Source organism: Salvia hispanica, chromosome 3 (genome assembly GCF_023119035.1).
Source record: "Salvia hispanica cultivar TCC Black 2014 chromosome 3, UniMelb_Shisp_WGS_1.0, whole genome shotgun sequence".
Lineage (NCBI taxonomy): Eukaryota > Viridiplantae > Streptophyta > Magnoliopsida > Lamiales > Lamiaceae > Salvia > Salvia hispanica.
In genome coordinates this window covers 19877666-20018495 of record NC_062967.1, presented here as the reverse complement: position 1 = coordinate 20018495, position 140830 = coordinate 19877666, and the positions used below count along the sequence as shown (strand labels likewise).

Here is a 140830-nt window from a genome sequence, read left to right as displayed (position 1 = left end):
TTTAACTTGCATCCGTACACATTCTAGAGATGCAGCGTTTCCATGCAGTACAATCAAACTCGAGTTTTCTGACATATTCCAATCGATTGTTTTTGACGTGCACCCAAGTTTGTCAAGAACTAAGGACTAGGAAGCTTCTTGGTATGATGGAATGGAATGGTGGAATGAAATGTGATTCCTACTTCCATTCTATTCATTTGTTTGGTGTGATGGAATGAATGAGTAAATGGATAAAAATGCAAAGGAAATCCAAGGAAATCCACATTTCATTCATTCCATTCGAACCTCCATTCCATTCCATCGTACCAAGCATGCCCTAGAAGAATAGGGTTGTGATCAATTGAGATTTTTTATGCTAATTGAGAAATGAGATGCAATATCAGCCACTCATTTTTATTAAATGAGTGGTCCAGATTTTGCCACATAAAAAACATTTTAGATTAATTAATTACAAAAGGACATAATGGTAATTTCCATAAAAATTGGCAATCTCATTCTACGAATCATGAGATCAGGGAAGAATCCCAACCCAAATAATGGCGGAAAAGAAGAATTTCTCCACCCCCTTTCCGCCGACCTCCCCTTCACTCAGTGCTTCAAATCTGCGCGCCAAGCCGCTCTCCTCCGGTACAGCTGCTCCAAGGACCGCGATCTCTACGTCGCCGGCGATTTGTACGACAACGAAGTCCTCACTCCTGCCGTAATCGTTGTTCCTCGCCGCCGTGTAAGCTCCTTCTCAACCCCTAATTTATCTCCTAATCTCTAATTCCGATGTGAGGTATTCGATTTGAGCGATTGAATCGCTTAATTGTGAGCTGCAGGGGAAGGCAGTGTATCCTAGAGAGAGAGGGGAAGAATCAGAAAGGTGCGTGGGTGGAATGCTTCTTTCATTGTCAAATCTGACAAACACGATTTGAATTCGAGCTTGGATCAAGGGGTTTCCGGTCAATCCAGCTCGGCTTCGCCGTTTCGTTTCTCCAGCGTGATCCCCGGCCACCGGAGGAAGCAGATTCGGTCGTTCTCGGTGGACGAGAGCTCGATCGGAGCGCAACAGAGATCGTGCTAGAACTGCGACCGCGGAATCTCGCCGGCAAGATGCTCCAACGAGGAGGAGGACGAGCATTGCCACGTAGGATCGAGCAGCTACTCGTCGGAGTCGCCGCAGGGGTGGAGGCAGACGCCGCGGAGGACTCCGGCGGCCGGATGAGCATTGCACACTTGTGTTTTAAAGAAGGTTTGAAATGCCGGATGGCTATATTTTTTTCGATGTTGCGCGATCGCGATTGCGATTGCGATTGCTGCTGTGTGATTCCACTGCGTACAATAAGTATTGTGAATTAGTTTGTGGAGAATCGGTTTGAATTTTATGCGATTAGAGGGCGAAATGTTTGGGGATAATTAGCTAATTGCGTGCTACATTTAGCTGAGGAATGTTGAAGTGTTTGCAGTAAGTTCCTGGTGATTTTATTTTTGTAAGATGCATTAACTGCTGGATTAATGCGTAGAGCTATGGCTATTTAATGATTTTTTTGTGTTTTAATCTCGTAAGAATTTGGCTTGTGCTGGTGGAGCCCGCATTATGAATGTTCATGATTTTGTGGACTAGTATAACTTAATTCTGTTGCTGCATTGTTTGATGTAAGTGGTGGTTTTAAGCTGGGATTCATGAAGAATCATTTGATGCTTTCTTCTTTGTGAAGTTTAAACTGTAGTAACATTTTTACAGTAGTGTGTGTTTGTTTTTTCTGTTGAGAAAAGCATGTGTTAGTAATTTTTAAGCTATGAAGAATGAGACCGAGACATGAGAAAAGAGAAGTACAGAGAAACTAAAGAAGTGAACCCTTGACATTGGTGCTTTAATTGTTTGGCAGACTTATCCCAATCCGCTACGCTTCAATCCTGCTTGCTCTGTTGCTAAGTGAGTTAAACATACTTTTCTACCTCTCAGATGGGTCTCAAGTATTGGACATATTTACACTTTGTTATGATTTCAGGCAGTATTTCGTCGACATGGATGATAGTGTACCTCAAAAGGTGGGCACACTTGTGTTTTAAAGAAGGTTTGAAATGTCGGATGGCTGTATTTGTTTCGATGATTTCAGCGCAGCAGAGATCGTGCTAGAATTGCGACCGCGGAATGTCGCCGGCAAGATGCTCCAACGAGGAGGAGGACGAGCATTGCCACGTAGGATCGAGCGGCTACTCGTCGGAGTCGTCGCAGGGGTGGAGGCAGATGCCGCGGAGGACTCCAGCGCGTGCGCGGCGGTGGGGAGGCGACGACGGCCAAAATCAGAACTTCTAGGATTGACATTTTGCTTGAGTCCTCTGGTCCGAGCCAGCCTAATGCTGATGCGGTCAGCTATTACGCGGTCGTCATCACCAATTACGGCCCTGGACTCGCTGTCGGCGGCCTCGATTCACTCATCGCTTTCTTCGTCCTCGTGCTTTTCCATTATCATGTATTCAAATACAGGATTTTCATTTTTATTTGTTTCAAAATATGATGCTATCCTGCTTGTGAAATTTTGAATTCAATGATTTGTGGAGTTTGATCCGTCCATTTCTTCAATTTGGCTTCATTGGGAAATTTTTTACGGAATTTTTTATGAATATTTGTTTGGACTTGATAAGTGAAATAGAATGGCCAAGAACGACCATTTTATTTTTTATTTAATCTGGCCATTGTGGAAAAACTAATTTTTTATTTTTAATGAAAAAATAAATTTTATGAAAAATGTTGTTGACATAAATTATTTGTAAAACATTGTTGTTGACATGAATTATATGTAAAACGATTTTGTTGACATAAATAATATACGCCATTGACATGAAAATATTTGTTGTTGACATTAATTATTTGTAAAATGTTATTGTTGACATAATAGTTGACATAAATAAAGTTTGTTGTTGACATCGTAGTTGACATAAATAAAGTTTGTTGTTGACATCGTAGTTGACATGAATAATGTTTGCTTGTTGACATCGTAGTTGACATGAATAATATTTGTTGTTGACATCGCAGTTGATATGTGAATTATAAGTGTTATTTGTTAGTTGTTGTCATTTTAATATGAGTTGTTGACATTCGATATTCTCGGTATTGATATATGAATTGTAAGTGTTATTTTTTAGTTGTTGACATTTTAATACGAGTTGTTGACATTCGATATTCTCGTTATTGATATGTGAATTGTAAGTGTTATTTGTTAGAAGTTGACATTTTAATATGAGTTGTTGACATTCGATATTCTCGGTATGATTTGTGAATTATAAGTGTTATTTGTTAGTTGTTGACATTTTAATACGAGTTGTTGACATTCGACATTTTCGATATTGATATGTGAATTATAAGTATTATTTGTTAGTGTTGACATTCGATATTCTCGGTATTGATATGTGAATTGTAATTTGTTAGTTGTTGACATTTTAATATGAGTTGTTGACATTCGATATTCTCGGTATTGATATGTGAATTGTAAGTGTTATTTGTTAGTTGTTGACATTTTAATACGAGTTGTTGACATTCGATATTCTCGGTATTGATATATGAATTATAAGTGTTATTTTTTAGTTGTTGACATTTTAATACGAGTTGTTGACATTCGATATTCTCGATATTGATATGTGAATTATAAGTATTATTTGTAGTTGTTGACATTTTAATACGAGTTGTTGACATTCGATGTTCTCGGTATTGATATGTGAATAGTAAGTGTTATTTGTTAGTTGTTGACATTTTAAAACGAGTTGTTGACATTCGATATTCTCGGTATTGATATGTGAATTGTAAGTGTTATTTGTTAGTTGTTGACATGTTCATACGAGTTGTTGACATTCGATCTTCTCGGTATTGATATGTGAATTGTAAGTGTTATTTGTTAGTTGTTGACATTTTCATACGAGTTGTTGACATTCGATATTCTCGGTATTGATATGTGAATTGTAAGTGTTATTTGTTAGTTGTTGACATTTTAATACGAGTTGTTGACATTCGATATTCTAGGTATTGATATGTGAATTATAAGTGTTATTGTTTAGTTGTTGACATTTTAATAAGTGTTATTTTATTGAAGATTTGAATGTTGAAAATTTGAAGATTTGAAGATTTGAAAGTTGAAGATTTGAAGATTTGAATGTTGAAGATTTGAAGATTCGAAGATTTGAAGATTTGAATGTTGAAGATTTGAAGATTTGAAGATATGAATGTTGAAGATTTGAAGATTTGAAGATTTGAAGATTTGAATGTTGAAGATTTGAAGATTTGAATGTTGAAGATTTGAAGAATTTGCAGCTAGAGTTTTAGAGAAGATTTTAGAAAATGATTTCAAACACAATTTAATGAAAAGACAATTATATCCCCTTGTTGACATAATGTGGTATTTGTTGACATTTTGTTAATCTTGTGGATTAGTGGCCCATATTGCATCTCATTTCTCAATTTAGCTAAATAATCTCAACCTAACAATCCATCCCGCCTTATGCAAGACACTTTTTGCGGCACAGGATTTAAGGAATAGTACCCTCCGTCCCACAATAAAAGTCATTCTTATTGTGGGACGGGTTTTAAGAAATATAAATAATAGTGGGTTGGAAAAGCTTATGGAATATGTGACTCACTTTTTTATATTAGTTTTATAATAAAATGTGAGTGAAGTGAGTTAGTGGAATGTAAGGCCTACTTACTATTTATAGTAAAATTGAAATGTGACTTTTATTGTGGGACGTACCAAAATGACAAAGTGTGACTCTTATTATGGGATGGATCAAAATGACAAAGTGTGATTCTTATTGTGGGACGGGGGAAATAAAATTTAAAGAGTTAAATGAAGAAAGAGTAAAAGTTTGGGAGAAAAAAGTACATGAGTGAAGGAATAAAATTAGGTGGGAGAATAAAGTACTCCATCCGTCCCATCAAGATGTCCACCTTTTCCTTTTAGTTTGTCCCTTTCAAGATGTCTACTTTTTATATTGGAATTAAATCTTTCACTCTCTCCTCTATCCTCATTAAAATATTCAATTACTTTTTCCACTCTACTTTATCACAAACAACTATTCCACCTATAATTCCGTACTACTCAAGAATGTGGTCATCTTAAGTGGGAAGAAGGGAGTAAGAAAGATGAAATGTATTACTCCATCTGCCCGCCATTATTTGTCGGTTGTCACTATTTTTGGTTTGTCCACCAATACTTGCCACACTTATTTTTTTACTGTTCCTTCCATTTCACTCAAGATGTCCACATTCTTAAGTGACACGTGATTTTAGGTGAAGTTGTTAGGTGGAGTAAGCACAAAGAAAAAAAATAGTTGAATATGTTAATGAGTAGAGAAATGAGAGAAATTTATTTCAAATATAGAAAGTGGACGTCTTGAGTGGAATAAACTAAAAAGGAAAGTTGAAAATCTCGAGTGAGACAGAAGGAGTACTACTTTTGGTAATGGATCTCACATTCCACTAACTCATTCTACTCATATGAAGTATTATTATAAAACTAGTATATAAAGTAAGATTCATTAACTTTTTCAATCCACTTTATATTATACTATACTCCCTCCGTCCCATAAAGATTGTCTCTATTTAACCGGACACGAGTTTTAAGAAATGTAATGTAAAGTAAGTTGAAAAAGTTAGTAGAACATGAGTCCTACTTTTATATATTAGTTTTATAATAAAATGTGAGTAGGAATGAGTTAGTGGAATATGGGGCCACTACCAAAAATGGTAAAAGTGAAATGAGACAAATTTTGTAGGACGGACGGAAATGGAAAAATGAGACAATATTTGTGGGATGGAGGGAGTATTTTTTAAAACTTGTGTCGGATCAAAGTGTGATGTTTAATGGCAGATATAGATGGTATTTGTTACTATAAACAGTAATGACTTACTCATGGTGGGGCATCTAAAAAGTAGTTAGTAAGTTGAAGAGTACATATAATACTCTCCCTCCGTCCCATTAAAGATGACTCATTTTTTTTTTTAGTTTGTCCCAACCAAGATAATCCATTACTAAAAATGGAAACATCTTTGTCTTTACTTGATTATCTTTTTCTTTTTACTCTCTCCACTTCACACACAAAATAAAGTTGCATAAATTCTCGTACCGCCCAAGGAAGGGGTCATCTTTCTTGGGACGGAAGGAGTATGATTATTAAAAATGAACAGAAAAAATAGAGTTAAAATACCACGTAAATAGTACTCTCTATTGTAGGGGTGTCGAAACGGGTAGCGGGTATCGGGAAACCCTTAACCCGACCTGCTACCCGTCGGGTAACAGGTACCCGCTACCCGATGATAATGGGAAACGGGGCGGGATCGGGTAGTTTGTTTTAAATTTTTGCGGGTATGGGTATACCCGCTACCCGCGCGGGTATACCCGTCAAACCCGATAATACCCGTTATTTTTAGGATTAGAATTTTCAAATATTTTGTTTTAGTTAGTTTCAAATCTATATATACTCCCCAATGATACACTTTATTTCCAATTATTATCCGCTGCCAAATGAAGGATTGCAAGATTGGTGAAAGTGAAACTTTTATTAGGTTAACGTAGTGGCTTTATAATAGAGATTTAAAATATTTAGACTTTTCTTTAAAGTTATTTATATTTAAACTTTTGATGAAAGTGAATTATTTTTTATTTTAGATTAAACTTCTGATTGGTGATTTAATTTTAGACATGCTTGATGTTTCTATCATATTTGCTTATTTGAAATTTAGATTTGCATTATATTTCATATGTAGTCATAGTATATTTAAGAGATGAGGAATCACCATATAGTTAATAGTTGGAAACTATGCAAATACAACAAAGTAAAAAAAATACAAATCTAAAATTTGTAGTGTAGCAACTAGCAACAATCCCAAAATTCATTTTAGAATTTCAAACATGTACATAAAATTATTGTATTAGATGACTAGCATTGATGATAAGCGAAAACTAAAAGCATAATACCATTGAATAATATAATACACAATTCAAATTATGTCCACAACTGCGGGTTTGGGATACCCGATGCGGGTATGGAATTACCCGTTTAACTATACGGGTCGGGATTAGGTAGTATAATTAGGGCTGGGGAAAAATACCGAAATATCGAAATACCGGCCTTATCGTACCGAAAAAATACCGAAAATACCGAATTTTCGGTATACCGTGACTTACGGTACGGTATGATACCTTACCGAAAAATTCCGGTAAGGTAACGGTATGAATTTTCAAATATCGCGGTATACCGCTGCATACCGAAATTCGGTATATACCGTAAATTAAGGTATATACCACAAAAATATAAACACAATTATATATAAAATATATTTTATATATTTTTAAATTATAAAATCTATTGTGAAATATAAATATAATTATGAATAAATTATATTTAATTTATTTTTAAAATTATAAAATATAAATAATATTTTAAAAACTCTAATTTTCTATTTTAATTGATGTTGAAAGTGAGGTATACCGCAAAAGTAAGGTATACTTTTGAACTTCAGTACGGTATATCGAAAATGAGGTACGGTATCGGTATGAAAATTCGTTATATCGAAAATAAGGTATACCGAAGTTTGGTATGCCGAAAACTTTGGTAAGGTAAAGGTATGACTTTTACGCATACCGTATTTACGATAAGGTATACGGTATGATGATTTCGGTAAGGTATACCGTACCTACCCACCCCTAAGTATAATATTGAAGTTTTCGGATGCGGGTACTCGCAAAATCGGGTTTGGATACCCGTGGATACTCATTTCGACACCCCTAGTCTCTTGTTCCACTGAAGACATCACACATTACTGATACAAAAACTCCTTTATCCAAAGAAAAATGCTTCTTCCTTGGAATGGAGGGAGTAATTTCGAGCTAGAAAAAGGTTGGGGATTGTGGAGTCTTAATCTCTATTTTCAATTCATGCAAAAATTGAGGGAAAAGATAATTCAATCTAAAAATTTAATATGTAGTGTAAAACAAAAATACAAGATAAAACTTAACTAATCAAAGTAAAACAGTTCATTATCTATTTTGTTAATTTCAAATTATAAAAATTGATTTTTTTTCGAGTCAGTTTCAAGGAACTCCTCGGATAACACAGATTGAGATTATTCTAGAGAATCGCAATAACATAAAACAATCAATTCATCGAAACATAAGTATACCACAAACTAATTCATATCAATAACCAAGATGCCAGAGCAAAAAGAAATTATTCCTAAATTTAGATAATAAATTAAACAATAGAGAAGAGGGGCAAGGTTCTGTGGATAATAGTTCATAGAAACATGACTTGAAAAGCTAAGCATTTTTCACATATTTTAATAAAACTAAGAGCATAATAAACCAGTGCAGCAGAAGCAGAATTCTCAAGAAACAAGAGAACCACACAAGGTTAGGACACTTAGTTCATCTCGATATACATGTCTCAGTAGTTTGAAGAGGGAGGGAAATCTCTTCCTGGGATGTTCTGGCCTTGTGAAGGGTTTCCGGCATTTGGACCATAAGCATTCTGATATTGCCCCGGACCAGATCCCGGGTTAGGAGCAAAGTTGTGTTGACTTGGGCCAGGACCATATCCTGGGTTGGAGCCGAAATTGCCAGAGTTTGGTCCCGGGTAGTTCTGGTTCTGGTAGGGGCTTCCACCACCTGCATTAGCATATGGATTCTGATTTTGTCCCGAAGGAAATCCACCGGGACTCAGTCCAGGCCCTCCTGCAGGGAAGCCACCACCGTGATTTGGTCCGGGGCCAGGTTGGTAAGGGGGACCTCCACTGTTTGGGCCAGGGCCCTGCTGGAAGTTTGATGGATTGTTCGGTGGTGGTCTCTGATAGTTTCCAGTGTTGTTAGGCACAGGCCCACCACCCCCATTGTTAAGCTGTCCACCCATATTGGGACTGGGATTGGCTGGTGGTGGACCTCCATTGTAGTTTCCACCTGGGCCTCCAGGGTTCGGGCCTTGTAATTCTCTTCTTCGCTCGAAGTTTCTAGATCTGTCAAAGTTGCGAGGCCTATCATTGCGCCTGTTCCTCTCATTTGCCCGGGCATTGTTCCTCACCCATTCCTCATGATACTTGGGGTCATATGGAACAGCCTGCCCATTGATAAATGGTTCACCTGCATTACAAGATGAAAGGTGAAAGAAACTGTTATACTTTAATAATGGAAGCATATGAATGCGAACGAAATACTTAGTGAAATAGATATGACAAGAAATTCTATACCTCCGTAGTCCTTGTTTTTAACATCCAAGTATGAATCAGGCAGCACCCACCGAACCTTTGGCAGCTCTAAAGACAATAGGTTGTTAAATCTAGATTAATAGATCCCATAAATATTAATTCCAAACAAAGTACCAATGAGTAAAACCTTTACCTTTTAGCTTGTAAGAGAGTTCTTCAGAGACAAGTGCTCCAAATGCAAAGTAATGCCTTGTAGAAACCGAATATATTTTCATCCTTGCTTCTTCCTCACTGAAATTTCAAATGTTAACAAGACATCGCATAGAATGTAACAAAAGTATATTCATCTATGGCATAGTTCTAACTTCTAAGCAGGGCACGTCAAAACTAATGCGCAGTCACTCTAATAAATCAAAATTGAAAAGAAGTTTTTACCCCCTAAAGCTAATTAGTATTAAAAAATGATGCAAAATAACCACTGGGCTCAGCATTTCCAGCATTCAATACCACCTTCATCATATTCAGAAACATCCAATTATCATAACGTTTACAACATAACCAGCAAGGCACCATTCATCATTAAAATACAAAACAGAACCCTAGATATACACATCGTATCTCTAGCAATTCAATGAACATCACAAAAAAAAACACAGATGATTAATAAGTCTAAAATTGTCAAACGATATACACATCATATCTCTAGCAATTCAATAAACACCACCAAAAAATATCAACATACATAATAAATAAATCTAAAATCGTCAAACCTGCCAACCACCATAGCAAGCGTCTTAATGTAGCTATCGATGATTTCATCTCTAGTCGGATCGCCCTCTGGCTTCTCCAAAACCACGAGCCAGTGCTCGAAATCACAGCCGTCGAGCAGAATGGTCTCCTTCGGGGGGCGATTCGACCAGTTAGGGTTCGGATCATTCAGTGACGACGCAGTCTGGCGAGTGGAGAACGCTCTGGTGGAAATCGACGGAAGCAGGCGGCGGAAATAGGAGGCGGAAGCCGCGGCGGCGATAGGGCGGAGACGGAAGAGAAATGAAGAGGAATTCGGCAGAACGGCGGAGACGGAGGTGCAGGAGTGGGAGAGAGCCGATGAGAGAGGCGGCTTGGTGGTGAGCAGGGAGCGAGCGAGGAATCTCGTTGCCATTTTCGCAGAGCGAAGGTTTCGTAGTCGCTAAACCCTACCGATAGTGTGGAAGCTGAGGAGGAGGGTTTCGGGGTATAAATACACAAATATTGTCAAAAAAGCCCCTGCTTTTTCTAAATATTGCTAAATGAGATTTCCATGAGTCGAGAATTGGTACACAAACTAAAATAAAGAGCAATGAACGATATTCTCTACAATATGCGATAATTACGCAACTGAAGGTTAAAATTTAAATTTTTTTACAAATTATATCGTTAGGATATACCATTAAATACTATTAATAATATGGTCTACACTATCCACTAACATTATTTTAAGTAGCATTCTTCTCAGTCCTCTTACTTTACTAATAGACATTCATGTTCTTATTTTTATGGAACGGGTAAGTATAAAAAGTTTCGCTAGTATTTCATTTTAATATGTTCCCTTATTTATGTTTTTAGACGTCATTAACTATTTTCCTATATCGAATACAAAAGGACAAATTGGCTTAAAAATCATGAACTTTCATAAAAGGTTGGTTTTTCCCGTAAACTATAAATATTGCATAAAAAATCGTGAACTTTGCTTCCATGTGCCGATTTCGAATATCGGGTATTCCGGCTAAAATGGCGATATTAACGCTGACATGGACGATGAGTTGGCTGCTGAGATGGATTTTTTTTTTTTTTAATAAACTAAAGCATTACATATTATACTTATTATACTAATAATACTTATCCCTAAATCCCCGAATTGACTGAATTGACGCAAACGAGAATTGGCAAACCCTTCTTCTACCTCAAGTGCTCCCATCTTCAGCGTGGTGACGGCAACGCCTACGACGGCTAGGGCGGCGGCGGGACGGAGGAATTGCGACGAAATCGCGACGGGATGGAGGAGGAGGAATAGCGATGGGATGGAGACGAAATCACGACTGGATGGAAGAATTGCAGCTGGAGGAGGAGGACGTGATGGAGAATTGCAGATGGAGGAGGAGGAATAGCGATGGGATGGAGGAATTGCAGCTGGAGGAGGAGGAATCGCGATGGAGGACTTCACGATGGGAGGAAGAAATTGAAGAAGAATAATATACCCTTGATTAAATTTAATTTTTTTTATCAGAAACTACACAAAACGACGTCGTTTTGTGCGTGTAATAACGACGTCGTTTTGTGTATTAACAGCCGGTATGCCAGTCACAACTCCGACAACCACGTAGGATAAGTTTTGGCCGGAAATATACCGGGTTGGGTCTTACAAATTTACACAACCCGGCAAAGTTCACGATTTTTTTACGCAACATTTAGTTTACGGGAAAAACCAACCTTTTATGAAAGTTCACGATTTTTAAGCCAATTTGCCCAATACAAAAGGCTTCATCATTATTTCGTTTTATACAAAAAGTTATACTCCCCCTCCTCATAATATATGTCATGCTATTCTTTTTAGTTTATCACACAAAAGATGTCATATTTATTTTTTTGGAAAGAGTTCTTTCTTACGTTAATATAAATATACTATCTTCTCTCTCCACTCATCACATAAAATAACATCTCCTAAAATCTCATATCACATTACTCAAGTGTGTCATTTAGACGGAGCTTGTATCATTGTTTTATATTGGCACTTCTTTTTTTTTATCATTCTTTTTGTTTTGTACCCACATCCATGTACATATGACATAATGTATTAAATGGAAACGTGGATGAAACTTTTTGTATATTTTATACAAATTTTAGACAATTTATATCAATATGAAACAAATGTGAAATATTTTGTATGAATTAATTAACCTTACAATACATGCTCCCGTTTTTCCCATTTGTGTCTATTAATAGAAGTTCCCTTCACATTTGACAAGAGAGCATATCTTGACTGGTTCAATTAAGTCCGGGGCCTTGTAAATAGGTCTATGTCTCTGCATTACCGGAGAGCTTCTTCGAAAGGCCCGTGATGAAGTAAACATGACAACAGATGCATTAAACATCGCCTTCTTAATCGAAAACCGAGGAAACATGTTGCCAAGATTAGAGTTTGCCATTTTACCAAACAAAAAAACTCTCACTTCTCTTGTTTATGGAGTGGATACATCATGCTGTTAAATAAAACATTTTATGGTGTTGGAATTAGATACTAGACTTTTTCACATTTTATTTGATGAAACAGTTCCCAATTTATTTCAAATTAAAGTAATTAAATGCTAAATAACCAGGGTAGATAGCTATAAAATTGAACTATCTTAGAATCAATGAAGGGAAAATTACTGGGTGCATATAGATCAAATACCATACTGTTATCAAAGTAATGTATTCTTATACCATATGATCATCTCCTACAACGTAGGCAAACATTCTTAAAAAATAACAGATGCTTGATGTGTGTAATCAAGGAATTTCCTGTAGAAAAAGAAAGCTCCATAACCACAACTAGTGTAGGAGTAAAACCATGGAACCATCCTCATGAACCAAAGCTACAAGACCAACACCAAATCTACAGTTCACAAAACCGATGGAATTGCCAGCACTCTAGAGGGAAATAGATGATGATTGACAGACAATGACGACAGCAGTTATAAGCTGTCAAAAGGAAATTAGCTTGGATCACACTAGCTGATCTGCTCATCACTATAGTGTTACAATGACTTGGGAGAATTCGCTTATGTGGCTACGATTTTGATATTCTCTTCAGTAGTTTGTACAAACCGAACACGTTATTCTGCTGCCAGAGATATGGAATAAAGAATGAACGGTACTTGGGAGGTGACATTTCGCGATCCATGTAATGCATTGCTGCCATTACCTGTGAATAAAACAATCAATGAGATAACTGATAATGTTTTTGTGCACGTGTGTGTGTAAGAGAGAGCGAGAGTTCAGACCTCCCATGTATTCAAGTCACTCCCACGAGGAATGTAAGGTCTTTCGAGATGCAGCTCTACAAGGAAAGTGCATTTGGCAATATCTTGGAGCTGCATTGTTATTAGAAGAAAGAAATGGAGAAAAGTTAAGTCATTGATCCTAGGAAAAAATATATATTCTCAATTTTTTTAGTAAACAGGAAGAATGAGTTACATATTGTTGATCTGTTGCCTGGTTCTTGTTGTTAAAATAGGGTGGAGCAGCAGATGTGCCACCCAAGGTAACGTTGAACGGAAGAGGGAGAAGACCTCGGAATCCATCGTCTATCCATCTCACTTCTCTGATGTACTCAGGGACAAAAAAAGATGATGGGAATCTGTGCCATTCACTTCCAACACACAGGACTGAACCTATAATACGTACAAAACTTTGGCAAAGTGAGAAAAGTGTAAACAAAATACACACAACACCAAAGAAAGATCCTGGAATATTTGAATAACATTTTTAAGAGATACTGCACAAACACAGCTAGATTATATCAAAGAATATCCAGGATATAACAGAGAATGCAAGTGTGCATATTTGTAAATCTTGTCAATGCCTAATAGGGTTATAATCTATGGGTTATGCTGAGAATCCTCACTATGTATACTAATGTGGTACCCCGTACAAAAGAAGCAGGGGTGTTAGCTTTAAATACGCCGTCTTTAGTCTACAGTTGCCAAATTGCAAGCCACATTTATAAAACTCTCGGGCTATATTACTATCATATTAGAAAAATACTAACACTAACTGAGTCCAGCTTTAAGATTTATAAAGCAAATAGCATTTGACAGAAAGATAACATTTTATAAAAAAAGATTATGTCAAGGGTTAGAACCCTAAGAGCTCATTTTTCTTTTTTAGTAAACTATCGGCCTAAAAAGGCTAAGGCCAAAAGTATAGCAATCCAGGCCCACAGTTCGGATACACTAATGATTTTTTAAAATAGAAGGGAACTAATGATGGCTGGATAGAGTAAAGAGTTAGTTATAGTTTATAGCCTAAACACTGAAAAAAGTTCATTACAACCTCAACTTTGATTTAGCTTATTTTATAGCCTGAATTCTGAGATTTCAATTATAGCCCAAACTTTGAGAGGTTGTTAAATTATAGTCAGCAACAATGTCAAGTTTGTGGCTCATTTCCTATTGTTTAAAAGCAAGATTCATTTAATTGATGTATGGGCTTTGCCTACAGTTACAAGACAAATCGACAACGTTGAGCAATGAGGACAAATTTTACTGGAAAAGAGCGAAGAACGACTATTGTCACAGTTTCACCAAAATGTGTCCAATACTGAACCTAAGTTGTTGAGTATCAGTACATCAAAAAGATCGAATTGTCACAGTCGACAAAGTTCAAGCATCAACGAAGGAATTTTATAAAAAGACTGAAAATATGCAACAAACTTTGACAATATTGTTGCTACCGGCTATAATCAAACAATTTCTCAAAGTGCGGACTACAATTGAAAGTTGAAACTTTACTCAAAGTCCATGCTATAAAAAAATAAATCTAAATTAGACTATAATAGAATTTTTTTTTCCAAGTCCAGCCTAGAAAATAAACTAAATCAAAATTGAGGCTATATATACACTGAGAGCGGGAAAGTAGCTATAAACTATGATTAAACCAAGGGAATGTAAAAGGAGGTACCTACCTTCCCCAACATCATCATAGTGTTCCAAATGTTTGTAAATCTCCACAGGAGCTGAATAACCATTGATTAAGGAAAATGTCCTAGAATGAGAGGCACATAAAATGAGTCCAAGAACCAAAGGCCTCACTGCTTTTGCAATCTGTAAAACCACATCAAGATTAAGTTCAATCAGTTGATTCTGCTCCAACCGAGCCAAATCATAATAATAAGAAGATTGTTTTCTGAAGAAAGAAGCCACACCGTAACAAGAAGAGAAGGATCATTAGGATTGTACTTATCCCGAAATAAATCAGGAAGGCTCTCAATGACAGCTGAAGCAGAAACACAACTAAGAGGGTATATCGGATAAAGGAATCTGCAAAACATCAACCACCATTGTCATCTATATTCAGTGTACACTAGCTAAGTACATTTTACCTCTCTGATTTGATGAAAAGATACTAGAGCAATCATAAAAATTACTCCCTCCGTCCCAAGGTAGATGTCTCACTTAACCTTTTTAGTTTGTCCAACAAAAAATGTCACATTTCTTTATTTTGGAAAAAATCACATTTATATATACAAATATGTTTTCACTCCACTCAACACACAAAACAAAATCTCCTAAAATCTTGCGTCATCACCCAAGTATGAAATCTATATTGGGACGGAGGGAGAATTATTTTTTCAATTATATACTGATATGAACGCATCGATTTTCTTGAACTAGTGGAGTGGATAATCATGGAAAGTGGTAGTTAGAAGATCACGAAGAAGTGAGCATTTTCACTCCACTCAACACACAAAACAAAATCTCCTAAAATCTTGCGTCATCACCCAAGTATGAAATCTATATTGGGACGGAGGGAGAATTATTTTTCCAATTATATACTGATATGAATGCATCGATTTTCTTGAACTAGTGGAGTGGATAATCATGGAAAGTGGTAGTTAGAAGATCACGAAGAAGTGAGCAGAGGTTACTCCATGGGCATCAGTTACTTTCTAATACAATAATTATTACTTCTATTAAGTTATTATCATTATAGTATTATCTTTTGGAATTCCATGTGTGAAGAGAACATATATGGTAGGCCTGGAAAAGAGCATCAAAGTATATTATTAGAGAACGATAATGTGGCCAAGACTTTCCTTGTTGGAAAAAGTTTTGAATACTTTTTTCATTCTCATTGAATTCTGTAAGGTTACCATGCCTACTGTACGTTACACTTCTATTGCAAATATCTTATCGAGAGTAAACGGACGAGCCGCCTTTCACTTCGAATCATATACAGTGTCTGCTAACAAGATATCCACAAACCTGAGAGAGTCTTTGCCCATTTTGCTTTAGAAGTTTAGGAGTTGGATACACATAGAATTTCATATAAATGTTTACGTTAAGATAAGGAGACAATCAGATAAAAGGAAGTTTGGCAGTATTTAGGCGTTTTCCAATTTAAGAAATAGCAATGATCCACAACAAAAATATATCCCTCCGTCCCACCTCAAGTGATTTATATTATTTTTTTATCCGTCCCACCAAAAGTGAGTCATTTCCCTTTTTGGAAAAAACCAACACTTTCACACTCCCTACTTTATTATATTTCCTACTTTATTCTCTCTTCACCTCTCTACTATATTCACTCTCTTACTTTATTCTATCCACTTAACTCACTAGTCACTAAAAATACATTTTAATTAAATCCTATGCCCAAAGTAGCGCCTCACTTGAGGTGGGATAGAGTATTAGTGTTTCTACTAGGAAGAGAAGACTTAGTCATGCAACACCTTTAGAGACAAAAAGTGCATAGATTAAGGATAAAGATTGTACAAAAGAAGCCAAACCCAAAGAGGATACATTGAGAAAATTTAAAAAGTTCAAGACTTGAGTCAAAGAAGAATTTCATTTTTACCTCTCTTCCTTGTGCGGCTGCAAAGACATAAAAGCTAGCCAGATATAGACAGGTGAGATGATGACTAACAACTCCGGAGCATATTTTTTCTTTACAATGGGAAGGATCGCAATGAAGAGAAGCGCAAGGATGAAACAAAAGTTGAAGCTATTGAACCCATTCTTCAGGTAAAACAATGGCCCTTCAGTACCATATAAATGGCTCTCTCCACCACCTAAAACATTATATATCAATAGATTGAGAATGGATGATGTCCACTTTCCATAGTAATATTGGTCAACAACAACCGATAGTGCCTGTAGAATTTGAAGGGACGTGTGTAAAGACCATATCAAATAATGGAAGAATTAGAAAATTGGAAGAGATGACAATGTTTATAATAGGTGTATGAAGAGTGGAGCACGAATTTGGTTAGACATGTTTAATTTGTCGGAAAATTACACTCACCACTAGAAAAAGAGAAGTGATGACACCAGACAGAAATGCATGATAAAACCTTTTCTTGAGGGAGAAAATTGTAAGTGGCAGAAATGCTAGGACTGAGAATGGCCAACCAAGAATAACTCCAGTGGCCGCACTTAAAACTGCAGCTGCGGGCTTCTCGAAGAGATAAAGTGCTGATGATAGAGACATCGCATACATAGAGAATGAACTTGGAAGGAAACCTGTATGTGCAGCAGTAATCATGAGTTGATGTGAGAATTTGATGAGAATTCAGGCCTCAATGCTACATGCATTGTTTAGGTTAATAAGTCAAAAGTGGTATCTAAACAATTACTCCTTCCGTCCTTTAAAAATAGCAACTTTTGAAGCAACACGGGTTTTAATGCACGATTGGTAAAGTAAGAGAGAGATAGAAGAAAAAGTGATTGAAGTATTGTTAGTGGAGAATGGGCCCCAACTCATTAGAGAGAAAAAAAAAGCTTCCTAAAATAGAAAGTGCATAATTTTAAGGGACAGACCAAAACGGAAATAGTTGCTATTTTTGAAGGACGGAGGGAGTCTAATTTTTGGGAGTAAATGGATATCCATTATCGACCCTCTTCTTTTTTTAAGTCAGAAGTGGAAACTTCAAAAATGCGTATAATGAAGAGTAAGGACCAGGTCATATTAATTGCACTTACTAGTGCTAGCAAAAAAACAACCGCTGGCCAAGCATAGCATTGCCAGTGTATACGAAGCGAGACGTTTCCCATACTTTCTAGAAAGGGCCACAACAAGGGCAGCATCCGCAATTACAGAGAGAATACCAAGAAAAATCCTAACTGCATAAAAGACTCTCACCTGAGTTTTTAGATTAAAAAGAGTCACTATGAGTAGAAAAAAGTGGGGTTCAGCATAAAAAAAGGAAGGGATTATGAAGAGACATCTTACTTTTTCTTCTCCAAACCACCAAGAAGCAGGCAAACCGACCAATTTGTGGAAAATAATGTACAAGTATGACCTCAACGCAAACTGGGAGCTGCAGAAGGATGCATAAAGGATGTTGGAATCAAATTGTAAAACATGACACTCTTTATCAGAACAAATTTTGATTAGTTTTGTACACTTCCAAGGAACACATTTTAACAGACGGTCACTGACTCTAACAATAGCACAGAGAGTGAAAAGTCTTAAATATCTGTAATCACAAAAGATAAAATTAAGTATGATAATAAAGAGATTCGACGTTGCAGTTATAGACATGGCGTATATCCTTGAGCAATTATGGAACAGAACATGTCAATGTTAATGATATTTCCATCTCCTTCAAGGCAATTCACAACTAAGGAACGGTAGAAAGGAAAAAACACAACAACAGACGAACAGATCAGTGAATCAATCGCCGCAAAAGAAAACCTAAGCGATCAACGAATTGAAAACAAAAAATAAAAATGGGCGGTGACCTGTATTCCCAGGTTTGGAATCCGGTGTTGTAGAGTAGGAAATGGAGAGGCTCCCAATAATTGAAGACCTCGTCGCAGTCGTGAATAATGTTGGATGAGGCGCTCATGTAGCGCAGCACTGCCAGTGACACCAGCGGCAGGAACCACCCGAGCCTCTGGTCGGCGGCTGGCTTATCCGGTTTGTCCACCTTGGAGTAGGGAGAAGGGGTCTGGAGATCGGGCGGCGAGGAGCGCCGCTGCCTCGTCGTTAGAGCCATGTAGTGATGCTTTTTCCCTCTGTTTTTTGCTTGTGCTTTCGGTAATGTCAGTCAGCTCCGCCTCCGGGTCTTTCACTTTAAACCGCTCGGGTTGGTACCCAGTAATAAAGTTTACTAGTACTCCCTTTTCTTTTTCCCTTGTTTTTTTTTCCTCGAAGTATACTACTCCTATTTTCATTGTTTCGTAAAAGTATGTATTATTCAGAAATTAATTTACCATCTCTATTTCATAAAAATATGTGTATTTTCCATTGTTCGTTTCATAAAAATATGTGTTTGCATTTTTGGAAAGTGAAAATTTATTTATTGATTTTAAGAATAAATAAAATTATTATTATGTCACAATAATTGAAATGGTGGAGAGGTAATGGAGTTGGACTTGCATACACGAATTCTATGGCTCGAATTCGATTGAACTCAAATTTTTGAAATAACTGCTGAAAATCAAGCCCCGGTCGAACCGGTCGGTTCATCCGGTTCAAAACAGCCCAACCTCCTGAGGGCTTTATATGTTCAAAACACTGACTATAACCGACCGATTTTCTTATCGATAAGCGTGCTGCTATTTTAATTTTCTGAGAAATACTCTCTCTGTCCATTTAAAATGAAACGTTTTCCTTTTTTTGGCTGTCCCATTAAAAATGAAACGTTTGTTAAAATGGAAACAACTTTCTCTCTATTTTTTCATTTCTCTTACTTTACTCAACCTTCATTAACTCATAAAATAACACTACATAAAATCTCTCCTGATTTCCAAATATTTCATTTTAAGTGGAACGGAGGGAGTATATGGTAATGAAATATAACTCATTATTATTTTCTAAGCACATAAATTATTTCATATAGTGTAATTATCTAATAGAACTCATAAAAATATAAAAACGACAGTACTTATTCCAAATAAATTTGATTTGTTTTACTTCTTTCTACCGCACTATTCACGCCGGATTTGCTTCCGAGCACCATTGATGGTACTTGGAAATTGCTTTGTTATATTCATCATTTTACATATTTTGTGGCTATGTAGATGTGCTCGGAAAATGCTCAGTTATTTTAATTTTTGCTCAAAAATGTGCTTGCAATGTTGTCAGAAATTTGCAAGCACACCTGTGCTGCTTAGTGTTTGGTGGTTGGATACGATTTTCCAAAATAAGAATGTAATATTTTTTGTGGGATAAATTAGAAAAAAAAAGTGTGATATTTATTATAGTACGGGAGGAATACCATATTTTTTCAATATTGTATTATATAAAGTTCAATTGATAGTTTTGATAACTTACATAGACCGTTATAATTTATGTTTTTTAAAGTATAGTTCTATTAATAATTATATTAAATAATTTATAAATTTTGCAAGATCAATCACACGAGTTTAATACGATGTGATAGAACTATTTAAATATTTTGCAAGATTTGATAAATTTTGAACTTATGTACTGTATAGAATAAGTTATATGTAAATACAAAAATAATGAGTTACGCTATACTTTACAAATAGAAAAATAAAATAGTAGCACTGTTATCTATAAGAAAATCGCTAGCTAATTATTAATCAATGAAAGAAAGAAAAACCAAAAAAGGCGAAAGAAAAAAATAATAAGAGAAAAAGGAATAAAATACTATAGCACCGAAGTGAATAAAATATTTAAAGGATAGAAAGAAGTAAAAGTAGGAATTTCATATTTGCGTTAAAACGACCGTGTTTCACTCCACAGCACCCTCTGATGTGATTAATCCACATTGGAGGATCCACTTCCCTCTTACTTTATCAATTTTATCTTAATTCTTGTGCTATATTTATTGTTCATATTTTTATGGAATGAAACGAGTATAATTTAAAAAGTAATAGAGAGCAAACAATGATAGAAAAGCAATATTGATGGATAGTGGGATATACATTATTATTACTCCTTCTGTCTCACTTTAAGAGTTTCATTTGAGTTCGGCACAAATTTTAACAAATATAAAGAAAAAGTGATGGAAAAAATAGTGAAATGTTGATCCTACTTTTATATAGTACTCCCTCTGTCCCACAATAATTGTCACTCTTATTGTGGGCACTAGTTTTAAGAAAAGTAAAGAAGAGTTGGTTGAAAAAGTTAGTGGAATGTGAGACCTACTAACCATTTATGGTAAAAATAAAGTGTGACGATTATTGTGGGACGGACCTAAATGGAAAAGAATGACAATTATTGTGGGACGGATGGAGTATTATTTTATAATAAAATGTGAGTGAAAAAAGGTTAGTGGATTGTTGGGCATATTATCATTTATAGAATATTCTAATCAGGACTCCTAAAGTGGGATACTTAAAAATAATAAATCGGGACTCCTAAAGTGGGACGGAGGGAGTAGTATTTAATGATGAGCTTGATAAGACTCGTTACAAGCATGGTTTTATAGGGGCTTATTACACTAACATAGTTGATAATGTGAGAAAAAGTGGTGAATTTGAGTGTGTAGGGGCTATAAAGTGTTGAAGCGGCAAAGTGTAGGAACAACTTGATCACTCGGAAAGAAGCGAAAAATGATCAGAATCGAAGATAAGTTGGTCAGTTGCGGACAAGTAATGAAGCCTGCTTAGACAACAAGTTGATCAAGTGGAGTTCACCACAAGAGATGATGAGTCATAGGAGAGAGAAGAAACATCAAGGGCATTAATGTCAAGACATGATGGGCTTACCCTATGGATTTGAGCCCAATGTCATCCTATAAATAGTAGAGAGAGTGTACACAAGAGAGAGTTCGACACCATCATCATCTTTAGTCACCTCATTTTCATACTTTACATTCGTAGCATGGAGTAAGCAAGTTCGTAGCAGTTGGAGTCATCGTTCTACCCCTACTTTCCTCTCTTCTTCCTCGTCAAGGAAGGAGAGACCTAGATCTGTCAAGAAGTCATCGTAGTTTGTGTTTTCCTTACACCCCGAGGGGTCAAAACAATTTCTACTCTGTTTTTAGTTCATCTTTTCCATAACTCAGTTGTTTTAATGTTTTTCTCCTAGTTGCTACTCTAGTTATCTTTCCGTTTGTTAATCGATCTTTAAATCTTTGTTTTGGATTCTGCTTTAGTTGTGTTTGTTAAAGATCGTTTATGAAATGAAGTTTTTAATGCACGATATTTTGGATCTGATGTTTTTTGCTTTCATTGCTTTCGTTTAGTTTTAGCTCAATTCTGATTCAAAGTTATATCTGCATAATTTAGTTGTTCAAGCTTAGATCTGAGTTTGAATGGAGTTTGCGATGCATGTTAGCAGGGACGGATCCATATGAGGATCACAAGGGGCAATTGCCCAGCTGAAAAAAATTATTTATACTATTTTGATCATTAATTTTTAAATGTTTTTGAAATATCCTCTATATATGCCCCTTCTCTACTTCTTAAAATATCTTTATATATACTTTTGCCCCATCTGTATGGAATTTCTGGCTCCGTCCTTGCATGTTAGTGTAGATTAGTTGATCTCTGAGTTAGATTATCTGCTGATGTTTGCTTGCTGTTCTGTTTTCAATTTCTCGTAGGTAGATTTACGTTTTAGTTCGTCAATAACGAGGCTTTTAATTTTATTGGGTTTGGAGAAAATAGGATCCACATTTCCTTGTACAGTTTCCTCCCATCAGCCATTTAAGAATCCACAATTTTCCATTTATATATAGGACAAGAGGAAGAGGAGTGTGGTGTTTAGAAATACTACCAAATAGGAGTACCGAGTACCAACAAAAGCTTTAATCACTAATAATGAAAATGTTAAGCCACTGCAAAACTAAACTACACCGCTATCCTTTTGTTATGAAGTACTCCTAGAATAAACTTATCAGACATTAAACGCCCAAAATTATTAAACACAAAAATGCAAGTCACCTCATCGATATAAGGCTTATTAGACCACATATGAGGTGGTAATTGGGCACCCCATGAATCAAATATCTGTGTGTATGCAATGAGGTCCACTTGGTGGACAATGTATTCATCTATTTCCTCTGCAAAAAGATAAGTAAGACAGAAGATTCCTTGGTGCAATGAAATTTGCACAATGACATCACTGGCTTGACTAACAAAGGATCTTCTTCCATTTCAGATAATCTAAACTAATTCAACAGATTTAGATCATTTACCAGTTACTAGTAAGATTTCAGACATAATACTTCTAAAGGAACACATTTAATGATGAAAGCTCCTTGTTCTTCTCTACTCTTCAGCTGATCATAGATGCTTAAATTTATAGGCCAAATTACACCAAAATTCACCATATATTATTAGAAAAAGAAGAAAAATCAAAATCCAATGCGCTGCGTGACAAAAGAGACAAGAGTGCATCAGCTACAAAGGTGATTGAACCAACCAACTGATGGTGCCAAGCTCAAGAGGTGGCTCAGCCTCAGGATAAGACCGAGAGCGCTGTCGAAGTGGAGGAGGATCCTGATAGTGCTCGCAAGAGGGACCACACACGCAGCTGGAGATTCTCGTTTTATTGATTCGCATTATAATCGTCATCATTCAGTAATCTACAAAGCTTCTTTCTTCACCTCAAAACATCCTTTTTCGTTGCGAAGTGCACTCACAAATTGAGTTACGAAATTGAACTAATTAACCTCTTGAACCACCCACAAATCGAGAAACCACAGACATGTCATAATGAAATCAAAATAATGTTATATTCATATGCCAATCAATACTTTATTATACACAACAGAAACTGAATGTTCATCATTCTTCAAACTTTGTTTGTTTGGAACATCTCAGGACACCAACTAAGATGCCTAGCATGAAAAATTTCAAATAAATGGCTGTATATAATTTTTTATCTCTCTCTCTTTCTTAGTTACAGAACACCAAATAATTAACACAATGTACAAAAACAGTTTTGACTCCTATCTGCCTTGTGTCCAAGTGATTGTAAGTTGATTATGCGAAGCTGTCGGATTGGAGCTGTTGGAGCTGTGATCGATAGAAATGTCCCTCTCCGTGAAGAAACCTGGCTGCTTCGCCTGTGGCAGCGTCACTTCATTCCCCAGCATGAACACCACAGACGACATGTTTGGCCTGTCGTCTGGGCTATTCTGCACGCACAGCAGCCCCACATGGATCGCACGTTCCACTTGTCCCAAGTCGAACGCCTCATCCAGACAAGGATCAACTAGTTTTCTCAAACTATCTTCCTTGTAAAGACTCCACGCCTGCACACAGTTTCAGTTGCTTCAGATGATCAATCACTTAAAAGAATAAGAAAAAGTGAAGAGTACTGCTTACATGTCCAAGAAGGTTGAGATTATGGTCTTTAAGGAGGAAACCTCTGTTTCTGTGGCCGCTAACAAGCTCCAGCACCAGAACACCGAAACTGAAAACATCGGATTTGACTGAAAACAACCCGTCTATAGCGTATTCTGGAGACATGTAGCCGCTGTGAAAGAGTAATTCATGTTAGGATACATATGTTTAGTAAAATCAGATTTATTTAAACTTGATTTTCTTACTATGTTCCAACAACTCTGCGCGTCTGAGCTTCTGTTTGGTTTCCTCCGAAGCTCCTAGCTAATCCAAAGTCAGATATCTTGGGAATCATATCAGCATCAAGCAATATGTTGCTAGCTTTGAGGTCGCGGTGGATGATTCTCAGCCTCGAATCTTGATGAAGATATAGTAGCCCTTTAGCAATTCCGTTGATGATATCGAAGCGCTTTTGCCAGTCAAGGAGCCTACTCTTTTCTTTGTCTGTCCAAACATATGTATGATTAGAAGAGAGCCAAAGTGAGTTTATATTTAGAGTTAGGAAAAAGTTTGTCACCAAATAACGTTAAGTCGAGGCTATGATTAGGCATGTATTCGTAGATCAACATGTACTCCTCTCCTTGAGCGCAAAATCCCAGAGTCCTCACTAGATTACGATGCTGAAGTTTGGCTATCAGCATCACTTCATTTCTCAGCTCGTTCACTCCTTGGCTCGACGTCTTTGACAAGCGTTTCACAGCAATTTCTTGCCCGTCTTCCAACATGCCCTGAACACCATTTTGAAAATGTGAAATGCCAACTATGCCATACAAATAACTTGAAATTGCAAAGAAATAGTAGCATCTTTTACCCTATAAACAGGTCCAAATCCGCCCTCACCAAGCTTGTTCTTGTTTGAAAAATTATCAGTAGCTTTCATGACCGTAGGCAAGCTAAAGAACGGCAGCTCCCCTTCTTTCACATGAGTTGCATTGAACAGCCCTACAACTGCACAACATCAACATCAAATTCAATCACACAGAATCTACACAACTTAAACACATAACTATACATACCTTCATCGTTCATACTTGTATCATTCTTTCTCCTCCGGCCATAAACATAAACGAAGATTAGGCACACAAAAACCATCACCACTACCGACGTAGTACTTGCTATAACTATAGTTCTTGTTCTCCCTCTATTTCCGCCATTGCTGCTCGTGCTCGACACATCTTCAATCAAATAAAACCAATCATCAAAACTAATCTATCTCACATCTTGTTGATCAGAAGCTTCTTACTTACCACCAGGCTCAGAAGCAGCCATTCTAATATAAAGATCCTGGCCGGACGAAGCCATAGCTCTGATATCGATCAAGTCGCCATGGTAGTACAAGCAACCACTCCCGTCTCCACTGATATTGAGCTGAGTATACGCCACACACGAACAGTCCCTCAAGCAATCCAACTGGCACTCCGCAAGGCTCCTCCTCTCCACATTGTAAGTAGTGTTGCGAGTATCAGGCAGCTTGATGGCAGAGTACTTCAAAAACTTATCCCCAGCACAGCTCAACGCAATCCTCCTCACGCACCCATCCGACCAGTCCGCACGCCCCCAGCTCTCCGGATCCCTCGGCACAAACCTGTCAAGACATCCGCACGACGGAGAGGTACCCGCATTGCAGCTGCCGTGTGGACCGCACCGCGCGTAATTGTCGCAGTTGTCCACCGGCAAGTTGGTGTAAGATGCCCACGAATTTGTCCGATTGTTCCACGTGGAGCGCACTCCCTCACCGTTGGGATTCAGCCTCGACATCGATAAGACCGAGTCCCCGATGATGCCCTCTGTATAACGCACCTCGTTGGGGAAAATCTGCAGCGACAAGTAGTAGGTCGGGTCGTTGCTCGTGTCGGGGGCCCCGCTCCAATAGAGCCCGTTCCACGGCCCGATCCTGTACTGGATGATATCTCCCTTCTTCAATAACATCTGCGGGTATCCGGTGGGGTCCACGTGCGACGAATACTCGCCTTTCGCGGGATCATCGTCGCTCTTCCACGACGAAATGTAGGTCTCGACGCCGGTGACGTAGTTCCACCCCAGGCGGATTCCGGACAACAAGGTATCGCAGGGGTAATCGAAGCTCTGCCACGTAAATCTATCATCGTTTGCATCTTTGACGATGAGATTCCCGGAGTCGAGCAATTGCGCGATTGGATTTGGGGCTGGAGTCGTAAGCGCCGACGACCAGACGGTGCTGTTAGTTCTGTTAAGAATAGCAAGGACGCCGGGCGCCGTCACCGTTAACACGCCAAATCTGTCTGTGAGCGGAGACTCTCTGTTTGCGACCCACACATATGTGGGAACGCTTATTTTGCTGTACCAGATTCCAACGTAGCGATTGGTGGAATTGTTGAGGTTGAAGAAACCGAGCTCGAATACTCCGTTTGCAGAAACGAGTGTTTCTCCATCAGTGATTCTTGCAGAGGTGGTTATGGTGTCGCTTGCAGTTGCAGTAGAACGGATTAGCAGAAAATAAATGAGTAAAAATTGGTTTCGGAATTTGTCCATGCCTGCAGCTGATGTCTTCAACTTTGACATCAGATATGATATGGCATCATCAACCTAATTCCGGTCAAAAATAAACGAAATCAAGTCGTCGTTCAAATTGATGCTAAACTTATTTATTTTCCCACAATGGCGGCCGACCCAAATGTAATTTTCGCTGTATCAATGAAAGTCAAACTTCATCAATTTATTAAGTATTACACTTATTTTGATCCTTAACATTCGCTTGTGCAATGGAGTGCTCAACTTTTTCTATTTAATGTCAAGAAACTTCCTTCAAAGTCCAAATTTTATCCACTACACAATGTGGTACTGTATATTAAAGCAATAATAACCAAATCATATCCTCAATAAATGGAGAAATTTGTAAATAGCAGATAAAGAAAGATGAGAAAAATAAGATATAGGAAAAAGGTAATGAAATAATATTAGTAGATTTAGGGATGGCACGGTACGGTATACCGCACCGAGAATGTCATACCGCATATCGTACCACAAATTGTGGTATGACTAAATGCCATACCTATACCTTACCGAATTTTTCGGTATACCTTTGAAAACCTTTACCTTACCGACATTTCGGTATGCCGTACCGTGTTGCGGTATACCGCGGTATACCGCAAATCATACCTGTTTGATATATAAAATATTGAAGAATTGAGATTTAGAATTAGGGCAGAATAATGAATTAATGATGGCTGCTACTGCTTTACGAATTATGCTTCTAATCTTTCTTTAGTTTTAAAAATATAAATATTATAATTTTATAAATAATATATATATTAAAAAAATATATCTATTAACGGTATATACCGTAATTTTGCAGTACATACCGTAATTGCGGTATGATGCGGTATACCGCGGTATATGCAAAATCCATACCTTTACCGTACCTTAATCTACCGGTAAGGTATCATACCATACCGAAAAGTGCGGTATACCGAAAATTCAGTATTTTTTCGGTATGGTAAGTGCGGTATTTTGGTATTTCGGTATGTTTTGCCAGCCCTAAGTAGATTATGGAATTTACGGTATTAATGGTGTCCAATTAATTAAAAAAAATTATATTTAAACTTAGTTTAATTTTGGAGGAAAGCCCAAAAAGATAAAATTAGTCTTTTTTTTAGAACTGATTTTAGTTTTGCTTCAAAAATTTTAGGTTTTAAAATTTAATTCAATTTAAAACTCATAACAATCAGATCCACTAACCAATTTGATATATAAAAACACTAATAACAGATCTGTATTATTTATATTTACTTGTTTCCTAATATTATTCTATTTAGTACTAGCAAATTTGATATATAAAAACAATAATAACAGATCTATGTTATTTATATTTACTTCTTTCCTATTATTCTATTTAGCAGTAGCAAGTTGGTTAGGGTACTAGCATTATTTGAAAATACATTATGTTATTTTCATGTTTATTGTGGGTTAAGTAGAATATGGAAGTCCATGCTCGAATGCCACGACAATTAGTGTCAAGCCATTGAGAAGCTAAACGTTTAGACACCATCACGTCCCAACGGATGCTCAGTTTGAAGCCAGTCGCAGCATGAACACGATCTTGTTAATTGGAGCATGTGGTTCTCTCGTTGGGTTGGTGATTATGTCCGAGCGCTGGATGAAATGCCTGCTCTACATACCCGAAGAGACCCCAAATGGGATAGTGCCATTCTCTCCCGGTAGGATGGGTGCCACTGCAGTGTTTGTTGTGTGTAACCACTGGTCACAGTCACCGGAATAAAGATGGGAGGAAACTCAATAGTCTTGAGAAGGAAGACCAGAAGAAACGCAAGAAGATTTAGTCATTAGAGAGAAAGATGGGTGATCTCTACTTATCCTAAAGGATTTGTACAAGGACTCCATCCATTCCATATCAATTGATTCATTTTTCTATTTTGAGAAGTTCCAAGATAACTGAGTTATTTCTATTTTTGGCAAAAAAATAATCATTTCTTACTTTATTCTCTTTCTATCTCTCTTACTTTATTCACTATTCACTTTAACTTACTATTCTTAATATCTATGCCGAAAAGAAGCGTTTCTGTTAAGAAGGAATTGAGGGAGTAACAATCAAAGAAAACCGAATGTTGAAGGATACGTGGCTTAGATTGCACAACAACTGGACCGGGCCAAGGACCTCTACAATTTCAACTGATAGTCACCGTAGGTCGACAGTCAGAACCTGAAACCCTAAGGTTTCACCGATTACCGCACACTACGTTCTACTCAACACTAAGATATCACCACACTCACAAGGAACTCGCATATACGCCTCACAAATACAAGGATATCTCAGATCTCAACAAAAGAACCGCAGGAATCTCATCCAGCTTAGCAAGTCGAACACAGAAGTTGAACTAAACTAAGCATCAGACCTTGCAAAACAACCCGGAGATTGCTTCAGCTAGATATTACACCGTTCAAACTCATTAATAGGAAAGAAGGAACAGACGCAAGAGATGATCGAAGGCGGTTAAAAAAAAGAAAGTTCTAAAGAGAAGCGAAAGAGAAGCCAAAACCCTAATCACAAGAGAGAGATCATATGAATGGATGATTGGAATGAGAGAGACCAAGGGTCGGGCCAGTTTAACCTCATAGAAGAAGCACACTCAAGATCCGATGGCTCACAGCCTCAATCCACGTGGAGTGCCACATGGCAGCCATCAGTGATGCCTCAATAAATGATGGATTGACCTACATTTGGGCCAACACAACATATTTGGCTCAGATGCATAACTCAATTAAATGTTGAGCCCAATATGCATTAGGTTCACAAATAATATCCTACAATAGTGTTTTCGTACTTTTTGTTCTTTTGTTTTTTATTTCTATTTCTCATTTCGTCATAGAAACCATCCCTCTTTGATTGTCTAGATAGTTATCGAGATTATGTAACAATACTTACTCCCTTTGTCCCTTAAATTTTGTCATATTTTTTCATTTTCGTCCGTCCCACAAAATTTGTCACATTTCACTTTTTACGATTTTTGATAGTGGCCTCCATATTCAACTAACTCATTTCAACTCACATTTATTATAAAATTAATATTATATAAAAGTAGGACTCACTCTCTACTAACTTTTTCAACTCACTTTCCATTATATTTCTTAAAACCCGTATCCGGTCAAAGTGTGACAAAATTTAAGGGATGGAGGGTGAAAGTCCAGTGTTATCGATGTGTGTAGTTAAAGTGTTGGTCAAGTTTCTCAGATTCAGAGAATCTGCTAGATCACAAGGTCTAGGAACTCAAAGAATCCTCGAAATCCTCGGTCGTTGGACACACAATCTTTTTCTGTTTCAAAAACCCTCAACCCAAGAGACTAAGAACTAGCATAAGGAAGTAGGGATCGAATCCCACAAAGATGGAAGCGTAAGAAAGCATTTAAGAGATTTTAGAAAAGGGGTTGGCTGCTGTCCCGCAATTTTGGGTTGAGAGATTCCACTAGACTGAAATTGAAATTAACTACCAGCTAGATCTACGAAACTAAAGACTCGCATACATGCGTCATACCCAAAACTTCGCACAACTCAATAGGATAGCAACAATGATTCCTCGACCTAACAGACAGAGATTACCTAACTAGCTAAACATAAATCAAACATGCGGTGGGGACCATCTCCCAAAATTGCAAAGGTACGAATGAAAAAGCTGCAAATAACTAACTACGAATTCAACTAACATCCATCTTCATATCTTCAACCGATTCAAGCATAAACATGAATAAAATAGAGCAACAACCCAGATTAAAACAGAACACGGTGACTCGAACGTCGGAAAACACGATTCACTTGAAAATGCTCAGATCTACGATTGCTAGACGAAGTAAACTAAAAAAAACAATAAACAGAACCTAACAACCATGCAGAATTTAACAGATCTAAACATCGGACGCTTCATCCGCTCCGAATCCAAGCAGTCCACAACAAACCACAGCAAATTCCATCTTTGATCACTCCGATCTAACCAAATTCCTCCGATCAACTACAATCCATCATAATTCAACTCCAACAAAATAGATCAAGTGCAAAAAGCATCCATAGCAAGTAAATTAACACAATCTTCGTCGAAGACGAAATCAATATCGGTATGCAGGAGATGGGTAAGTGGCTGAGCAATCTTCGCGAAGTCCCTTATGAATCTTCTATAAAACCGGCATGCCCTAGGAATCCCCTGAATTCTTTCTGATTCGTCGGGTAAGGTAACTTCGAAATCACATCGACTTTTGTTTTGTCCACCTGTATGCCCCTCTCCGAGACTACATGGCCTAGGATGATTCCCTCTGGCACCATGAAGTGACATTTCTCAAAGTTCAGAACCAAATTCTTTTCCTGACATCTTCTCAACTCGAGGTCTGGGTTGGCTAAACAGGAATCAAAAGATTTCCCATACACGGTGAAGTCGTACATGAAGATCTCAATGCATATCTCCAGTAGATCCGAGAAGATACTCATCATACAATGTTGAAAAGTGCCTGGCGCATTGCACAGACCGAATGACATTCTTCTGTAGTCGTACGTACCAAATGGGCACGTGAACGTAGTCTTCTCCTAGTCTTCGGGATCTACATAGATCTGGAAGTATCCATTATATCCGTTAAGAAAACAAAAATACTGTTTTCCAGCCAGCCTCTCTAGCATCTAATCAATGAAAGGCAATGGGAAATGATCCTTACTAATAACTTCATTCATCTTCCGATAGTCGATACACATTCTCCATCCTGTCACCAGCCGAGTGGGCACCAATTCATTTTTATCATTCTTGACCACTTGTATCCCTGACTTCTTGGGCACCATGTGGACCGGACTGACCCATTCACTATCTGGGATGGAGTGAATAATGCCTAGAGACAGCAGATTAAAAACTTTCTTAAGAACTTCCTCCCTCGTGATCGGATTCAGCTTACGTTGTGGATCCCTATGGGCCTTTGCACCTTCTTCCAATCTGATGTGGTACATGCAAAGATCAGAGATAATTCCTAATAAGTCTGAGAGAGTCCATCCTATGGCTTTCTTGTTCCTTCTGATCACCTCCAGTAGTTCCCTTTCCTGCTCCTCGGTCAAGTTGCTGTTGACGATGACTGGGAACGTCTCATTTTATTCCAGATATGCATACATGAGGCCTGGCGGGAGCGTTTTCAATTCATTCTTAGGTGTACTTTACTACTTGCTTCCTGGGGCAAGGGATTTTTCTCTGTCGCATCAGTCGTCATTCCCTTCTCGGACACAGAAGAATTTTCCACACTAGCCACATGGGCCAATCCCCTCGACCTGGCTGATTCCGGATTCCTACAAAACTCTGAAATAGCATCGGCTAGCTCTTCGTCTGCTAACTCCCTTGTGTGCATTGCCTCGCACCATCCTGCTACCTCTTTGACAATAGAGTGGCTCAACTCTGAATTATCAATCTGCTCCTGCATTAACTCAGTCTCAAGATATTCCTGGACCAGGGGGTTAATAACATCGATAGCATGCAAATTTTCAACATCTAACGGTTTTTTCATAGCTTCATCAATGCTAAATGTATATTTCTCCCCATGATAATCCAGGCATATGGTTCCATCAAAAACATCAATTATTGTCTTAGCGGTGCGTAGAAATGGTCTACCTAAAAGCACGCCGCTAGACTCAACAGATTCATTCTCACTCATTTTAATCACATGAAAATCAGCCGGGTACAAGAAATCATGTACTTTAACTATTACATTCTCCAGCACACCTTCGGGGCAAATGCATGTCCTATCAGCCAATTGGATTACCACCTTCGTGTCAACCATTTTAACTCCTATCAACTTCTTATATGGAAAGCGGTAAAACATTTATCGACGCCCCTAGGTCACACATAGCATGTTCAATTTTTATGTCACCCAGAGAAATGGGTAAAGTGAACATACCTGGGTCAGTGCATTTTGAAGGCATTCTCCTCTTCTGTATCACTGCTGACACGTTCTCTCCAATCACTATCTTTTCATTGGGCTTAGTCTTTCCAGCAATGAATTCCTTGATGAACTTGCTAAAGGTAGGCAGCTTCAGAACCTGCAGCAATGGCAGGTTGATTTCCAACTTGCCAAAAATCTCCATGAAGTTCTCAGTATCATCCTTCTTCTTCTTAGCTTCCCCTCGGTAAGGGAATGACTTCATTCGTTTTAATGCACTGTGGAACCTCCAGCTGAAGGCTCACCAGTTTCCTTCCTTACCTCTTCAATCTCCACCTCTGGTTCTGGGTCTAGGAAAAATGGATCAGCCGCTAGGGGTAGCGGTCTTTCCAGATCACTTTCCTGAAGACCATCCTCGACTCTAATGTTCCTTATCTCCGTACTCCTTCGGTCAGGAACTAAACTCTCCCTCTCCTGGCTTACCACGGGGGGTACATCTTTATCATCCTTCATTACTGGACCTTCATAGCCACGTCCTGATCTCAGAGTAATCTGACTGATATTTGCTCGGTCGGTGGTTTCACCGAGGTTGGTATCCTTCCTTCATTCCCTCGCATTTCGCCCAGGGAGGTTGCGATTTGGGACAATTGTTTTGCCATCATTTCTGTAACCGCTTTGTGTTCCAGCTGGGAATCCTAAAGTTTATGCATCACATCATTGTTGGATTGCATGTTGTTCTACATATGCTGTTGAGAACTGACTAGGTCATGCACCATATCATCGAGATTCCTCTGGGGTAAATAGTTGGGTTGACTGGAACTCGATCCCTGACCATGGTTCAGTCCGCTCCCCTGATTCAGGTGGAAGTTCCCTTGACCTCCTGTGTTGATTTCCTGACCCTTGATTTCCTTGGTGGTTGAGCTGGAAGTGCTGATAATTCCCGGCGGTGTTTCTCTGGTGTGGCGGCACATAAGAGCTCCCTTGGTTGTTCTGGTTCCTATTACCCCAATTAGATTGGTCCCCTTGAGTTCGTTAGCCCCAGTTATTCTGCCCCTCTTGACTCTTCCCTGACCAGTTCGAGTTGTGATACGGCCCTTCTTGATTCCGGTTGGACCAATTCTGTTGGTTCTCAGCTGGACCAGGATTTTGAGGTTGAGGTTGTTGGTTCCCGCCAGTCCATCTGAAGCAGGGGTTGTCCCTCCATGGGGCATCTTTAATATTCCATAGGTTCCAACCTGTATTCTAGTTATTCTTATTCCAATTTCCCATAGCGTTCGCCTGGGCTTGGTATTCTCCATCACCCGACGGACCATAATAGAGTTGGAGTTGATTTTCTTCTTGACCTGGAAACTTCTCATTCTCCTTTGAAACAAGAGGGATTCCTCTTTTCAGTCGCGCTGAGAAGTGCCCTTTCCAATCGATCTATTCTGTCACCCACTCCTTCTCCTTCCTGCTCTTGCACTGCATTTTCGGAGCTTCTTCTAACAAGATTACGCGGGTTATCATAGGCCTTCTATGCATCGATCAATCTCCCCAGGGTTTCTCTTGCTTCACTTGCTTTATTCTTGGTGAAATTTCCTCCACTCGAGGAATTCATCAGATCCTTGGACTCAGGATTGGCTCCCTCATAAAACAGGCAATAGGTTTCAACCTCCATCATTCTGTGGTTGGGGCAAACATCGAGCAATCCCTTGAATCGAGACCAATACTGACTCAAAGACTCATCGTAGTCTTGTTTGCACTCCAAAATCTCCTTCTTAAGGGCATTGATTTTGTTTGAAGGGAAGAAGTAATCTAGGAATTCCAACTTAAAATCCTTCCAGGTACGAATTGAATCCTGTGGCAACCTTAACAGCCATGTGTTGGCTTCTCCCTTCAAGGCGAACGGGATCGCGCGCAGGCGATAGTCTTCCTCCGTCGCATCATTTGGCCTTTTCTGGATGCTGCACAACTTGCTGAATTCGTTCAGGAACTCGTATGGACACTCATTCCTTCACCCTGTAAAAGTAGGTAGAACGCCTAGCACATTCGTCTTTATGTCAATGGACCTCTGACGCTGATTTGAAACAATAGCCGGCTCGTCATCTAGATGTGCAGTGAGCGAACCGATCTCGGGATTAGGATCAACTAGGTTTGCCATGTCACCGACTGCTTCCTCCTCTGTTTCTGAGTACTCTGTTTCTGATGATGACTTAGGGTCTTCTCTGCCTGACGAATTCCAATCTTCGTCACTGTCTGAACCAAACAGAAATGGATTTCATGTCATTAGCCCCGATCTGGTGGTGACCGTAGATGTTGTCTCCTAAATTCGCCACCTGAACTGAACGTTCCCTTACCCAGATGAGTTACTCCAGTTTCCAAACCGTGAGCCTCTGCTCATAAACTGAAAAGGAAAGAAAAACGAAAAATCAAAACCATATATGCCAAAATCTCTAAACACAATCACAAATTATGCCATCCATCCCCGACAACGGCGCCATTTGAAAGTCCAGTTTTATCGATGTGTGTACTTAAAGTGTTGGTCAAGTTTCTCAGATTCAGAGTATCCGCTAGATCACAAGGTCTAGGAACTCAGAGAATCCTCAAAATCCTCGGTTGTTGAACACACAATCTTTTTCTGTTTCAAAAACCCTCAACCCAAGAGACTAAGAACTAGCATAAGGATGTAGGGTTCGAATCCCACAGAGATGAAAGCGTAAGAAAGCATTTAAGAGATTTTGGAAAAGGGGTTGGCTGCTGCCACGCAATTTTGGGTTGAGAAATTGACCAGTAGACTGAAATTGAAATTAACTACCATCTAGATCTAGGAAACGAAAGACTCACATACATGCGTCATACCCATAACTTCGCACAACTCAACAGGATAGCAACAATGATTCCTTGACCTAGCAGACAGATTACGTAATCTAGCTAAACAGAAATCAAACATGCGGTGGGGACCATCTCCCAAAATAGCAAAGGTACGAAGGAAAAAGCTGCAAATAACTAACTACGAATTCAACTAACATCCATCTTCATATCTTCAACCGATTCAAGCATAAACACGAATAAAACAGGGCAACAACCCAGATTAAAACAGAACACGATGACTCGAACGTCGGAAAACACGATTCACTAGAAAATGCTCAGATCTACAATTACTAGACGAAGTAAACTAAAAAAAAACAGTAAACAGAACCCAACAACCATGCAGAATTTAACAGATCTAAACATTGGACGCTTCATCCGCTCCGGATCCAAGCAGTCCACAACAAACAACAACAAATTCCATCTCTGATCACTCCGATCTAACCAAATTCCTCCGATCAACTACAATCCATCACAATTCAACTCCAACAAAATAGATCAAGTGCAAAAAGCATCCATAGCAAGTAAATTAACACAAAACTTGAAATTAACCATCAAAACTCAGAATCAAACACCATCATGACAGAAAATAGAAATTCCATAGATAGATAAGCAAGTTTTAGCAAAATAAACTAGCGCCGAGCTTCGAACAGCGAAGACTCGGAAGAATCCAGGACATAAAAACAAATTGAAAGCAGTAAATTGTTTCTTCGCCCTACGCAAGGACGGTGGAACACAACGATCACTCAAAAACGAACCCCGCACCCCATGAATTTCCGATCACCCCAAGTATGTGTAGAAGTGTGTGAAAGTGAGCTAAGAGCTGAATGATGATGTCTCATGTGTGTTGCGTGCTCTCTATTTATAGATGTGGAGGTGATCTTCTAGAATCTTCGTTTGAATTCTCTTCTTTGCCCTCCATCTAGCGATCTCCTCCGTCTAGCGATTTTCTCCTTTTCTGCTCACTTTCTCGCCAAATTCCTTCACCATGAAATTATCTTCCTTTCTTGCTGGACCTGACGATTTCTTCTACACATCTGGCTTAAAAACTGTGACAGACCCAGAAATTCGTTGAATTTAACCCCATAACCGATGCATGAAATTAGCCTTATCAGAGGGAGTAATTCTTGGTATTATAGTCTCTATGGATACGATCTCTTTACTTAATACTCCCTCTCTATCACTCTAAATGAACCATTTTCTATTTCGGGATGTCTCAGTCTAAATGATATATTTCTAAAAATAGAAACATCATCCTTTATATTTTTTCCCCTCTCTTACTTTATTTTCTCCATTTAAGTATAAAATCTTATATTGAAATATAAATGCTCAATTTAAAGTGGGATTAGGAGAAATATATACTATATTATCTCCATACACGTTCGTATCTAAATAAACGTGGGTCAATGAACCATCAAACTTTAGCCATGAATTTTCATTGATTTTCCACGTATATATAGTTACAGTACAAATTGTAGATGTCCAAAAAATATGATGAAATTTTAATTATTTAGCATTTCTGACTTCTAAGCTAATACTTCCTCCATCCCAATTAAATTGAGTTGTATTCTTTTTTGGAATTTTATAATTAAATTAAATCATTTTTTTTTTTGACAAAAAATAAAATATCCAATCAGTCTTAATTTATTCCATCACCTACTTTACTCTTTCTTTATCTTTCCTATATTATTCATCTCTCATATTTTTCATCACAATTTCTTAATCTCTATGCCCAAAAATTTTGACTCAACTTAGTTGGGATAAAGAGAGTATCAATTTAAAAGTTGCTATTTTCTGTCCCATAAAAATATGGGCAATATAATTCATATAACATAGAAATTAAAACAAATTGGTAAAGTAAGAGAGATAAGAAGAATGGTAATGTTAGTTTACAGGGGAACGGATGCTGTGCTTCCAAACGACGCCGTATAAGAGCTTTTTACAATTCAACTAAATGAACTAATAGAAGTGCTGCTACATTTTTTATTCTGCACAGCAATTTTACTCTCTTTCCCTACTTTCTTTTTTCTTTTCTATACGTCATTAATGAGATTGAATAATTAGGGTTCAACTTTCTGCTCAAAACTTCTTTCTCCCTTCTTTATTTCTATATTCTGCAACGTACATAAGAAATCACTTCTCCATCTCTGTATTCTCTCTATAAAACAACTATAGTCCTCATCTAAAAACTTAAATAATATTACCTTTGATCATTCTCTATCAAAAAAGTATTTTTATTAGCTCCCATGGATTTTTTTTTGTCTGATTATACAGTTGGACGAGAAAATCAGATGCCAAACTTTCAGCCAAATAACACCTATCATTCAATTGCTCTACGAAAACACTTGAGAGAATGGATACGTTTGGGATTTATTTATAAAATAAAATAGTTGCTGTTCAATCAAAATTTAAAATTTGATCTTAGTAACCTCAGAAATTTGATCTTAGTAACTTCAGTTTTACTTCGTATCTTGCTTGATATGTATAAGAAGATCTTAGCATCTAACGAGTTTTGTTTATCTGCTTCCTACTTTGATCTCATTTCTATTAGCAAAAATGATTGGACAAAAATAATCCAAATTATATACTTGTTTAAAAACATGAATACTCCATATGAAAAATTACATTTGAGGCATGATCAGGTGTTTTGAAGAAAAATACATTTGTAGTAGAAAAATTAAACACCTGGACTTATCGGAAAGAGCGAGCTTTTGAAGAAAAAAGAAAAATATGGAGAGTACAGATTAAAGAAGATGAGATGTTTAGCGGTGGAAGAGATAAGATGAAGGTAATTATTCAATCTCATTAATGACGTATAGAAAAGAAAAAAGAAAGTAGGGAAAGAGAGTAAAATTGCTGTGCAGAATAAAAAATGTAGCAGCACTTCTATTAGTTCATTTAGTTGAATTGTAAAAAGCTCTTATACGGCGTCGTTTGGAAGCACAGCATCCTCTGCTGTGTTCTCACCACAGCAGAGGATCCGTTCCCTAGTGGACAGTGAGACCTTTATTATTAGTAGTGTTTGACGGTGGTATAAGTTATATGCGTATAGGTAATAATTGAGATAACTTTCCAAAAGTGGAATGCTCATATTTTTGTGAGGTGGACAAAAATAGAAAGTGCGCATATTTTTATGGACGAAAGGGGTATATATTTTTTTAATTATATTTCTAATTGATGTATTTTTCGATGAAATTCAAAGTTTGTGTAACTTTTAAAACATTATAAATTCGTCCGGTAAACGTATGTAAAACTGGCAGTCAAATGACATAGACATGTCGATCACTATAAGAATGAAGTGTGAGTAATGAGTATTACCTCCATCCACAAAATATAGTCTAATTTTACAATTTTGGGTCATTCATCAAAATTAGACTAATTCTAAATCTGGAAAGTTTCAAACAAATACTAATCATACATATCATTCTAAATGTGGAACCCACAATATTCCACTAACTTTACTTCCACCACCTTTTTCCCTCCCTCCTCGCTCTTACTTTATCAATTGCACATTAAAACTCGTGTCATTTACAATATTTTCTATCTTTTGTGGACGAAGATAGTACTCTCTCCGTCTCATAAAAATATGTGCAATTTCCATTTTCATCTATCCCACAAAAATATGTGTATTCCATATTTGGAAAGTTATTCCAATTTATTATCCCTATACATCAACTTATTTATAAATTATACCAACTTTAAATTCTAGTACTAATAATGTGGTTCTCATATCCACTAATACTCCATCCGTTCCTTGTTAATAGAGGCTTTTCTTTTCGACACGGAATTTAAGAATCGTGTGTTAAGTGGGTAGTGAATAAAGTAAGACGAGATACGCCCCGGCAGTGCTCTCAGATTGGCGTGTCGTCCCCAAAGATAAAACGGCTTCGTCTTGTTCGTTGCAGCACCGCAAACATAACAAGCTCCGGCGAACTGGATGATGGCAAGAGCATAGCTTCAATGGAAGACTATGCAGAGAGAGGGAGAGAGCTATGCAAATGATATGCTTGATGTACTTGTGTATAGGGAATGCAATGGATGCATGCCTATTTATAGACCAAGTCCACTCATGGGCATTGATGAAGTCAAATGCCATTATGTGTGTCATGATGGCTTGACTGTAACCGCCGGGGGTTACTAGTCATTACGGAAGATAGATGGGACTGATGCATCTGAACACACTACACGATGGGGTTCATCGTGAACCTTTTGGTCACACGATGCGTCGGGGTCCATCGGAGACCTTTTGTCACCCGCTATGCGTCGGGGTCCGTCGTGGACCTCTTGGGACCCGCTATATATCGGGGTCCGTCGTGGACCTTTTAGCAACCGTTGTGCACTTGGGTCCACTATAATTATTACACGTAATAATTCATCTTATTAAATCAATGTTTAATAAGGTTCTCTCCACCAATGTGAGATAATTAACTCTTTTAATTAATCCATTGGTTTTATCTCATAGCTTCTTTATAGATCACCACTGTGACAAACTTTAATTCATAATTTCTCACTCACCGGGAATCGATTTAGCGAAAATGAATATACCACGGAAATCTACTCCAAAAGTAGATCGTCGCTATTGCATTTAATTTTACAAAATTAAATGTCTCGTCACATTTATATTGGTCAAAGTCCATTGACCAAACACGATTCCAACATCAACTTCATAATTCAACTTTCCAGCAATATACCCATTTCAGATTTTTGGAAATTGAAGGTAAATCTACCTATTGGAATAAAATGTGAGGACAAATTAGTTTCCACATTAGTACATATCTTTTGCAACAATTTAATCATTCTATATTATTTGAATAAGGCAATGCCTTTGATATATATAAAGTCAAAGTCATAGCTGAACAACATCTTTGACTTATATCCTAACAAGTACTGTACTAGTAAATTAACAGATTTCAGACATAATGGAGTAGCTCTGAAGGCACAAATTTAGAACTCAATGATGAAAGCTCCTTTGTCACGTAACGGATCATAGATGGTTAAATTTATAGACCTAATTAGACGTAAATACAGACGAATTTGGATTTCTCTACTCTTCATTTTAGGTCAAAGCGGGTCATTCATGTTGAACAGAAGAAGCTTAAATGGAATTATTCAGACTTCGTTATACAATGATGAAGGAAGATCAATTCCCACATTATTCTTGGAATAAAAGTGAATACTAAAAGCAAAAACATCATGTAAAACAACGAAAAATCACAAAATGTTAGAGAACGTACCATGCATGTGCCGAGGTCAAGTGGTGGCTCAGCCTTAGGATATAAAAACGAGCGATGTTGATGTGGAGCATGATCCTGCTTGAAAGAGGGACCACACACGCAGCTGGAGAGACTTGGTCATAGGAGATGAAAGGAAGATGATTTGATTTTGTTACGATCACAAGTAATAGAGGATCATTGAAATAATAATGAGTTGAATAGGAAGGGGGAACAGATGTGAAAAGAAGAAGAGGAAACTAACACCCAACCGATTCGACACATAGTTAGTTACGGTGGAATTTACAACTTAATGGAGGGTGAAGGAAGAGCAGCTGAAAGCTCAAGGAAATGGATAGATAGGATCTATTCAAGCTTACATGAATTTGAGAATCCGGTGATTCTCTGTTGAGCGTATCATATCTTACATTGTCATTATTCATCGCAGCTCATCTTCGCAGTTTCTCCCATCATTCAGGAAAAATGATGCATCCGAGCGTGAGTTTATCCTCTTTCACTGCTACCAACTATGGAAATTTCATTCACGAAATGCACCGACAAATTGAGAAACCACAGGCTTATGTCACAATGATATCAATATTATGTGATATGCAAATCAATACTATATTTATTATACAAAACCGAAACTGAAGGTTTGTTCATCATTCTTAAAACATTCTTCCCTGTATTTTTCTCTCTTTTAGTTACGGAACACCAAATAATTAAAACACTATACACAACAGTTTTGACTCCTATCTACCTTGTGTCCAAGTGATTGTAAGTTGATTATGCGAAGCTGTCGGATTAGAGCTGTTGGAGCTGTCATCAATACAAATGTCCCTCTCCGTGAAGAAACCTGGCTGTTTCGCCTGTGGTAGCGCCACTTCATTCCCCAGCATGAACACCACAGACGACATGTTTGGCCTGTCGTCTGGGCTATTCTGCACGCACAGCAGCCCCACATGGATTGCACGTTCCACTTGTCCCAAGTCGAACGCCTCATCCAGACAAGGATCGACAAGTTTTCTCAAACTATCTTCCTTGTAAAGACTCCACGCCTGCACACAGTTTCAGTTGCTTCAGATGATCAATCACTTAAAAGAACAAGAAAAAGTGAAGAGTTCTGCTTACATGTCCAAGAAGATTGAGATTGTGGTCTTTAAGGAGGAATCCTCTGTTTCTGTGGCCGCTAACAAGCTCCAGCACCAGAACACCAAAACTGAAAACATCAGATTTGACTGAAAATAGCCCGTCTATAGCATATTCCGGAGACATGTAGCCGCTGCCACATTGTATGTCACATTAGGATACCTATTTTTAGCAAAGTCAGATTTATTTAAACTTGATTTTCTTACTATGTCCCAACAACTCTGCGCGTTCGAGCTTCTGTTTGGTTTCCTCCGAAGCTCCTAGCTAATCCAAAGTCAGATATCTTGGGAATCATATCAGCATCAAGCAATATGTTGCTAGCTTTGAGGTCGCGGTGGATGATTCTCAGCCTCGAATCTTGATGAAGATAGAGTAGCCCTTTCGCAATTCCGTTGATGATATCGAATCGCTTTTGCCAGTCAAGGAGCCTACTCTTTTCCTTGTCTGTCCAAATACAGACTATTAGAAGAGAGCCAAAGTGAGTTTAAAGTTTATAGTTTGGAAAAAGGGTGTCACCAAATAACGTTAAGTCGAGGCTATGATTAGGCATGTATTCGTAGATCAACATGTATTCCTCTCCTTGAGCACAAAATCCCAGAGTCCTCACTAGATTACGATGCTGGAGTTTGGCTATCAGCATCACTTCATTTCTCAGCTCGTTCACTCCTTGGCTCGACGTCTTTGACAAGCGTTTCACAGCAATTTCTTGCCCGTCTTCCAGCACGCCCTGCACACCATTTTGAAAATGTGAAATGCAATACAAATAAATGTGAAATTGCAAAGAAATTGAAGTATCTTTACCCTATAGACAGGTCCAAATCCGCCCTCACCCAGCTTGTTCGTGTTTGAAAAATTATCAGTAGCTTTCAAAACCGTAGGCAAACTGAAGAATGGCAGCTCCCCTTCTTTCGCATGAGTTGCACTGAACAGCCCTACAACTGCACAACATCAATGTCATATTCAAGCACAATGTTAGCCATATAATTGAACATTTCATTACACCTTCTTGACTCATGCTCGAATTCTTCTTCGCCCTCCGGCCATAAACATAAGCGAGGACTAGGCACACAAAAACCACCGACGTAATACTTGCTATAATTATAGTTCTTGTTCTCCCTCTGTTACTTGCCACATCTTCAATCAAGAAAACCAAACATCATAATCAATCTAATCATCATCATCACAAGTTTCGTACTTACCTACAGACTCTGAAGCAGCCATTCTGATATAAAGATCCTGGCCGGCCGAAGCCATAGCTCTGATGTCGATCAAGTCGCCATGGTAGTACAAACAGCCACTCCCGTCTCCACTGATATTCAGCTGCGTATACGCCATACACGAACAGTCCCTCGCGCAATCTGCTTGACATTCCGCAAGGCTCCTCCTGTCCACATTATAGGTAGTGTTCCGAGCATCAGGCAGCTTGATTGCAGAATACTTCAAAAACTTATCCCCACCACAGCTCAACGCAGTCCTCCTCACGCACCCATCCGACCAGTCCGTTCGCCCCCAGCTCTCCGGATCCCTCGGCACGAACCTGTCGAGGCATCCACATGACGGGGAGGTACCTGCGTTGCAGCTTCCGTGCGGACCACACCTCGCGTAATTGTCACAGTGGTCCACAGGCAAGTTGGTGTAAGATGACCACGAATTTGTCCGATTGTTCCACGTGGAGCGCACTCCTTCGCCATTGGGATTCAGCCTCGATATTGATAAAACAGAGTCCCCGATTATGCCCTCCGTGTAGCGCACCTCGTTGGGGAAAATCTGCAGCGACAAGGTGTAGGTCGGGTCGTTGCTCGTGTCGGGAGCCCCGCTCCACCACAGCCCGTTCCACGGTCCGATCCTGTACTGAATATCATCACCCTTCTTAATCACCATCTGCGGGTATCCGGTGGGCTCAACGTGCGATGAATACTCGCCTTTTGCTGGATCGTCGTCGCTTTTCCATGACGAACTGTAGGTCTCGACGCCGGTGAGATAGTTCCACCCCAGCCGGATTCCGGCCAATAACGTGTCGCAGGGGTAATCGAAGCTCTGCCAGAGGAAGTTATCATCAACGCCTGCATCTTGGACGATCAGGTTCCCGGAGTCGAGCAATCGCGCGGTTGGATTTGTGGCTGGAGTGATAAACGCCGACGACCAGACGGTGCCGTTAGTTCTATTAAGAATAGCAAGGACACCAGGCGCCATCACCGTTAAAACGCCGGATCTGTCTGTGAGCGGAGACTCTCTGTTAGCGACCCACACATATGTTGGAACGGATATTTGGCTGTACCAGATTCCGACGTAGCGATTGGTAGAATTGTTGAGGTTGAAGAAACCGAGCTCGAATACTCCGTTTGCAGAAACGAGTGTTTCTCCATCTCTGATTCTTGCAGAGGTGGCTATGGTGTCGGTAGCAGTTGCAGTAGAGCGGATTAGCAGAAAATAGATGAGTAAAATTTGGTTTCGGAAATCGTCCATGCCTACAGCTGATGTTGTTTTAATCTTTGTGGAATTTGGTATCAACGGAGTATCATATTCATAATTCCAGTCAAAACTGATCGAAATCGAGTCGTCGTTCAAAGTGACGGTGGCGGCCGACTCAAATGTAATGTAACTGTGGCTCTTCGCGCTGTATCAACGATTGTCAAACTTCCTCATTTATTATTACAAATTTTCATCCTTTACATATGCTTGTATTGCGCTACTATTTCCAATCATGTCAACTTAATTTCTTCCGAACTATATCCAATTTTAGTTTTTCTTCAAATTTCATCCACATTAAATTTACTTAATCATGTATCCCCTATCTCCCATTCAAAATAAAATTTTTTCCTTGTTGAGTTATGTCATTAAAAATGAAACGTTTCAAAAAATGGAAATATTATTATTATACTTTTTTCCTTCTCTTACGTTATTCACTCTTCATTTACTCACAAAACAAACTATATAAAATCTCGTGCCAAAAAACAAACGTTTCATATTTAATACTCCGGAGGGATTATAATATTACTATATTTATGTCTAAAAAAATATTAAATTTAATTTGTTATAATTATACTGAACAAAGATATTAGATATTACTATGCAAATTCCTTCATGTGGAAAGGATGTGTCATAAAATATACTCCTTCGGTTCCTTTTAATAGAGATTTTTTTTATCTACACTGAGATTAAGAATAGTGTGTTAAGTAGATAGTGAATAAAGTAAGAAATAATAAATATGAGAAATAGAGAAAATAAAATAAAAGAGATGATTACTTTTTGGCAAAAATATAAATAACTCATTCTTGCAACTTTTTCTTTCCGGGACCAACTGCCATGCCCATGCGGGCAAAAAATATAAATAAGTCAACTAATATGGAACAGAATTAGTATATTATTATAACGATGTTACTTCATCATTTCTTTGCATTTACAGCATTGTACACTGAACGTTACATAATTATACACAAATTATCACAATAACACTTCTACTTATCATATATAGGGAAATATTTAATTGTCTAATATACAATTATCACAATAATACTCCTACTTACTATATCTAAGGAAATGTTTAATCATCTAATATAACCACAACGAATTTAATTTTTTTCAAAAATCATAACCAATCATGCAACACTAGGTTTATTATATTTGATCCACTTGAATACGAGGAATTCCTCTGCAAAACTTGGTTTATTTTATTTATCAAAATATTTAGATGTGTTTGCAGATGGAACTCTCCCTATCATGTAAAATAGTGTAGTTGGCGCTTCTGATCGTCCTAAAATAGCAATAATCATCACCATGATATCTATAATCTTGTTCAGTCTTTCCGAAACCACGCAATGATTTATTCTCCACCACTAAATATCCACCCGCACTCTGCGAATTCTTCAACCTCCCAAACCTACTCCCAAACTCCGACCTCTCCCGCCATTTCTCATCCAAAACCAACTTCACATTACCCTTGAAACTGCTCTCATTCGCCTCCGAGTAGAGGCGCACGCCCATCTTCGACCGCGAAGAACTGCCGGAGAAAACCTCCCCGGATGCCGTCACCGCCTTCACATCCCCCCTCACTTTGATCACCTGTTCCAACACCTGGAAACCCCCACCCTTTCTCAACTCCATTTTATTCTTGTACCTCAGCTCCTGCCTCGAATCCGTCGTGATCACGCCGTAAGACGACTCCACCCGGCCACTCGCCGCCACCGATCTGCTGAATTTCGCACTAAACTTTCCCTCGGAACCAGAAACCCTAGATTTCACTGAGGACGACAGCGGTGAAGAGGACGAGTCAGTGTGTTCCAGCACCTCCCCGCTCGTCCTCTCCCACTCGCTGTCTAGCCATAGATGCAGATTCGCGTCCACAAACCAAACGTTTAAGCCGTTGGTGATGCTGAATCCGAACGAGTGAGGCTTCGAGTCAAGCAATTTCCCGAGAAAGGGAGTGATCTCGACGTCATAAGTCGGTAGATTGAAGGAACCGATTGCGGAAACTGGTCTCCAAAAAAATGGATTGACGCCGCCGGTGTAGATCACAGTGAAAGGCCACACCGCCCCCACCACAGCGTCATCGATCCGCACGACAACCTCGCGGAATGGGCCGTTTCCGGGAATGCCCATGAGGTTGTTAACGGAGATGTATTCGTTCGGGAAGTTTGAATACCAAAACTCATCATTTTCGTGGAAGGAAACATAAACCTCCATCACCGCTCTATAAGCGTTGTTTGGGATTGTTAGCTCTTTTCCTTGTACATCTGTCGAGTTCTGGATCTCGAACCATGCCCCACCGTTGTTCAATGGCGTAGCTCTAGAAATGGGGAGTATCAAATCCGCCGGAGATCCGCCGACATCTCCAGCGGTGGGGTAGAAATGGAAGGTGAGGTTAACATGGTAAATTCCAGTATATGTTGAATCAACGATGTTTCCCATATAAACCGACAAATTATGTTCCTTGAGGAACAAAGAGCGATACCTCGTGACGTCTTTCTTAACGGTCCAGACAATGCCAGCGGGGGTAGGCTCCGCGGTGCAGCTTCGGAGGAGCTCGACGCCACCGAGCCAGATGCCAAAGATTCTGTCGAACTGCCGCCCTCTGCAAGTGGCGGTCCATTCGAGAACAACTTTCCCCAAGTGTCGGCATTTTGGAGTGTAATTCACAAGAATGGGTGGTTTGGAGTAGGTGTTGGCGAATTCTTGATTATGGAGGATAGAGTGAGAGCATGGTTCAGTATTGGGGAGAGGGATTGGCCTTGTGACTTCAAAGTACGTGGTGAGAACCTCAGCGGCAGCATCGGAGGAGGAGTGGGAGCGGAAGGCGGCGGTCTTGTGGAGGTTTGCGGCAGAGGGTGGCGGCTGGAGGAGGAGTGAGAGGGACAAGAGGAGAATCAAGGGTGCCATTTTTCACTCCAATTGTAGCTCACAGTCTACTAATTATTCAAATCTGAATTTCGTAATTATGGTAGCAAATATTTGGAGTTTAATTCGTTAATTTGACTATAATGTATTTGGCCAAACTTCAAAGGAATGTACGAAATCACTGGATTATTTGGCGTTTTACCATAATTATTCAAATTAGTGTCACGCAAAAATTCTTAATCAATCCGTGTAAAAAAAGATGCTATATGATTAGACAAATTTTAAGCATTCTATAAAATTGGAAGAAATTGCTTGATACAAAAGTAGATTAGTGAAGAAATCGATTAAGAACAGATATTTGGCCAGAGTCTCCATTCAAGAAGAAAACTTCCAACGGAACATAAGAAGACGAAGATGTTGTTGCGGAACTGAACCTGTAAGTTGGTTGAAGTATTTTACTGCCTTTAGGGCATGGAATGGTTAGAAGCCGATGACCGGTTCTCATCTGCCACACCTACAAAGAGAAAGTAAGGAACTTCCCATCATTGTATGTTAATCCAAAATAATTACGCAATCAATAAATGCAATAAACTGATACTAGATATACGTTGAAAAAATCCTTAGGTTAGAGAGAATTCAAGACGATGGCAGAGTATGTTGTTGTATTGTTTCATGTTCATGTGTATTACGCAGTTGCTTAGAGGTAAATGCAAGAAACCATCAATTCGTAGTTGAGATAAAAGGTTCATCATCACTAACTGTATCATTTATATCTACAAGGAAAGTCGGGGGACAGAAGGAGATTAGAAAGGTGAGAAATATACCTCAACTATTCCTTTCCGTGGTGCATGGATTGCTAGACAGAGACAATAATCACTTTTTGTATGCTCATAAGAAGCAGGACGTGAGGCAGCTTTTTCTTTACTGGCAAGCATCTCTACAAATAAACAGCTTGCATCACGATATCCCTGGAGAGTAAATTAAAGTTCGATGTATTACATGGTGGTCAAGTATAAAGAGCTTGAAACTGGAAATGGAAATGATAGTCTAGAATTTCAGTTCTCTAAAGCCTGGAATATGGCAGATCTACTGGAAAACGGAATAAGCCAATGTAAACTGTCAGGTACCTTCCATAATCGCACAACAACAAGAGCCTTAGTGTCCAAGAGTAAAATACGCCCCAGTGAATCCGTAATTGCAGCCAAAGAACCACTAGGTGACAGTGTAAGCTTCTCGCCCTTCCTTGGGTGATCCTTCAGACAAGTCAGAGGAGAGGCTGTACCAAAGTGACATTGTCAGAATATATATCCAGCAATCATCTTAGATACCCAGAAACGTAAGTCAAGTTAGTGATTCAGATAGTGGCCAAAATTTACAGGCAATTTTCTCACCTCTGGCAAATGGTTGAGACTTAGGTTTTGGTTTTTTTGAGTTGTTTGGTTCACTATGCCAAATCAATTTCGCGAGTGAAGATATTGTTGAAAATGTGGCAGGCACAACTTTTGACAAGATAGCTCCCACTAGCGATCTGCTCTTGTCAACCGAAAGCCTTCAGCAAAGTAAAATCAACTATGAAAACTATGAACTAAAATCAAGGCAATTTCAACCATTAGGTCGAAAGATGAAAAAAATTAGAATGAATATTTCAAATGAAAGAAATTATGTTATACCCCCTCCATCCCAAGTTAGCTGAGTCATATTCCATTTGAGTTGTCCCAAGTTAGTTGAGTCATTTCTCTTTATAGCAAAAAAAATTTCTAATCACTCTTACTTTATTCTCTCTTCTCTCGCCTACTTTATTCTTCTATTTTATTCTACTTCATTTAACCTACTAAACACAAATTTTCAAATTTCATGCTCGAAAGAAACGTCTCAACTAACGTGGGACGGAGGGACTACTACAATTCAAAACCTAACTAACCTAAACGCTGATATGACAGCATCATCTCCAATGGTGACTGCACAGTAGTAGCGCTGACTTGACTGCCAATAAAATCAGCTGAATTCAAATACCAGAATGAATTCAGAAACATCCCAGAATGTCACGAATAGTATAAAAATCCACAACATTGTGGAAGAAGAACTTCAACCTGGGGAAAGTAGACATTCAAGGAAGAAGCAGAAAACAAGGGACTGGAACTTTTGTTTTCATATGTACTATACATCGAAAGCATAGAATGATATTCGGTGATCAACAGTCTTAATCTATATATTGAGTCTGATGTTTGACTAGGTAACTACCTGGATTTCCATCAATGGCGGGGGCATGACACCAGTTATAGCAGCATCAGCACATACTCCATACTTGCTAACATTCCATAGTTGATACGGAAGGCTTCTAACTGGGTTCCCAGAATTATCCTGAAGCATATTGAAATCCCGATCCCAGCCCTGTGAGCCTGATTCTTGAAACCACTGCTGCAGCAGACTCTGTATTTCATAAAAGCTGAGTAAATAATACAACTTGAACGTATGTTATCTTAGAGTAAAGAGGAGAAAGAAATCGGGATAGTCCCCAGTCTGCAAAGAACAATCTGGCAAACGCTCCGAAAAGGAGAAAATCAGGGAAATCAGATACCAAGCATGGTTCAGAGTATGCGCATGACAAAAATCGTTAACAAAATATTCAATGAGAAAAGTAAAAATAACAACAAATTACAAGTACCTTAATATCAGATCCATCAAAACGAGCAACTACACCAGGCATTACAATGCAAACCTCCTCTGATGATGTATCTTGTGTCAGGTCTTGCTTAATCCCACGGACCCTTATCTTAAGAATCTTTGCCGCGTTCACGATCTGCAAACACCAATAGCCAAAAAATCAAGCAGTTTAAGCTTGGCCCTAGATAGCCATTCATTTCCTAATAAACAGATTACAATGTATATACATCAAGCAGGGCTTTAAAAATTGACAAATCTCAATGATCAAAGTGGTCGTGCAGACAACTAACCGTAAACAACAAAATAACAGCCAAAATCATACTCACTCCAGAGATGACCCACCTTTCTTTTAGTTTGTCCCACCCAAGATGACTCATTCCTATAGAAATCTCTTTATCTCAACTTTATCCCCCCTCCCTTACTTTGTTCTCTATACCTAACCCACAAAATAAAATTGCATAAAATCTCGTGCCGCACAACACTAAACAGCAAACAATGAGATGCAACACAAGTGTGCACTAATTTGACTATGCAGCTACTATATTCCAACAAATCTCAGAAATACATAAACTAGCTCAAACATCGGCCAAAATCGTCGAAAAACGAATAGCTCATCCAATTATCTAAACCGCAAAATAATCAATTCGGTAACTAAGACCAAGTAGAGTCTGTGAATGGCACCTGTCTGTGGATGAGACGACCGTGGATCGAGAAAATCAAAAGATTACCACAAGAGGTGCCGACGGCGAGAACTCTGATGTCGTGGTCGAAGACGAGCCACTCAACGGCGGAGATGTACTCGGCCTCGATCGGGGAGAGCTCTGGTATGATCTTTGAGGCCCGATTTGGGTGGGTATCGGAGCCGCCGTTGATCGATTGAGACCACATTGAGGATGAAGATCGATGAGCGGTTGGCGAGCGCGATCGAATTGGTGTCGAGAGCAACAAGGAGATTGGGGTTTTCCACCAGCCATCCTTGCTTTCCTGCGCCGACAGCTGACAAATCGACGCTAGCTATACTTCCAAGCTCTGTCGTGTGATTGCGGCGTGACATTGCCGGACTTGGATCCTCTGCTGTTCAATTTAACACAGCACACCATACTGTGAAGTCTTGGCATTAAAACATTTTCGTTCTCTTTTTTTCCCTTCTTTAATTTTTTTAGTCTTCAAACCTTTAACCAATCCTATTGTTTTAATCTCTTTCTATTAGCATAGCTTAACATGTATTGTTATCTGACGTATTCTAGTATAATATGTTTATTTTTTATTATATATACATTTTATATTTTTATCTAAAATTTTATCACATTAGATGTTATATTTATGTAAAAACTTAAAATATTAAACAAAAACAAAAAATATATAATATGATATGATAATTAAATTGGGTAAGCCTTTTACTTTATAAATCAAACTAAATTTAAAGTATTTTGAATTTTTATATATAATATTATACTAATAACTAAAAACTTAATTAAACTAAAGAAAAAGGAAAAGAAAATTGCAGACGGTTCATTCACAAGATTATGCGTTTCAACCATAACACCATTTGCTGTGTTTTTCTTCCACCATAGGCATCCCGACATTGTCGGAAATTGACGTCGATATTTTTTTGACAACAACTCACGCAAAAAATTAAATTAAATTAAATAATATCAGTTCGTGTTATTCTATAAATTAATTTTTATATTTGAAAATAAATATTGGTCGTTTTTTAGTAGGGCTAATAATTTTTGACGCAACACGATAATCTGACACGAATCGACACATAATTATTGAGTTTGGTGCAAAGCTTATTGAGTCTATGAATCCGTTAAAAACCCGATAATATCAGACTGGGTTCGGGTTGGATGTGATAACTCATTAAAAAATACTCCCTCCATCTCATTTAAGATGACACACTTTCCTTTTTAGTTTGTCTCAAATAAGAATGATACATTTTGAAGCTGGCTCCTTTCGTGCGCTCTCTTTTCTCTCTCTGCTATATCGTTGTGGAATGCTCAAGTTGGATCATCAACCTGATCAAGCCAGCTTATTTCTGCCTGCTACCTGCAAAAGTGCGGGTGAGTGGATCCGGTAAAAGCTCAGGCTGATCAACTCGACTAACTCCGACTAGAGTGAGGTGAAGGGAAGAGCGGAAAGGAACGTGTTCAAAAACCTTAACCCATTAATACTATTAACTAGTATATGGAATTAAGGATCAATCCCACAGAGATGAGGCGTTGGACATTTGTTTGCATGACAACTTGGGTTGCTTGGCTGCTGTCATGCTTTCTAGAAGGGTGAGTTAAGTTTAACTACTTGACTTGGAAAGATAAACTAAATTGAACAACTTAACTAGACTACTTGATCGGTTGGACTGACATTTCTATAAATAGACAAACAGAATAAACGAGGACTGTCAGTCCCCTGCAAAAAGCACTGTAAAGTAAAAAATTTCTAACAACTTTATCTTCTTCAACAAATCAACATAGAAAACAATACAGAGAACAGATCTGGAAAGCTAAAGAAGACGAAACATCAGAAAACACATAAAACATAATCTATTCCTAAGATCTAAGCTACGACCACGTAAAAACAAGAACTACACCAAACTCATGCAAGAAACGAAACAGAAACTACTAGATCTAGAAATATTAACACGACTAAAACATAAAACAGCAGATCTAAACAAATCAAAACAGGACAAGACACTTCTAAGCTAAGACACAAAATATAAAAGCGAAAATGAACACAGATCTAAAACATCATGCATAAAACAGGACACAAAGATGGAAAATGAAAACATAACTTCGGATTTAACTAAAACAGAACATTAAAGAGTCGATTACATCAAAAGAAAATAGGAAACGAACACGGAAAGCAGTAAATTGTTTCATCACCCCTTCTCGAGGTGGAATACATACCCGAAACTGAAATCTTGCAGCAAATTTGTAATGCCCCAAAGCCCACCTTAGACGGAAAAGTGAATTTCGGTGCTATAAATCGCTAGAATTAGGATTTTCGGCGAATAATTTGAAATAATTAACAAAATAAATTTTGACAATTTGATAAATTATGGAATAATGAAATACTAGTCTTAAATAAGTGTAAGAAAAGATATGCGAGCAAAGAATTGAGTTTTAAAGAGTTTTAGTACATTCTTGAGAAAAATCTTCGATTAGAGATTTCGATGATATAACAGTCCAAAAATTCGTAAATTTAAATTAGTTAAATGCTATAGAAGTCTAGAATTAAATTAGAAGCATTACTGCAACACCCCAAAAATGGCCCTAGACGGGATTTTCTATACGATTTTCCGGCGTGTCCAATCGTATTATCGAGACATTACTAAGGTATGGCTCATATTCTAGCCTGTTCTTATGAAATGAAAGTTGATAAATACATTGGTATATAAGGCAGGTTTCAATTTCATAGATTAGAGGAATAAATAAATTCTTGAAATAGTTTATAAGCATGCAATTTCAGGATGATATTAAGCATGCTTGAATTAATAGATTTAAGCTATAAAAACTCTAAATGGTGTTGTATGTCTTAGCCGATAGTTTGTATGGATAAGGGTTAAGAGTTTTGAATTTTACTAAATAAATTCGAATAAGTGATTAGGAGATTATCTAATGATTAATTATGATTTTGTTAGATTATAACAGTCCTTTGGTATATTTTAGCAAAATTTATTGGAATATTGAAATTGTAGGGTTCTTATGATTAATGGTTGAATATGGTAATGCATATTGAATAAATGTGATCATAAGAACGAATTAATCGTAGTAATGAGAGTATGAGACTTAAATTAATGACTGAAGCATAATCTAAGATTTCGTAAAATGATTCACTTGAAGGGGAAATTAAATTTATATAGCAAGTGAATTATTAAATGGTTTGATCATTAAAATATGAACTAGAACAAGTAAGTATGTTAGTGCAAATTATTGGTAATTATTTTAAATGAGATTAGCAATTTCAATACAGTAATTGTATGAATGTGTGCTATCTGTGACTAGTAACGTAAAGGGTTACAGTGGGTTTATTGAATTTATTTGGATAAAAAAATAACATGACAATACTTATAATGAAAAATGTATCTGATTCTGTATTTGATGTTACCCCGGTGTGGGTTATTGTCACCCTAGTGTGGGTTATCGACACCCTATATGGGTTATTGTCACCCCGGTGAGGGTTATCGGCACCTTATATGGGTTATTGTCACCCCTATGTGGGTTATTGACATCCTCGTGTGGGTTATCGTTAGTAGATTGTTTAAGTATTTATGATTTAAGATCGAGTAATATGGTTGTTGACGATAAATGTGATCGTTCATGATATTGAAGTTATTGATGTTAGAAACTACTATTGATGTTGCTATGAATATTTGTCAATATTACAAAAAAAATTTGAGGCTCTATGTTGTAACATATAAATATAAATTAAAGAAAATAACGGATCGAACTGTGATTATTAAATATTTATGAAAATCTGTATGGGGTATTACAAAACTAACATCAAAACCAAACTACCAGCTGACTATAACAGGACCAAGCGTGTGTGTGCGAGAATTCAAGAACAAGGAAGGAAATGAGCTCTGGTTTCAGCCCTAGAAGAGAGCTGAGACCCTTAACTACTCTAAGAAAGCTGTTGAGAACCCTCGTAAACTACTAAGCGAAAAAATAAAATGGGGGAACTCCCTTTTCTTCGTGTGTTGGACTTCCTTTATATAGGGAGGCGTAGGGCTCTGATCCCTAGGGTACCACCTCTCTGAAATGTCAATGTTGCCCTTCACACATGTAGGTGGGGTCTCTTGCTTTCTCTTCCAATGCAAAACTCTAGCTGGCTCTGACTCGATTTATTTAAACACGAGAATTACTCGCAAGTGTACGGGGTTAGTGTAGCAATAAACAAGTAAGAGTATCGTATCCACGTAGACAAATTGTGCAACTTAATTACCACAAACCGATTTTAACTACTATCTAGAGAATCCGGAAAGGTTGGTTTTGATTTTGAAAAACAAATAAACAAAAGCAAGGTAAAAGCACGCAACAAAGAGAAGTTCCAAATAAGAGGACACGGTAGAGCCTTGGATCCAACTACAATGACACGATGCGAACAATTCAACAACTTCGATTACCCAATTAAAGTCTCTAGGATTACTAGGAAAACCGCTAGTCTAGGCTAAGCCCTCTCTCGAGTGCACTCAACCAGTTGATTAATCATTAATATTGAAGTCTCCTTCTAATACTTCACAATTAACTCCTTAAAACAAAAGGCTCAAGCCCTCACTCTAGAATTCCTTCTCTCGAATGCAAATTATCTGGGTGTTGTTCATTCTTTTATCAATCCTAATTAGGTATCTCTCGATTACTCAAAACTAGGTCAACAAACCCAATTGGTAGCTAAACAATTGAATTGAAAAAGCACAAGAATGAGACAAAGAAATCACAAGAGCAAAGGTAATCAAAAGTCCTTGAATTAATCAAAAGCGTTCATTATAGTTTTCACCAAAACTCTACAAAAGATTTAGCTACTCATATTCAATGCAAATTCACAAGAGAAATTCATAGAAAGTGAATTGAACATAGGAAAACTAATAAAGATACTCCCAAAGGTGAATTCAATGGACAAATCGTCTTCGTCTTCAAACTTGTTGATGAATTAAAATCTTCGTCACTTCAATTTGCTCTCAAAATGTGGAAACCGCTTCTAGGCATGTGGAAAGTGTGCTGAAGTCGAACCCTAGGTCCTATTTATACCCGGGGCAAAAAATAGAATAAAATCAACGCCTAAGCATATCGCCCGGCCGGGCGAATTTAAGTGAAGAAACGCCCGACCGGGCGTTTTTCTTGAATCTCGACTTTATACAAAATGCCCGGGGACAGTGGGAATGCCCGGCCTGGAGGCGCAAGTGCCCGGTCTTCTATGTAGAAACGCCCGACTGGCGGTAGTGAAACGCCCAACCTTCGGTTTTGGTACCATTTTCGTCCGTTTTCACCTGTTGTGACTACAAAAACTCGACAAACTCATCAAAACACTAAAATAGGGGATCATAGATGAAAACTCAAGTAATGTGCTATAAAACACTCAACTATGCACTTTCAAACATCCAAAACACAAGCTAAACTACGAGTTTATCAGGCTCCGTTAGAATTTGACTTGATCTGCTCAATGCAGCAGATTTCTCCTTCTTTTCTTGATTTGTGCTTCCGCCCAACTGATTTGTTCCATATTCCAAAAATGGTGGATTTCACACACACCTGGCTCAAATGGTTGTTAGTTCATGGATTTGGATGCAGTTTTACTATGGAACACATGCATGAAACGAGTCTCATCACATTTCTATTTCTGCAAACTTTCTCTCTCCAATTAATACATTCAACTATTTTTTTTCTCTCTCCAATTAAATATTCAACTCTCTTCCTCTCTTCATTTAATACTTAAAATCACATTTTCTCTCTCCAATTAAACACATTAACCTATCACTCCTTAAATTCCATGTCGACTAAGAAATGCTTCATCTTAGCCGGGACGGAGGGAGTAATATTATTATTTTTATTATTATTTAAAAAATAGTAAATGTCAATTTTGATCATATGACCAAAATACAAATTTGGTTCAAAACATTCACATTTTGAAAAACAGGTTCATATCAAATGAAATCCTTGTTGAAGTGGTCCTTTTTGCATAGTTCCGTCTAAAACTATGGTCAACGCTAACTGCACAAAAAAGAGTAAATGTCAATTTTGGTCCAAAACATTCATTTTCTGAAAAATAAGTCCATAACAAATGAAAATGTCGCCGAAGTAATCCTTTTTTGACGACTCCGTCAAAAAACTAACGGTCAACGCTAACTGCATAGTGGCATGACCGTTATTTTTTGACAGAATCGTTAAAAGAGGACCACTCCGACAAGGATTTTATTTGTTATGGACTTGTTTTTTTAAAAAAAGTGAATGTTTTGGACCAAATTCATATTTTGATCATATGTTTAGGATCAAATCGACATTTACTCTTTAATTTTAACTTTTATTTACTAATTTCTAGTAAAGCAGGTTTAAATTGTATTAAACAGATTTTTATCATGTAAATTAGGTTTAAAAATAAGGTTTAATCGTGTAATATTATGTTATAATAGTATAATATTAAGTTCGAGTCGTTATCATGTCGTTACGGGTTCGTATTGGGTTAGTGTTTGAAAGTAGTAGGTCAGGTTCTTGTTCCGATTTACAGTTTCCTTAACAGGCCGGGTTCGAAGGGTAGTTATCAGGTTCACCCAATAACGACCCAAACTGCACGATTTGCCACCTCTATTTTCTGTTTTCATTATACTCCCTCCGTCCCCCAAAATTGACAAAGTTGCATATTGCACGGGTTTTAATGTTGAATTGGGGACAGAGGGAATATGGCACGGCCAAAAATGGAAAAACTAGTCTATTTTGGGAAGCTGGGTGTATTATCCAATCACACTTTTCATTCTATTTTGTTACACTTAACTATTTCACCTAAATTCACATGTCATTTAGGAATATGGTCACTTACGTAAATACTCCCTTTGTCCATGATTAAATGTCTCATAGCTGATCGGCACAAATTTTAAAAAATTGTTTGACTTTATAAAGTAAAGTGGGTAGAATAAATTAGTGGAATGTGAGACCTGCTTTTATATATTAGTTTTATAATAAAATGTGACTGGAATGAGTTGTGGAATTTATGATCCACTTACCAAATATAGTAAAAGAGAAATGAAACATTTATTGGCGGACGGAAGAAAAGAAAAATGAGACATTTAATGGCTTATGGATGAAGTAGAATTTAGGGAATACTCCATCCGTCTTATGGAAGATGATCTATTCCTTGAGCAACAGGAGATTTTATATAATTTTAGTTTGTTTGTTAAGTAGAAAAAATAAAGTAAGAGGGAGAGAATAAAGTAGAGATAAATATTTTTGGTGATAAGTCATCTCAGTTGAGACAAACTAAAAACAAAAGTGAGTCAACTTTAATGTAACGAAGGAAGTACTACATTTCAATGTTACTAGTATTTTTTTAGAGTGGACTACAAATATGATTCTAGGACTTTAGCATTTGCATGTATGTAGTTGCTTTAAAATTATCATTTGTGATTTTTGACAATGTCGGATTTGGGGATGTCCAGGGGAGTTGACTGACCCTTCCCCCCGCCAATAGTACCATTGGAGTTAGGGCTCTAACCTGCCATCAACCACTGCAACGGCTCCGATTCGACCGCCATAGTCACAACTAGTCTGTTTCCTAACAAAGAAAACGAAGAGCGCTGGAGTTGTGAACTGTGAAGTGTAAAAAAGAAGTGTTGTGTAGCCATTGGTCCTTTTCCCTCTGTTCGCTAATAAGAGTTCTATTTGATTTCGGCACGAGTTTTAAGAAATGTAAAGAGAAGTGGGTTGGATAAGTTAGTGAAACATAAATCTCACTTAGTTTAATAATAAAATGTGAGTGTGGGGACTACTTACTATTCATGGTAAACATGAAATAAGACCCAATGAAAACGGACGAAAATGACAAAATAAGACTCTTAATATTTTACCCCCTCCGTCCCTGAAAATTTGTCACTTATTTCCATTTTCGTTCGTCCCTAAAATTTTATCACCTTTCACTTTTACTATTTTTAGTAGTATACCTCACATTCCACTAACTCATTCTTACTCACATTAATTAAAGTATTGTTAGAGGCGAATGAGTCTCACCTCAAAAGACTTTTAAAATTAGAAAATGCATAGGGACAGACTAAAAAGGAAAGAGTGCATATTCTTATGGACGGGGGGAGTATAAAATTTATACTCCCTCTGTCCCAACTAAGTTGAGTTGTATTCCTTTTTGGGATGTCCCATCTAAGTTAAGTCATTTCCTTTTTTTTACAAAAAAAACAAAAAACACCCAATCACTGTTACTTTATTCCATCACCTACTTTACACTCTCTTTATCTTTCCTTCTTTATTCCCCACACCTGCTTTCAACACTACTTTCTGTTCCATGTTAATAGAGTCATTTTTCTATTTTAGGAAGTTCCAAATTAATTGAGTCATCTCTATTTTTGGCAAACAGTAACTCCACCTTTTACTTTATTCTCTCTTCATCTCTCTTACTTTACTCTCACTTACTTTTTCACAATCCATTTAACACACTATTCTTAAACTCTGTGCCGAAAAGAAATGTCTCTATTAAAAAGGAATAGAAGGAGTATTTATTAATTTCCGTGACCAATAATTTTGACTTAACTTAATTGGGATAGAAGGAGTATATAAAAATAGTATTCAAAAGTTATTAATTTTTTCAACCTACTTTGTATTATTACGATTGTTAAAATTTGTACTAGATCAAATGGTGATAAATTATAAGGGTCGGAGGGAGCAGCTTGTAGTTTTACTCATTAGTCGGCCCATTTACCATTATTTTTCTGTTTCTAGATTCTCTATAAGTTAAGCTTGCATATGCATGCATAACATATTTAATTATTTATTCCCCAAATTCCAATTCTACTTTGCATTGGTGGTATAATTTTTAGGCGTGACATTCCGGTTTTAAATTTTTGAATCTGGCCATTATTTTATCAGGCATTTATATTATCTTACAATCATATTTATTGATATTATTTTATATTTAATTGCATTAATTTCCTCATTTTGCTATTTGATGGTTAGTTGAACGATATCTAAGTGGTAAGTACATAGCAAGAAGGAAATAGTTGCTCCTATGTGTAATGAAATGATTTTATGTTGTTTCAAGATATTTATGCCCATACTATTCAACCGACGAGTGCAATAAAGAATTGTTCTACTTAAAATATAATGTGGAGTAGTATATCTTTTTAACAATAATTATTTAAAATATATTTTTACTATTAATTTTTACTATATCCGAATCCTCGAATTCAAATTTTTGGATCCGTGACTGATTCTTGAACTTTGATATATGTATGTTTTTTGTTCTTTTGCAATTTTTTTACTTCCTTCGTCTTATAGAAATAGGTATTTAGGGTTGGTACGAGTTTTAATATATAAATTGATAAAATAAAATAGAAGGAAAAAAAATAGTTGAAATTGTGTATTTGATGATAAGACCCATAAATGACAGTAAAATAAAAGAGAAAAAGAAAAAAAATTATAAAAGAATATAGACTATTTTTGTAAGACTAATAAAAGAAAAATATGATATACTTCTGTATAACGGAAAGAGTATTTTTTATTGAAATGCTTCAAATGATGAAAGAATTTATATTTTATCAACTCATCTATGTTTGAACATTGATTTCTCAATCGATATTTTTATATTTCTTAAAGTCATTCATTCCTAAACGTCTTTCATAATAGAAAAATATGGAAGAAAGGATGCCGCTAGTCTTTTAATAATACAAATAAAATAAAAGAGAAAAAAAAGAATAGACGAGAAGGTTCTGGATACTACGTGCATCGCAAGTAAAATTTTATCTATAAGTACTTGGGAGTTGATTCATTTGAGAGCAATACAGATAAAATTAGTTTACTCAGACGATCCTTCTAGACCATCATCAACGTTCATCATATTTTGTACTTCTCTCCCTATCCAAAAATGGCAGGAATTATTCAAGATTGGGAGCCTGTGGTGCTTCGCAAGAAGGCTCCTACCTCCGCCGCCCGCAAGGATGAGAAAGCCGTCAACGCCGCTCGCCGTCTCGGAGCCGAAATCGAAACTGTCAGGAAAGGTGCGCCTTTTTCTTTTCCTATGTTTAATTCATTTCTTGGCTTTAGCTTATCTGTATTCGTTGATGCGTGTGTTTCTGTTTTTTTTTTTTAATTGAGATAGAAGGTGTTGTTCATATCTCATTTTCTCTCTCTGATCTAGTACCAGTCTCGAATAAGATGAATCATTTCTTAGTCGCCCCGAGATTTTAGAAGTAAAAAGAGTTATTTGACAAAAAATGTGGCTTATGTATTAATTGAGAAAGTCGTCTTGGTCGAGAATTTTTTATCGAACCAATTCTCTAATCGCTATACAATACTCCCTCCATCCTGTTTTAATAGTCCCATTGACTTTTCTGCCATCTTTTTGTAAAAATGATAAAAAAATAGTTAAAGAGGAGAAATGGTAAATTAAGAGAGAATAATATAGAGAAGATATATTATTGTCTTTCTTACTTTATCATTTCTCCACTTTAACTATTTTTTATCATTTTTATAAAACGATGGCAAGTGGGACGGGACGGAGGGAGTACTAAATACTCCATCTATCTTAAACAATTCATGATTATGTCCTTAAATACTGTCCCTACTGATGGCAAGGTAATTAAAAATGAAATCAAGGAAATGTAAATATGTGAAAAAAGTTAAACCCATTGGCCACTGAATGGTGAAAGGCTATGTTGTGATTATGTTTAAAGCAAGTAAATGGATTGTGTTGATTGGATATCTGAGTCAAGTAAAAATATCCTTAAAATATGGATGTTGATTATAACTGAAATTTGATGCTTCAGCTGCTGCGGGAACAAACAAGGCTGCCAAAAGCACTGTAACACTCAACACCAGGAAGTTGGATGAGGACACAGAGAATCTAGCTCGTGAGTTCAAATTGCCATTCTGCTCTAGAATTTTAATGGAATTGACTAAAGATTTGTTTGTTGACTGGTGCAGATGAGAAGGTTCCGAGCGAGTTGAAAAGGGCTATCATGCAGGGTCGAATGCAGAAGAAGCTAACACAAGCTCAATTGGGTCAGGTTAGTTTCCGATTCCACTAATTAATTCACCAAATTTTGTTACTAATAACCCAAACTAATTCGTTTTTTGGGATTGTGCAGATGATCAATGAAAAGCCTCAAGTAATTCAAGAGTACGAGTCGGGTAAAGCAATTCCCAACCAGCAGATCATAGCTAAGCTGGAGAGAGCACTCGGAGTCAAATTGCGTGGCAAGAAATAAATTTATTTGTTTATCAATTAATCAACCAACTACCTATCTTATGGTTTGTATGTATGAATATTATGCTAATTGCGTTCATGATAATCTTCAAACCTTCTCTTGGTAAACTATGCCATCAATCGGAACCCAAATTTTTGAACTATTTTCCAGATATGGCAAATAAGTTAGTGCTATGTTGGGGATTCTGGAATTACAAGAGATAACAGTCCGTCGTAATACAACCAAAAGAAATACAGAAGAATAGAATTGCAACAAAATAACAACTGTTGAAATTGAAACAATAAACCGTGAAAAAGTTGTTTCGCCAAGTCGAAGAGTTCTCTTTTTGCAAGATGAGATGTGCTTCGGTAGTGCTTTCGGATTAGCGTTTTGTCCCCAAAGATAAAATGACCATGGTAAAGTAGCACCGCTCTCAACATAGTCCCGTGAACTGGATGGAGGAAAGGACAGAACTTTCGATAGAAAAATAATGCTGAGAGGAATAGAGCTTATGATGCTTACTAGTGTTCGATCAGATCACCTGGATTTTGGACTCCAGGTCAAGGCCCAAGAACTCAAAGACCAATTGCCAAGTCCACAGATGCGACGCGGCTCGGCTCGGCACGGCACGGCACGGCACGGGGCGTGCGGCATGCGCGCGTCTGGGCTTTTAAGTGTAGTAGATCACTTAATTTATACACCTAAAAAGGAGGCTCTCACTTTCAATGTGAGACAACTAACACTAATTGATTGTTCCCTACATTCAAGACTCTAAGCTTAGATAAAGCTCAATCGTGCCCAATTTTAATTCACTCTTTCTCACACATCGGGAATTGGATTTGAGAAAGTGAATATACTACGATCATCTACGCGGAACGTAGACCGACGCTGTAGCATTTAATTTCAAAGAATTAAATGACTACTCACATTTATTATTTGGTCAAAGTCCATTCACTGGGTACATTTAATCTATGATTCCAACAATCCCCACATGAGTGGAAATTGCCAAATGCATATGCATGCAGACACAAGTTCAACCATCGGGAGGTATATAAGCATAAGGATAAGTAGTTTTTAACTTTGAACCTTCCATAGTCAACGCCATCGGATACACAGGCGGCCTAGTAGCGCGATGCTTTGAACTAGTCCTCCACGGCGTGCACCGAGACAATGGTGTTAACACTTAAACACCCCAACCTCATCCCTTGGGCACCACTTTGGATTCATAAGTGTGTAATTTGAAGCGGCTACACTTCACACTTACATAGGTAATTCCTATTCCGAGTATCTTGCCCTACTCGGTCTCTTTGAGAACTCAATCTCCTTGAGATCCTTAGGAGTCATTAAAAGTCATAGACTTAGCCTCGCCACTGGCAAGTTTTCACCACTCTATTGTTCTTTAGGGAATAGATGTAGATGCGTGTTTCACACGAACTCTCATAACTTAGTTTTCCCATTGAACTAAGTTCTTGGAATCTCCGGTCATCATGGTTGGATTACCACTATGACAATTGTTTAGTTTGTGGATTTCAAACTCATTCCCTCTAGCAACTTATTCATTTAATCACGGTTTAACCCTTTGGTTAGCGGATCCGCTAGATTATCTATTGACTTCACATAGTCAATTGTAATCACATCTGTGGTGAACAAATGTCTCACGGTATTATGTTGTCGACGAATATGTCGATACTTACCGTTATAAAAGCTATCACAGTGAATCAACACTAAAGGCACTGACTTAGACCAACCTGGAATATCTTCAAGGAAGTTCTTAAGCCACTTCGCTTCTTCCCCAACTTTATCTAGAGCTATGAATTTCGATTCCATGGTTGATCGAGCTATACATGTATGTTTCATGGATTTCCACGAGATAGCGCCACCCCCAAAGGTAAAAACATATCCATTTTTTGAAAGTTAGTCTTTATTGTCGGACATATGAATAGAGCTGGAGGACCGCTATTATCTCTTAATGACGAGATGTAACAAAAATATATATATGTGCGTTAGGCTCCTTTGCACCCTAAGTGTCATATTTCCTTCTTAATCTCAGCCCTTGGATCCTTGAATTGGATGGTTGTGATCAATGCATTATTAGTCTATAATGTTGCATTATTAGCCGTTGTGCATTATTAGAATGAAAATATGCATTATTAGTCTATAATGTTGCATTATTAGCCGCTGTGCATTATTAGAATGAAAATGCGCATTATTAAATGACACGTGACATTAATCTAACCGTCAGATGACAAAATCGTGGGGCTAGGATTAAGAAGGAAAAAGGACAAAAGATATGAAAAGGATTTGAATACATCCATATATATATATATATAAGAGATAATGATGGTGAATGACCATAAAATAAGATAAATTGCTAGGGTGTGTGATCAATACTAACTAAGTTACGATAATGACTAATAACTAATATCAATTTTATATGTTAAAAGTATCAACACAAAGACATAAATTTATCAACCTTCTTCTGTTGATATACTTATGTCTTTGTGTTGATATTTAAATTTACATATTGTATTAATATAATTATGTCTTTGTGTTGATAATTTTAATACACAGAATTGAAAGTTATTAGTTATTATTAGTTGCAGTACAAAGACGCAAACCCAGGGATTAAATGTAATGGTTAAAAGAAGCAAGAGTTTTACTGCATAAACTAAGCGCACATTTCAGATACATAGATTTTACTTTACGCTTATATCTGACGTGGATACTTGTTCAAATATAATTGGTCCCAACACATATTTAATGACCGCTTACTTCCCTAATTTCAAATTCCCTTTTTATTCCCGGAAATGGATTAAAATTAACAACTGAAAAACACTATAGTGAAGAAGGTGCAGACAACCATGGAGAAGAGTAAAGACGGCTCAAAATTAAACATTGCAATCATCCATCCTGATCTTGGCATAGGTATGCTCGTACTGTATCTAATCCACACATATCAGCAAACTGATTTCCGAATCATTATTTCTCGATGAATTTCGTTTGTTAGGTTATCTCGAATGATTCTTTTATTTGAATTCTCTGTAATTTTCATTTGTTTCGTTTCGTTTCGTTTCTTTTGTGCTATCTAAGAGATGTCTTAGTTAAGCTTGCTGATGAACCTGTGTGGTTATTGTGATTGAATTGTGTATATAACATGGGTTTGGGTTTCAATATGAGGTTTAGGCATTTAAACTGAGATCAGCTTAAATGTTCAATTGCATACAACAGAAGGTTTCAATATTAGGTTTGGGCATTTAAACTTAGGTCGCTTAAATGTTCAATTACATACAGCAGATGGATACAGTTGTTTGATGGAGATAATGAATATTTGTCGAAAGAAGAGGATATAATAGAATCTTGCATAAATGAATTGTTTGTTTCTCCTATGAGCAATACAGCTGCATACATATCTTTTAATTCCCTGGAGTGATATAGTAGGAGTATATAACATTTTATTATGCAAAAAGCCATCTATGCTTTAAGGTTCAAATAGTATCCTCTTCAGTTTGTATAGATATTGTTAAATAGCATTTCTTTTGTATTTGGGATGCACTGTTCTTAGAATTATTTCTATGTTGCTCAAAAGCTTTATTCTGAATAGCCTGTCAGTTTGTACCTAGTACTCACAACATGATTTTTGGGACAATTTTGAGTATTTCTTATCCTGACTTTATTCTATATTGATTCTTTCATCTAATAATGCCTTAGCTTCCCACAATGTTAGGTGGAGCGGAGAGGTTAATTGTAGATGCTGCTGTAGAACTCTCATCTAAAGGTCACAATGTTCATGTATTTACATCACATCACGACAAAACACGATGCTTTGAGGAAACAGTTTCTGGTGTGTACACCTTTTCTTTGTTCTCTTGAATGCATGTGTGCATTCTTTTATATGGAATTTTATGTTTCTCTAATCATAATTGTAACCTGGGCAGGTATCTTTCCAGTTACTGTGTATGGCGCTTTTCTTCCCCGACATATTTTTTATTGTCTCCATGCAGTTTGTGCTTATCTGCGGTGTATCTTTGTTGCTCTTTGTGTGTTATTTTTATATCCTTCGTTTGACATTATACTGGTGGATCAAGTCTCCGTTGTCATCCCATTGATGAAATTGAAAAAGCTATCAAAGGTTAAAGACCACTTAAAATGACTTATTGCGTTAATTTGATCATAATCAGTTCATTGCAATTTACATGTTCTGCACTTTCCTTCTCTTTTTTTTGTCCAGGTAGTATTTTATTGCCATTTTCCAGACCTATTACTGGCACAACACACAACAATTCTTAGGAGAATATATCGAAAACCTATAGATTTTCTAGAAGAAATGACAACAGGTATCTATAAGATTTTGTTTACTTTTATGCTTAATGTTTTAACGTCATTGCAAATTTGCAAGCATATTCATTTTATAGTAGACTAGTAGTATTAAATAGAACTTCGTGCAATTTTCTTTTAATTTGGGCACTACGTCTGCCTGGTCTGTTGTAGGTATGGCTGATTTAATTCTTGTAAACAGCAAATTCACTGCATCTACATTTGCGAAGACATTCAAGCAATTAAGTTCACGAGGGGTTAGACCTGCCGTGCTTTATCCAGCTGTTAACGTGGATCAGTTTGAGGAACCTAGTGCTACTAAGTAACAGAATTACCTAATCTTTTTGGTATCTTTAAATTATATAGTAATTGTTACAATTATTGTCATATTAAACTTTTTAATATATCTCATTTCCCAAGCACAAAACACACAAGAAGAAAACTGAATGTATTTATCTGTATAGTATGTATATATTTATTTGGATATGTCACCATTATATTTTAGTCCATATGACTAAATCCTCTATCGTTAATTACAGATTGGCATTTCTTTCTATCAATCGGTTTGAAAGGAAAATGCATATATAACACCATTATGTTTTAGTCCATATGATTAATCCTCCATCGTTTATTACAGATTGACATTTCTTTCTATCAATCGGTTTGAAAGGAAAAAGCATATCGAACTAGCTATATCTGCTTTTGCAATGCTCTACAACAGCCAACAAGAGTTCGTACGAGGTGATAAGAGAGAGGAGCTTTCTTTGGTTATTGTAGGTAAGGTTCATCTTTTATCTTCTGTATTTTTATCAGAGAGATCTAACTGGTGACTTCTCCCTTATTTCACGGTTCCTTTGTTAGTCAAGAAATACACATGCAAGTATCTTTCAGTGGGCATGGCAAATTATATGAAACCCAATGGAATTTGCTTTGTGTGAATTGAGTTATTATAATGACTGTATCAAAAAGGGTCATCATATAATGCCTCCAATTATTTTATATATTATATCTTGTGTAAGAAGATCTTGCTTCTGTCCTGTGTGTACCATTTAAGTTGTTTCAACTTTTGGTGTTGTTAGCGAAGATTCATATTTACCGACTTCTAAAGCTGTTGGCAGCGACATCTGATTAATGTATAACTAGATCATGATAAGTTTCAAATCTATCATCTGATATTTGAATGTTGTGTTAATAAAATGCATCGTAGATAGCGAGCTAAGAATCATTAAACATGTAGTAGTATCTTTATCGATGCATTTGACAGATACTTAGTCCTGAAATTGAAAGTAGTGAGCTTAGAATTATTGAACAGTTATTTCAATCCATTTATAGAAACTTAGTCCTGAAATCGAATACTCACTTTTCTATTACTCAAGTACCGTGTGTTTCCCATATTAGTTTTGATCATCTTAAAACATGATAGATTCTAAATGAATTCGTGATTCTATAGCTGGTGTTGGAGTCTTAGTCTCTTACAAACTTGCATCTGTCAGGTGGCTTTGATAAAAGGCTGAGGGAGAATGTCGAGTATTTGGATGAACTGAAAAACTTGGCAGAAAGGGAAGGTGTCTCCAACCGTGTGCAATTCATCACGTCTTGTTCTACACCAAAAAGAAACACTCTTCTTTCACAGTGCCTCTGTGTGCTCTACACACCCAAGGTCTGCAATATCAAACATCCTTCCGAATTGGTTGATTGATTGGCTATATTCTAAACTCTTCCTAATATATGACATTCGCTAAGCAGGACGAGCATTTTGGCATTGTCCCGATAGAAGCCATGGCTGCCCACAAACCAGTAGTCGCGTGCAATAGTGGGGGTCCAGTGGAGTCAATAAAGAACGGAGTGACAGGATACCTCTGTGAGCCTACCCCTAAAGACTTCTCGGCTGCCATGTCTAATTTTGTTAGTGATCCTCAGTTGTCGACAGCCATGGGCATGGAGGCGCGGCAGCATGTCGTGGAGTTGTTCTCTACCAAGACGTTTGGTAACCACCTGAATGCCTATGTTGTTGATACTGTTCTTCGTAGAAAGGATCAGTGAAGTGAAGTGAAGTGAAGTGGAGAAGATATCAACGATGAAGATTGATTTTCCAATGCTCCTGTACAACAACTCTAGCTTCTTCGAATCCATACATACGTTTTGCCTTTTCTTAAACACATTTTCTCCTGTATTTTGAAATTACTTTACACAGAATTATACTTCTCTGTATTTTATAAGATCACTCTCTCTCCACACACACAGAATTATACGTTTTGGCCTTGTTAATTTCTTATTGCGATTAACTAATTCTAATAGAAGATTACTAATTTCTGATTGGATTTAATTAATTTAAGATTAAGTGCCGTGCAGCTCACTTTTTTTTATTTAGAACAGCAAACTAAAGCTAGAAATGTGGTGTACACGTAGGTGTGTTGGAACCGAAGCAATTCAGTTGATCAATCTGTACATATATAGGAGGGGGAGTTGTATGACTATTTACAGAAATGAAATGCCACGTTGGATGTTTCGCCCTTGGGGAAAATATTAACATTTAATATGGAATCTTATTTTTTATTTTTTGGAAGCTTATGTTAAGTCTCCTTTTGCAGATTTTTGGACTTACAAAGGGTGCGTGAGATTGTTTTACAGGAATTTGGGGTTTTAAAAAAAATCTTTTTTGGGTTGCAGGCCTATTTTAGTTTCCTATTTGTCAACTAATATTACATATCAGACATCATATTTGTAGTATCTATAATGGATGAGATATATCTAATAGATTACAATATTTGAAAAATCAAAACATTTCAGATCACAAGACTTCCATCCATCCAGCTATTCTATGTGACATCCATTCTTTTTGCTGTTCATGTTTTTAATGTTTTCAAATGAATAATTTGTTAGAATTCCTATGAACATGAGTATTTACATTCCTCGGGTTTTTGGTAAAGACTACGAGCTTATGTTTTAATTCATGCAATTGAACTTTTTCACCTAACTCTTGTAATTGTTTTGCTTGTTCTTGTGCTTTTATTGTTCTTGTGCCTGATCAACACGAGAACTATGCTCGTTTAGCTTGATTAATCGAGAGATAGCTACTTTTACGTGGTTAAGGGAGCGAATACAACACATAGATTTATCTACACTCGAGAGAGGGGACCGTTTGTGAGGGCTTGAGTCTTAAGAGCTTAAAGATTTAGAATCTAATCTATTGGAAAGAGATTTTGATAGTTAGAATCTAATCTACTGGATAGGTGCACTCGAGAAAGGGCTTATCCTAGGGTCGCAACTTTCTTAACAATCCTAGAGACATAGCAGTGCGAACCGGCACTACTGTTGTACTCGCCGGAAGCGCCGATCTTCGTCCGCTTCGGCCAGCCCGCTTCAACCCCCGCACTAAATTTTTGGGAATTCTTCACCACGAGAAAGACCTCCCAATGCTCGAATTCACAGAACTTCAACGACCTGTCGGGGTACTGCTGCATGGCACGGATCTTCACATCCTCCTCGGTCATACCACTGGTTGCCTGGCGGAGATTGTTTTGGTAGAGGCCGGCAAAACGACTAAGCTTAGGCCTCAACCGCTCCCACTGTTTCCGGCATTGCTCGGGAACGTGAGGCTTCCCATCAGCCGGTTTCCGTTTGAGGTAGCCTTGACTAATATGAAACCACATTCTATCGATGTGTTGGTTATTCCCGACATAGGGATCCTTGACTACACCGACCCAAGCCTTCCCAAGCGCGGTGTTTTCCACCACGGACCAGATAGTCCTCCTTCCCGTCTCCTCTTCGTCCTCCTCGGCCCCCATACGTGAGGAAGAGGCCCGACCTTTCCCCTTGCCCTTGCCCTTGCCCCCTGCCGCTGTCCCTGCCTCGGGCTTCATTCCCGGCATCATACCACCCATCCAATTGTACATGTTGCAGGACGGGGACATTTGGGGATTCATCCCCGCCATTTGGGGAACCATCCCCGCATTCCTGCTCATGTTTCCCTCCCCTCGAGGGCATCGACACATTTTCTTTTGAGGAGTTGGGGCTATCTCCGGTCAGGGAGACTCCAACTGAGACAGGGACAGCGGCACTCCAACTGAGACAGGGACAGCGGCAGGGGGCAAGGGCAAAGGGAAGGGTAAGGGAAAAGGGCGGGCCTCTTCCTCGCGTATGGGGGCCGAGGAGGACGAAGAGGAGACGGGAAGGAGGACCGTCTGGTCCGTGGCGGAAAACGTCGTGCTTGCGAAGGCCTGGGTCGGTGTAATCAAGGATCCCTATGTTGGGAATAACCAGCACATCGATAGAATGTGGTTTCGCATTAGTCAAGGCTACCTCAAACGGAAACCGGCTGATGGGAAGCCTCATGGTCCCGAGCAATACCGGAAACAGTGGGAGCGGTTGAGGCCTAAGCTTAGTCTCTTTACCGGCCTCTACCAAAACAATCTCCGCCAGGCAACCAGCAGTATGACCGAGGAGGATGTGAAGATCCGTGCCATGCAGCAGTGCCCTGACAAGTCGTTGAAGTTCCGTGAATTCGAGCATTGAGAGGTCTTTCTCGTGGTGAAGAATTCCCAAAAATTTAGTGCGGAGATTGAAGAAGGCTGGCCGAAGCGGACGAAGATCAGCACTTCCGGTGAGTACAACAGCAGTGCCGGTTCGCACGAGCTCCCGAAGCCGAGGCAGTGATCCCGACCCCTCCATCGTCTTCCCGCCGCCATCGTCGTCTGATTGGGCAAAAGACTGCGTAGCGGATGGCAAGGGGAAGCGCCAGCGGGTCCGACGAGGTCCACTCGGAGGCCTCTCCAGAGTACAACAATCTCGCCCGTGCGCAGCAAATGGCTAACCTGGTACAGTCCATGCATAGGTGTTATAACACGACCGATCCTAGCTACAAGAGGATGTTGAAGGATGCCATCGACACAATCCGGCGCGATTTGGGGATGCCACCCATTGGATATGATGGCGCCGAGATTGGCGGTGGGGATGACGGCAGCGGCATTGGCGGTAGGAACGACGACAGCGGCACCGGCAACGGGGGCGACGCGGAGGACGAGGAGTGAGCCGGGGGTCACATTTGTTGATGCTTGGGTTGTTTTTTTGAATTTTCCCCGTCCGTATTCGTGTCAAAATTTTAATTCCGTAAACATAAATTGAATATTTGTGAATTTGTGAATTTTTTTAATTACGGGAAGTCCGCGCGGGAAGGGTGATGGGTAGGGCGGATTGTGTAGTGGGAAGTCCTTATGACGTGGCTGGAGGGTAGGAAGTCCTTATGACGTGGCATGAGGTGTATTTGGGAAGGGCGACGGGAAGGACGTGCGGGAAGTCCTCCCACTGGAGATGCTCTTAATACTTCTATATGTTTGAGTTAGTAATTCCACACATTCCACTGATAGTTGTAGTGAATTAACATAATATATACTACTTCCCATGTCCCATAATAGATGTCACACTTTTCTTTTTAGTTTGTCCCACAAAAAATGTCACATTTCCTTCTATAGAAAAAAAAGCTCCATCTGACATTAATATAAATATACTATTTTCTCTCTCCATCTAACACACAAAACAACATCTCTTAAAATCTCATGTCATTCTCCAAGTGTGCCATCTATTATGGGATGGAAGGAGTATTTGCATGCATAAAAAAATTTTGATCAAACTAGCGGATCAAATGCATTGCATTTCATTTTTCTGTCAACTTCACAACTTATTTCCCCATCTACTTTATTCTTATTGTTTGAGAAAAGGACTGAAAATGTGGCTAAAATAATGGAGGATGTGATCAAAGGAATCGAAGCATCCGAAAGTAGAACATGATTTTTATTGGCTGTGTACCATTATTCAATAATCAATCTAAACCCCACCCACACGCTCACTTCAATAATCAATCTACTGTCAATTTCTAGATTGAAAAATTGCAATTTGGTATATAATACAATGAACATCATCATATCAATTCATTTTCCATATTACTGTGATACTAGTTTCATTTATAATAACTATAAGCCAGACAAAATCAACCATTTAGTTCTTAAATCCTAAAGGGGGAGGAATTTATTTGGATCTCCCAATTATGTAAATAGCACTCGTACATACATAAATAACAACGTAAATAGCATGAAAGTCCAATATTACATGATCGAGTGGATATAATTGTTTTATTGTGTATTTAATATTTGGACTTAATTTAACAGGGCGATATGTACACGTCACGTATAATATCCACAAACTTGATGATCCAATCCATCCGCTACTAGCTGAAAATATATACCTCATCAAACCCTCGCCTGCAAAATCCCAAACCAACACAACCAAGTTACTCCGTCCGTCCCAGCTTTCTAATTCGGCACGAAATTTTATAAAATATTGTTTTGTGAATAAAGTGGAGAAAGTAAAATAAGAGAGACGGAAAAAGTAGAGATGGTGATGTTTCTATATTTAAAAATGTATCATTTAGAGTGAGACATCCAAAAACAGAAAATGTATCACTTAGAGTGGGACAAAAAGAGTATTTACTTAGTACTCCCTCCGTCCCTGATTGTCACATTTCTTTTCTTCACTCGTTTTGTATTAATAATAAATAGTTAAAGTGGAGGGAGGATGTTAAAGTAGAGGAAGGATAAAGTAAGAGAGAGAATAATATACCGAGAATTCTTAAGTAAATTATTTTCTCTTACTCTACACTCTTCCCACTCTAACTATTACTCTCTCCATCAACAAGAAATAGAGCATGACACGAGTTTTAATGTAGAATTGATAAAGTAAGAGAAGGAAAAAAAGTAAGAGAGAAGGAAAAAAAATATGTGAGAAGTAGTGCTAGTGGAATGATTTGTAGGGTTATTATTTGTTGAAAACTTTCGATAAATGAATGTGCTCTATTTTTTGTGGATGACCAAAAATGATAATTGAGCTCTATTTTTTGTAGACGGAGGGAGTATTACTTTTACAAAATGAGTGCGGAAAAGAAGTGTGACCATGTTTTAAGGATGGATTGAGTATTTATTATATCCACTTCACATAAATCGTATCCTGAAATCAAAAGTTGCAAAGTATGAAAATAAACTTTTGTTTGTTTTAGAGATAATTGCTTGAGAGAGAAAGATATTACAACTATACAATAGACACTATTCTTGGATATAATTCGTAGTGAAACGTGAAGAAATCAATGTGATAGTAATAAATACTAAAAGAATTGGAATTTTTCACTCGTATGACATACTACAAATCTAGGGACTGAATTCACTAGTCAGAGTGATGATTCTACCAAAAATTTTCATGATCTATGAATTGAAAACAGTTCCTAGTTCATATTTTAGAATTAGTTTTTTATATCTAATCCAATACATATGTATACATAGAGAGAGAGAGAGAGAGAGAGAGAGAGTAGAGAGAGATACCCAGATTTTCCACAATAAGTGGGAGTGTAATTGTATATGAGATTGTCAAGAACTTCCTGGGAGGAAGGCCTGTTTAAGGACATTCTGGCCTCCCTGAGAGATGGGAGAAACAATTAATAGGGGAGATATTCAATTTGTTGATGCAAACAACCAACACATACAGACTAACATGTTAGACAAAATGGCATCTTTGAAATCAATCTGGTGTCGAATTGTTGACTAAATACTACTTCGTAGGGCTGAATTTTTTTACCTTACAAGAAAGTTAGCAATTTGTTGAGAGACTTGAATTGCATCTTCTGAGTGTGGGATCCCTGATAAGCCCCATTCGAAAGCATTTTTCTGGACCAGATATGGCGAATGTGACATTTCAAACCAAACATGTTCACTTCAATAAATACACATAGCAAAATGTATTTTCTTAGCTACAACATAGATGATTGCAAAAGAATAAACCTGTCGACAATGAAGGACAAGAACTATAGTTCTCTTACCTAGGATGTTTCATAATACTATATTGATGAATATCTTTCAAATTTCCATGAAAGTGTAAACATTTTCTAGGTTGAAATTATCATGCAAAAGATGGGAAAATTGAAATGGGACTTCAGAAAAAAAATGAGGTCAATAAATGTGCTAAGAATACACGGGACATTCATGTCAAAATAAACTTCTTGAGGAATTTCTGAAACAGTAGATGCTATTGATCCTTGTATGATCTCCAGGCTTCTAAATTAAGTACAGTGATTTGCTTTGAAATGAGGATATATTGGAAACGGCCCACCATGATATAAAAGACTATGCAGTAGTGTTGAAAAGCTTGAATATTCAATAGATAATACCTCTGGGTGAAATTGCACACCAGTCACTGGATATCTCCGTGCCTGCACTGTTGACACATAGACCTAACAGAAATTGATTAAATTGGAACTGATCAGAAATGAAGCTCAGATGTCAAGAAAAGCACAATATGGAGGTATAAGAATGGACCACAAGGTGTACTTTGCAATTGTATGTACCTTCCCATCTTCATCTGCACTAGTTGCTAAGATCTTGAAGAAGCTAGACAATTTCTTGTTCTTTTGGAATTTTTCGGGTGATATCCCAAACTGCGTCACGGATTAATTGAAATGATTATACAAACAAAAGCGATGCGAAAAAAAATCACTGGTCCAAACCATCTCAGACACGCTGGATAGAAGATGTCACTATACATCCTACTCTCATGAAGTATTCATTCATGGCAATGAAAAAAATAATCAACAACTAGTGAAAGCCTGAGTTGATTAGAAGATTTTCTTAAGGAAAAAACATTATGTTAATATATATTCACTGATTTCAAGCCACAAATTTAAGCTGAAGCTAATAGTATTCATTTTGATAGCATTGAGTTCTATATCTAGCTAATAAATACTAGGTTTGACTCTTCTATTTCCTAGATAACCTTGAACAACTGTGATTCTTCACTATACATCAATATTGCATTCAGAGAATATGCCTTATTTTACTTGTTTCCAGCAAGAACAAAAAGATGGTATAAGAAGGAAAGAAGCCCTAAACAAGAAAAAGGAAAGGGATGCAGAAAGATGAGAAGAAGATTACAAGGCACATCTGCTGGTCACTTAAGATTTTGCACATGTAATTGGTTAAAACAAGACAACTTCATGTTACGAAACTATCATCATAAGATTCATAACACAGACTAAAAGGGGCCTACCTTATGATGTTGCATCACTAGACATTCTGTACTGAGCTTCTTTAACAAAGCCGGAGAGAACCTGTGAATGATCCTCAATTAGTTATGCTGATGTGTGTTTGCAAACTATGATACATACGAAGAGTTTCAAAGTCAACAAATTACCTCTTAATATGAACAATTAGGAAACTTATTTTTATCAGATGATAAATCAATAAGAGTGAAGGTATAGTGATGTAGGTTACCAATCATTTCCAATCTTGAAACCAAGATCAGGTTTTTACAATGTGGTTCACAGAAAACTTGAAACTAATGTATAAGATGTTTTATAAAATCATTTAAGCAACAATTTTCATTATATATTTTACAAAATCATCTAAGCAACAACTTCAACTATTATTGCAAACTCTCATTTTACTCAGAGTTAAAAGTACTGCCGCAAAATTTGATTAACATGAAGCATAGAGTTCAATATTGTAGTATATGAACCACATCTCGTTAGACCTGTCATATTTCTCAGACCGTCACCAATTCTTCCAATATACTAAGACAATAGAAAGAAATGATTCAAACAAACTGAAAAAGTATTTCAAGTTCTGATTTTACCTATGAAATACAGTTCCATTTATGTTTATGTTCTCCACGAATTGCAATGTCGAAGATTGATCTACTGCATTAAATCTTTCGAGGATCATGTTATCCTGTAGTGAAAATTGAAATCTGAAACACATTAACAAACTGAAGCTAATTAAACTAGTGAACAGTAAAGAGGTCCAGAATGTAAACTAGAAGTCTAGAAGAAGAAATAGCACAGCTAAAAGAAGCTCGGAGCCACTGCATCTTCATAACAAATAAACCTATGAGCCTCAAAAGGAGGCACAGAAAGTAGGATCTGCAAAATTATTTAATTTAAAAGAAAAATCTGCATTATCTTCCCTAATCAATAATTTTTTTTACATTATAATTACCAAAATGGCGAGAGGAAAGGCCAGGGATTTAAGTATTACAACTTTACCATAAATCTCTTATATTTCACTTACGAGTGCAGAATATATCTTTCATATTCGTAACAGCTTCAACAAATGTTTATATGTATGAGTATTTCCCAATAAACTTACCTCACTCACAATCCTGATCACCAGTTCAAACCCTAAGCAGATTGCAAGCAGGGGGAAATGGTCTCCAGCATCATTCTTTCTCAAGACTTCCTGTACAAGACAGATGAAAATCGGTCAAGAACAACAGATGCTTTTTCGTCTCCAGAATTTAACCAAATTTGATTTACAGGAGAAAAAAGAGCCAGATCCATATGAGTAAGTGTACACCATCAACTAAAGAATCACAAGATTTCTTAGGTAGCAGCCATTCTGAAAAATAAGAAAAAATGTCAAATTCAAGCTTTTAAATGTGAGGCAACTTATTCAGGCTGATCTCGACCTAACAATTAAGTCAATATACATCCATAAAAATATTTGGGAGTTCTTTAATTGTAAAATAATCAAAATCGTGTGGAGGTGGCAAGCTGTGTATTTTATCATAAGAATGGGCTTCTAAGCTACTTGCCTACTTCAACATCATCAATAAAACTTATTATCACAAACTGAGGCAACGTGAAACTATATTCCACCACTGCCATCTCCTTTACCATACATTCCTGGAAAGGAGAGTTGTTCATGCAACCAATATTAAACAACTGAGATGGCATGTACCTTAAATATTGATTCAACAGCCTCAATGTAAACACCTCGTTTGGCCCGGCCTCCTGTGAAGATCACTCCATTAACCAAACTCAGTTTCTGCAGCATAGCAAAGTTAGCATTAAGGTTATTCATGTAAACTAATCCACTCGAGTAACTGATCATCCTCGGTACAGAAAATTGTCGACTCATCTACATTATGAAAGTCTAAAACGAATATTCTATCAGTACCAAATGAATCGGTCACCTTGTACACATCACATTGGAACACCTTTGAGGACAAAGGCTATCCTCATCCTGGTGGATTCAACACATCTCATCAGAACACAATGCTGAGAATCACCAATAGACACAAGATAGAAAGGCTAATTGGATATGCAAGCTAGTCTGAAACATTAGCAACCATGAGCATAAGACCAAACTTTATCTCAGACGTCTCTATTTTAGCTTGATTAGAACCATCTCAGTATGTTCATATTTCTCATTCTCATATAAAATGTGAATCCAAAAGGATGAGGTTGAGAGAGAGAAACAAAATTCCACAGATTTACGAATTCAGCATCGTATTAATTTTGCGAGTAAAATCTGATCACAAATTGTAACTCATTTTCTCTCTCCATCTCCCAGTCACAGAAAATCAACAAGTGGAAAAGTGAAGGAGACGAGCTTACTCGTTGAAGAACCTCCCAAGGTTCATTATAGATGAGAGGAATAACTCTAGCACCCGCAGATTCAACGAATTTGGAATACGAGGCCGCAATGTATGAAACATTAGGAGAGTTGTTGAGGCGACCGGAGGCGCCATCGCCGGGATGAGTGAGGATTCCTATGACCGGCCGTGAATAGAGAGTGCGGGAGACAGGAACAGTAGCGGAAGCATCATCATCCATTTGCCGCGCGGGAGTGGATTGAGCTAGGGCGGAGGCGCTGAGGTCGTTGCAGATAGGTACGAGGTGGGGAATCCGGCGGTAGTTCAGCATAGCAGAGGGAGGAGTATCGGTGGTAGATTCTGGAGAGGAGGTAGACGGCGGGGGAGCCATGTTGATAATGATATCGACAGTGTTTGGTGGTGATTTTGTAAGCGCACGGCGTTGCACACTAATCTCACCGCCGAACTACACGCGTTCGCATCTCGTTCAGTCAGTGGCGCGTTTCGTACACTCTTTGTGTGTGCGACTTGACTAAATTCCACAATAAATTCTCTATTGTTTATTGTTGCATCTTTCACCATCTTTTTATTTTTAAATAGATAATTGTAAATTTAGTTTGCCACATAATACTATTTTTTTCTGTCTCAATTAATTGAGGTATATCTTTTGAAAAATTTAATAAATTATGTTAAACTAAAATAAAATGAAGTAAAGTAAAAGTTAAAGAGAGAAAATAAAATGATGCATCTTAATTGGGGTACAAAGAATATAAATAAAAGGATTTTGCAGTTTTATATTCCCTCTGGCCAACCATAAGCGAATCAACTTCCATTTTAAGCAAAAAAATTTATTTCTTACATAGTATTTCCTTCGTTCTATAGTTATGGTAATTTTGTCATTTTGATATATTTTATAGTGAAGTCATTTCTCTTTTCAATAAAAGTCAATACATTTCTTCTCATTTATTTTACTCTTACTTTATTCTCTCTTCATCTCTCTAACTTTTTCGTTTTATACTTTATTCTTTCTTTACTTAACTCACTTAAAATAATTTTTCGTAATCTCCGTATCGAAAATAAATGTCTTCACTACTATGGAACGAATAAGTACTTTATTTTTTCCACCTACTTTATTCTTTTTACTCTACTTTTTCCCTCTCTCATATTTTCCACTCTTCACTTTAACTTTTCAAATACCAATTTCTTAATTCTTGTGCCAAAAAAGTGGCTCGTTTATGACAGACGGAAAGAGTATTTTTTGTTATTAAAAATGTCACAAAGCACTATTTTTGTGAATATTTACTCCTTATTATCTGTCTCCACAACCATCACAACAATACATCTCTCCATCTTTTGCTTAGAATATCCACAGAGCGACGAAGAGAAACTGGTTATGTGCCTATGAGACAAGTCCGGGGGAAGACGCTTTGTGAGCAAAGAAGGGAGAGGAGGCAGGTTGTCTTCTTGCCCCTCCACGTAGTGGCGCCATCTTATTAGTCAGCAAAATTATCATTTCTTACCACTAATGTGAACATATACCATTAGGATTTTATTAGAATCCTCGTAAAATTACATTTAATTATAAATATATATTTTATAAAAAATAATTTAATTGAGAGAGTCATGTGAAATTTAAAGTTTAAGATAACTTTTAGGAGAAATTGATTATGCAATGTTGAATAAGTGAATTTTCCTGTCCTTTTAATTACGCAGTTACTTAAATACCCTTTCACAATTCAAAAATGATAAACTTTACTAATAATGCTAGTTTTTCTAGAATGAATCTGGACCACACATTTCAGATTGTGCCAAATTTTAGTATTCCCTCCGTCCCAAGGTATTAGACCAATTTTCCTTTTTGGGATGTCCCAACATATTAGGCTCATTTCATTTTTTAGCAAAAAACATCTATCTTATTTTATTCTCCATCTACTTTTTTCTCTCTTCTCTCCCCTACTTTTTCCCTTTCTCATACTTTACTCTCTCCATTTTAACTATTTAAATATCAATTCCTTAAATCATGTGCCCAAAAGAAGTGAGTCTAATACTCCGGGACGGAGGGAGTAACTTATTACTACTTCTGTTCAAAAAAAATAGATAAAGTTGTAAATGATACGACTTTTAATGTTGAATTGATAAAGTAAGTGTGTGTGTGTGTGAGAGAGAGAGAGTTAGTGTTAATAGCTTGTGGCTCTAGGTTCTTAGAGCATCCACAATAGCGGCTAGCCGATTCGCGGCGCTAGCCGGTCGGCTAGCCGAACTATTGGAATCGGCCAGCGCAAAATCGGCGAAGAAATCGGCGTGGGCTAGCCGATTTGAGGGCGCTGGCCGCCATTGTGGCGTGTCGATCGGCCAACGCTATTTTTTATTTTTTATTTTTTAATTTTTGAAAAACTATATAAACGTGATTTTAGTTTCATTTTATCCGGTTGCATTTTTTTTAAATAGGCATACAGACGACGGGTTAGGCCCAATACAAAATTAAGACCTAAAACAGAAACATGTCATAGTGTCGGGTCAGGGGCCTCTCTGCGCCCCCGGACCCCCATGGCAAGGGGTGGTCGCCCCCCTTGACCCCCTGACTCGCTGACCGGCAAACTATAACGAATTCAAGGCATACTAACATTTTTTAATGTATTTTTTTAATAAATTAGTAAGGAGTAGAGTGGGGCGGTGGCTCGTGTGTGGAAGCCCGAATTTTTTTTTATTATGTAATTTTTTTGATTTTTTATTATGTAATTTTTTTGATTTTTAGTTAATGTACTTTTTTTATTTAAATAAAATTAACGAATTTTTCCCGTATATGTGTCGTAAATTTAATTCCGTAATTTAATCGTAAATTTTATTCCGTAAATGTAGTTGTTTTTGAATTATTTTTATTGCGGCTGGCCTAAGGCTAACCTATTTGAGTAAAATGTTGATGTGGCAGGTGGATTTTTAGTGTTGATGACGTGGCAAGGAGAGAGAGTGGCTGGCCTATGGCTGGCCTATTCTTATTGTGGATGCTCTTAGTAGTGTTTAAGAGCATCCTCATTCGTGTTCTTCCGCAAGGACAAGCTCAAGGGTCCTATTCAATTTAAATACTTCAATTACTAAAAATATTTCTACATTATAAAAATACATTAAAAATTAAAAATTACATAATTAAAATCCTAAAAATTAAAAAATACATAATTAAATTCACAAAATTAAAAAGACTCACTACTCGTTGCCGAATTTCGCTCAAATGTGACTGATTAGATCTTTTTGTATCTCAATGTGGGCTCTTGTATCGCGCATTGTGTGTCTTCTTTCGATCCTCTCGTTCACCCGTCGTATGCACACCTCGGCGTGGGGGAGACCTCGCAGTTGAGCTTCCGGCTTCATCCTCGTCGTAAAAGTTAGCCTCCATCGGTCCTTCGTCAGCTATAATCATGTTGTGCAAGATAATACACGTGTACATGATGTCGGCGATATTCTTAACGTATCACAGCCGAGACGGGGCCTTCACAATGTTGAATCGGCCTTGAAAGAACCCAAAAGCTCTTTCGACATCTTTCCGAGTAGACTCTTGACGCTCGCAAAAAGAATCTGTCTCGGGTCTTGCGGATTGTTGAACGTCTTCACGAAAGTCGACCACCTTGAGTAGATACCATCGGCGAGATAGTAACCCATGTGGTATGCATTTCCATTGACGGTGAAGTCGATCGCAAGTGCTACACCATTCAAAACATCATCGAAGAGTGGTGAAGAATAGAACACGTTCAAGTCGTTGTTGGATCCGGCAACACCGAAATATGCATGTCAAATCCATAGGCGGTAGTCGACGACCGCTTCAAGGATAAGCGTTGGGCTGCTGCCTTTGTGGCCGCATAAGTATTGCGCCCTCCAAGCAATCAGGCAATTCTTCCACTTCCAATGCATGCAGTCAATGCTGCCTAGCATATCGGGAAAACCGTGGACTGTTTCGTGAAGATGAAGCAACCGTTGACAATCTTCAGTGGTGGGTGCCCGAAGGAATTCCTCGCTGAAAGCAGAACGAACGCCGTTGCAAAATTTTTTGAGGCATAGGATTCCTGTTGACACACCCAAATGCAAATACTCATTGAAGAGGTCAGCCGTTTGCCCAGTAGCAAGTTGCCGGATGGCACAAGTACACTTTTGCAACGCCGAGAGACTTTGCCGACCGATTGCGTCTACATCGTGTTGAAAGTATTCAACACGGGCGGACAATGTGTTGACAATACGCATAAACAACCGTTTTGACATGCGAAAACGGCGCCGAAAGTAATCTTGTGGAAACCGAGGCTGGTCGGAAAAATAGTCAGCAACGAGCCTTTCGTGGGCTCCCTCTCGGTCACGATGGATGTAGCGGCGGCGAGTTGATCTAGTTGGCCGAGGAGGAGGGGCGGGGGTATTGGCGGCGACATAGGCTTCATAGGCGGCACGATATTGTTCCTGGTATTCTTGTTCTTTGCGCACCGCTTCCGCAATGAGATCGGTGAAATCTATTTTTGAAATTTTTTAGAGAGGGTCTGAGTGAGATAGGAAGATGTAGATGATTAGTATGGAAAAATATGAATGAGAGATAATTTGATGTGAAAAGTGGATGATGAATGTGTGTATTTATAGATGATTTTGGGATAAAAAAAATTCAAAAAATTCCAAAAAAAGTCCATAAACGGCTCTTTTTTTTGGGAATCCAATTTTTTTTTTAATATTAATTTCAAATTTTTTTTTAAAAAGGAAAAAATAAAATTTGCCAACGGATATACCATTGGCCAATCGCATTGCACCACGTAAGGCTGCTCAGCGGCATGGTCGTGCTCTTATTTAAGAACAGCGCCGCGCCGCTGGCACGGACGAACGAGCTGCAACGGCGGACGGTGGTGTCCTTGCCAGCGGCACGGACGGACGAGCATGCCGCTGCGGATGCTCTAAAACTTTCTACTTATAGAATTGGCCTAATTTTGGTAGATGATTTAAAATGGTAAAACTAGACAATTTTTTATTAGAAACTTGATTAACCGTTGTCAATATCTGTTTTCATTTTTTAATCTTGTCGTTTTGTGCAAACCTCACGAGTCACCACTATAGAGAGCCTGATGACAAATTTTATACTACCTTTATCCTATAAAAATAAGTCATTATTTCCTTTTTTTGTTCGTTTTATAAAAAAAGTTCATATTTATTTCTTGTAATTTTTTCTCATTTTCTTTTACTTTATTATTTATGAGTTCCCACCATCCAACACATAATTTCAACTGTTTTTTCTCATTATTTCTTACCTTATTAATTATATATTAAAATTCATGTTAATTTTAAATGACTTATTTATATGGGATGGGTAATAAATGACTTTTCTTAATCAAAATGATTCGCAAAGTCTCTAGACTAGGCGCCGTTCTTCGTTACTTTGTTCAACAATGATGAAATCTGACAAAAACTCCATTTCTTATTTGGATCATCGAATGAGTAAAGTCTGGATTCTTGTCTTCTTTTATACATTCAGAAGAAGAGAAAAAAAAAGTTTATGATTAAACCAAGATTTTTTGTACAAGGATATTAGTCTTAAAACTTATAAACTTTGGACAAATTATGTTATTTCCCATAAACTTTGAAAGTAATAATCAAACACAAAATTTAAGATTAATGTCACCTCGACAGATCACGCTTCAAACCTGATAGATTTACAAGACATATTTTATCCTATTAAACGCATATTATTCAAGTCAAATTTAAGAATTAGAGCATCGAAAGAAGATTATTTCATTTATAATTCAAACCAAGCCAAATAGATTACACGGTTAGCCACGTGCCCACGTTAGATCAAAGTCTGTTTTTATGTTTGGATCATATTGGAAAAATTGTACACTTCCAAAGTTATGATAAAAAAGATGGGATATGAGAAGATATGTAAAACAAGATAAGAAATACGGGCTTCATGTCAAGATATGCAAAGATATATTTTTTTTCCGTTGTTGTTTGATAGAAAAGAAATGATCTAAATTTGTATTGTATATTAAATAACATGGCTTAACTTGACAAATTGGTGAGATACATAAACAAGGTTAATGTTATAATTTTGATAAGATTAGATAGGGCCCTGGTCTTATATTGGGCTTTAAGTTAAGCTTAACTATGATATCAAACAATTAGAAATGTCCATATATAATTCTTTATCTTGGTATTATTAACTTATCAAACATGCCCTTAATGTTAGTGAGAAATACCAAAATTCATTCAATGTTTCTAAGACCAATATACCTTTTATTTATAAGTACAAGAAAATCATTTCTTGGAAAAATGATGCCATTTTGGAATGTGGAGTTGCCCTCTTAAATGTAAATAAGCTAAACGCAGTTTTACTTGATTCTGAATCTGTACAAATTGAGAAATAGATTATGACTGTTGGTTTTATCTCAGACAAGAGACAACAATAAGACATACATTTAAGGCAATGACATTTACAATGGTGATAAGAAATTGCAATCATGGATGCCTCAATACTTACATTCGGACCAGAATTAGCTGAAAATGTAGACCTCGTCAAACCCCTTCCTGCAAAGCATCAAAACATGAGCGAGATGGAGAGGGAGAGGGAGAGGGAGAGGAAGAGGGAGAGGGGGAGTGAGAGAGTTACCCAGCCTTTCCACAATATGTAGGACTGTAATTATAGATGAGGTTGTCGAGAACTTCCTGGGAAGGCGGTCTATGCGTAGACAATCTAGCCTCCCTGAGAAATTTTCATAGTAAAAGAAAAAATAAACAGTTAAAACAGGTGCAGCTTCCTTCCATTGATCAATCACTATGATGATATCTAGATAAAGCATGGATGCAAGACAAATTGGATTAAACTATTAAGAATTATTGTAGAACTTGATCCTTGATGTAGGCGATATATTCAAAAACAGCTACTTAAATATAAGCAGCTCGAGTCCATTGGAGGACTTAATAAGACTATGGTACAATGAGTGAAAGATGTCAAAATTAACAAATTTAGCACGCACATGTTCACATGAACTTAAAACAGAGACTTATTACCCATGCTTGCAATAAATTTGGCTATATAATATTGTTACCTTATAAAAAAATTGGCCACGTTTTGAGTGACTTGAATTGCATCTTCTGAGTGTGGAATACTTGATGAGGCCCACTCAAAAGCATTTTTCTGCATTGGGATGTTAAAAATGAAGCATTTGCATTTCAAATCAAAGACTTTAACTGAGTTTAAAGTGTCTGACTCTCTGTAAAAGCCAATGGATCAGTTACTAGCAATTACTAGCTTATTGACTTAGGCCAATTACTAAAATCAAATCCAAAGATACCTCCGGGTGCCACTGAAGAGCTGTCACTGGATATCTGTGTGCTTGGGCTGTTGAGACATAGACCTGATACAATTCAGCAGATGCCAACCAGAAGTTGAGGTAATGTCGAGGAATGTAGTATAAATAAATCTAGAGGTAACACAAATTTGGAGTTAATGTGAATAGCCTACAGGATGGCCTTATTAGATACCTTATCATCACTATCTGCAGTAGTTGTTAAAATCTCAAAGAAGCTAGAAAGACTCTCAGTCTTCTGGAGTTTTTCAGGTGATATGCCAAACTGTTCCAAGATAAATGAAAGGGTAATATAAAGAATCGGATGCTAATAAATATTCACGGGATATTTATCATGCCACCAAATATGATTTGATCAAAATTTGAACACAAAACACAGTATGGTTCTAAATTAGCATTAATATTGCCTGGATACGTATCCCCAGAACTGAAATGCCAAAGCAATCAATTGACCCAAGGTAGGGAAGAATTATAGGTTTTTCATAAGATACAATGGTTCAGTATTTGTTTTATTCCTTGTTTCCCTCAAGCACGAACCACACCGAGGCCAATACTCTTATGGCAAACAACTTGAGAGACAAGCAAGAAAATTGAGAAGTTGCAGCAGCTCATTGAAATGCTGAAGTAAATACCTAGCATTTTTCTTCTAACACATTGTTTACATTATCATGGAGTTTCTGAGGAAGCCTATAATTTAACACTATTTCATGAACTAGTGCTTCAGGGAACATCTTAGAGCAGTTTACTTACAGTTATGACCACATAGCTATGACATCCTGGAAGACACATGGACATTGAACCTTCCCCATGTTACACAGAGGAATAAGCACTGACCTTATGATTTTGCATCACGATGCACTCCGTACTCAGCTTATTCAGCAGAACTGGAGGAAATCTATCAAAGATATGAACATAACCTTGATTAATGATACCAATGTTTAATAGAATTTTTTTTAAAAAGTGAAAATTAAACTTTACATTAACTTCAATTATACCGTTGAAACACAGTTCCACTAATATCTATGTTTTCCACAAATTGGAGCGTTGAAGCTTGATCTGATGCACTAAATCTCTCAAGGATGTTGTTGTCCTGCACCGATGTGGAGGATAGGAGGGAATTTCAGTTCCACAATCTAACTGTGTGTGGGGGGGGGGTTCCATTACGGGTTCTCAAGCTTAATATCCTTTTCTTCATTTATTTCAGGTGGAGAGAGAATAAGTAAAGTTGGCAGCATTACCTTACTCACTATCATGGTTAAAAGCTCAAAACCTAAGCAGATAGCAAGCAAAGGGAAACGATCTCCAGCATCATTCTTTCTCAGGACATCCTGCAGAAACAGATACATAAAGATTATAATAGAGAGATGCCATTTGTCTCCACTATCTTGTTTTCCGGAATACTTCCGTCACCAGGCAGATCTTAATACAATAGAGAAGACGTCCTTCTTACATGTGTGTGGTTATTTCATCCACTAGAGCATCATTTAGTTTTGACTTACCATGCAAAAGCATAGCCAGTTGGATTATTGGTACTCACCATGAAAGCCGAAACATGTCGGTTAAGTCAATCTTTCATATTAGCAACAAATCTAAGTCTATATCATTAAGAAAGTGTCTAGTTTTGGGGTGAAGCCATAGATAGATAAAAATAGCATAGGGTAATCAGCACATGCTCTCATGGAATGAATAATTTTTAGCTTGTTTGATTGCCTAATCCTTCAAATAACCAATCATGTATTTTGTAAATCTACCTTATGACCCGACATATACACTCATAAAGAAACAACACTTACAATGGGAAAACAAAGTTCAGCTGCATTTGCAATTGAATATTGCTAAAGAAAAATCTAGTGCAAATCTTCAATTGCTAAAAGTAAAAAAATTCTAAGGTGGCTTGCCCTTTATTTCATTTTTTTTTTCTTTTTCTTAGAAGTAAACTTACTCCTGAATCAGTGAACATAACTTAGAATCAACATAAGCTGAGGAAGCTAGATATAAAATGAAGGGCGGTTTCAATAGAATAACTAGAAATGGAATAAGATCTCAGTTTCAGTCGTGGAGATCATCAGGTACCTTAAATATCGATGTGACAACCTCAAAGTAGAGACCAGTTTTGGATGACCCTCCAGTGAAGATGACTCCATTAACCAAACTGAGTTTCTGAAACATTTATTAGTACATAGTTAAGATTGCTATTGTTCATGGGACATGAATGATGAATCCATGATTCCCTTAGAAACAACGAAACTTTATCAGAAATAGAAGCAGACAACGTACAATTCAGCATTGTTGAAACGAAGAAAAACGTAATAAACACTGACAGAACTCATCACCACATCCACATTGACTAGCTTATTCATATTTTGCTAAGTCGAAAATGATTATGTTATCCTTAATCATTTGTTAATCAGTAGCCTCCTAATGCGTACATGATCAAAGAATTAGCTGAGGCATTAACTACATCACTGATCAATAAAATATAAAAAAATCAAATCGACTAAATCCGCCGAAATTAACTTCACATTTCTACAATTCACACGAGCTTAGCCACAAACAACAACAATGATGAATTAAAAAAAAAACTAATCGGATCCAAAACATAACGTCGAAATCAGCAAATAGAAAACTTAAAGAAAAAGGAAGTGATGATTACTTTGTACAGAACCTCCGGAGGTTCATTGTAGATGAGGGGAACGACTCTGGCGCCAGCAGATTCAACGAATTTCACATAAGAAGCAGCTATGTAAGATGCATTAGTGGCATTGCTGAGGTGGCCGGAGCAGCCATCTCCAGGGTGGCTGACGATCCCGATGACCGGTCGGAAATTGAGATTGGGGTCTAGCGCGGGGCATCGTTGACCAGAAACGGCGGCGTGGCTGTGAGTGGGCAGGAGGAGGAGTGCGTCAGTGGAGTGAGCGTTGACGGAGGCGGTGAGCTCATTGGAGAGAACTAGGAGGAGAGAAATCCAGGTAACATATAGTAGCATGATGGAAGAGGAGGGCGGCGATTAGCTGCGGAGGAGGAGACGGAGGTGTCGAGAGAGATGATGGAGCAATAGATGTAAACAACTGATTTTGACGTTGAAGAGATATTTAGTGAGAAATCTGCAACAAGAAGCAAGCGCAAAATTTTCCCCTAGTTCACTCAATTTTCCACAACGTCGCCAACGTTGCCATCCGATCTAATTATCTCCTAATACACACTCACAAACATAATAAATAATAATTGGGTCCATCACTTATGTTTGTGAGTGTGTATTTGTTAGTGTGTGTTAGAAGATGGATCAGAATTTGCCGTAGGTGATCCTCTCCCCGATTGTTATCTATATTTGCAGCAATTTTTTTGGTCCCATTCCTAAATTTTATTTTAATCATAATTACGCAATAAAATTTGTCATATTTTCAGCTATAATTCAATTAATTTTTATATTATTTTTAAATTTATCTGATTCGATTGACTTTTAAAATATCACACTAAAAATATTTTAAGTAAAAAAACAGTATAAAGCTAAGTTATGGACTCATGATATATTCAGTGTTCTTCGTCTGCCATCGTCTATTTCCAAATCTTCATCATCAACTTGTTCACCATCGTCATTGATGCAAAAACAACCATGGCTCTAAATTGAACGGGGAAGCATAAGTAAGCCTATGTGAGCTAGCTCATAGTTCTTCCATAAGTGCTCTTTGAGACAAATGATTGCTTGTATAATATTCATCCTTCAACGACTAGAGAAGGCCATTCGCCACATTCTTTGGAGCGGCAATATTACAACGTTGCGATCCAATTTGACTTGAGTTATCTTGATTGGTGACTTGAGTTATCTTGATTGGAGCACTTATCGCTTAGCTTTTACCTTTCGTCTTCCTCTTGGCAGCCTTGTGGCCTATGGAACAAGTGGGAAAATTTATCCTCCCTATGGAAAATAGATGGGTGATTTTGTTGCTAGCGGCTAGTGTTTCAATCATACTATCTTCTAGTCTCCTATTTATAGAGTCATGATAACGGGCTAGGTTAGAGACATGTTGATGTTGGACTAGGCTTAACCCATTGGACTTTTACTCATTAAATTCAAACCCTTAATTTAATCTAATCTCAATGGAATATGATCTTGTCTACCATATACAAAAAGCAGCTCAAAACATGCTTTACAGCAGTGACGAAGCCAGAAGTTTTAAGATGGGGGACCCTATGGAATTGATCCCTAGACACTTACACAAGAGACACAACTTGCTACCGACTACGCGATCTTCCTTATATATAGTCTTTAGTTTACATATATAATATATAGTAAATGGAAAATTTGATGGGGGTTCAGGGGCCCCTGGCCCCAACGTGGCTTCACCACTGCTTTACAGTATACAACTTTAATGTGTTACAAATTTAAAAAATAAAGTACATTTTCAAAAATTTCAACTTTGAGGAAAGGGTTTCAAGTGTCGTATGTGATACGCTCGAATTTTGCACTATTTTAAGGCCGTTATTTGGTCCGTTTTTTATGTCAAAGTCACTCTACACGTCCATTATTTGCATATTTTGTCTATTTTGGTATTTTGACTTGTTTTGTGAGAAATGTGCATAATTGAGCCGAAAAAGGGAGCCAAAACGCAAAGTCTGAAAATCTGGAGTCGGACGGCGACCGCCGCGAATGTGTGCGGCGACCGCCGGCGCCCGGCGGGCGAGATCAATGTAGCGGTCCACCTCGAAAAATACGCTTGGAAGAGAAGTCTCGCCCGGCGACCGCCGGAAGTCGTGCGGCGGTCCGCCGCCGAAGAGACAGACTCTCTGGACTCCAACGCGGCGACCGCCGGCCAAGATGCGGCGGCTTGCCGGAGAAAGGCGGCGAATCCGAGATGCCCTAGATTTGCTCCAAGATTTACCATATTTTGAAGATCTTTTCCTTCTACAACAAGGATTGGCTTTCCCCTATAAATAAGACCTCAAGCTTCATGAAAAAGAGAGAGCTTCTACTTGCAAAATAATTCATAGAGATCAAGAGCTAGAGTACTTCACTTGTGCAAGGAGTTGGAGAAGGATTTCAAGAACATCAAGAACGACAAAGATTCAACCTACAAGTTTTATTTGCTTTAGTTTTATGTTCAAATTGGCTTCCCTTTAATCTATGTGTTTAGCTTATTTCATTATGTGTAACTAAACTCATAGGATTCTAGGGATGTGTTAGTAACGACTTTGGTTGTACAATTCTTTTTTCTATTTAATATTCATTTTGTTTTTACTTTGTTTCTTCCTTAAGTTAGTCTTGATGCTGCATGATTGAGTGACACAATTGTGTATGATTTAATATAACTTGTTTCATAACTGTGGCAGAGTTCTAGCGAGTTAGATCCACTTAGTAGACACTACAGTTAGCTTCCCTTAAAACGGCACTGTTAATTGAGAGTGAGGACTTTTCAAGGGTCTTAGGAGCTTTATGGAGTTACGTGTTAGGATTGACAACCCTAATCTTGTAATTAACGTTTGCATCGCATGAGCATAAGCTTGGTGACTCGTCCTATCAAAGTAATAATTGTGTCAGGGTATTGTAGTTTGGAATTTGTATAACCATAACTGTGAACGCACATCCCTGAAATTCTCTTATCTCTATCAATTGTCTCTGTGTTTTGCTTACATTTAGTTGTTATCTATTTTCAAATATTTTCTGTTTTCAAAAGCTTTCAAAAACCTTCTGTTCTTCCAAATAGTAATTGAGTCTTAGTAGAGGATAGACACTTTGTGTTTGCCTTCCCCGTGTTCGATATCCCGGTACTGACCTTTGGCTATACTATATATACTTTGTATACTTGCAGGTTTATTTAGTGCTAAAAAAGAGTGCATCAGTATGTCTCATGTTACTCTCGTTTATATAGAGTTATGATTGTTCAGACTCTCAAAAATTAATTTGAGCTCCAGTTTAATTCAATCCCGAAGAATATTATTTTGGACCATTGTAGAAATTAGTATTAGTTGCCCGTCAAATCCAAAATTATACTCCCTCTCCCAAGTTACTTGAGTCGTATTCCTTTTTGGATTGTCCAAAGTTACTTGAGTCATTTCTCTTTTTAGCTAAAAAAATACATCTAATCACACCTACCTTATTCGTTCTTTTACTTTACTTTATCTTATCTCTCTTACTTTATTCTCTCTTCTATTTTATTTTACTTTGTTTAACTCACTAAACACAACTTTCTTAAATCTTGTGCCGCAAACGCCTCAAGTAACGTGGGACAGAGGGAGTAAGTAATATGAGCTTCATCTTTAATTTAATTGTTTTCTACGTTTAAGATATAAATTTTCATTAATCACTTTAAGCCTGCTACTGATTTTAATTAATTAACATCTTATACCGGAGTGATCTAGTTCAAAGCATCATTCATGGAATAAATTCCACCTCACCGAGATTCTGAATTATAAATCTTTTTTGAATACATGATTTTCCGATCCTCGTAATATGGTCATGCCTTGTACCTCATGTGGTGTGAGTGTGAATCCGACTGTGATGCAGCAAAAATTAAGATATAAAATAACATAAACGTGCACACCAATTTCAAATAAATTTTGAGAGATGGCACAGAGTCAACCTTGACAAATCATCATTACATTCTGTTTATAATCGCCACTTGAGTTGAATCCCACACCGCTACGATTAAGTATAAAAAATAGTGAATGATGACATCTTTCAAGTGTTGATCTTCGACAAAATATGGGTGTGTATCAAGGATTTCCCGCCTCATGATTTCTTCAACATGTGTGAGGTAACCGGTTTAAAATCCATTGTCAGACTTCCAACGGTTCAGAGCTAGTAGGAGTACTTCCTCCTCATGCTGTGACCAAGAGTGTCGCGACATGTCACCCTTTGCACTTACAACACACATGGTTTAAGCCGAAACAAAAGAAATTTTCTTGGGAGATAAGACACAAATTATACGGGAATGCAAGAGGTCTTCTTTATCTTGTCAGGGCTATTCTCTTCAATAATTCTTCGAGAGACGAAGTCAAACACAGTTTCCTCAATGCAATTTGATTGGTTTACTCTATTTTCCGAGAATATCACAAAGGTCTTATTAAACATTTACATGAACGAAAGGAAAATATAGCAAATTATCAACCCACAATCCTAGGTGACTAATACAAGATTAGGTTGACATATATTTGTACAAAATATAATTACATGACAATTGCTTCAAAATCATATTAAGAGATGGTGAGTCTCGTGTCAGAGCAATTACGCAATAACTGAATGCAACATCAATCAATTGTGAACGTATCCCTGACCTACATAATTAAGCGATTATGAGAATTATAAAGACGACCTAAAATTGTCTCAACAAGCGTCACCACAAAGTTGAGTCTTTTTTCTAATAAAAAATAAAATATTTAATCGCTCTTACTTTATTGTATCGTCTACCTCACTCTCTCTTATTTCTCATAGTACTTTTTTCTTCCATGATAAGAGTTAAATTTGGTCAATTTTCTGAAAAATGGATTGGGGAACATGGCATTTGGATTCGTGATTTTCTGATGCCCCTGGAAATTGCGATAAATCTCCAACCATTCATTCATTCTTGCTTTGGGTTTTGTTATAAGACTCTTATTTCCCAAAATGTCAAATTTTGGTTTATCACAATTCGCAGTTGCAAAAGAAGTATTCCTTTCATCCCAAGTTACTTGAGTCATATTCTATATTTTGTTATCTCAAGTTACTTAATTCATTTCTTTTATAGCTAAAAAAACATTTAATATCAATTATTTTATTCTCACTTTTACTTAACTCTCTCTTATCTCTCGTACTTTATTCACTCTCATATATTATTTCTCTTCCTTTAACCACCAAACACAACTTTAAATCTTGTACAAAAAAACGCCTTAAGTAACAAGAGATAGATGGAGTGCTCCTCAACAACAACATTTCTACTTTATTCTCTCTTTCTTTATTTTTTTTATTTAACTCACAAAATAATACTATAAATTATACGCTGAAACACAAATATTTTATACTTCATCTATCCTATTAAAATGAAACGTTTTCCTTTCTGGGTTGTCCCATTAAAAATGAAAATACCACTATCTTTACTTTTCATCTCTCTTACTTTATTACTCTTTATTAACTCATAATACCACACTACATAAAATCTCATTCTGTAAAACAAATGTTTCGTATTTAATAAGTGGAGAGAGAATTTATTGAGAGAGAATAAATAAATAGTTTAGATGAAACTATGTCTAATATTATGAAAAGGGTCTTGTTTTCAAAGGTATATCTTTTTGGTTGTAAATGAATATGGTTATATCTATTTATCAATGTTTTTGGTGTTGAGACCAAATGTTTGATGATAGGGATGCAAACCGGTGTATAGGATGGATTTCATCGAGGGTTCCATATCAGCAGCTTCAGGCAGTGCATGCTCACCTTACCAACAAAGTTCATCCTACAATCCCATCCCTACAGATGGCAACTCTCTCATTCCAAGGCTCCGAAATCTCTCTTCATTGGACCCGTCATCCAAGTTCATGTACCACAACTTGCACGGGGGTGGCTCCATCAGCGCTCCCGTGACCCCCCCCACCTCAAGCTCCCCAACCAATGGAACCCCACGGCCTGCCACAGATTGGTGCAGTTCGTACGCTCGTCTGGAGATCCCGTTGCTTCCATTGTCTACGCCGCCCAGCCCCGGACACCAGATGTGGTACCATGGGACTCATGCTAGCCAGAGCGGGACGACTTCTCCAAAGTTCGGTCTTGTTTCCTCAAACCCGTTTGGGTTCACCGTGGAGGCCCTGACACGGAATGGATCTCTCATGTGCACACCAGGCTGGAGCAGAGCATGCTCCCCTGCTGTCACGGGTGCTGCTGATATCATCATGGATCGGGTAATCCCGAACGCGTTTGTGTTTGGGAGCAGCAGCACGACAGATCTTGTGAAGCCTGTTAGGGTTGGTATACTGAAAAGCATGTTTCGAGCAAGTTTCGCGCGAATAGAATCTTGCTTGTATACGTAAAACTCTACAATCCACTTTTAACCCGATTCAGTATTATTCGAGCAGTCTCGCACGAATAGAATCACTATTATTATTACATTGTGTTTGCTTGTGCATTTATAAGATGTTTTATAAACATTTAAATGTATAAGGGCATGTTCAAGTTCCTTGATATAGTAAGAAATGGACTCAAATCTGACCCTTTATGGGCGTTCAAGGAGCAAGCTTCAAATGTGGAGGGCCCTAGTTATATCTCTGGCCCGCACTGTTCCTTGTTGTTATGTGCAGAAATGAATTCTCGGTAATTTGGTGGTATTTGAAACTTGCCCCAAAGTCTACACCCAGAAATGGAGATGAATTGGCAGCTTTACCCCTCCCAAATTCTTTCTCCCCCCAAAAATCACAAACTCAAGCTGCAAAGGAATAAACTACAACATCCCTAATTTTCCGCATCTCTACTACCCACTCGATTCGTCGCCGTTCACGGTTCGCAGTGTTGAAATCGCTTTTGCCACCATGTGTTTAGGTATGTGCTTCTTGCGTAACGCACAGTAGAAGGTGAATGTTCGTGCGGTGATCGGAGGGATTGCTGATCCGATCATGGGCGCCGCAGCTGGAGATACTCTGACGTCGATCAATAGACACGTTCGTGAGCCACTGCGGGTGGAATTCGGTGGCGGAGAAAGATGGGGGTGTGCGTGGAGGTGGCGAGGGGAGTTAAGAGCAGAGTTAGAGAGAGGAGGTGGGGTATACAATTGAGGCGGTTATGGGAGCGGCGGAGATTGGAGAGTTGATCAAAGCTGCGTTGACAGCACGGAGGAGAGTGGGCGGAAAGGGTCTTCGCTTCCAGCGGTGGATGATTTCATGGTGGCGCTTCTCTCTCTTTGAGACAAATCTTAACCAATAATAATTTGTGGGTATTTTGGTCATATTAGTTTTTAGAACTCTGATAAAAAAATGACAAAAAATTCCAAATTGCATAGTTCAAGTTTTGTATAAGGAACAATGAACAACAGAAATGGATGGGATAACTGTGGACCCTACACGCCCAAATCTTAATCAGTTTTAATTCTTCCCTACCCATACCAAACAACTTGAACAGCCCCTAAGAAGCAAACAAAGTCTAAGTCTTTTGCTTAGTAGACTGGTTGTGGGCGACGTCCACTTTAAGTTAACACGGTCAGTTCTATCCAATGCTTTGCAAAAGAAAAAGAAGAATTTCACAACCTAGATAGGCTTAGACTACGTATCGTGAAAGGTTGCAATGTCAGTCCGCATATTTCTAAGCTTTACTGAAATAAGATGACATTGGTGTGGTATAGCACCTGAACGGATCTAACAACAAGACGTGTCTTTATGCTATTTACTGAAAGACTAAGTCTTGATAAAATACTATTTCTTAATCTACATATGTTAACATTGAGCATACGGTATTGATTATGCACTACTTTGACTTATCAAATGGTGCGGGTTTTTCGCAACTCAATAATCCTAATATATTGGGTAGTGGTGATTAATGTCTAGCGGTGCTAGGATTGCTATTATGTTGAAACGTGCTCGAGGTGAGCTCGTTTGATAATGTCCTCAAGAGGAGCTCGAACAAGGTTTTATTATTCAGAAAACTGGTCAGTTGGAGTTTTATCGCTCTATGAATAATAATTAAGTGCTTCTTGCTAAGTCTACTCTTGGAATTAATAAGATGTTAATTAATTAAGTCCATGGCAAACATTAATTAATTAATGGACATTTATATTTAAGCGCGGAAAATAAATAATTAACAAGCAATGAAAACTCGGATTACTTATAACTTCGGATTTGGATGGGGAGAGGTTTTTCTTTTATTTTCTCCTCCGTGAGATTTTCAGCTCCTCCTCTGTGAGGAATAATCTGTCTTCTTTATTCAAGTCCTAGTATTTTGATACGATCAGCCCACCCTGATATCGAGATACAGTTCGTGAACCAGTCAGAGTATTGAAGATCTTCACGTGGAGAAGGCGCGAGCAATCGACGATTCTTTGGAGAATCAAATCGGTAACTCTAAACCGTAGAAATAATGTTTTAGGATTTACCTTTTGCTCAAATTATTTGTGTTCTAGCATGCAATTATCTGTTTAACATGAAGATTGCAGGGCGGATGAACTCGAGTTCACACTTGGGAGCTCGAAAGCCAGGTTGATCACCATGACTCGCTTGTCAAAAGAATGGTGGCATTATCACATGCATATGAATTATGCGTCAAGTGGAAGCAAACAGTAGTTATGTGGAGGGAGGATAATTACACAAGTATCATAGTTTGCATAGAAATTTTATTCTGCTAAATGCTATCTACATATCATGAATAGTCAATTTATCTTGATGCTTATTCGCTGTGACAAAATTAAATATACTTCAAATATCAAGATATTCCTATTCATCTTAGGTTCACCAATATGAAAATTGAATGTAAGCAAAAATCTTGAAAGTTTGAATAATGTAAATACTTGTATTGAGCAATTTTACCTGTACAAGTCGATTAATGAATATGAAAGATTCACATAAAAATAGCAATGATATATACATATGCACTTAGATGGGATGAGAACTGAATATAGTTGGGTAGGTCACTTTAATTGAGCTTGTCATAAAGTTCTGATAATGCCTGATATAATGTGGAAGCAGCCGGAGGCCGTGGCATCAAACCACAAAGAATCTCTGATGCTGAGATTGATGGGTTACCGTAAAACTTACAATTTTCTTGATTTCGTGTTCTAACCACATTCCCTCCAAGAGAGCAACCAACATATGCACCTGCAATGCAACAATTTACCATGCAGACAATAATATGTCATGAGCTTTAAAGGAGAAAGGAACTTTTATAAAATGCCCAACTGCAAAGGGCACGAAAGCGACTACCTTTACTGCAGCTGTATGTATAGCAAGCAGCAAAACCACCATCACCTGCTCGTACATCAGCTTCAGCAGCCCTTCCAACAATGCCAACGGCAGCACTTACTCCTGCCCCGACAGACAAATGGGTATTCCCGCTAAATGTCTTGACAGCAGAATTTGTTCTCAACACAATAATATAATCAGTCACTTCCCCACCAGCCTGTAAAACCAAATGAACCATAAGATACTCAATGCTTTTGCTTCTCTGGGCTTCCCTCTCTCTCTCAAATCCAAACATTTGTGCAAACTCAAGAAAGATCGAAGAGAAAAAGCGTAACAGTAAAAGTAAACATATTTTTATTAAAATAGGAATAATGAGCAAAAAATTTCAAGACAAAGTATATGTTATGAGAACCGGAGTAAAGTTGGCAATAAAAAAAAGGAAGTTCGCTCATTCACTCACCTGTGCGCCCCAGCCCATGCCAAAGCATGCGATTGCAGATGGTGGAGACCAAGATCCATCTTCTCTTCGTGCAACCACTAATCCTGTGCCTACATTGTAGGTCACCATTAAGCCAACTCTTGCAACAGTTAAGATAGCAAGGCCCTTGGCTTGCTTCAGGATTGCACCAGGTATGGACTTTTCAGGTGTAACAAATCCAACCTGCAGTGAATAGAATAAGTCCCAGCATAAGGACACTTCATTCAACCTCGTAAAATGAAATAATTAACTTCAACCACATGAGCACTTGACTCAGGGTTCACACTCACGAACAGCGGCACAGGCTTCTCACACTGTCCTTCAAATTCCAATACCAGTTTAAAATCTTTGTATGATAAGTACTTATTTATATGTGCAATTCTCTCTCATTATTTTTTTGTTTTTGTTTTTAACACAAGTTTTGCTAATGCGGAAAAATGAAATAGGTGACACAACTACATTCAGTGGAAGTGAATGTGCGTATATATATAAATATAGAGGAGGGGGGGGGGGGAGAGAGAGAGAGAGAGAGCATACCTTAGTATAACCTTGCAGGGTGTTTGCTGCTTTGTATATTTCATGCTCCATAGACTGGCCCCATGGAAAGTTGAGCCAAGATCTTAATGTGCTTAGATCTGTCAGATCATGGGTAGGTGATTGTGCTGCGCGACTTACTCGGTTCATCAAACATGGTTGGACACACTCAAGTCGTACACAACAAACATCACAGACTCGTTGAGGGTCACTTGTCAGGAACTTTGAAGGCATCAAGCTTCGACCTCTGGAGCAACTGTTGCAGAAAATCCCCCCACAAAATCTGCAATGGTGTCTTGAGTACATGATAGGGTGAAAACGAACATTGCACAGCATGCACGTAGAAGCTGCACTATCAGGCAACCACTTCGGTGGCACTGCTTCCAGGATGTCCTTCATTTTGCCGAAGTTAGCCTCTGTGAGAGATTGTGCCATCTCTTGCCACGCTTTGTCTAAAACATGGCTCGTCACCCAAGATATTCCATATCCTTGAATATCACCAGAAGTAAGAGATTTGACTTTGCCTCCGGTTGCCAGCAACATGTCGAGAACCACATCCCACATGGTCATCTGCTTATCTTCTCCAATAAACTCATTCCAACCCGAATCACCTTCAGGCATGTAACCTCCATTTGAATAGAGACCCCTCTTCCATTCTGCTTGTTTACATTCTGGCAAAGGTGGAATAGATACCGGCATCCAAACACCCGTTTCTTCAAAATGTGGAGTGTCATAATAGAAATATTTATCAAGCTTTTGACTTCCATCATCTAGGTCCATTTTCCATCTATCATCCACCTCAGTCGGCATCATTTTAACCTCTTTATTGAGGTGAAGATTCATGGACTTACACACATCATTTCTTTCTAACACCGTGTTACAGTCTCCTACATGTGTATGATAATTTCCAGAAGCCTGGATATTGAGAAGGGTTCAATAATATCAAAATTCACAAGAGCAGAATCGCACGCTCACTTAAATTGTTTCATGAATATGGGGCGGGCTATACAAGTTTATCAACGAAATAAGCATATTACATCCAACCAAAAGGCATAAAGAGAATTTGACTAGAGCTATGATGCAGCATCATGTAAGAAGTACTTTTACAGAACTTAATAATCAATTAGATGTAGCTTCTCTTTCATCTTGTAACAGAAGCAATTTTACTGAAGTTAACAGATTTACAATTCTCAATCAATTATTTCATGATCGCCTCTCCCTCTACAAATAAATCTCACATGAACCAATTTTCAAATTTGATGCAGCTTGTCCATATTTAATGCAAGTTCAGATCTATGGTACAGACAATAACCTAATCAATCTCAAAATAACTATGTACAGGCGCATCAAGTCATCTAAATAGACAAATTGATCATCAAGAAAAAAGAAAGTATAAGAAGCTTGTTTACCGTGGGGGGGCAAATTTTGGAGTCGTAATCGTGGAGTTCAAACAACACTTCGGAGTCCGAAGGTAAGGCCTTTTGGTCCTCTGTCGTGATTAATCCATCTCCAGACATTAGGGTTTGCAGATGGAAAAACACCAATTCGTGAAGGAAATGGTGTTTCGTTTAATTCGCGCCTCCCTTAAAGCTTTTATTCTGAACTAATCCAGAGATTTATCCAAATTAATCGATACTATTATTCTTAGCAGATTTATCGTAACTAATTTTCTTAATTTTACTTTTGTTGTTGCGGGTAGATATGCAATTGTTCGAGAGTGGAACCCCATTATTTGACTGCTTTTTCCAAATATTGATCATTTTGTTGTGATTTTGATAGGGTTTTTTCGAGCTATTAAGTCTATGGTATTCCTCTCATTTCTTATGGCTTCTTTGGGGAGTTGTCATCAATGTCGAATCATTCTTAAGTAGGGGTGGCAAATTAAGGACCGAACTAGAGACTAAATTAGGGCCCCACATCTTCTAAATTTTGTAGTTAGGATTAATTTACCATTATTTTATTATTTTATTTTAAAAAACCTTGCTGAGGGTATTTTAGGAAATCAATTTATTAACTCTCCAAAAATACGTGTTTCATCTTTCTCAAATCTTCAATCGCGGATTTCTTCAATCTCCATCGATCTTCATTGATCTTATTCTTGTAATCTCCTTAAATCTCCATCGTCACCATCGCCTTCATCAATTCACTATCTGCATCAATTCATCAATTTCATCGATCGTTTTGCAATTTCATCAATTCAACAATCGCGATCTGCATCAAATTCTTCAATCTCCATCGATCTTCATCAATCTTCTTTCTGTAATTTCCTTAAATCTCCATCGTCTCCATCGCCTCCATCGCCTTCATCGCCTTCATCAATTCACTATCTGCATCAATTCATCAATTTCATCAATTCAACAATTGCGATCTGCATCAAATCGTGATTCATCTCTGAATACAAAGCTTGAGATATCTACACAACGAAGCCGGACGTGTAGAATTCTGATTACTTCGCGAGATCAGAATTCCGATTACTTGTCAAGCTTACCTTCAGAATCTCATAGAAGAATTCTGATTATGGATGATCTACAAACACTAATTGGCACTCCTCTTCATACAAATTCAGATTTAGAGGTAGAAGAAGACGACAACTCATTTGAAGGTTCACGATTTTTTCGATTCATATTTTTTGGATACCGGATGTGTTTTTAATTTTGCTAAAGGTTTTTAACACATCCTATGAAAAATCTACGGTTGAACCTTGTTTATGAATGAATTATATTTAACAAGAGATTAACAAGTTGTATTTTTTTTTTCACGTTTGTAGTAATAAATAGATCAGTATGAAGTTAATAGTTTATCTGAATGAAGTAGTCACCAGATTGAATGAAGTAATATTAGCAGTACTGGGTTGTATGCATTAGTATATTATTTCACACTTGTAGTAATAAACAGATCAATATGCAGTAATTTATATTCATTAGGTATTACTTCATTTTTGTAGTTTTTTATTTCATTACATAAAGTTTATTACTTCAGTTCATTATCTAATAAATTTAAAATGAAAATGTATTTACTTCATTCCAGTTGATTTTTACTTCATTCAAGTAAGTTCATTACTTCATTCCAGTTTACGTAAAACTCTACAATCCACTTTAAACCCAATTCAGTATTATTTGAGCAGTTTCGTACAAATAGAATCAGTATATTATTACATTGTATTTGCTTGTGCATTTATAAGATGTTTTATAAGCATTTAAATGTATAAGAAGCAAACAAAGTCTAAGTCTTTTGCTTAGTAGACCGGTTGTGGGCGACGTCCACTTTAAGGTAACACGGTCAGATCTATGCAATGCTTTGCAAAAGAAAAAGAAGAATTTCACAACCTAGATAGGCTTTGGCTACCTATCGTGAAAGGTTGCAATGTCAGTCCGCATATTTCTAAGCCTTACTGAAATAAGATGACATTGGTGTGGTATAGCACTGAACGGATCTAACAGCAAGACATGTCTTTATGCTATCTATTAATTAATTAATGCCTGCTATGCGCTTAATTAATTAACTTCTTATAAACTCCAAGAGTGGACTTAGCATGAAACGCTTATTTATTATTCTTAGAGTAATCAAACTCCAACTAGCTAGGTTCCGAATAATAAAACCTTGTTTCGCGCTCCTCTTGAGGACATTATCAAACAATACTCACCTCGCACACGAGTCAACATAATAGCAATCCTAGCACCGCTAGATATTAATCACTACTACCCAATATATCAGGATTATTGGGTTGCGAAAAACCCGCACCATTTGATAAGTCAAAGTAATGCATAATCAATACCGTATGCTCAATGCTAACCTACATTGATTAAGAAATAAATATTTATCAAGACATCGGCTTTCAGTAGATAGCATAAATACTCGTCTTCTTTGTTAGATTCGTTCAGTGCTTTACCACACTAATGTCATCTTATTTCGGTAAGGCTTAGAAATATGCGGACTGACATTGCAACCTTTCACGATGGATAGTCTAATTCCATCTAGGTCGTGAAATTCTTCTTTTTCTTTGTTTAGGACTGACCGTGTTACCTTAAAGTGGATACCGCCCACAACCGGTCTACTAAAACAAAGACTTAGACTTTGTTAAGTTTACTTATACATTTAAACGTGCAATAAACATCCATTAAATGTAAAACATAACAACATTATGACAAAAATAATCTGTTTTATTCCTTGAAAAATAAAATAAGAGTTTTACAGTATTCAATCACTTGAAACGTATTTTCTAGTATACAAACTCTAACAATTACTTCATTCAAATGGGTCATTACTTAATTCAAATAGGATTTTAGTTCATTCCAATAGATTTTTAAATGATTCAACACATGTTTCTTTCAAATTCATTGAACAAGGTTTTTTACTTTATTCACTGTAAATAATAGTACAATTTATTCCAGTAGATTTATTACTTCATTCGAAAAATTTATTACTTCATTATAATAGATTTTTACTTCATCTAGTAGGATTTAAAATTCTTCTACTGCTCTACAGATACTCTGTTTCTGCAGTGTCCACGGTAGAGCCTTCAGCTTCAGAAAACTAAAAATCCCCTCTAATAATTGAACAGGTGGATTGAGTAATCAAACAAATTCATCACCTCTTCCGCTCCAAACACACTTGCTCATCGCATTTTTAATCAATTATGACCATCATTTTAGGATCCAAGAGTTATTTGTACTTAGAAATAGCGGCGAGGCGGTTCTATCTACGGTGGTGACTCACTCGACAGCAGCAACGAACACGGTGAGTAGATGCAGCGCGAAGGAGATTACAGCGACGTAGGTTCGAGTGGAACTTTATTACTATTTTAACGAAAATCAGAATCCAATTTAGGAATTAGATGAAGTAAATTAAGTTTAAGAACTCTGTAAAGCTTCAAAGGTGTATTACCTTCAACAGACGTTCGGCCAGAACGCAACAACCGTCGATTACCTTCGGTCGACGATTGGCCTGTGTCAACCATTTCGAATAAGTGGATTGGGGATAAATCGGGGGTGAATCGGCTATAGTTGAATCAGTTGGAGATGTCGTCGATTGTAGTCGAGGTAGACGATGATGTCGTTGATTTGCAGAAGAAGATGTGGAAGCGTCAATTTTGGCAGAGGAAGCTGCGTTGGAGCGACGATTTGCAGAAGAAGAGGAGCGGGAAATGAGAAAGAAGAGTAAATTTTTTTGGAGGCGCAGCAGTGGGGATGAGTATGGAACAAGTAAGAGTTGTGATCAATGTCGAACCTTCTTAAAGATCGAACTAGAGACCAAATCTCATCCACCCATTAATCACATCTAATGGTTATTAATAATTACAAATTATTTGATTTTTTTTATTAACAAAAGGGTAATTTTGGAAGATCAAAACCCAACCCACTTCTTTCTCTCTCATTCTCACTCATCCCCCACGCCAACTACCTCCGGCGCGCAGCCTCCCCCGCCCTACCGCATCGGATTCGAGGAAGAAGCAGCACTATGCGAAGTGGATCTCCAATCTAGTGGAGATGGAGAAGCTCTCCGATTAACTGCAGCGGGAGGCTTGGTATCCGACGGTTTAGGCTCGGTGGCGACGACTCTCACCACGTAATTCTGTAGTTGGTTACACATCTCAACCAGCCTCACATCAACAAGCGCTGAGAGCATTTTGCTATGTCAATTCCGACTCTCGGGCGTGTTTTCACGCCGTTCAGCCCCTAATCCACCACAAATTAGTCTCAAATCCGAATCAAATCTTCGGTCTGTCTCTCCAAGCAGCAGCCAACGATCTCCGGGGCTTGATCGGTTCAATTTTGCTGAGCAACTATTCTGAATCGCAGCGCGATGCGCTGGACCAGATCCGGCGCCCTCTGGCCGCGATCTAGGCCGATACGTTCGTGCAGACGAGGACCGACGAGCAGAGGGCGAAGATCATGAAGCGAATCTCGGCGGCGGAGGAGGATGTGGACACGTGTTTGGATGATTTGAGGAAAGTTGGAGCAGCGACGGAACTGGTGAAGGTGAAGGTGTACTTGAACGACGCCAAAGATTTTCTGATCGACTACGCGAGGGCGGTGCGGATGGCCGCGCGATTGCAGATGTTTGAGGCGTATAACATTGATCGATGGAGGAGGATAATCATGAATAATTATGTTTTTTTGGGTGTATTCTTCCAGTGGGTTTTTGTTGTTCGGATTGTTTTGTGCTCTGTTTAGAATTAAGCCTCATCCTAAATTACTTCATTCAACTATACTATTACTTCATTCAGTTACATTATTACTCCATTTACCTAGATTATCACTACTTCTTTCGGCTATATTATTTACTTCATTTAATAAGTATACCACTTCATCACAATAGGATTTTACTTCATTGAACTTTAATTGGGTTATCACTTCAGTCCATTACCTTATTAAATGAGGTTCTAACTTCATCAATATTGACATACACCATAATAAATAATAAATACTTCATTTTGAAAACACTTCACATAGTCTATTCACTTTAAATTTTGTAAAAAGGTTAAACAAATTCAAATTCAAAGTGGAATGAAGTAATAATCTACTGGAATGAAGTAATTAACTATTGGAATGAAGTAAAAAATCTACTGGATAAAGTAATAAACTATAAATGTTATTCAACAAGTATATCACTTCATCAAAATAGGTTTTTACTTCATTGAACTTCAAGTGTGTTATTACTTCAGTTCACTCTCTTATTAAGTGAGGTTATAACTTTATCAGTGGGGGGGTTATAACTTCATCAACATTGACATACGAATAAATCATAATAAAGAAAAAAAAATACTTTATTTTTAAAAAACTTCATACAATCAATTCCTTTTAAAGTTTGCAAAAAGTTTAAATGATTTCATATTTAAAGTGGAATGAAGTAATTAACTACTGGAATGAAGTAATAAACCTACTAGAATGACGTAATAAACCTTCTGAATCTCATGGAGAATTCAGGTTATGGATGATCTACAAACATCAATTGACACTCTTCTTTCAGATTTAGAGGTAGAAGAAGGCGACAACTTATTTGAAAGTTCACGTTTTTTTTAATAGCTGATGTGTTTTTAATTTTGATAAAGTTTTTTTAACCAATCCGATGAAAAATTTGTTGTTGAACCTTGTTGATGAATGAATTATATTTAAGAATTTGTATTTTTTTCAATTTTTTTCACGCTTATAGTGATAAACAGATCTAATAGTTTAGCTGAACGAAGTAATCACCAAGTTGAATGAAGTAATATTATCATAACTATAAGTTTGTGTAGAGCTATACTTATTATGAACCAAATATCCAATTGAATGAATTATATTTAAGAATTTGTATTTTTTCGATTTTCACTCCTGTAGTATAAACATATCATTAATGTTGTAATAGTTGAATGAAGTAAATGCGCCAAATACGGCGAGGTTGGTCGGCATTATTCAAGAATTGTGAGAAGATACAAGTAATGTGCTTATTTGCTTATATTAAATTATTTCATTCCAGTAGATTTTGTACTTCATTCCTGTAATTATATACTTCATTCATGCTGTTTATTACATACTTCATTATAATTTGAATTTGGATTTATTACTTCATTATAGTAGTTTATTAATGCATTGTTTTTATGTTCTCCAAAATAGTCACTATTGTCACAGTAACCGATACAGGATCTCCATCACAAAAAAGGAAAAAACACAAACTTGTCCAATACAAGAAATCATCCAAAATTGACACCAACACATCTCAATAGTTTGCGCCGTGATTTTAGGCACCGCCCATTTGTTAGGCGTGGGGACAGACTGCGCAAATGTCCTCATCAACATGTCACCATTCCTTAACTACATCTCCTGAAACTTTGCATCTCGCTCCTCCAATTTGATTTCTCACCTAGCTGTGAGTTAAAGGATTTTTTTCCAGCGTTTTATTCACCTGTATACAAGAAACACATAACAACAATTCAACATTTGAAACATTGTTTATATTACATCATTAAAATAGTATGTAACTTCATCATATTTAGGTTCTTTAGTTTATTACAAGTATACTCATAGCTAAATATACATACAAAACAAGTCAGTTTATATAACTTCATTCCATGAAGTTATTACTTCAACTAATAAGTTATTTAGTTCATTCAAATTAATTTCTTAGCAAAATATACATACAAAACAGGTCAATTTATATTCCTTCATTTCATAAGGTTATTACTTCGTCAAATAGCTTAGTTGATTCATTCAATTGTTATTTCTTCACAAAATATGCATACAACACAGTTACTTCATCCCATGAATTTACTACTTCATCAAATAAGTTAGTTAGTTCATTCAATACTATTTCTTAGCAAAATATGCATACAACACAGTTAATAAAATTCATACAAACATCAGACGAACTTTCCTTGCAATTTGATTTTCACGAAGCAATGTCTCCAAATTATGAAGTAATGAATTAAATTAAGAAAATGCAAATTATTTTTTGCCACATAATTCAAATGAGTCCAGAAATGAACTAGAAGCACACATTAACAACATACAATCGGAAAAAAAAAAAAAAAAAAATCAAGCACTAAACTAATAGTCTCATCAAATGAAGTAATAACCTTGCGAAATGAAGTAATATCCTCATGAAATGAACTATATCGATTTACGCAACCAAATTTTTTTTATACATTTTCTCTCAAATATCAAAAGTATAGTGAAGTAACAGATTTATGCAACAATCAAATATTGAAGTAATATCTCCTAAAGACAAATCAAAGCCAAAAATCAATTGTGTCTTACCTGAATCGTTCGGCCAGAGGATGGAGTAATCTCTCAAATATCAAAAGTACTGTGAAGTAATAAAAAATTAACTGTTGTTAGTCAAAAATCATGAGAAACAAAAATCTTCGTTCAAAAATTATTTAAGATCATACAACCATGTTATTTCTTCGCTCAACTAGGTTATTTGCTTCATAATTAGTACAAATTTCCGCGTACTTATGTATACAATACAATTCATATTAACTAGAATTAAGTCCGTCTGATCATATTATTACTTCATTATATTAGATATTCGTAAAACTTGTGTATACAACAAAGTTAAATTCATCCGATCATGTTATTAGTTCATTACATGAGGTTAATACTTCATCAGATAGGTTATTTAGTTCATTACAATTATAATTATTCGCAAAATTATGCATGCAACAGCAGTTCAGCTCATTGTTTATTACTTCAGTCCATGAGTTTACTACTTCATAACAGATAGGGTATCACTTCATTTTTACCTTCAAGCCGACCAGCAAAAGAACTTCACACGAGATTAGCTTTGTCGACCCGCTGCGAATTAGCCACCAGCAAACGATTATATTTCACCCCTAATTGAACTTGTTATCCACTGATTGATGAACTAATTACGCAAAAATCAGAAACCAAAGTAAGAAAGTATGAAGTAAAGTAGAACTTTGAAAAATATAAAACTTCACTACAGTGTATTACATGAGGCATAACATTCTGCCGGAACGCAATCGGCGTCCATCAAAATAGGAAGTTCAGAAAAACAATATAATATAAACCTTCACCTTCCATTGATGAATTTTTAGTGTCAGCTATTTCAAATCGCGTGGAGATGTGGACGTCGGCTGATGGAGATATTGAAGTTTGCTGATAGAGATGCTGAAATCGACGGATAGAGATGTTGAATCTGTGTTTACTCGACGACTACCGGTCAACGACTTTCGTGTGTCAACCATTTCGAATATATGGCTAATCGACTTGAATCAGCTTGAGATGTCGTTGATTGTAGAAGAGGAAGTTGTGGAGTCGTCGATTTTGGCAGAGAAGCAGCGTTTGAGCGTCGATTTGCAGTAGAAATGAGAGTTGATTCGGAGTAGAAGATGCGCGTCGCTTTGTAGAAGAAGATTCGTCGCTTTGTGGAAGAAAATTCATCGATTTGTAGAAGTATTCTTCGATTTGGAGAAGTATTCTTCGATTTGGAGAAGAAGAAAGCGAGAGAGATGAGAAAGAAGAGGAACGGCGTGAATGAGGATAAGCAGCGTTGAATTTTTCTTAAGATGTAAATTTGACCAAAATACCCCTGATTTGAAGTATATTGCTTACATAATGAAGTAGCGAAATTCATGGGACATGGTTTAATCTATCCATTAAAATCTAGATCTAAGGGCCCTAATTTGGTCTCTAGTTCGGTCTTTAAGACCGGATTTGTGAATAATGGGACTCTGGAAAGTAAACCATGAAATTTTTATCCTAAATGCAATTTTACCTAAATACACCTGGGTTGAAGTAAATTGTGTACCTAATAAAGGAGCGAAATTAATATAACATGGTATAATCTCATCCATTAAAATCTAGATCTAAGGGCCCTAATTTGGTCTCTAATTCGGTCTTTTAAGAGTGGATTTGTGAATAATGGGACTCCATACATCTTTTAAGATAAATAGATTCTACGTCTAAAAAGTAGATCCTATGTCCAATTTCACTTCGTTTCTTGTCATGTGTCTACCTCTTTTCGGACCTCAATCAACCAATGTCCCTCTATCGTTGTATTATATGATTGTAACTATGCGGATTCACATCAGGCACTATTCACTTTTCTTTCCAGCCACCACTAGCTCTTAATGAGGTTGCGTGTTTGTAGAATATTTACATATTTTAATTTATTCAACATGTCTAATTAATGATTTATAAAAGTAAAAAGTTTGGTAATTATATACTCCATTTAACTTTTCATCATCTCTTTCTTCATTTACATTGACAGAATAATGTTCTTGGATTGAAAAGGGAAAAATGAAAAGAAAATATAAAATATAAAATTAAATAAATTAAAACTTTATCCAAATAGTTAATTTATTTGGGATATTGATCGCCAAAATCATGAACTTTGACCAAATTTTGGTATTTTCTACGAACTTTAAAATTGATCTAAAATATCACAAATTTTACATTTTGTTTGTTATTTCCCAATCCAGCCCAAATAAGATATCTTCGGCAAAAATCTTATTATAAACGAACAACCATAAAATGTTCATGATATTTTATACTCCATCCGTCTAACAATAGGAGTCAATCTTATTATGGGTACGAGTTTTAAGAAATGTAAAGAATAGTGGGTTGAAAATGTTAGTAGGACATGAGAACCACTTTTTTTTTATTGGTTTTATAAGTAAAACGTGAGTGAAGTAAGTTAGTGGAATGTGAGACTTACTTACCATTTAGGGGTGGGATCCTCTGCTGTGCTGAAAGCACAGCAGCCCCTGCTGCCTCAAACAATTTATTAAAATAAGATTTACTTAAGCAATATTTTAATTTATTTGATTTGATTATTATATCTATATGTGTGAGGCAGCAGGGGCTGTTGTGCTTTCAGCACAGCAGAGGATCCCCACCCTACCATTTATGGTAAAAATGAAGTGTGACTTGTATTGTAGGATGAACTAAAATGACAAAGTGTGACTCTTATTATGGGACGGAGGTAGTATGACTTTTTAAGTTCGTGACAACTAGGATAAAAAGCTACGTTGAAAATCACGTTGATTTAGTATTGTCAAGTAGGATAAAAAAATACACGGAAGTTGGTCGAATATGGTGATTGACATGCCAAGGGACATAATAAACAAAATATACATTTTGTGATATTTTAGACCAATTTTAATGTTCGTGTGAAATACTAAATTTTGGCCAAAGTTCTAATTTTAGAGACCAATATCCCATTTATGTTTATAAAATACTGCAAGTATATATATCTTATATTTCACATACATTTTCGCTCACTCAAAATTATACTATTCCCATGTCTAGTAATAAGAGCCACATTTTTCCATTATGGTTTATCTCACAATAAGAGTCACATTTCATTTTTACCATAAATGGTAATTAGGTATCACATTCTATTAACTCACTTCATCATATTCTATTATAAAACCAATATAAAAAAATGGACTCTATATTCAATTTATTTTTTCAATCCACTATTTTTATTTATTTTTAAAATTCGTACTCGTACCAAATGTGACTCTTTTCGTGAAACGAAAAGAAAGTACTCCATCCGTCCCATACATGGGGAATGACACGGGATTGTAGGAGATGTTATTTTGTGTGTTAGGTAGAAATAGAAAATAGAATATTTATATTAAGGTGAGGGGAACCTTTTTTAGAAAAAAAAATACTCCCTCCGTCCACAAAAAATAGATCACAATTACCATATTTGGTCGTCCACAAAAAATTGATCACAATCATTTATGGAAAGATTTTCTCTTACTTTTTCTCCTTCTCTCTTACTTTTTTCTCCTTCTCTCTTATCCCACATTCCACTAAGGGCATCCGCATCGCTGCGCGATGCCAGCTCGATCTCGTCTCGACGAGACGAGCTGTCTCGACGCGTGACGCGTCCCGGCGAGGCCGGCCTCGAGCTCGCGAGACACGTACCCGACGCCACGTGGCGCGCGCGGGCGGCTGGCGTGACGCCCACTCGCCGACCCGCGAGTGGGCGTCGGAATTATGACGTCATAATTCATATTTAAAAAAAAAAATCAATTTTTCAAAAAAAAAATGGTAATATGACCGGTCATTTTTATTTATTTATTTTTTTTATTCTATATATACTCTTCTCCATTCTCCATTTTACACACAAACACACATCTATTCTCTCATCTCTCTTTCTTTCCTCTCCAATCACTTCTATAATCATTCCTTTATTTTTTTTCCTCCCAAATTTAATCCATTATGGATCCATTTGAGCAAATGCGTCGAATAATGGAAGAATCGCTAGAAAAAGATCGACTTAGGGAGGAGGAAGCCGCCGCGCCTCCTCAAAGGCGACGCCGGACTTACATCCATCGTAACCGGGAGGAAGCCGCCGCAAGGTTGGAACGTGATTACTTCAGTCCGAACCCGGTATGGGGAGATATCTACTTCCGTCGCCGTTTCCGTATGTCACGCTCGTAATTTTTGCATATCGCGAATACATTGGCGGGACGGGAAGAGTACTTCAGAAAAAGGATCGACGCCGTTGGCCGTCTTAACCACACGACGCTCCAGAAATGTACTGCAGCGATCCGTCAGCTTGCTACTGGACAAACGGCGGATTCGTTCGACGAATGCCTGCACATCGGAGAATCCACTGGGAGACTTTGTTTGTTGAACTTCTGCAAAGGCGTGCGGGCAGCCTTCACCGACGAATTTCTGAAGAAGCCAACCACCGCAGATTGTCAGTTTCTGCTCCGACTTCACGAACAAGTGCACGGATTCCCCGGGATGCTTGGGAGTGTCGATTGCATGCATTGGCAATGGAAGAATTGCCCTGTGGCGTTGAGGGGGTCATACACGAGCGGCCACAAAGGCATCCACCCCACCGTTATACTCGAGGCCGTCGCCGACTACCGGCTATGGATTCGGCATGCGTATTTCAGGGTCCCCGGCTCGAACAACGACGTCAACGTGCTCAACAACTATGACCTCTTCGCTGAAGTTTTGAATGGTAAAGCGCCGGCCATCAACTTCATCGCTAACAATCGCCAGTATAAAATGGGGTACTATCTTACCGACGACATCTATCCGAAGTGGCCAACCTTCGTGAAGACGTTCAACAGGCCTGCGGATGAAAAACAGTCTTTTTTTGCGCAGAAGCAAGAGTCTGCTCGCAAGGATGTGGAGAGAGCGTTCGGGGTTCTCCAAGCTCGATTCAACATTATCAAAGCCCCGGCTCGACAGTGGTTTATGGAGAATATGGTCGACATCATGTGACCCTGAAACCCCGGGAAGCTCAACCACAAGTAGTCCGCCTCGAACGGGAGTGCATCCGTCTTTGCAAGAGCGATTGTCTATTCGGGCAAGGACACGTGATTCTACCACCCACGCCCAACTCCAGGAGGATCTAATGGAGCACATTTGGACAAAATTTGGCAACCGTTAGATGATCGTCACCAGATAACTCCTTCTTCTACTTCTTTGCCTCCATTTTTTTTTTATTTGAGTTTAAGTGTGCAATTTGTAATTTCTAGTTTTTTAATTATGTCTTTTTATTTTTTTAGGTATTTAAATTGTAATTTTATTTTATTTAATGAAGTGTGTTTTTTATTAATTGAATTTGTTGGAATTAAAATAAAAAATGAAATTGAATGAATAGTTAAGATATGGTTAAGAGATGGAGGGATGCAGGTGATGTCTCTTAGTCAAGAGATGAGCTGAAAAGTACAGTGAGACCCATGAATAGTTAAGAGATGAGACGGTTAAGAGACGGTTAAGAGACGGTTAAGAGACGGATAAGAGACAGAGATGCGGATGGCCTAACACTACTTCTCTCTTACTTTTTTCTCCTTCTCTCTTACTTTTTTTCTTTTCTTTCTTATTTTACTAATTCTACATTAAAACCCGTGCTATACATAAAGTGATCTATTATTTATAAACAGAGGGAGTAATATTTTTTGTGAGATAAATTAAAAAGAAAATTAACATCTATTATAACACGGAAGGAATATTATATATACTACGTGTAAATTAAGAGAATCCATTATTGTTAAGTCGGTATGGAAATGATAATGATTGAAAAGGAACTGTCGCCAATCATACTTCGACTAACTTTTATATACAATAGTTTTTGCCACTCCACATAAAATAATATACCATCTATAGTTAATTTCACAAGCAAACATAAAATTGGACCACAGAAATTTCTAGTCACACTCATTTTATTAGATATTTTATTCACTACTTTTATATTGTTTCTCAGTATAAAATGGATGAGTACATCTACAAAATAACATAGAATAACGCATAATTCGAATATAGCACCATATAGGTTACACGTGACCGCCCGAATGGGGACAATACATCACCTATGCCTTAGTGTATTAGGCCATCTCAAACCATTTATACCAAATTCAAATTTATTTGAGTTATATTAAAAATTAATTTTACTTCAATCATTTACTCTAAACTCAAACTTAAAAAAATATTCCATATTTATATACTTTTTATTCTTTTTGAATTATATCTACATATTTATTTAAATTACATATTAGTCCCACACTATATTATCAATAATTTCTGTAAATTAAATAATTATACAAAATTTTCTTATTAATATATTTATGTAGTATTAAATATATATTAAAAAAAATTACACTACTTTTAAAATTAACATACACTAAATTTATTATAATAAAATTCAAATATAAATTAAAACACATTTTAATATATCGCAAGTACATAAAACATATCACAATAAACATACAAAATGGAGTAGCTGAAATTCAAGACCCGAAATTTGTGTATTGTTCCCACAAATGATCAACTAGCGCATTTCGATTTTCCAAATGAGCACTTTTATTTCTTATTGCGTCATATCGGGTCATATACTCTTGAAATCGAACAGCTAGAGCATATTCTTCGTACTTTGACAATATTGGAGGATCCGGTTCTGATTTGCCGGATTATTAGGTTACGTTTTTCATTTTATTATAATAATTAGTTGTTTGTGTTTTATTTTATTTTAATGCATTGAGGTTTAACTTACTTTCTTAATAAAGACTTTGTTCTTGTTGTGTGACCTCTATCAATGAATCTCAGCTGAACAACTTCTAGACTATCGATACATAATTATAACGGTAAGCAATAATAACAAATTTTTTTAGCAATATTCATTCCTATATTAGTTAATTTATTAGTAATTATTTGCAAAAAAACATAATTTATTATAATATGGTCACCTTACTAATTCCTATTCAATTATTTTTTTAATGGAAAAATATATTCAAATTCCATGAAAAAAAAATTGTGTAAACAGATTCGTAGACACTAGTACACTGTTAACATATCTCTACTCAATATGTACAAATTACGGCTGATTCAACTATCAAATACTACAAAATTATGGCCGACTGATTCAACTATCTCAAAATGATACTCCCTCCGTCTCCGATTAAGAGTCACACTTGCATTTTTGCACTTGTTTTGTAAAAATGATAATAAATAGTTAAAATGAAAAAAATGTTAAATTAAGAGAGAGAATAATGTAAAGAAGACTCTTCTCTACCTTATTCTCTCTCTTACTTTACCATTTTTCCAATTTAATTATTTATTATCACTTTTACAAAACGAGTGCAGAAATGCAAATATGACTCTTAATCGGGGACAGAGGGAGTAGTAAGGACTATTATGCAATATTTAAAATTCTTTTGCAGTAGATACTCAATTTTGGTGTTAACATTAAATTTGATGTTGTTTTATTAAAAAATCCAAAAATGGGTTTGGGTATGGAGTATGATTGGAGAACTATTTTACACCAAAAATGAGATTTAATGTATGATTGGAGGTGGTCTTAGCAATGGTTGGACACTCTTAGAGGTTTCTTCTTTTTTTATTATTTTCACATCATCATTTTATTACAGGGCCTATCTCCATGCAAAATGGAAAGGGCCCTCCTAGAGAGTATATCATTTTTCATTTCATTTCCACATCATCACTATTTTATGTTAAATTTTTTAGCACCTTTATATTTAATATGTTATCAAATTAAATAAATTTGAATGCAAAAATGTTAATACTCAAATTTTCGTTGTATTATAATATTGGAAAAAAGAATACAACAAGATACAAATTTATATAAAAATATTATGGAGTATATATAGTGTATAAATTATGGAATAAAAAAAAATATATGCAAAAGCCGATGATAGGCCTTCTTCCACGATGGCATCACTCATATACATAACTTCATCGTGGCATATCATCCGCTCGTATTTTTATGAGACCGAGAGTATATAATTTTAGTGGGACAGTATTCATTATACCAGGTTGGGCCGGGTCGGTCTTGGGATATTAATTATTCGTATCTTTGTAGTCGTAGGCTCGTAGCCACAGCCAAACAGGACTTTAACACCGACGTGTCTGGTCAACGCACAACGTACTTACCCACACCCTTCCTTCTATCCATTTCTTCAATACGCACAATAACACTGTGATTGACAAGCCTTCACTGATATTTTTTAGTTTGGAAGCTTTCCCTTAAATTAAAGGGCTGTTGTTTCATTCATTCTCTTTCTCCTTTCTTTTTCCTCTGCGTCAATCAAACTGTATCTTCTGATTCTCAAGTTGAATTATTTACCGGCAAATTGGATGAGAAATCGTTGAATCTAGGGTTTCTGATCGGAACTCTTCCGTTGAATTGAAGAATCCGAGCCATTTCTCATTTTTTAAATGTGATAATATTATGGATTGCATTTTATAGCTCATGTTTGTGGTAAACCTAGCGTGCTATTGTTTCCTTGATTGATAGTAGCGTGTCCTCTATTGAAAGCTGCGATTCGAGATTTTTTTATTCGTTGAGAATGATGTCTGTGGAGAGATCATTTGAAGCGTGGGAGGAGGTTCAGCGGCACGGCCAGGACTTAGCCGATAAGCTTACGCAGGGCTTTACAGGTTTGATTCAGTCTCACATAACTCCGCCGACCTTCGCGTGGCCGAATCCTCCCACGCCGAAACTGTTTGAAGTCGAGTTTCCGACGCAGAGTTTTATGAAGAATGACTTTGGACTGTCTTTGGATAAGTCCACGATAAATGGCGTGACTGCTATTTTTGACGTCGGGAACAGGATAGGACAGGCGGGGGCTGATTTTGGGGCGAGTTTTAATGGTGGGGTTCAGCAATTCTTCAGGCGGCTGCCACTGCCGTTCCGGCATGAGGAGAGCGCTGGGGTGTCGTTGGTGGCAGAGGGTCACGGCCGGAGGGCGGAGAGTATGGGAATTTCCCTGCAGGAGGATTTGGGGTCTCTGGCCGAACGATTTAAAGATTATGGGATTCCTGAAAACGGTGCTGCAGTGGTGGAGGGTTCAACTGAGGATGATACTTTGGCTGTTACTGCAAAAGCATTGAAAAAGTTGGGCCGAGCACAGGTAAAGAATTAACTTCATGAACCTTGGTTTATAGTTGAAAATGTCCTGGTTAAGTTGGCTGTCAACGGCTAGATTCGGCATGAGCTTCTCAGAAATGATGACTATAATATTATCAGTGCTATTTGCAGTTTATGATTTATAAGTAGAGTAGTAGACTTGAGAAATAGTTGACATATGCACTTGAACCCTTTTACTAATAGACTAATAAAATCCCCACATATCTGGTTTATGATTTTTGGCACTAGTACTAGTACAACCCTTTTGGATCATGATTTGGTAATTGGTGGAGAGGCTAGAGTAGTAGTCTTCGACATCAAGAGTTTCACAATCATGAAGGCACATCTGTTTGATTTAATAAAGAGCATTGGAAATAATTTCCATATTGAGGGCTTGTAGGTCTCATTCTTATGCTGAAATTGGTAATCATTGAATTGGTTTCCAGTTTGTCATCTGTCTCACAATGATTAGAAGACTGTATAGTGTCCCAGGTTCTTGTGGTTTCAATATTTGGAATTGTTGTACGAAGTTCACAAAATAGGTGTATTATGAACTGCTGAAACTCTACTATTGTTCGTCTCTGTGTCTCTCCATAACGGTGTTGTCTCTTTGCTTTCCATCTGTTTACTGTGTGAACCAACTTGTGTCTGTTTATGCCTCACGTTGGCAAAATTCCCTGAACGCAGGGCACTATCAATGTCACATCAACGTATGACAGTAGAACCAGAAATGTAGAGAGTTCTCTGGTTGCCAGAGGAGATTTATGGCGAGTTGAGGCATCACAAGGAAGTTCAACATCAGGAAATAATAATTCTTCTCTTTTCCTTGTACAGCTTGGGCCTGTACTATTTGTTCGGGATTCCACTCTTCTTTTGCCTGTTCATTTGTCAAAGCAGCACCTTCTGTGGTATGGGTATGATAGGAAGGTAAGGCAAACTCATTAATTTGTTCTCTTTTGGCTTGTACTTTCTATTCCCAAGGATATTGATAATGACAATGGTAATGATATTAATAATGATAATGGTAATGAAAATGATAAAGATAATGATGATAATAATAATGCTTGTTTATGATAATATTCAGTTATACAGCTATATCTATCCTGGTAAGCTTGTTTAGATTGTTATTAAATCAACGTGGACGATAGCTGAGTTCCTACTTGGTCAGTCGAAATGGATAACGACGAAGTGTTTCTCTTATCTTTATTCTTAGTGGGTGTAGTCAGTATGCCTGTCAATTATTGTTTAATTACATAATTATATGTATCTATATATATATGTTTGTGTGTGTGTTTAATAAAGCCTAGTTTATTGTTTTGTCAATTGTACTCTCTGTTAACTAGAGGTTGCTGTTTCTCTCTTAGTTGGTTTGTTTTTCCCGTCTCTTAACTTCCCATTTTAATGTAAAAGTTGGGACCATAAGGTGATAGGAAGAATTTCAATTTGATATGCATGCTGATAATTGCAAGATGTATATCTTCATCAATCAAAGGGTAACAAATGATTTAATCATTTGTGCCAACTCTAGTTGAAGGACTGATAAATAGACTTGTGCGTCAAATCTAATTATCCTCTAACTTTTGTTTAAGATGTACAAGAATTTTGATAAGTTCAACGGGTGGATGAGTTTTCCATATTGTAAAGGAAAATAATTTGGTGTTACATGCTTAGCTTGTATAAAGTCAACTCACTGATACTCTTATGGAGTCTAGACTCTTAAGAAAATGAAAGAAAATAGAAGGGAGATTAGTTCGCATGCATAGTGTCTGACTGGAAAATAATTTGGTGTTACATGCTTAGCTTGTATAAAGTCAGACTCGCTGATACTCTTATGGAGTCTAGAAAGAAAATAGAAGGGAGATTAGTTCGCATGCATAGTGGCTGACTGGAAAATAATTTGGTGTTACATGCTTAGCTTTTATAAAGTCAGACTCACTGATACTCTTATGGAGTCTAAACTCTTAAGAAAATGAAAGAAAATAGTAGGGAGATTAGTTTGCATGCATAGTGGCTGATTAGAACTACCATGTGTAAACTAACTCCATGCTATGTACCCATGAGGCATGAGCTATCAGTAATGTACCTGGAAACTAGCTGTAGAACATGTACAGGCAAAGATGCACATGGACCAATTGACAAAGTGTTGTGTTATTTTTCATTTGAGAGTTCTCAAATGTTTGGAACATTGACCACCTAGTTGGTAGATTACTTCTTCTGCACTATTGTTGAAATTATATTCATGAAGGTTCTTTTAAATGTATTTTTTGTCCAAAATGTAATCAGTTTAGTGGTTTATGCTGCACAGAATGGAATGCATTCTCTTTGTCCAGCTGTGTGGTCAAAGCATAGGAGGTGGCTGTTAATGTCAATGATCTGCCTCAACCCTTTTGCCTGTGTAAGTCTGAACCTGTCATTTGTTTAACTAATGTAATTTGAATGTGGAAAATCTCCACGGAAAGAGGGAGGAGAAAAATATGTATTATGTATGCATTTGTGCATAATTGCATTTTTCTAAGTATGTGCATGTACAAAAGTCTTTAATGTTTTTTTACTTCTGATCAGTTCATATCTAATTTTGTTGTCAATAACCGCTTCCTGGGATGTCTATGTATATGTTGAATGCCTAAACTCTTTCTTCTTCTTTCTTAATTAAAAATTCTAATGTTCTAACTTAGGTAGCTTAGCTCTAACATTTTTGTTTGTTCTATGCAGTCTTTCATGGATGTGCAGTTTCCTAATGGCCAGGTAACCTATGTATCTGGTGAAGGTATATCAACCAGTGCATTTCTGCCCCTCTGTGGTGGTCTGATTCAAGCACAGGGTCAATATCCAGGAGAAATGAAGCTTAGTTTCTCTTGCAAGGTGCAACTGCAATTTTCTGTCATGATTTTTTGTGCCCTTAAGTTATTGCTCTAGCTGGTCGTTATATATATCAATGGTGCTGCCTTTGTCTTTCTCTTTGAACACTATCATTAATATTCAAATCATTCAGAACAAGTGGGGAACACGCGTAACGCCTACATGGCAGTGGCCCGACAAATCTTTTGCTTTAAGATTGGAGCAGGCATTGGCCTGGAAGAGATCTGGTCTGATGGTGAGGCCAACAGTCCAATTAAGGTAACTGTGATTGCTTTATTTGAGGGAACCAATTTCAAATGCCACTAATAGTTCTTATGTTATGTGTTTCTGTTATGGTCTCTATTTGTGAATATCTATCTAGTCATGCTTATTGTTCTTCATGTAGCCGGTACGAGTCATTGTTCAGGTTTGGCTGCAAAACTGTCTTACGTCACAGATATGCTTATTGTTCTGCATAGGGCCATTAGGAGTCATTCTGTTAGGCTCTGTTGCAGTACTTACTCTATTCCCTTGTTTTGGTCCATGGACCTTTTTCACATTGTTTCTGATTCTGATCTACAGCCTTCAGAACTTTGCCCTTACAATTCTTTGTACGTTTCTTTGGCTTCAGTTTATGTCCAACATTTGGTGGATGTTGTCCTGGAGTACATATGGAAGTTACCCACTCCGTGAAGGATGAATTGAATCTTAGCTGTGGCTGTGCTCTTGTGAATCATCCTTCTGCTTTTGCATCAGCATCTGTAAGTACTCGTGGTTGATGGCTATCTTGGTTTTTTTTTTCTAATTATTACTCCATCTGCTACCAAAATTAGTCTTATTACTATTTATAGAAAAACTTTGTCACCGCTTTTTCTCTTTCCTCTCCTACTTTACCACCCTATTCTCTTTCTCTCTCAAGTTTGACCAATTACACATTAAAACTCGTCCATCCATAAATGAGACTTTTTCGTGGACAGAAGGATTATTTTTTATTATGCTCTCAAATATACCCATTCCATTTTTTTACCCAACTTACTGAAATTTCTTTGTTTATAACCATTTTATACATTTTTGACAACTATACCCTTATGAGTTTGGTAGTAGTATGGATTGAGATGGAAGATGGTATGGGCTGGTGTAAGTATATATAAGCTAGATATTTGATGGTATGGGCTGTGGGTTGTATTTGCTAATTTTGATTAGCATGATTAATGTGGTTGTTATAGGTATGAAGGGTATATGTGTCCCAAGTTGAGTGTAAAAAATTACAACCCCCGTCCCATAGAAATTGGCTATTTGGGGATCACACGGGTTTTGGGTAATTGGTAATGTAAGAGAGAATGAGAAAAAGTAGTTGAAATAATAAAGTGGATGGTGGAGCCAATAAATGATGTAAAAGAGAAGGCGAAAAAGTTTCCATACATGGATATGAACTATTAATATGGGACGGACGGAAAAAGAAATTCAGCCTATTTCTAGGGGACAGAGGGAGTAATAGTTTTCGAAGCTTGATAAAAAAAGTGTGTAATGTCTCTGGTTCGCAAATAATCTGTTTCTGCCTGAAAGCAAGAGACACTGCTGTTCTTTTTTCTATAGCTTGAAGAGGGTTCGTTGTTTAAGAACTTCAAGTGTTCATAAAATGAAAATGAAAGGAAACCTAGGAAGAGACAAAAGCAATGTTGTCAATCACGTATGGCGGTCTGACAGAAAACTACCATAGGGATATGGCATATCGGCATGGCGGGATATGGCGGTCGATAAATAAATAAATACTATTACTATATATATATGATTCAAAAAATTAGAAAATAATAAAAATATAATGTGAACTCTTAAAACAATTAAATCATAAAGTCACAAATAAATGTGTCTAATAATTAAATTCTTTAGTTCAACAAAATATAAAGCCATCATAATTAATAATAATAATAATAATGTCTAAATTAAAATCATCCTCAATAGTCATCATTTCCAAAAACATAGTCATCTTCATTCTCAACGGGGATATGGCTGAGAGGGTGCTGGTGATGCTGAGCGAAGGCATGTGGGTTGTTGGAGGGTGCTAGAGGGGTTGATTTTGGGTAATTGAGAGAGATTTAGGATTTGCATTCAGATTTTTATAACTTAGTCTCTTTTTAATTCGAATATGGGTCGGGCTATGCTGGTAAATGGGTCGGACTATGTGGCATTTACATTTCAAACCACCACGACATAGCGCCATGGCAGCTACTCCCTCCATTCCCCATTAAATGTCTTGTATTCCCTTAATTGGTTGGATAGTCCCCAATAAATGTTTCATTTCACTTTTACTATTTTTAGTAGGTGGACCCTACATTCTACTAACTCATTCTATTCACAATTATTCGACTAATTTATTCCACCAATTTTTCTTCACAAAGTCAAACAAGTTTTTAAACCCTCACCATTCGAATATGGGACATCCCAATATGCATGTAGTATTTGAAAACTTTTTACAAAAGGTCTTGTCTTACTTATAGTGCAACTTTGGTCTCACTTCTATGTCTCTTGTGCAATGGAAAGCTCGAGGGTGGCTAACGAAACTTGAAGTTTAACTCCCTCCCTCCCCAAAAATAGTTCCATTTTGCTATTTTGCTCTGACTACCAAAATTAGTCTACTTTTATTTTTGGAAACCTTTTCTCTACACTAATGATATCGATTCTTGGCTGATTAGTGTCTTGATTTGAATCAATTAGAGCAAGTTTTGTGGTATTCTTGTCTTTTAAACTCCTATATATTCTATGAGCGGATTTGAAGAATATATCCAAGAGAGATCATTTGTAATTGGTGCAAATCGTAGGCCTCGGCTAGAGTATTATTAGGCCTCTTCGGAGGATTGTTCTACCTTGAGTTTTATTTTTAGTTCTTTTTTTTTCTTTGCGCTTTGTTCTCGTTATCTTTGTATTCCTCCTTTTCCACTCTACTATCAACTAATGATGTGGATGTCACTATCTACTAACACTTCAACAACTTTCTTCGTTTCTTTGTCCTACGTCTATTTTTAGGTGACAGAGGAATTATTATTTAAAGTTGGTATCATCGAGATATTGTGTCATAAGTAGTTCTGAGATGTCTGAAACACTGAAAACTGAGATTATTTGGTTTATTCATTAGTGGCTAAAACTTGTTAAAATGGCTGATCATTGAAATGGAGTTTTACCGCCTTAGTTTCTATTTTCTGATTTCTTTTCCTTGAAAATGGATGTAGGTTGGGAGGTCCAAGTGGAACGGAAATGTTGGGAGTGCGGGAGTAGTTTTGAAAGTTGAAACTCCGCTCGATCATTTTGGCAGACCTTCTTTCTCTGTTCAGTTAAACAGCGGAATTGAGTTTTAACTTTTCCTCTTTGCTACCTTATGTTTTAGAATTGCGTGTTGAAGTTAACTGTATATACCGTGTTCAGGGCAACATGTGCCCATTGTCGTTTCAGTTGCACTTGAAGCTTAGTCATCTCTTCTAATGGCGACCTGTGTCGGTGGGTCGTGGATGGAATGGTCTCTGTAATCAACTGAGAAGATCATGCACAGGATCTGTGTGTTTCTGTATATAAATGTCAGAAATATGTCATGCCACAAGATCTAGAACAAGGAAAAATTATTTTGTTCTAAGTATATCTTGCTTTTCTAATACATGCAACCTTATTCTGTCTCACTTTGTCATTTAATTTAGATTGCATGTAAGTATAAATTTCATCAATAATAGTTTATTAGGGGTAAAAAACGTTCCAAATATAAAAGTGCATAAATTTTATAGCAGAGAACATAAAACTAGACTATTTTTTAAAGATGGAGATAGTATCTTATGTGCATGAACAAGATGCACCCCTATACCATATACTCCTTCCGTTCCCATAAAAAAGTTCGAGTCATTTTTTTATTTCGGAAAGTTTCTTCATAGTTGAGTCATTTCTATATATAGTAACTTTTTTTTTTTCATATTTTTTTTTTCTTACTTTATTCTCTCTACCTTTTTCTCTGTATTAATTTTTTATCTTTTATTTAACACACTGATCATTTCTTTCTTAAACTCGGTAGCGAAAAGTTTTGCCTCAACTATGAGGGAATGAAGGGAGTACTGTATTTATAAATTTGTAGGGTAAAGGTAATATTGAGAACATGACGGGTCTCAATGGTGACTTGCTTGATGTTGCCAAGGAGGCAGATAAACTTTTGTAAGAGTTGAAATCTAAGGAAGACAACGTCTCCCATAATGTTTTATTATTCGTATGGTTACTATCTAAACGCTGTAGGAAATCCAAACAACAATATATCTCCAGAGGACACTGGACCTTTTGTTGAAGGTTTTTTTTAAACACCTTTTCGGTGGAGGGTTTGTGGGTCCCTCATCCCTATATTTCAAAAGAAAAGATTACATCATGCCCAACGAGGCTCGCACACGGCGTTACAAAGATGGACCAAAAGGGCTCACAAAATTCTAACTATTACACCACAAGAGTAAGGAGAGGACAAGCTCTCAAGTGCTCGACACCTGCCTACTCTAAGGGCCTTTCTCATTGAAACTTTGGTTGGGATGACCATCTCTTGTTCTTTTCATACCTCGTCACTTACCCAGATGTTAGGGATCCCGAGCTGTTCCAGCCGGACGATTGCATTGAGGAGCCTCGGCGTAGATTGTGCATTCAAGCGACACATTGAGTGTTTATCTATGCCCATCGAAGCTAGGAGGTCAGCGGCCTTATTGCCTTCTCGATGGATGAAGGAGATGCAGAAGTCAATGTTCAGTTTAATGAGGGTGATGCATGCCATAGTATGTCTTGTGTGCGCCAGCCCCCATGACGAGTTTTTGATAAGGTTGACGGCCTGTGCCGCATCTGATTCAACCCAGATGTGTTGGTTCATCTCTCTCGCGATCAGTAGGCCCTAGTGTATGGCCATGAGCTCAGCTTCCAGCGCCGAGTGAGCTTTAAGGGGGCTGCAGAAGGCAGTCAGCATTGTTCAAGTGTGATCACAGATGATGCCACCCCCTCCAGCCTTTCCGGTAGTCTTGGAATAAGCTCCATCCGTGTTCAACTTAGTCCAAGGTTGGTCAGGGTTCCATTTGATTGGCATAACTCCATGTGATTGCCGTCTTGGTTCGATCTGGGCCGGGATAGATATTTTAATGACAACTCCCTTCCAGTGTTTCGGAGTTATGCGCCCAATTGACATCAATTTCCGGACATGCGTTTGGACCTGCCACACCACATTATACAGTCTGAATTGCGTGTCCTGGTGTCGGCTTTTGTTGCGTTCCGTCCACACAATCCACATGATGAGGTACGGCATAATTCGGCTCAGGTGCTTCATATCGGTCTGCTGGGTTCGCCTAGCCCACACTGCCAGCCGATCCGGGATTGTATCGTTGATCCGGAGAGGTGTCGATGAACCCGTGAACCAACAGTCCCGCTCCTTGGATGAAGAGGTGCTGCAGAGACTCAATCCTTGGCCTTTGCGGGCATCATAGACACTTGGATGCTAGTTCGATCTTCCTCCATTGAAGCTTTGTGTCAATTGGTATTCGGTTCGAGAGGAGTCTCCAAATAAAGATGGAGATGGATTTGGATAAGCCAGCCTTCCAAATCTCTTCTAGACCTGGGATGATAGGCCTCCGAGAGCGAATAGTTTCCCAGGCCGATGTAAGCGTGAAGTTACCTTGGAGAGATAGGGTCCATCTTGGTGTGTCTGGTTCTCCATTTCGAATTGGTGTAGCAAGGATATCCTCAATAATCTGTTGAGGCAAACCTGTCTGGTAGTGGAGTAGCTGCACCTTGGGAATGTCCCATTGTCCCTCTCTCCAAAAGTCCAAGACTAGGCTCATTGGGTTGCCCCTGTCATCGAGGCTCACTTCCCTGAGAGGAAGGTTACCGAGCCAGATATCATCCCAAAAGTAGATTTTCCCTTCCCCTATTAGCCATCGGATATGTGGCTGCATCTATGCCCAAGCCTTTGAGAGTCTTCTCCAGGTCGGGCTATTTCTACCAGAGATTCTTGTTGCAAGAGGCGATGAGTTCCTGTAGTATTTTGCCCCCAGAAATTTTGCCCAAGAGTTCTGTTCCCTAAAATGCCACCATAGTTTGACGTCGAAAGCTCGAAGGACTTCCCTAAATTTTTGTACCCCGAGGCCTCCTTCGGCCGTAGGTAGACACACTTGATCCCAGCTGATCCAGTGAGTCCTCCTTCGCTCATTTGTTGCCCCCCAGAAAAAACGTGCAAGCTGTTGGTCCAGTTGTTGGAGGGCTCCCTTGGTTGGTTCGATCGCTTGGAAGATATGGATCGGGATTGCTTCAAGGGTGCTTTTGATAAGAGTAAGCCTACCCCCGAAGGAGAGATGCCTATGTGCCCAGCCGCTAATTCTTTTAGTGACCTTTTATTGAAGGTTGTTGGAAGTTCGCAGCATATATCCCCCTTCCTTTTGTAACAGGAACGTGTCATAAAGAAGGAATTAGCCATTCTGGAGCCGATAACACAAACGGTAGAGTGGATGAAAAAGATAGCGGTGATCACCCGCCTACTTGTAGAGATCTATACCCCCCTACCGGCCCTGCTCTCCTTCCCGCCCCGTCATCCAGCAGCGCCGCTCCACTCCAATCCGGACATCGTCCGTGATTCTCAAGTTGTGGCGTTGTTGCCTCAAACATGTAGAATTTCAAACAACGTGGCTATCAACTACTGAGTACAGTACACGCCGAACTAATCTTTAGGTTGCGGCTGACGATAGTTCTACTGAAGCGGTAAAGAGAGATGGAAGAAGTAGACTATGAATCGTGCAAGAGATGGTGAGAGTCGAAGGGTTGCTCCAAAGGAGGTGCTAGCAAACACAAATTTAAATATTTAGAATTTTTGGAGACCACTATACCAACAAAATTAAATTGCTCATTGTCAGCCCAAATTGCCTCTTTGCAATACTTAGTTTTGGGAACCACTGTACTAACTGAATTAAAATTTTCTCCTCAATATATTTATTTACGTTTAGTGATTTCTCTTTCTTCGTAAAGGATAATCTGACTTACGAAGGTGTAGCACTAATACTAACTATTGTAATACTCGTGCTATGCACGGAATATTAATTTATTTTTATTTAAAAAGTTAAGTAATATCTATATACTAATATAAATAAATACAACAACAATTTAGCATCGTACAAATAACGAAGAGTTAAGTAAATTCACAAATAATATCATACACTAATGTAAATTCACAAATAATATCATACACTAACGTAAATTCACAAATAATATCATACAGTACCGAGTACAGTACACATCGAACTAATCTTCGCATCGCGGCCGACGATAGTTCTACTGAAGCGGTATAGGGAGATGGAAGAAGTAGACTGCGAATCATGCGAGAGATGGTGAGAGTCGAAGGGTTGATCCAAAGGAGGTGCCAACAACTAGATGAGGCAGTACAAAAATTTTAGAAGATTAGTGGTGAAGAAAATAGAGAGATGCAAAATGTGAGGGAGGTGCTCAACTTTCCATCTCTTCTCAAGATTAGGGTTTATGAAAATAATAGAAAAATATAGTACTTCCTCCATCTACCATTAGGAGTCCCGATTTACTATTTTAATTTGTCCACTATTAGGAATTCCGGTTCACTTTACTATTAATGGCATGTAAACCCAACTTTCCACTATCTCATTATATTCTCTTTATCCTTTTTTTTTTAATTCACTCATCTTAGAATTTATCTTTATTATTTAAAAATTTTATGACCGGTATAATAATAGTTACATGTAAACTCTTGCATGAATATAGAATATTATCTGAAATGGCTGGGGCCAAGGACCCCCCTTCCTCCATAGTGGGTCCACCCCTGCCTACAACAATTGTTCTTTTAAAACTTTATTAAGATAGTCCAAACAGACCGTGAATTTATGAGCTAGAGTAATTTGTAAATATTAATTTAATATATTCATAATACTCGTTTAACATAACCAAATAATTTAAGTTGGAGATGGAGCTTAAGTAGTACTACTATGAACTTTATATAATAAAAGCAATTTAATAATATAAAATAATATTATGGCTTCTAAACAATTTGATGTAAGTAGTATAAAATATTCCTCCTCCTCCAGATGGAACTGTTACCAAATTGGAAACCGCACATTCAAAGACATGGAAGCATACAAGATGGCTCTAACCACCAAGTATACTCGAAATAAAATATCCTGCAAATGCAGTCATTTTTGAAGCAAACATGTCCTAAGATTTGTGTGTGCATCAGTTGGGGCAAAACGGAACGAACCTACCGTGCAGGATTGCATGGGACAGGTGAAGCCCGTTGAAGGAGCAACTTACCCGGGAAGCAAACCTCCAGGGGAGGCAGTGGTGAGGACTGTACTGAACAACATAGACAAACCTGCAACTCTGCTCAACATACTTTTGCTGACTCAGCTGAGGAAGGATGGCCATCCATCAAGAGGCAGGCTTGACTGCAGCCATTGTTGCCTTGTTGGTTTTCCTTATACCTGGAATCAACTCTTATACACAACTCTTAACAGAGTTTATGGCTTTCCTTTCAGCCTGTTTAGTAAAGCAACAACAATTCTATGCGATATATAATCATGATAATAATGATAATATAGACTGACATAACGTACAAAATGTATAATCATGAAAATGTTTAGTCAAAAGAGCTTCATAACAATTCTGATTGTGCTGAAATGCCTCAGGAAAATGGTTACGAGGGTGCTCCCAGCCACATGAGAGCTGAAGTGAATGATGGAATCCATATAAACATCTGAAAACGTTGTCTCTAAGCGATTTCCTCAAAGAAAAGTAAACACCTATGTCTGCTTTGTTATCCTCTTGTCCCTTATAGGCAATTCCTTGGGTTGTTGAGCTTCATGAGGGTGGTCTGGACCAGTGTAAACCTTAAGATGGGTAAACAACGATCTTCCAAGCTGCAAACAACCAAGTTTATGCTTGTAAGGAACATAAGAAACACAACAAATAGGAAATCATGTTTGATTAATTTTCATTACTGTCTGATTTTTTGTAATTAACTAGAGTAGAAGTATTGCCTGCCAGCATGTTCAGACTAAGCAACAGTTGTCAGAATAAATCTGAAATAGATGCACTAGGAAACTGCTCTTTCAGAAAATCGGAACATGAAAATGAAAGAACACTATTCTAGTTAGAACATATTTTCTTATGCAATAGCTAAGCCTTGGCTAAATGTTGGCTACTCAATTTTTTATCATTTGAAGTAACAATGAACTAGAGTGAACTTACCCGCCCTTTAGGAAGCATCCCGCGTACAGCATGCTCGATGATTCTTTCAGGAATTCTCTTCTGAAGCTGATCAAATGTTTCCACTTTCATGCCACCAGGTGTTCCTGAGTGCCTCCGGTAGAGTTTCTGTGTCCTCTTCTTTCCAGATACAGCAATTTTCTCAGCATTCACCTATTGTATGCCATTGCGGAGTATATAAATTGTGAATATATAACATAAAACGAAAATGAAGCAATATATGTAGAACAACACAGTTCAAAACAACCACAAAGAAAATGAAGCAAAGAGATTGCCAAATCATCAAAGTAGATTAATTGCAACAGCTTGATCTGTTAAGATGGCAAGGTAAGGAGACAGACCATGCATGTTTCTACTAACATCCCCCACTATTAAAAATTAATAATATACTCCTACGTTTATAAATTTTGTCCCTCCATGTAGAATTGAATCAAACAATTTTTTCTTCGAAATTACCTATCTTTAATTTTGATTTTCTAAGACTTGAGATGTTACACTTTTATTGTTTTCTAAAATTTTTCATTTTATTAACGGTCGTATCCTACTGTGCCAACCAACCAACCAACCATACCTAATTAAAGTGATTTGTGATAAGAAGAAAACATGTGTTGAGAAAAATATCAGCTTACCACTATAACATGAGCTCCCATGTCGACACTGGGAGTGTAAGTAGCTAGATTCTTTCCCCTGATATGAATGGCTATTGTGGAAGCTAGTCTTCCAAGAATCTTGTCGCTAGCGTCCACTATGTACCAAGTCTTGCTGGTTGGAATATGGTCCTTAGCCTTGGGATACCATGTTTTATTCCACACATCCTGAAATATCGAAAAAACAATGAGCAATCTGATGATCTTAACACAAATAGCACTCCCTCCGTTTCGCCTTAATAATAGAGGCGTTTCATTTTCTGTACTCAGTTTTGGAAAAAGAAACTAATAGTAAATAGTTAAAGTAGAAAAAAGAGTAGAGTAAGAGAGAGAATATTGTAGAGAAAAGTGTTTTCTACATTATTCCCTCTCTTAATTTATTTTTTCTCCACTTCAACTATTTATTACTATTAATTTTCCAAAATAAGTGCAGAAAATGAAACGCCCCTGCAGAAAATGGAACGCCCCTATTAACAAGGATCGGAGGGGTGTCAAACAACTAGACTCTCTGAAGTAAAATTATTCTCATTTAGCTCTCAGGTATGGAACAGATGATCATCAAATCATGACAGCCGAATTACAATTTACAGGATAAGAAAGTAACCCCACGCATTGCTATCAATGATGAGAAAATGCTAAAATCACAATCAACCGCATATGCATTACGAGATTACTGAATTTACTTAATTCATATTCATATGTGAAACTAAATTAGAAATTGAAAACAAATTTCCCCAGTGTGTGTGTAAACGAAATTTAGCATTGGCTATGAAATCACAATTTAAGCATGTCGATTATCAGAATACCAATTTTAAGAAAAAATAATAAAATTCCCCAAATTAAGGCAAGTAGAAAATTGAAGATGGGAGAAATACTGACGGGACCAGTGAGATCATCAAACATCCACTGCTGTTCGGCCGGTATAGCAGAGGATTTGTCTTGGCAGCAGATGTAGAAGAGTCGGTTGGATTGAAGGGAAGGTTTGGTGGAAACGGCGAGTGAAAATCCGAGGAAGGGCGTAGTCCTTGGAGAGGAGGAGGAGGAGGAAGGTGAGTGTTTGGATATGAAGAGTGAAGAAGACGTGGTAAGCGCCATTGCCATTGTGGCCTCTCTCTACTCTCTACTCTCTACTCTCTACTCTCTACTATTGCTTTGGTAGTGAAAGAAGATAAGCAGATAAGGTGTTTATTTGCTCAAAACGCAAGCTTTTATGAATTAAACGCATACTATATTTTCGTTACTTGTCCCCATCTATATTTTGCGAAATTAGAGAATATATTAAAAAAATAAACTTTATCGTAGAATTTAGGAGCACAATTTTTTTTTTTTAAATTGTCGATTTCATCGACCCGATGTTATAAACTTATAGTTAGTGTATGTATTTATAAATTTATAACCTCTAATTATATTTCTCATTATTCATCTTTCATTCTCTCTTTCATAACCCCGGCCATTTATTTTCCAGTTGCTTATATTGACAAAAAAAATTCACTAATTGAATCATAGGGGAGCACTACACTTCCTATACACTTATATAGTTATAACATCCAACTGATATGAACAGTTAGATATACAGATGTGGGGTTGTAATTTCATCAACTGCAATTGCATTTTTGAGTATTTTAGTTGCATTAAAGGGTAAATTAATCAGTTCGTCGATTTAATCCACTCTCCGAATTTGAGGCGAGAGATTTCAGGGGTCATTCAATTACACGATCCGTCTGCTTATTCAACTCCTTTCAAACCTTTCCACTCTCTTTCTAATTCATTCAACTTCTCAATTCTGCCGAGTTCACTTCCAAAAACCTCCAAAAATACGTTCTCAATTCGAAATCCAAACCGAACCGAAAAATCGAAAAATCGAAAACCGAACTTTAAAAACCGACAAAACCGTAAAAATCGAAATTTTCACTAAAACCGAAAAATCGAAAAAAATGGAGTATACATTAATATATATATATATATATATATATATATATATATATATAGGGATGTGTTAAGATGACAACACTTATTATAATGACATCATACCACCATTCTCGGCCCTTGGATCTGGAAATCGGGCGATTGTAAAGCTGCCATGTGGCAGCAGATTTTATTTAATTTTAATCATGAAAAATTGCCTAGGGGTAAATTTGGAACTCTCCTTCCCAGATCATTTACACGGCAGCAACAATCACACAATTTTTCATTCCAGAATCACCAAATCAAACTCCAATTTTCATCCAATTCTGGGAAATTTTACGCGATTTAATTGCGCATTTCATCTCCAATTTAACTCAATCCATTCCATATGAATCTGCTCCAATTTCTCTCCACATGAATCTGCTCCAATTTCACTCCATAAAAATTTGCCCAATCCATTCCATACGAATCTGCTCAATCCGTTCCAATTCCACTCAATTTTTTATTTACTGAATCTCGTTCATCTGATATGGCCGACGACTCTATTCTCAATTTTATCTGTAATTTTGTGCATAATTTTGGAGCATATTGTTAATTGAAATCGTTGAATTTTGTGAATTTCGTTCTGCAAGTCGTGATCTGTAATTGAACTCCATGAGTTTTGATGTCTCCGTGAATTTACTAAGTAATTGAACTCTCCGATTTGTAGTAGTTTACTTCGTGTATTCTCCTTTGGTTTCTGTGAATCTCTTCTTGGTTCTTTCCTTTTTGCTGCTGATTTCATAAATTTTGTTGTTTTGCTGTTGGTTTCAGTTTTGGTCACAAATTTTTTCCAGTGTTATTGAATATTGCAGTGTTACCATGGTGATATTGCAGTTTACATGTTCTGTTAATAATTTTTGTTCATGTTGTAGTTTAAAGAAACAATTGCAGATTAATTATTAATTTTTATATTATTGTTCTCAGGTTGCATTCCATTTTAGTAATTAGTGTTTGTTGACGAGAATAATTTTATTTGTGTCGAGATTGCAGTGCATCCAATAACTAAAGGTTCAGCAAAGTGATTCTAAAAGCCGTTTGGTGTCCGCGAAGGAGAAGGCTATTAAGTTGAACAACAAACCATTGCGTCGTTGTAAAAATTGTGGAGAATTAGGTTACCGTGACTCTAGGAACTACGACCGACAAAAGGGAAAATAAAATTATTAGTTCATTTTTTTCATACCCATATTGCAGTCTTATACATTGTATATTGCAGTATTAGTATCACCATATTGCAGTCTTATATGTTGTATATTGCAGTATTAGTTTCGCCATATTGCAGTCTTATATGTTGTATATTGTAGTATTAGTATCGCTATATTATTGTCTTATATTATACATTGTATATTGCAGTATTAGTATTGTCATATTACAGTCATACGTTGTATATTGCAGTATTAGTATCACCATATTGCAGTCTTAATGTAACGATTGTCGACTACACTATTTGCTTCAATCTATTATTTCCAGAAGGATTAATTATTAATTTTATACTATTTGTTTTCAGGTTGCCTTCCATTTCAGTAATAAGTGTAACTTCAATCCTTTTTAATTACAAATTTTTACATTATCATATTGCTGTGTTGTTTAATGAATGTTGCACTGTTACCAAGACAATACTGCAATTTACATATTATTGATGAGAACAACTTAGTATGTGTTGAGATTGCAGCACACGACTATATGAGTTGCAATGCACTTAATAACAATATGATGTATAATGTTGAGACGTATTCTTTACCTATATTTAATATCAAGCATGAAACATTTTATAAGTAACTGACATCAAAACAACTACGCAAAAAAAGTCAAATCAAATTAAAACTGCAAAATTACATGTTTCAGTACTAAGTTCATTCACACATCCAAGATTTCATTCATGTTCAGAAAAGCCAAGAGTTAATTTATTGTTCATGGTTTCTTGTACTCCGCAACCATCTTCTCAACATCTATCGGTCATCTCTTTTTTACCTCCTCGAACTGATGTAAGGAAATTCTCAACACACAGCCAAGGGCCTATTCTTGTTGCAGGACCTTTAATCTGAACAGCAGGACATTTACCCCCTTGTTTAGCTTTACCAGAACTACAAAAAAAGAAGATTGTTTCAATACTGCATTATTCTAAATGATGCACTGTAATATATAACAAGCAATACAGTAATATAACATGCAAAACTGCAAGATGATGCATTATCCTTAATGGCCCACTGCAATATATAACAAACAAGACAACATTATTCTAAATGTTGCACTGCAATATATAACAAGCAATATAACAAGACAATATATAACAAGCAATACAACAAGATGATGATGCATTATTCTAAATGGCCCATTGCAATATATAACAACCAAGAATGCATTATTCTAAATGTTGCACTGCAATATATAACAAGCAATACAACAATATAACTTGCAAAACTGCAAGATGATGATGCATTATTCTAAATGACCCACTGCAATATATAACAAACAAGACTGCATTATTCTAAATGATGCACTGCAATATATAACAAGCAATACTGCAAGATGTATCACAATACCTTCACCTCCTGGTCCTCTTAGTTCTTCATCGATATTCATTCTATTGCTTGTTTCACCTTCCACTTCCTCCTCATTCATATTCTGATGATAAGTTCTGGTTTCAGCTTCACGTATATCCCTTCTAGACTCTTCCTCTTCTGCCTCTGATCTTGTTCTTTTTCGTGCCATTTAATTTGTCTTGCACTGCATTAAACCAATAATATCAATCAAATATCGTCCACCAATCAAGCAACATCCAAAAAATGAACCATATACAATAAAGCAACATACAAAATGAAGTAGATACAACAAAATCATCCACAAAATGAATCATGCAATAACATAATTAACACCGCTTTTATACATTAATACAACCAAATCAGCAATTGACCCAAATCATACAGTAACATAATTAACCCCACTATTATAATTAACACCACTTTTTTACATTAATACAACCAAGTCATCACCACAAAATGAATCATACAGTAACATAATGAATCATACAACCAATCAGAAACTAGCAACCACAGAAGCATAAAATTGACCCAAATTCCATATACTAGAAGCAAATCAGCAATTCAGATTTCAAATGCAGACACAACTTGAGCTAGAGAACTTGCAGACAAGCTATTTAAAGAAGAAATCCAAGGAATTTTGAGCTGTAGATTGCACAGGGTGTAAACTATTTATTTTCAATTCACTTCGGGTACAACAACACTTAATCCAATAGAAAAAAATCACAATAGTCGATCACAACGTGTCAAAAAACCTTTATATCACCACTGCATGGAGCAAATCATCATACAATTGCAAAAATCACCAATAGATGGAGCAAAGAGCTACACAATTGAGAAAATCACCAAAAACACCCATTAAAACTGAACTCGCGACTATAAAAAACTTTCATATCACCAATGCATCTCTGAAAATCGATATCCAGAAAAAAAAACCATACCGCCGTCCGAAATCGAGTTTTCCATCGGAAACGTTGCTTCAGTTCGCCGTCGAAGTGAGTCTTAATCATCGTCGAAGTGAGGGTTAATCGCTGACTCACGGTGTAGAGGCGGAGGCGGCGTGAACTTGTGAATTTAGGGTTTCTCGTAGTGAATCAGCGGTAGAGAGGGGGGGGGGGAGAGGGGGGGAGAGAGAGAGACAGATTTAGAGGCAGAGGCGGCGGCGGATTCGAAGGCGGCGGGATTCAGAGTAATCTCTATCGGAGAGTCAGGGAGAGAGAGAGATGGATTTGGAGAGTGATGTTATTTTTGGGGGATATCCCCAATTTGATTCTATATGAAATGACTAAACCGCCCCCGACTGCAATTTCGTATACACTAGACAGCAATCTCAATTCTGTTCGCGAAATTCAATCTTGAGCGTTGGATTTTCGGATCTAAGGGTGTATATTGGTGGTATAGTGTTATTTTATTTATGGTGGCACCATAGTGCACCCCTATATATATATATATATATATATAATATTTTATTTTAAATATACTAATATAATATAATATATACTATATAATATATAAAATTAATAGAATATATATAATGCATATTATATAAAATATATTCAAAGAATATATATTATATATATGATATATGGAGAGTGTTATATTGCTAACTCAATACTTAATTGCTAACTACAACTAAATAATAGTCATTAGATATTCAAATTAAAGGCCTAGATCATCAACCCTGAAATGTCAATACGATAAAAAAAAAGGTCAATAAAGCCATATGATTAATTCCAAAAATTATCAATAGGGGTATTAATGTCAATTAACTACAAAACTAGTTATAACTAACTTTTAAAAGAAATTCCAAAACTTTAAATTCATATAACATGTTAAAGATAATTTTGTAAGGATTCCAACGATATACTACATGCATATGTTCCGACGTCAAAATTTGAAAAAAAATTTAAAATTTTTTAATTTTTTCGTACAACAGAAATGTCAATATACTATATAAAATATGTCAAATAATACATGTAGAATGTCAATGTAAGCAATGGGTTAACATTCTTAAAGCATTGTGTTGATATTTTCGAAACACTATATTGACATTTTTCATCCAAAACCCTAATTTGGAGTTTTTTTATCTTTTTCGATTTAATTAATAAAAATGAAAATTACACGTGGCAAATTATAGACCACACGTTTTCTAAAATCCTATGGCCTTAAATTAGTTGTAGTTAGCAATTAAATGATGAGTTAGCAATTGATCATTCCCCTATAATATAATATATTAAATTAATAGAATAAATATATATATAATACTATATTTAAAATATAATTCGGTTTTTAATTTTTTTTTTCCGCCCGAACCGAACCGAACTGAAAAACCAAAAAAAACCGAACCAAATTTTAAAATTTCGTTTTGGTTTGGTTCGGATAGGGTTTTCGTTTTTTTTGCTCACCCCTAACCCTAGCCCAATCCCGCCGCTAACCACAGTTCCGACGACTTGTCCAGCAATTTCATCAACAGAGCGTGAACCGCTTCCATCAACCGACCACCATTTCGATAAATGTCTAAAAGACGAGAAATTTCGAACACCACAGAGCCTGACGTCGAAGAATCTTCACGAATTGGTAATTTTCTGCTTGTTCCAGTTCTTGTATAGTGAATTTATGTTCGCTGATTCAATTGTTTAATTTGTTTGATTGCATTTTTGTTTATTTAAATGTTCTTGGTAATGTCGATTTGGTGTGATGTATTTGCTTATTGCGACTGATTTGTTGCTTAATTCTTTTTTGTTTGCTTAATTTCGTGGTAAATATGCTTATTGTTGGATGATATATGTGTGTTGAAAAGTTTTGCTTAAGGTGTTAGAAATGTTGCCTTTTTCTAGAAAAAAATTGCTTACTTTGTGTTAATTATGCTTAAATGTGGGCCAAGAAAAAAAAAAAAAAAACTATGCTTAAATGTGGGTTAACTGATTGCAACACTGAACAGGTTCAACATATTGAGAAGAAAATAAAATCATTCCATTTCAGGAGTTCTCCTGAACATTTTAGTCGTTTGATTGCTAGACTTAATTCGAAGATGAGGAATGCAGTCCGGGAGATGGGATTTTGATTTCAATTTTAGGATGCAATGCCAGGAGAGGAAACTGACCAGCATTCAATTTGCACAAAACCCATCACTTTTCTAAATTCGCATAAACAATAGTACAAGATTACCATTCTACTTTATTATACACATTTTGATTCAGCTGATCATAAATCCAAGATACAAATTCTATCATCTCTGCCTTGAGCCATCGACAACATTCTAGGGTTGTGACGCCACAAATTTACTCACAACATATGTATCTAATCATCCGACCACTGAACCACGTAAAATACAAATCACACAACAAATATAAAACGTGTAACGCCATCTATCCTAATCCTGACAAGCTGGGATAGCTGTGTCATTCAAGACTGACTGTGAACAGCATAGGATAACATCAAGAGTGTCTCCTCCGCTTTGAGTTGGTAGCATGATGGAGATTATGCAGGGGTGGGGAACTTATGTCAGGCACAAACGCAGCAGATTCCGGTGGATTCTGGAAACTTTTAGGCCAGTAAAGCCCGGATGAAGTGGGCGGAGAAGTGATCTGTGGCACTGCCCAATATGTTTCTGGCACCTGACCCAGGCAATCATCACCCTCTAACTCACCATCAGCAGTTAGTAGAATTTGGGAGCCATCTGAACTTCCAAGCTTCCCACTGTCTGCCTGGTAAAATACGTTCAGAAAAGGGTTATGATTGTGTAGGTTATCCGAAAAATTAGTTGAACATGATGCAGAATCTTTGTAAATTTGAAGCTTGTAAATTGAATACAAATGTTATCAAAGAAATATCATCAACTACTAGCCAATTGCAAGTTCCAAGTAGCCTGTGAGCATCTAAAAAAAGCCAAAGATTAACCAGAAGATGGTTAACATGCACCTAATCTGAAGATATGAGACTCTATATGTTATATATACCTTAGATGACTCCTTATCCATGAAATTGTAGCTCTGAGTGAAATCACCATATCCAAGAAATTCATCAAACTGCCACTGAGAAATACTTCCAGCAGAACCTCCAGAGAAGGACAGCTTTGATAATGGAAAATCACCACATCCGCTAGCTTGAACAGGCATGCTTTTACCATATTGAGCAGGTGATGATGCTGGGGAGGCCTTCTTCGGAAGAGAATGAGGTTCTGGTTCTGAAATTTTCTCAGCATTATTTGCCTTTCCTAGAGATGGTTCGGCATGAGCTTCAGTAGCCTCAAGGCCCACCTTAACTCCTGTGAGTAAAAACCTTTGATGCCCTGATACTAAGGAATTTGCTGAGTGTATAGCAACATCACATTTTCTGCAAAGTAGGGCTCTGTCCTCTAAGCAAAAGAAATAGCCAACAGTTTCCTGCATAGTAAAGCATTTAGTCATAAGAATATGACCCTTACAGGGACAAAAACACTTTGTGCGGGCCGGGGGGGATTAGGGGTTGAATAAGATTAGCTTTTTTTAAGACAGAAGATACTCGTAAAGTCATACTACCACCATAGTATGATAACAATCAAGGGTAAATTTCAGTAGCAAGGACAACTACATTTGATGAAGATTACAAACAGACCTCCTGAAAAATGCAAGTCACGTGCTAAATTGCTATTTCACATCTAAAAGACAACAGGAACTGAGTTGCATCCAAAGTACTTCCATACCATTATTTCACAATAAAGAGAAAAGCACATAAATCTGTTTCTCTATCTCTCAAATGCAGTACCAGCAGAGTGCGAGGAACGATAAATTGGAATGCAAATTTAAATAGCCAATAGTATGGGAGCAAGAGCACATAAATCTATTAATATGTTTTAAAACATAGCTACCAACTTAGGACAGAAGATAAGAGGAACAATATCAAATAGGGAATTAAATTAGCCAACAGTATGGGAGAGTAATTTGGAAGACTATTGGCATAATAATTCGTTTTTGATCAGCATAATTTCAAGAATACCCTTATTAGAGAGGGGAAAAACGGATGCAGGGGTGTAACATTAGCAATCTAGCATGATATCAATCCTTAGACTGACCAGACTATTAGGTGTGTTTAGGCATCAAGTGCCATCATCTTGTTGGAATATATTTACTTATCTTCTCAAAAAAATTACATTATATTTTCGTTAACACTTTCCTGTTATAACTCTATCAATTGACTCGACCTGCCGTGCATGCAAAAAAAATGGCACAAACGGAAGCACATTTAGAGGCATGGAGAAGACCCATACTAGAAAATAAACAGTAGAATTCTGGAATGACATGAGTAATAGGACAAAGGGAATAGCACAACAATACCAACACCTAACTTAATAGATATTTCACCAATTCAGAGAAAAGCAAATTGTCTGCAAAAGCAGTGGTGTCACAAAAGGGAAACAGATAAAAGGAAAAACAAAGGGGTAATAGAACAATTGAATAAACTGGTGTATCCACCAGACTTGTCCATGATTTTATTGCCTATGGCAAAACAATAGAGTATATTATAATGAAAATGAAATTACAAGCCAAAGGAAGCTCACATTGTAGGCACAAGAATGAAAGGGAGATGGAGTGGAGTTCATCAACATAATTGGCAGACTGGGGAATTCACTAATTTTCTTCGTTTTTGTCCTCGTAGAATTTTCTATCTGCCAACTCAATTTCGATTTCACTAAAATTAGGATGAGTTGGACAATTAAGAAAAATTAAAATTTTGTAATAAAAAAATAAATAATTATGCTTTTATAAACTTGGCTATATTTCCACGCTCTCCTATGAAGTCAGGTAGACCAATGTTAGTTAAAAATGACGTGTTGATACAAATATGATCTTTCTATTTTATCCTTGCCTTTCCTTTCATGTTTCAAGAATAAGGGAGCCACTGAGAAAACAATTAACAAGGATGTGAAGAGAGATTTAAACTAGCTAATATGGGGAGGTCCTAAATGAGAGATCGGAAACCATTTGGAACTTGGCACATTGCGCCTTTAACATACGTTTAGCAGAGAGGTACTTGTTTCGGATTGTGAATATGATATGTGATGGTATGATAAGGAGAGTTATTGACATTTTAGCAGTAGAATGACTAAGATTTATGACCCCCATTACAAATGGATAACAAGTTTCGTCAATATCTCGATAGAAATAACAGTTGGTCGCAGATACATGATATATGCTTCAGCATCCAACATTAACAGCCCTCAGTACCCTGCTTGCTGGGTAAAGACCGTAGAGATATATATGTCATGCCCTCAAACAACAATGAAATACTTCGTCTATAGACCTCAGACCGAGATTCGGTACATGTTTGAGACTGAGCAGCAGGTTAACGATAGACGCCAATATATTAAAACTCATAGCACTTCTTTACGGGAAGTTAATCAAGACAATCAAACAAGGATGATAGATCTCAATCTAATGTGCAATTCCTAAGTCTAAAACTCCATCCAATTCCCAAAATAAGAACTTTCTCCATCTCTTGCGAGATCAACGACGTCAGTGAAAGGGTAGATACAAATATGAGTTGGATAAGCAATATGATAATCTAAACCACACACCCCTCACCAATAGTTATCAACAACAAAACAAGCTCTCAACTTCACACAAATAAGTGTAATCATTGGACAAATATTTTATCTATACAAGTCAAACACACAAAGCATAAAATCAACAATAGCTATCCAATCCTATAAGAGATACACATAACAAATTAATTTACAATACAATTATCAAATATTGCATTTGCACATGTTAATTTTGTACATTAATATATGAATAGTGAACTCTAAACATTTTATAAATAGTTTAACCTAGCTCCAATAACATTTGAGCAACTCAATTGAAAATTAGTCGGAGAGAGAGAGAGGGGTAAAGGATCCAACCTGGCAAATATCGCACTTTGGCATCTGTGTAGAGGCGGTGGAGAGCGGGACCCTCTGGTGTTTACCGGCGAGCTTATTGGCGGCGTGAACCTTCTGATCACAGGGCCAGCAGAGCGCGGCCTCGTCGGCGCAGCAGAGGACGTTGGCCTCCGCCGCCTCGCAGACGTTGCACTGAATCTTCATAATGTTTGGAGGAGATTAAGCTATGGACGATGGAAATTCAGTAGCGAAATTCAGAGGAGTAAATATAGGTCCTATAAGAGCTGTGTGGAAGAAGATACTTCGAGCAATGAATGCACAACTTGCACTGCACTGATTCTATTGTGTTTTAACCGTAATAATTTGGATTTAACACTGGACCTTACATAAATTATTTGGGCATTGCTTTAGGCCCAACTATATTATATTCTCTTCATCTACCAAAAATAATTCTATTTTGGCATCCAATAAAAATAGTCCAATTTTAAATATCGAAATTTTATTTCATATTTTACTCATCTTTTTTCTTTTCCACTTTCTCTTTCCCATTTTCTATTATTTTTAATTTATTATTAAAATCCGTTTCATTTTCAAATGATACAATTTTTCTTGGATGAAGGGAGTATTTAATTTATATTAACAAGAAACTTGCATCCTCTCTCCCTCCGCCTCAGTTAAATGTGACACGTGAGTTTAGAATTTTATTTTATTTATTAAGTAGAGAGGAAAAAGTATATTTTTATATATTAATGCAAAATTATTTTTTCCTAAAAAGATTTGATATCTTTTATAGACAATGGGGCCGAGTCATTGGCTAACCCACAAGTGGAAGTTCGGAGTTCATTCTGACTCACACGTGGGAGTTTGTTTTTAAATTTCTTAAATAGAATGGAACTGTTATTCCTTAAATAACTGTAAGAAATATAAAAAGAATGGAATTGTTATTCCTTAAATAATTTTATTTTTTTATTTGGTAACCTCAAAATATACAAAAAATGAATATTATATGAAAAAATAACTATTTTAGAATTTAGTTACATTTCTGATTAATAGTTATTAGTAGATATAATTATTCATGGTATATGATTTTGTAAATATTCAAATCTGAAATAAATAAATATATATATATAGGTTTGTGTTAAAATGACAACTCCTCTTAAAATAACACCGTGACACCACTTATACAGCAATATTATAAACGCTACACAACAATATTCAATACGATAGACAACAATCTATGGATTGCTGTCTAACGTGTTAGATATTGTTGTTCAAGAAAAATTGTTGTATAAGGTATTAAATATTGCTGCCCG

At 37.2% G+C, this 140830-nt stretch overlaps 15 protein-coding genes and 3 long non-coding RNA genes across 24 annotated transcripts; 5 read left to right on the top strand and 13 right to left on the bottom strand.

Annotated features, from left to right (window-relative positions):
- Positions 1–499: 499 nt before the first annotated feature.
- Positions 500–2569, top strand: LOC125213180. The gene is made up of 4 exons (XR_007174882.1): positions 500–724; positions 822–1234; positions 1872–1918; positions 1995–2569. It is a non-coding gene; the product is annotated as an uncharacterized LOC125213180 (long non-coding RNA).
- A 5717-nt stretch (positions 2570–8286) lies between these two features.
- On the bottom strand, positions 8287–10400 carry LOC125213177 (multiple organellar RNA editing factor 8, chloroplastic/mitochondrial). Its single transcript, XM_048113572.1, has 4 exons — positions 9946–10400; positions 9369–9466; positions 9218–9283; positions 8287–9110 (listed from the first exon to the last, which is right to left on the bottom strand). Exons 1-4 carry the CDS (start codon positions 10335–10337, stop codon positions 8422–8424), a joined length of 1245 nt encoding a protein of 414 aa, XP_047969529.1. The 5' UTR covers positions 10338–10400; the 3' UTR covers positions 8287–8421.
- Positions 10401–12593: 2193 nt separating this feature from the next.
- On the bottom strand, positions 12594–18994 carry LOC125213175 (dol-P-Man:Man(6)GlcNAc(2)-PP-Dol alpha-1,2-mannosyltransferase-like). The gene is made up of 10 exons (XM_048113570.1): positions 18658–18994; positions 18146–18233; positions 17896–18055; positions 17219–17436; positions 16772–17067; positions 15120–15234; positions 14880–15018; positions 13391–13587; positions 13198–13287; positions 12594–13118 (listed from the first exon to the last, which is right to left on the bottom strand). The coding sequence occupies exons 1-10, from the start codon at positions 18912–18914 to the stop codon at positions 12984–12986; spliced, it is 1695 nt and encodes a 564-aa protein (XP_047969527.1). The 5' UTR covers positions 18915–18994; the 3' UTR covers positions 12594–12983.
- A 4557-nt stretch (positions 18995–23551) lies between these two features.
- LOC125213172 (G-type lectin S-receptor-like serine/threonine-protein kinase At4g27290) lies at positions 23552–26766 on the bottom strand. 3 transcript variants are annotated; one of them, XM_048113563.1, is made up of 7 exons: positions 25431–26766; positions 25200–25358; positions 24995–25131; positions 24701–24911; positions 24390–24627; positions 24166–24316; positions 23552–24092 (listed from the first exon to the last, which is right to left on the bottom strand). In XM_048113563.1, exons 1-7 carry the CDS (start codon positions 26722–26724, stop codon positions 23787–23789), a joined length of 2496 nt encoding a protein of 831 aa, XP_047969520.1. In that variant the 5' UTR covers positions 26725–26766; the 3' UTR covers positions 23552–23786. The 3 variants fall into 3 exon arrangements, with proteins under 3 accessions (XP_047969520.1, XP_047969521.1, XP_047969522.1); XM_048113564.1 differs by having other exon boundaries at positions 24995–25125; XM_048113565.1 differs by having other exon boundaries at positions 25215–25358.
- A 14459-nt stretch (positions 26767–41225) lies between these two features.
- Positions 41226–44344, bottom strand: LOC125213173 (G-type lectin S-receptor-like serine/threonine-protein kinase At4g27290). Its single transcript, XM_048113566.1, has 7 exons — positions 42980–44344; positions 42783–42914; positions 42582–42718; positions 42297–42507; positions 41987–42224; positions 41763–41913; positions 41226–41689 (listed from the first exon to the last, which is right to left on the bottom strand). The coding sequence occupies exons 1-7, from the start codon at positions 44244–44246 to the stop codon at positions 41384–41386; spliced, it is 2442 nt and encodes an 813-aa protein (XP_047969523.1). The 5' UTR covers positions 44247–44344; the 3' UTR covers positions 41226–41383.
- A 1010-nt stretch (positions 44345–45354) lies between these two features.
- Positions 45355–47156, bottom strand: LOC125209537 (peptide-N4-(N-acetyl-beta-glucosaminyl)asparagine amidase A-like). Its single transcript, XM_048109137.1, has one exon. The coding sequence runs from the start codon at positions 47154–47156 to the stop codon at positions 45468–45470; it is 1689 nt and encodes a 562-aa protein (XP_047965094.1). The 3' UTR covers positions 45355–45467.
- A 208-nt stretch (positions 47157–47364) lies between these two features.
- LOC125213176 (rab3 GTPase-activating protein non-catalytic subunit-like) lies at positions 47365–50947 on the bottom strand. The gene is given in 9 exon segments (XM_048113571.1): positions 47365–47628; positions 47939–48082; positions 48242–48390; positions 48506–48663; positions 49036–49097; positions 49356–49544; positions 49780–49914; positions 50460–50636; positions 50638–50947. Coding segments are annotated over 9 exon segments (1395 nt in total). The 5' UTR covers positions 50833–50947; the 3' UTR covers positions 47365–47442.
- A 9313-nt stretch (positions 50948–60260) lies between these two features.
- On the top strand, positions 60261–61773 carry LOC125214229 (multiprotein-bridging factor 1b-like). Its single transcript, XM_048115164.1, has 4 exons — positions 60261–60486; positions 61255–61338; positions 61412–61494; positions 61576–61773. Exons 1-4 carry the CDS (start codon positions 60354–60356, stop codon positions 61693–61695), a joined length of 420 nt encoding a protein of 139 aa, XP_047971121.1. The 5' UTR covers positions 60261–60353; the 3' UTR covers positions 61696–61773.
- Positions 61774–63507: 1734 nt separating this feature from the next.
- Positions 63508–68225, top strand: LOC125214228 (alpha-1,3/1,6-mannosyltransferase ALG2-like). Of its 2 annotated transcripts, XM_048115162.1 has the most exons (9): positions 63508–63562; positions 64516–64599; positions 65399–65515; positions 65610–65803; positions 65903–66008; positions 66163–66310; positions 66626–66765; positions 67482–67648; positions 67735–68225. In XM_048115162.1, exons 1-9 carry the CDS (start codon positions 63523–63525, stop codon positions 68029–68031), a joined length of 1293 nt encoding a protein of 430 aa, XP_047971119.1. In that variant the 5' UTR covers positions 63508–63522; the 3' UTR covers positions 68032–68225. The 2 variants fall into 2 exon arrangements, with proteins under 2 accessions (XP_047971119.1, XP_047971120.1); XM_048115163.1 differs by lacking the exon at positions 63508–63562 and having other exon boundaries at positions 64495–64599; positions 65383–65515.
- A 3826-nt stretch (positions 68226–72051) lies between these two features.
- LOC125214248 (gamma-glutamyl hydrolase 2-like) lies at positions 72052–77930 on the bottom strand. Its single transcript, XM_048115183.1, has 10 exons — positions 77420–77930; positions 76761–76847; positions 76170–76259; positions 75658–75752; positions 75073–75133; positions 74375–74464; positions 74198–74260; positions 73609–73697; positions 73356–73448; positions 72052–72245 (listed from the first exon to the last, which is right to left on the bottom strand). The coding sequence occupies exons 1-10, from the start codon at positions 77786–77788 to the stop codon at positions 72212–72214; spliced, it is 1071 nt and encodes a 356-aa protein (XP_047971140.1). The 5' UTR covers positions 77789–77930; the 3' UTR covers positions 72052–72211.
- A 5789-nt stretch (positions 77931–83719) lies between these two features.
- LOC125214249 (gamma-glutamyl hydrolase 2-like) lies at positions 83720–87888 on the bottom strand. Its single transcript, XM_048115184.1, has 10 exons — positions 87373–87888; positions 86793–86879; positions 85958–86047; positions 85715–85809; positions 85554–85614; positions 84895–84984; positions 84705–84767; positions 84459–84547; positions 84020–84112; positions 83720–83937 (listed from the first exon to the last, which is right to left on the bottom strand). The coding sequence occupies exons 1-10, from the start codon at positions 87703–87705 to the stop codon at positions 83904–83906; spliced, it is 1035 nt and encodes a 344-aa protein (XP_047971141.1). The 5' UTR covers positions 87706–87888; the 3' UTR covers positions 83720–83903.
- A 5186-nt stretch (positions 87889–93074) lies between these two features.
- Positions 93075–94000, top strand: LOC125209536 (protein BZR1 homolog 3-like). Its single transcript, XM_048109136.1, has 2 exons — positions 93075–93650; positions 93848–94000. The coding sequence occupies exons 1-2, from the start codon at positions 93075–93077 to the stop codon at positions 93998–94000; spliced, it is 729 nt and encodes a 242-aa protein (XP_047965093.1).
- A 2150-nt stretch (positions 94001–96150) lies between these two features.
- LOC125209065 lies at positions 96151–99274 on the bottom strand. The gene is made up of 5 exons (XM_048108657.1): positions 98988–99274; positions 97582–98493; positions 97027–97227; positions 96588–96783; positions 96151–96482 (listed from the first exon to the last, which is right to left on the bottom strand). The coding sequence occupies exons 1-5, from the start codon at positions 99093–99095 to the stop codon at positions 96301–96303; spliced, it is 1599 nt and encodes a 532-aa protein (XP_047964614.1). The 5' UTR covers positions 99096–99274; the 3' UTR covers positions 96151–96300.
- A 6018-nt stretch (positions 99275–105292) lies between these two features.
- On the bottom strand, positions 105293–107297 carry LOC125211345. The gene is made up of 4 exons (XR_007174497.1): positions 107096–107297; positions 106802–106923; positions 106314–106362; positions 105293–105462 (listed from the first exon to the last, which is right to left on the bottom strand). It is a non-coding gene; the product is annotated as an uncharacterized LOC125211345 (long non-coding RNA).
- Positions 107298–114468: 7171 nt separating this feature from the next.
- LOC125213885 lies at positions 114469–121885 on the top strand. 3 transcript variants are annotated; one of them, XM_048114666.1, is made up of 8 exons: positions 114472–115423; positions 116254–116346; positions 117725–117814; positions 118132–118281; positions 118412–118536; positions 118889–119018; positions 121485–121585; positions 121678–121885. In XM_048114666.1, exons 1-8 carry the CDS (start codon positions 114860–114862, stop codon positions 121712–121714), a joined length of 1290 nt encoding a protein of 429 aa, XP_047970623.1. In that variant the 5' UTR covers positions 114472–114859; the 3' UTR covers positions 121715–121885. The 3 variants fall into 3 exon arrangements, with proteins under 3 accessions (XP_047970624.1, XP_047970623.1, XP_047970622.1); XM_048114665.1 differs by having other exon boundaries at positions 114473–115423; positions 116107–116346; XM_048114667.1 differs by lacking the exons at positions 121485–121585; positions 121678–121885 and adding an exon at positions 118664–118771 and having other exon boundaries at positions 114469–115423; positions 116107–116346; positions 118889–118991.
- A 4949-nt stretch (positions 121886–126834) lies between these two features.
- On the bottom strand, positions 126835–129331 carry LOC125216692 (50S ribosomal protein L13, chloroplastic-like). The gene is made up of 4 exons (XM_048118451.1): positions 129054–129331; positions 128157–128342; positions 127510–127680; positions 126835–127178 (listed from the first exon to the last, which is right to left on the bottom strand). Exons 1-4 carry the CDS (start codon positions 129273–129275, stop codon positions 127062–127064), a joined length of 696 nt encoding a protein of 231 aa, XP_047974408.1. The 5' UTR covers positions 129276–129331; the 3' UTR covers positions 126835–127061.
- Positions 129332–131913: 2582 nt separating this feature from the next.
- On the bottom strand, positions 131914–133680 carry LOC125211139. Its single transcript, XR_007174465.1, has 3 exons — positions 133600–133680; positions 132662–132845; positions 131914–132202 (listed from the first exon to the last, which is right to left on the bottom strand). It is a non-coding gene; the product is annotated as an uncharacterized LOC125211139 (long non-coding RNA).
- Positions 133681–135812: 2132 nt separating this feature from the next.
- LOC125217026 (B-box zinc finger protein 22-like) lies at positions 135813–139851 on the bottom strand. Of its 2 annotated transcripts, XM_048118847.1 has the most exons (4): positions 139539–139851; positions 138198–138305; positions 136618–137043; positions 135813–136365 (listed from the first exon to the last, which is right to left on the bottom strand). In XM_048118847.1, the coding sequence occupies exons 1-4, from the start codon at positions 139719–139721 to the stop codon at positions 136096–136098; spliced, it is 987 nt and encodes a 328-aa protein (XP_047974804.1). In that variant the 5' UTR covers positions 139722–139851; the 3' UTR covers positions 135813–136095. The 2 variants fall into 2 exon arrangements, with proteins under 2 accessions (XP_047974804.1, XP_047974805.1); XM_048118848.1 differs by lacking the exon at positions 138198–138305 and having other exon boundaries at positions 139539–139850.
- Positions 139852–140830: the final 979 nt, after the last annotated feature.

Coding starts and splice junctions, on each gene's coding strand:
- LOC125213177 (XM_048113572.1), bottom strand. CDS start 10,337: ATGGCAACGAGATTCCTCGCTCGCTCCCTGCTCACCACCAAGCCGCCT. Junction 9,467..9,945: donor CTTGCTATGGTGGTTGGCAG/GTTTGACGATTT, acceptor TTGAAATTTCAG/TGAGGAAGAAGCAAGGATGA. Junction 9,111..9,217: donor TAAAAACAAGGACTACGGAG/GTATAGAATTTC, acceptor CTTGTAATGCAG/GTGAACCATTTATCAATGGG.
- LOC125209065 (XM_048108657.1), bottom strand. CDS start 99,095: ATGTCTGGAGATGGATTAATCACGACAGAGGACCAAAAGGCCTTACCT. Junction 98,494..98,987: donor CCAAAATTTGCCCCCCCACG/GTAAACAAGCTT, acceptor CTCAATATCCAG/GCTTCTGGAAATTATCATAC. Junction 96,483..96,587: donor TACATACAGCTGCAGTAAAG/GTAGTCGCTTTC, acceptor GTTGCATTGCAG/GTGCATATGTTGGTTGCTCT.
- LOC125214249 (XM_048115184.1), bottom strand. CDS start 87,705: ATGCTACTATATGTTACCTGGATTTCTCTCCTCCTAGTTCTCTCCAAT. Junction 86,048..86,792: donor TTGTCACATCGATATTTAAG/GTACCTGATGAT, acceptor CTGTTTCTGCAG/GATGTCCTGAGAAAGAATGA. Junction 84,768..84,894: donor CTGCAGATAGTGATGATAAG/GTATCTAATAAG, acceptor GAATTGTATCAG/GTCTATGTCTCAACAGCCCA.
- LOC125213885 (XM_048114665.1), top strand. CDS start 114,860: ATGATGTCTGTGGAGAGATCATTTGAAGCGTGGGAGGAGGTTCAGCGG. Junction 116,347..117,724: donor GGTATGGGTATGATAGGAAG/GTAAGGCAAACT, acceptor TATGCTGCACAG/AATGGAATGCATTCTCTTTG. Junction 119,019..121,484: donor CTGCTTTTGCATCAGCATCT/GTAAGTACTCGT, acceptor AAATGGATGTAG/GTTGGGAGGTCCAAGTGGAA.
- LOC125213173 (XM_048113566.1), bottom strand. CDS start 44,246: ATGGACGATTTCCGAAACCAAATTTTACTCATCTATTTTCTGCTAATC. Junction 42,225..42,296: donor CCTCGACTTAACGTTATTTG/GTGACACCCTTT, acceptor GTATTTGGACAG/ACAAGGAAAAGAGTAGGCTC. Junction 41,690..41,762: donor ATCTCAATCTTCTTGGACAT/GTAAGCAGAACT, acceptor AACTGTGTGCAG/GCGTGGAGTCTTTACAAGGA.
- LOC125213172 (XM_048113563.1), bottom strand. CDS start 26,724: ATGTCAAAGTTGAAGACATCAGCTGCAGGCATGGACAAATTCCGAAAC. Junction 24,628..24,700: donor CCTCGACTTAACGTTATTTG/GTGACAAACTTT, acceptor ATGTTTGGACAG/ACAAAGAAAAGAGTAGGCTC. Junction 24,317..24,389: donor CGCAGAGTTGTTGGAACATA/GTAAGAAAATCA, acceptor ACTCTTTCACAG/CGGCTACATGTCTCCAGAAT.
- LOC125217026 (XM_048118847.1), bottom strand. CDS start 139,721: ATGAAGATTCAGTGCAACGTCTGCGAGGCGGCGGAGGCCAACGTCCTC. Junction 138,306..139,538: donor CAAAGTGCGATATTTGCCAG/GTTGGATCCTTT, acceptor TTGAGTTGGCAG/ATAGAAAATTCTACGAGGAC. Junction 137,044..138,197: donor TTCATTCTTGTGCCTACAAT/GTGAGCTTCCTT, acceptor TTTACTATGCAG/GAAACTGTTGGCTATTTCTT.
- LOC125209537 (XM_048109137.1), bottom strand. CDS start 47,156: ATGGCACCCTTGATTCTCCTCTTGTCCCTCTCACTCCTCCTCCAGCCG.
- LOC125216692 (XM_048118451.1), bottom strand. CDS start 129,275: ATGGCAATGGCGCTTACCACGTCTTCTTCACTCTTCATATCCAAACAC. Junction 128,343..129,053: donor TTGATGATCTCACTGGTCCC/GTCAGTATTTCT, acceptor TCGATATTTCAG/GATGTGTGGAATAAAACATG. Junction 127,681..128,156: donor TGGGAGCTCATGTTATAGTG/GTAAGCTGATAT, acceptor GGCATACAATAG/GTGAATGCTGAGAAAATTGC.
- LOC125209536 (XM_048109136.1), top strand. CDS start 93,075: ATGGATTTCATCGAGGGTTCCATATCAGCAGCTTCAGGCAGTGCATGC. Junction 93,651..93,847: donor ATCTTGTGAAGCCTGTTAGG/GTTGGTATACTG, acceptor TAAATGTATAAG/GGCATGTTCAAGTTCCTTGA.
- LOC125213175 (XM_048113570.1), bottom strand. CDS start 18,914: ATGGCTCTAACGACGAGGCAGCGGCGCTCCTCGCCGCCCGATCTCCAG. Junction 15,019..15,119: donor ATCCTTCTCTTCTTGTTACG/GTGTGGCTTCTT, acceptor GTGGTTTTACAG/ATTGCAAAAGCAGTGAGGCC. Junction 13,588..14,879: donor CTATGATGATGTTGGGGAAG/GTAGGTACCTCC, acceptor TACGTATTATAG/GTTCAGTCCTGTGTGTTGGA.
- LOC125214228 (XM_048115162.1), top strand. CDS start 63,523: ATGTTTCATGGATTTCCACGAGATAGCGCCACCCCCAAAG. Junction 66,009..66,162: donor TCTAGAAGAAATGACAACAG/GTATCTATAAGA, acceptor GGTCTGTTGTAG/GTATGGCTGATTTAATTCTT. Junction 67,649..67,734: donor GTGTGCTCTACACACCCAAG/GTCTGCAATATC, acceptor TTCGCTAAGCAG/GACGAGCATTTTGGCATTGT.
- LOC125214248 (XM_048115183.1), bottom strand. CDS start 77,788: ATGGCTCCCCCGCCGTCTACCTCCTCTCCAGAATCTACCACCGATACT. Junction 74,261..74,374: donor GTGCAGATGAAGATGGGAAG/GTACATACAATT, acceptor AATTTCTGTTAG/GTCTATGTGTCAACAGTGCA. Junction 73,698..74,197: donor GTGTGCAATTTCACCCAGAG/GTATTATCTATT, acceptor TATCTGGTCCAG/AAAAATGCTTTCGAATGGGG.
- LOC125214229 (XM_048115164.1), top strand. CDS start 60,354: ATGGCAGGAATTATTCAAGATTGGGAGCCTGTGGTGCTTCGCAAGAAG. Junction 60,487..61,254: donor AATCGAAACTGTCAGGAAAG/GTGCGCCTTTTT, acceptor TTGATGCTTCAG/CTGCTGCGGGAACAAACAAG. Junction 61,495..61,575: donor CACAAGCTCAATTGGGTCAG/GTTAGTTTCCGA, acceptor GGGATTGTGCAG/ATGATCAATGAAAAGCCTCA.